Source organism: Dromaius novaehollandiae, chromosome W (assembly GCF_036370855.1).
Source record: "Dromaius novaehollandiae isolate bDroNov1 chromosome W, bDroNov1.hap1, whole genome shotgun sequence".
Lineage (NCBI taxonomy): Eukaryota > Metazoa > Chordata > Aves > Casuariiformes > Dromaiidae > Dromaius > Dromaius novaehollandiae.
In genome coordinates this window covers 50,582,139-50,689,613 of record NC_088130.1, presented here as the reverse complement: position 1 = coordinate 50,689,613, position 107,475 = coordinate 50,582,139, and the positions used below count along the sequence as shown (strand labels likewise).

The 107,475-nt window shown below is 38.8% G+C and overlaps 3 protein-coding genes across 8 annotated transcripts; 2 read left to right on the top strand and 1 right to left on the bottom strand.

Annotated features, from left to right (window-relative positions):
• Nucleotides 1–499: 499 nt before the first annotated feature.
• On the top strand, nt 500–61,854 carry LOC112995770 (mitogen-activated protein kinase kinase kinase 1). 2 transcript variants are annotated; one of them, XM_026120964.2, is made up of 20 exons: nt 500–654; nt 36,267–36,417; nt 39,011–39,217; nt 40,925–41,125; nt 41,945–42,061; nt 42,620–42,768; nt 45,205–45,326; nt 46,060–46,141; nt 46,278–46,458; nt 47,324–47,614; nt 48,051–48,172; nt 49,382–49,473; nt 49,733–49,922; nt 50,253–51,525; nt 52,571–52,723; nt 54,059–54,221; nt 55,768–55,899; nt 56,971–57,113; nt 57,658–57,789; nt 59,109–61,854. In XM_026120964.2, the coding sequence occupies exons 2-20, from the start codon at nt 36,274–36,276 to the stop codon at nt 59,256–59,258; spliced, it is 4,044 nt and encodes a 1,347-aa protein (XP_025976749.2). In that variant the 5' UTR covers nt 500–654; nt 36,267–36,273; the 3' UTR covers nt 59,259–61,854. The 2 variants fall into 2 exon arrangements, with proteins under 2 accessions (XP_025976749.2, XP_064356536.1); XM_064500466.1 differs by lacking the exon at nt 500–654 and adding an exon at nt 1,252–1,795.
• Nucleotides 61,855–65,400: 3,546 nt separating this feature from the next.
• Nucleotides 65,401–73,989, top strand: LOC135324416 (SET domain-containing protein 9-like). Its single transcript, XM_064500648.1, has 6 exons — nt 65,401–65,554; nt 66,347–66,711; nt 68,185–68,308; nt 69,220–69,335; nt 70,374–70,479; nt 71,672–73,989. The coding sequence occupies exons 1-6, from the start codon at nt 65,469–65,471 to the stop codon at nt 71,757–71,759; spliced, it is 885 nt and encodes a 294-aa protein (XP_064356718.1). The 5' UTR covers nt 65,401–65,468; the 3' UTR covers nt 71,760–73,989.
• A 5,774-nt stretch (nt 73,990–79,763) lies between these two features.
• LOC112995763 (mesoderm induction early response protein 3) lies at nt 79,764–100,588 on the bottom strand. 5 transcript variants are annotated; one of them, XM_064500644.1, is made up of 13 exons: nt 100,492–100,588; nt 99,710–99,734; nt 97,616–97,761; nt 95,497–95,631; nt 93,931–94,051; nt 91,625–91,710; nt 91,368–91,440; nt 88,932–89,083; nt 88,391–88,472; nt 86,166–86,260; nt 84,114–84,241; nt 83,789–83,934; nt 79,764–83,689 (listed from the first exon to the last, which is right to left on the bottom strand). In XM_064500644.1, exons 1-13 carry the CDS (start codon nt 100,498–100,500, stop codon nt 83,232–83,234), a joined length of 1,656 nt encoding a protein of 551 aa, XP_064356714.1. In that variant the 5' UTR covers nt 100,501–100,588; the 3' UTR covers nt 79,764–83,231. The 5 variants fall into 5 exon arrangements, with proteins under 5 accessions (XP_064356714.1, XP_064356715.1, XP_064356716.1 ...); XM_064500645.1 differs by having other exon boundaries at nt 86,166–86,257; XM_064500646.1 differs by lacking the exon at nt 99,710–99,734 and having other exon boundaries at nt 100,492–100,576.
• Nucleotides 100,589–107,475: the final 6,887 nt, after the last annotated feature.

Sequence of the window (107,475 nt, the reverse complement as noted above, 5' to 3'; positions counted from 1 at the left end):
GGCTGGTTAACATTACTCTGGGGGGGCACAGCAACTTCTGAGAAATAAGTCTAAGCTATTCAATTAAAAAAAAAAAGGGCCTTTTATCCAAAGTCATAGCAAATTGAGAAGGACCTGGTACACACAGTGACATTTAGTTTTCCTCTTCTAGCCACAGACTGAATTGGCAATCAAATAGATACAGACTTGTTTAGTGGTAGCAGGAAAGCACCTTTCTGACAGCAATATAACCCTTTCTGTTCTTGGAAAATCTTAAAGGCCCTTCTCTAACAGCTGAGAAGGTGAAGGCAAAATTATCCAATTGTGGTTGAGTGGAAATCTAGACCAAGAGTAAATTTTACTTGGACCTCCCCAAGGTTCTGGTCACGTGCTGTCTCCTGCCTTTCCTCCTTCTCCCGGTCTCTTGGGAAACAGCTGCAGCGGTAGGTATATTTGGCAGACTATAATCTGAACTAGATGCGTGTATGTCCGCACATATGGAAATGGGCGTACTCCGAGACATTAACGCTTCTAAGTAGTTACAGACTTGGAAAAATATCGGAAGATGGGTGAAGCAGCGGCCGCCAAGTGAGGGCAACTCGGAGAGGAACCTTTGCGGTCTGCAAGCAAAAATGCACGCAGCGCTTGGCGCTGGCCGCCCAGACGAGTGAACAGGTACGGCTGGCAACGGCGGCGGCTGCCGGCGGGGCTCGCCCCACCCGCACGGCGCGCTGCGCGGGCCTTTTGCGTGCGAGCTTTCCCCTTGCTCCTCTCCGGGCTGGCCCCGCTCCCGAACCGGGGCCGAAGGGAGGGACTTTGGGGCGCGGGGACGACAGACGGCCGCCGCTAGCCGGGGCCCCCCGCCCCCCGCCGCGGCGGAACTTCGGCTCCCCGCAGAGCCCTGCCGGCGGGGCCTCGCCCACGCCCTGGGTGCGCCGCCGGAGCCCCCGGCCCTCTCCTGCACGTGGAAAGAGCCGCCTGGGGGCGGGGGCACCCTCGCCCCTCGGCCTCGGCCGCCGCCGCCGGCGCCGGGCCGGGCCGGGCCGGGGCTGCCGCTGCCGCTGCAGCGCGGGCGCGGCGCCCTCCAACCGCCAACACCTGCACGGGGCGGGCGGGGCGGCGCGCGGCCCCGCCCCGCTGCACCTACCGGCGGCCGCCCCGCCCCGCGCCCGCCGCCGCCACCAATCCGCGCCCGGCTCCCACCCCCCCCTACGCCGTTTGCGCAGGCAGCGCCGTTGGCGCAGCTGGTCGGAGCGGTAGCTCCCCCCTCTGCCCTCCCTCCTCCCCCCGCCCGATGCTCGGGAGCCTGATGTGACCCGCCAGAGAAAATGGCGGCGGCGGCGGGGAATCGCACCTCGTCGTCGGGATTATCCTCGGGCAGCGGCGCGGAAGCGGCCGCCGCCGCCGCCTCCGGGAGTCTGCAGGGCGGCCCGGGCGCGGGGAGCGCGCCCGGGAGCTGCGGGGGGCTGCTGCGAGAGGCGGGCGGCGGCGGCGGCTGCCGGGAGCAGCGCTCCGACTGGAGACGGAAGCAGCTGCGCAAAGTGCGGAGCGTGGAGCTGGACCGGCTGCCCGAGGCGCCCCTCTTCCTCGCCGCCGCCCCCCCGGCCGCCGCCGCCGCCGCCTCTCCCCCGTCCTCCTCGCCGGAGCCCCCCGACGCCCTGCTGCTCCACTACTTGCCCGGGCCGCGCTCCAGCCCCGCCAGCCCGGCTGCCTCCCCCAGCCGCTGCGCCGAGCCCCTGGAGCCGCTGCCGGCGGGGAGCCCCGCGGGGACCGACCCCGCCGCCGAGAGGAGGATGGAGCCGTCCCCGCCCGCGAGGTGAGGGGCGCCGGGCCGGGGGGCGCCGCCGCCGGGGCGCCCCTGCCCCCGCCCGCCGCTGACAGCCGCCGCGGCGCTGCGCCCACGCGGGAGGGCTGCGGGCGCCCCCGGGCCGGGCGACGGGAGCGGATGCGGGGCGGCGGCGGCGGGGCCCCGAGCGGCGCCCCGTTGCCCTGCCGGGGAGCGCCGGGCCCGGCCTCGCGGGGGGCCCGCAGCGCGGCTGCCGGGGGTGGCGGCGGCGGCGCGGGCGGGAGCTGTCAGCGCGGGCGCGGCGGGGTCGGCGCGCGGTGCCGCGGTGCCCGGCGCCGTCGCGGGGCCGCCTGCGCGCTCGCCGTGTGCCGGGGCTCCGGGCGCCTTTGAAGTGCGCGTTTGTACCGGGGCCGGATGTGTCAGCCATGCAGGGTCGGCGCGGCTTCAGCCCGCGAGCCCCGAACTCCTGCAGCGGCGCTGCCGCCGGAGCGGGGCGCCTTGGAAATACCTCTGCTTCACAGGGGCCGGGCTCTGCCGTGCCCGCTGCCCCAGCTGTGCCTGTGCCTCGGTGCTCACCACGTACCTCACGGCTTTCGTCGCTTTCCTAGCAGCTCGTTAAACAAAACTTTTTTTTTTTTTTTTTTAAGAAAAAAAAAGACTGAATTCTCCGAAGTCTTATTTCAGTTTGGAGCAACATGATGTTGCAGAACTGATTTCTTTGGTTAATAATAAGAGAAAAATGTTTTCAAACGTGCATATCCACTCTTCCTCTCGGAGAGAGAAAAATAATTTTATAATTGTTTAGTCTAGATAATACCTTTGAGTGGTTTTTCACTGCCCGTGTGTTTGTAGTGCTTGTTTGCCTTCCATTTCGTATTTGATAAGTCCAATTTCTTGAGGTTGCATAGAACCGTTTATATTATGAGTATTTGACATATGTAGAAGTACTTAAAATGAAAGTGAGCATGTGCTTGGTGAAGCAGTTTCTTTCAGTTCTTCAGAGCACATTTTAGCTGTGATATGCACTTGCTAGCTCTAACCGCTACGTGTGTGGCAAAGCACTGCAGTAGTGATGTTGTAATTTTGATGTGCAGTTGGTAATTTCATATGGGTTTTTGGTAAGCTTTCATATGGCGTGAACTGTGTAGTTTAAGGACCTAGTATTGACAGCAAAAGACCTGTTTTAATGCTGCTAACTGAGAGTGTGTCTGGCCGATTACTTAAACCTCATAAGCAATCTATTTCTGGTTTGAAGTGATGACTTGTCTACTCTTTAGATATGTCCTATGGCACTTAAAACCTCAAGGATATTTTTTAAAAGGTTAACTTATCTTGGGAATACTGTAATAAGAAATTAAAGATGGTTCCTGGACCTATTCTTGTACTATTTGTATGAATTCTAAGCATTTTTGGTGCATTTTTGGTCTATTTCTAGGGCAGGGTAAGAGCTACTTGATGTGGTGTGGTCCTAACAGATAAGAAATCCCGCTTTAGTTACAGAAGGATTAGTAGGAAATCTTAGTTGTTTCGGGGAGAGGAGGGAAATCTGGTGTGAGTTTTAGTGAATGACTTGTATTTTATGGCTTTTAGCATCATCTTTTTCTCTATCAAGTTAAGGAACTGTATGGTACTGTATCTCATAATACAGTTGTAACCAGTTGTAACCAGTTGTATGACTTTCCAGGAAAATAAACAATGTCAAAACACACACTTAAAACAACTTAAGCGTTTTCATGCCAATATTCAGTGGGAATTAGGCTGGATATTAGAGGAAGGTCAGTATATGTCATGTCGATGCTGAAATACTGACTGCATCCTTGCTAGTCCATTTTGCAGCAGCAATGACAGAGTAGCTGTGGAATTTTTTTCTTTCACATGGATAGTTTTGCTTATTTCCAGCACCTACATTTGGACAAGTTAGTGTTTTGAGTATGTGTACAAGTTAAACCCCTTCCTTCTCTCCCCACCGTAAGAATGCTCTCTCACATTTCAGTAGGAATGTAGTAATTCTTAAAAATGTTAAATGCCAAGTGCTTTACTCTTTAATATCTCAGTGAGATAAGCTATTTTGAATTTAGCTTTTATCACGAGTATGGCTGAAAATATACGGCAATGTTAATAGCGATTATTCAGAAATATTCTATAAATCTTCTTGTAGAGTATCTCAATAATTCTGTATGTCATGCTACCAGTAAACAGATTTTAGACAGAGTACTCCTTTGTCAGGCCATATCAAGAATGTAAAACATCTCTGCGCCCTTTTTATAATATTAATTAACTTGATCTAGCCAAAGGAGGGAGGTTAATGTGTATGTGAGTAACAGTCACAGTATATTATGCACTAAATAAACTTGTGCTTGCAGTTGTTGTCCAGACAGTCTTTATTTAAAGAGGCAGACTGAAGGACATAATCAAAATAATATATTATATGAATATTTTCTATTCTGTTTTTAAATATGCTAGTTATACTTTCCTATAAGGATCTACTATTGCTTAGAAAGATACTGTGCTTGCTCCAAAGTCCCCCTGTCAGTCTCTTTGGTATTACAGTCACTTTTTTTTTAAATAGATTTTCTGTTTATGCTGGAAGACACGCGTGAGCCTTAGAATGAAGCTGAAAAGTTAAATCGACTCTGCTGTTAAGTAATAAATAATGTAAATATAATCTTTTTCCATAAGCTGTCAAGCATTTTGCTTGTCATGATGGTAGATCAATATTTTCAGTAAAAGCTGTGACTGTTGTAAGTGATCTTTTCATATCACTGTAAGAGAAGAAGAGTTAATAGGAAAATGCAGCTTCAACATAAAGCACTTCAGATCCTTTATTCCATGTCTCGTACTGACAGCACATTGATTTGGGTTATGTAAAAGCTCGTAACAGTTTGGTGATAACTACAGTATGATTTCTTGTAACGTAAGTTATAACTGCTGATTTAGGAGAAATCTATGAGGGCAAAATGCATCTCCTTTTGTGTGTTTCTTCTAAAATGTTCAAACCATCTAACTGATTTTTATTTATGTCTGAAATTAATGTAGATGACTTATTAACTTACATTCCTGAATACAGGATTTGTAATACTGCCAACAGCCTCATTTTTATAAAAACAAAAAGCAGGAAATGCTGCGGTTCATCTTTTCTACATAAACTTTCATGCAAATCACACGGTACATGGTCAGTGTAAGTGATTTGAATTTGAAAATGTGTATACTAGGTATAGCAGACTTGCTGTATAGTTCAGATTGCAAGAAAACCTTTGTAGACAGTTTTGTGTTTTCCGCAGTTGCTGTTTGTGTTGAAGACTGGTAGAGACACCACAAACACACCAGGAGATTGACGTTTCAGCTCTATTTACAGGAACGCTAGTAAAAGCTTGTCAGTTTTGGATCTGCTTATCAGTTTGTAGGACCTTCCTTGTTTTGTGACTTCCAAAGGAGGACAAATACATTAACAGAGCACTGGGTTGGGCAGCAGGGTGGGAACAGAGGGAGAGGAGGAACAGTTAAAACACAGCTGGATGAAGGTTTGACACTTTCTTCTGTGAAATGATAATGTTCTTGGCATAGCTGTCTCAATTCATGTAGTCAAAATATAGCTAATTTACTAGCTATTTACCTTAGCTAAATATAGCTAAGGTAAAATATAAAATTGTATGTTTTAACCAAGTCCATAATGGTGTGGGGCTTTTTTATTTTTTTGTTTTGTTTTACTAGCTGCTTAAATAAGCCCCTAAATTTTCTCCTTCTAGTTTAAGCTGAATACTAGTGTGAGAGAAGTTTCACCTTCTACCTTTTCTGTGGATTCTTCTATACTCTGTGGCCTGAAAGTAGTTTTGGAAGAGGGTCACCCTCTACAGTGTCTGATTTTTATCACTTTCAGTTATTGCAAGTGGAAGGGTTCTGCTTAAATGGTTTGATCTGGTATGGCAGTTTCTTTGTTCCTATGCAAAGTAAATAGATTGTAACTAACTAATCTGGAGCTTTCTGTCTCGTGGGATTTAGTGATACTAAAGGTTCAGTCTTCGCTGTCACCGAGAGGAGTCCAGGTGCTATTCATTAAGATACTGCTGTAGATGTGTGCCTTGCCCAAAACTCAAGCATGTAGTCCAAGAAGGTTTTTAAGATCAGTTTTTCCTTCTATATGATGGACTTGAACTTCACTGGATCTTTTAGTGTGCTGATGCATTTGTTATTGTTTGAAGTTGGAGTAAAGGTAACCGCGCAGCTGTGCAAAAGCTTGTGCTGGTGCATGAGAGGATGAGGCAGAAAGGAAACAAATGATTGGGGGTGGGGTGACTGTGGGAATGCTGCTGTTGGCTTTTGCTGGCTTAAAGTATTCGTGAAACTTGGCTTAAGTTTGTTTAAAATAAAAATTATGTGCTGCCACGTAATTGTTCTTTAAACAAACTTTTAAAGCTAGTTTTTAGCAGCGGTGGTGATAGAGAACTGATCTGTTTGGAGTTCTGGAGTTTCTAATGCTAATCTTGGTGTTCACAGAGATTTCTCTGTCAAAACCCAAGAGTCATCCTATTTCACTTTTTATCTGCTCTGCTCTCACTTAAAATTCTAGAATTACAGTTTGTTCTTTTGATTGAGGCAAAGCGGACAGAAGCCTTTCTAAGAGGTTTTCATTACTCATCTCTAGGTGACTAGGAGAATGTTGTTAAGTGGTAAGTTGCTTTCTGTTGCTTCCCTCCCATTTTATCTTTACTCCGAGGCTGAGCACATTGCCTCCAGAACGCTTCCTGTTTCCTGTCCGATCAGGATTGAGAACTCGAGAATCCTGCTCCATAGTGAATCTTTTTTTTTTTTTTTTTTTTTTTAATTTCTTTTTCTTGAAGATAGTTTTGGGGGAGTTTGCCTTTTTTTTGTTTTTGTTTTTTTGGATCAGCAGTTTTCTTGGTCTTGACAGAAAAATTACTGAAAAACAGCAGCTCTGTTTACTTGATACTTAAGAATCATTTGAAATTGGAAAACGTTTACCTTCTGGAGACTGATGAAATGCTTTTCTGATTGTGTTAATAAAAGATGGAGATGCATTAAATTAAATACTTAACAGACTAAGTTGAGTGAAAACTTCTCCTGATAGGCTGCTTCAGAAGCATCAGCAAAGGTGTTTGACAGAATGTTTCAAAAAACACAGGACAATATGTGTCCCAGATGAAATGAACATAGTTCTAATCCAAATCTATGACACTTTCACCCTATTTCTCCTAGATCTTCTCATGATAGAGGTTGTCTTGACTCATGGTTGTCTGGAATCATAAGCATGAACAATAGCCTTCTGAAATATTATTGTAGTATTAAATGTATTATTTTGTAATGGAATGGCTACTAATATACATAGTTCACCAGATGACCTCAGTTCGTCTCTAGCATTTCTCATCAATAGTTTTCACACTATTTATTGCTGGTGCATACTTCAGCTCCCTTTAACTAACTCAGCCAGGGTCACTGGAAGTCATTGGCCAAACTGGGAATAGAGTACTGGAGAAAAGGATTGTGCCCCTAGATCACACTGACATCTAATGACACTTTGTTTTCTGAGCCCTCTTCCATGCTTTTCTTAAGCATCCTGTCATCTTGCTTTTGAGCAAACTGAACGGAGTCTTTGCTCAGCTGTCAGCAATGATGATCAGGTCCCTTTGTGAATTGTTAGTTAACCCTTAAGGGTATGCAACCAGAACTTCTTGTTTTAACTCACTGATATGCATTTCTTTTCTCTTATGTCTGTCAAATACACTATTACTACCCTGAGGATCTTCTTTGTATGTCCTATGACCATCATGCTTGTATCTCCAAAATTATTCCTCTCAGATACTGATAGGGCTCACTACAAATATTTATAGTGTTGAAGGGTGTTTGTTTATTGCCTTGATTAAGACAATATTTTAATTGCTTTGAATTATGACAAAGTAATTTGCTGAATAGGTACTTATAAAATTCATGTGCAGTCAGTGACAGTTTTGTTTGCCAATATCTTAATTTTTTTTTCTTTTTTCATGTTTTTAGACTGAGTTGTCTGTGGTGCTAAGACTCCTTTCAATTTATTTTTCTTGTGTTGTAAGTTTTAACTTTATCAGCAGATATGTAATCGGTATCTTAAATGTTTCCATAAAATATTTGAAATGTTTGGAGGGTTTTTTTAGTAATTATCTCTACAGATTCCTAGTCTATGACTAAAGACTTTGCTTAATGTAAGAAAGCTTTGCAGTTTAATTAGTATAGAAACTGACTGAAGTAGTGCTAATGCTTTCCAAAAAGAAAATAATAAATTTGGAAAGAACATCCCATATTAAGGACCCATATTGCTTATTAATTTTGTTGGATTATTCATATAAATAATTTTTGTGATGGTTCCTATATTTGTGTAAAATTCAAGACTTCTTGAGAGCAGAAGTGAGACAGATCTCAGGAAGTTCAGACTTAGAATCCAGCTGCTGCCATTTACATTTTAAACTGAGTGGGTCTGGGCACAGTTTCTCCTGAAACTGTATTAATATGCATAAGTTTATTTTTAAAAAGTTATTTCCACAATGTCTCTATATAGTTCTGGAAAATGAACTCTTTTGTAAATACAGAATATACATAATTTATTGTGGTTTTGTTTCTAAATTCTCCACGTACTCCTACCGAGCAGTTCCAATATGGTACATTTCCAGAGCTCTGCAGGTAGAGCAGAGGCCCCAGCCAGTGGGAGAAGCAGGGGCAGTGAGATTTCTATTAGGTTTCCCATCATGGAAATTAGTTCTTACGTATTGTGAACCAAATATTGCCCCTCTTCACTGCCTGCCCTGCTATTGTGCCTTCTGGCTTCCAGCAAGGTCACTTTTAAAGGGAAAAGTAGTACTGCTTGCCAGTCTTCAAGGTCAGAGCCAGGAGGTCCTGCACTGGTATCTTCTGCTGCATGCAGGCTTGTTCACACCTTCTCCAAACATTTGCCTAAAATTTAGTGGGAGTTCCAGTTTGATCTGCTTACAAGAATTTGCTCAGAGTTGCAACTGCGTGTTTGTCATTGCTTCCAGAGTCTCTTAGGAGGAAGAGCGGGGCTGCCGTGTAGAGTCGTCTTGACGACATGCAGAGTGTTACCTGTCTGTTTTAAATGAGTGTTACAGGAAGGGGGAGGAGGAGCGGGAGCTCCCTCTCTTCCCTACTCCTTTTGCCTTGTGTACAAGAAGGCATGAAATGAAACCCTTTAAGCCACACGGATCTCTGACAGACCGCAGTGCAGATACTCTTCATAATATAGAAGCATATAGAAAAGATTGGACGATTGAAGTGTTTTGGTTTCTCTCGCTGTGCAAATTGACATGCAAACTGACACTCAGACCACCTTTTTTGTGGGAAGAAGGCAATCAATCCCATCAGAGAATTAAGTAATAATATTTCAAATTAAACAAAACATCTGTGCAAAGTTGGAAGATGCTTACATGTACGGATGTGCTTAAGTATCGTAAACTGACATACATTGATCTCCTTAACAGGCTGAGTGAGGAGAAATAAGGGCTGGAAAAGTCTTGAATTCAAGTGATACAGAGCAATTACAATCACTGGAATGGGTTACAGAGCCCTGATATCAGAGTATTGCTTCTAGCTTTTGCTGCAGGTCTGTTGTCTCTGACCCTAGCAGAGATCTATGGAGTGACGAAGGGAACAGTAGGTCAGATAGGAGAGGATCATCAAACAGTAAGGAAGCTCTCTCCCCTTCCTCCACTACTGCTTATAACTTTGAGGCACCATCATCTAACCTTTTCAGAAGCCAAAAGACTTCTTTGGCTCCATTCAAAACTGTTGTCACTAATTTCAGCTTTACTGTTGGTAGTCAAGGACTTGATTTTAACAGAAGAAGAATGAACGAATTTTTCCTTACCTAGGTACTTCAAAGGCAGATCGTTCCATTTGGGCAGCTAAGTGATTCTCCATGGAATTGGAAAACATGGGGTAAAAGGTTAGAAAGCAGCCTATCAGTAGAATAAACGAATGTGAACTGTTTTCTGATACCCTTATTATTCCTGTTTTCTTGAACAGTGCTTACCTTGGTTGCACGTAATTTCAACCCAAAAAAATCTCTCAGGACAGGTTTTTTTCTGTCTGAGAAAGATCAGAGATTGCACACTGCCATCCTAAATTCTCCTACAAGTTTTGTTTCTCTTCTACAGTGGAAATCTGGACTTTCTGGGGGCGGGGGGAAGTAGGGAAGCTGGAAGGCTTTAGGCTGAGAGTTGCCCTACCAGAAGCCCATAGAAAAGATCTTGATGACATCTTCTCTTTCAAATGTTTACTTTCTGTACACCAGTGTCAGTAATCTTTCTTGACCTTTGCTCTTAGAATGCTATATATAATGTAAGTTTACTAGTAACATCAAAAGCCTTTGTGAAAACTGTGGCATTTCTCAGAAAGACAGTGTAGATCCAGATATCTTTACCCAAATCTCTTACCTATTTTCTGTAATTAATGATATTAAACTAATTGTTTAACATTCTATTTTTTGAAATACTCATTTGCAGGGTAAGTATACTTGGTCTTGAAATCATACCTGTTGCACTGAAAATTCTGAAGTATAGATTTAGTCTTTGGAACACTTATGCATACATGTTGTAAGAGAAACAGTACTACTGTATCTTCAGTCTTTTCTTTAAGCATGTAGTTAAGTTTCAGCATGTTCAAGAGCAATGGTACACCGTGTTGTCCAAATAAACATGCTGAAGCATATACTTCCCCTTAGTACCTCAGCAGAAAATTAGTATGCTTTACTGTTTGCTTGTTCTGACTTGCTCAGAGCTGCATGTGTGGCAGTATTTTATAGATGTACTGTTAGTAAAGATGCACAGTGATGCTATGGGGAGAAAGATAATGGCTTCAATATTTTGAAATCTACTATATAGCAATCGAATTCCTATATTTTAAAATTCACTGCAAATGGGAATAGAAGTCTGGTGTCTGGGCAGACCACTTGTAGACCCTGAGAACCAAAACTGCAGGGAAGAGCACTGCTAGGACTTCTAGGCTTTTGGCTTCCTTTTAGCCTACAAAGTGGATTGTTGAGGAGCTACAAAGGGGAACTAGCAGGAAACTTGCCAGCTTTTGTCGTGTATGAGAAGTTCCATAGGAACTTCATCAAAATGGGTCTCTGACTTTTTTGAATAGACAAATAACCTGGGGTGAGGGGAGTTACTACTTTCCAGGTAGCTATGGTCCACAGCCAGTCTAGGATTGATTTATAGTTGGTGTTTGTGACAGTGAACTAGCTGTTCATCTTGACTGCTGCATTAGCTTAGCTCTATGCATAAGTAGCTCCGTTGTCTTTAACAATACTCCTGTGTTCCTAAATAGTTACATGATTGGGACCAAAACAAAAACACAGGTTTTGATCTTGTGACTGAACCTCTGGTGAAACCCTCATGCAACTGTGGAGTCTTGTAGATGTAATTGGTATTCTTTGTGAGTGAATGACCACCTCTGGTGGATCTATCCTATTTGTAGTATTGGTGCCTTAGGCTGAGATGAAGGTTGAACACTAAGTAGATAACACTTCTTTAGTCTGAATTTAATTCAAAACCTAAATCCCAATTCAGAGAAGAGTTAGGACCCACATTACCACTATCTCCACCTTCTTGAGTTGCATGTGACTTTTGCAGGGTTCTGAGTGCACCTTCTCTGCTCATCGAGTCTGTCAGGCTGCAGGCAGCAGGGCTGTGCTAGAAATGAAGGTGGTTGTGCTCACAAACCCTAGGTAGGTGCTGTGCATCCTGTGGCCCTCAGCTATACAAAAACTTCTAGCATGTGACTCATAAGATTAGTGAGGCAAGCCATTTCTGGTATTTCAGGCAGAGGAATCTTGCAGTGATGGCTGTCGTGTATAGTCTGAACTTTTAGCAGAAGTAAGGGCTTTATGCAGTGTATTTGTATTTCAGACAAGAAGAGAACTCCAAAGAGTAGGAATGCAAAGACTTGAGGACAGAAGTGTGTGCGTGGGGAGAGGCATGGCACCTAAAAGAGGATGAAGGAAACTGGAAAAAGAGGTAACATAATGGGTAGCAGAATAGCAGCCTGAAGAAAAAAATGGGGCTGAGACTAGAAAAGGAGAAAGTGGCAATGGAAAGAAGGGGAATGAGTGGGTGAGGAGTAAGCTGGCGATCTACAAGATAATGAGAGTTGGAGAAAGATGGTGATAGGAGAAGCAGCCATCCTGAGCAGAACTGGAAGTGGAAGAAAGGAGCTAGAGAGGAGGGAGTGAAAGCTTAGATAGAGAACACAGAATTGCGGGAGAGGGAAATGAAAGTATACACAGAGCCCTGACAGGGCCAACAGTCTGGAAGAGATTTCACAGGATGCCTGAAACAGGAGGATTTGGGAAGGTGACCCCTACAGAGCTTGGGGGAGAGGAGGATGCAAGATCTCTGGGTGATGAAGCTTGAATTACTAAGACAAGACCTCTGAGGTCTAACAGAATCTCCACACGTTATTGTGTAATATAAATTTAGGTATAGTTAGCATGCCTAGGCTGCTTATGCCTGGGCTATGCCAATAGTGTTTTGGTACATGCTCATTTGTGAAATGCTAAGAATGGTGAGTTTCTATTTATGATTAAGACCCCAATTCAAAAAATACAGCAGTGAAAGTTGTCAAAAGTAGGAATGTAGGGGTTTTTTTTTTTTTTCCCCTTTAATGCATCTAGGACCTTATTATCTACAAATAGCTATACCTTGGGAGCCATAGCATCTTGGAAAAAATACTCAGTTTGCTTGTTTCTGCTTATTGGGAAATAATTCAGCTCTGTTCATCTTTGTAAAAGAAAGACTAATGAATAAATTAACATTCTTACGTTATCATTTGTACAAAATTTACATTAAATGTGCCTCTGATCTTAGAGCCAAGGTGCCTACACGTTTCCCTGAATTGCACAACCGTTAAGTAAACTGGTTTGGAACAGAGCCAAAAATAGATGGCGGGGTGTGGATTGGGGGGGGGAGGGGGCAATAGCTGAATCCTCAAATCAGTGAAGTATTATTATCCGTGCAAAAGATCTCCACTGGTTGTACTAGTGGGACCAGCTGTACTTTGTCTCCCCTCTGTGGGGAGAATATAGCTTGCATTATGGGAGCTCATACCTTAAGCAGAACAAGCTCTTTTTCATTAAGTATGTCCAGTAAGCCTTTGGTGGAGAAGATACAGCTGCCTCTGGATTTCAACATGTCTAGCCAAAGTGATGACACACCGATTTATGATTTGGTGAAGGTACAAGGCAGGCCTATGGATCTTACCTTAAAGAAACCTTTTAAACTTTTTTTTTCATGAAACTGCAAATAATTAGTGGGTAAGCATAAATGCAATTGAAGTTTTCATTGTAGTTACAATAATTAGCCAAGGCTTTTTTTGCCTTTGAGTATAGCAGTCAGTCAGTCTATCCAGTCTTCTCTCAATTTTGCCTGCAGTCAGTTTCAAAAAATAAAATACACAAACATGTTCTTCCCCCCCCCTCCCCCCCCAGCTCACTTTAGAAAACAAACATCTTACTTTCTCTCCTGGAGTCCTAGTGTCTGTTTCACTGTGTTTCTGAGCCTTATTGTGATAAGGTCTGCATTTTGATACCTCGAAGGAAATGGGAAATGACACAATATGAGTCTAGCACTGTTACTCCCTTTCCATGTTCAAATAAAACACGTGTTTTTGTAACTGTGAGGGGGAAAAAAGCTGGCTGTCATGAGGGAAGCAGTTAGTATAGCTAATTCTCACCATGGCAAGTTTTGATAAGGATTTGTTGGGTTACTATATACTTTTTTGCAGTTACTGAAATAATCTATAATTTCATGAGTAAACATGTTTAACTATTTCAGTTTAACTACAAGAGTCCTTCAGCTGCTATGCATGGGCAGTCAGGGTTTAAGTGCAGAGAACTGTGCTATTTAATAATCTTACAGCAGTTTGTTGCTTCTAATTGTGCAGATAAGTGGCTGGCTGGCTAGTGCTTAATCCAGGCATATTAAGCAAGTAGATGAGAGTTCTTGCTTGAAAGTGTTGCCCTTTTCTGTCTGCAGTGGTCAAATAGATACAGTTTGGTCCTGTATCTTAATATTCAGATAGTATTTGAAATATAAAGTCTCTGGTTTTCCAGGATAGAATTATTAGACTGATGTTCTTCATTTGTCCTACATAGACTGGACTGAAGCCAACCTTGTTTCAGTTCAAGGGCTTTATCTTCTGACACCTGAATGGACCTAGGGTTCAGTCACCTTAGTCATGGATTCTGTATCCTATTGCCTGTAAGCTTAATGTAGCAATTAATTCAATGGGTAATGTCAGTCTTCTGCTTCTGCTTAACAGCCAGGCCACTTTCAGTGCCTAGTGTAAGATTAACCTGTTCAGAGAAATACTTCCACAAACAGTCCATTAGTAAGACACCAGGGCATGACTTGTTTCATGCACAGACTTTCCCTGACTACATTTCAAACAGTATTTTCTGGAAAGTGATTTTTCATTTTGTTTGTTACATATGCAGTGTAGTTTCCTAATGATCTGAAAAGCACTTATGCTCCTGTTTAAAGAAGTAAATCTTGCTGCTCTGACAGTTAAAATTTATGGTCCCATTTCTGAGGGGCTGCTACTGTGTTATAAATCCTTGTGGTAAGTAAAATGAGTCTAAACCATCTTTGGTGATCACAAATGTTTGCATAATGATCTTTGAATACTATAATAGCTTAACACGTGACTTATCTGCGTGTTAAAGTAAATGCTTTTTACATCCTTTTTATTAAAGACATTTAAGTCTTGTCTAAAGGTCTTTCAGAATGGTATGTTTTTTCATTGGCCTTAAAATCTGCATATTTCAAATACTTTTCAATGACAGAAAAGTTCTAAATTTTCAAGACATTCTCTTGTAATCTCTTTATATGTGACATTGCCACTAAACTAAAGCACTTCCACAGTTGTAAGAGATGTGGATGCCCCCCCCCCCCTTTTTTCTAAATAGAACTTACATCCTCTAGCAAAGTAGGGAAAATGAAGTTGGATTAGGAGTTTGTAATAAGGGTGCGTTAGACAAGGTATGGAGTAGATTTCTTATTATGTCATGTTAATGTGAGTTGTTTTGGACTCTAAGGTTTAAAGTAGTAACACAAGCAGGGCGGTTGCAAATGGGACTGCAGACTAGGACAGCTACTGAAGTGGTGAGAGCACTTGATAGTCTCCTGATTTTAATTTGTTGCTTCTTCATCCTTTCATAGGCTGAAGCACAGCTGATGAGTAAAGGCTTTCTTAGTGGCATCTCAGGGAAAGGCTTCGTGTTATCAGTTGTTGGTATTGATTTTATTTGGGTGAAAATATTTCCTGTTATGAGGGATATAGCTCCTCTTTCTTGAGCTAGTGCAGTGAAACCATACAAAAAATATTGTAATAAGCCAAACACTTCTACACTGGTCATTAAAATGTAGATTCTGACCTCAGGGGAGAGAGTTGAATGTAGTGAAAGCAATTTTTTAATAACAATTTGTCATTAGGTAATGGGGAAGAAGAGTTGGGTTGGTTGGTTGTTTTCCCATTCTCAACAAGTAGCAACCAGTGAAAATGTTTTACTCTTATACTGTACCTGAATAGGTGTAACTCCTATGAGTTCATGTTTCTTGCTCAATTTTTTCCATAGCCAATTGGACTTTCATTCATAGCTGTCTCACTTTTCCTGTGGTTAGGCTTTTTTCAAAGTAACCATCATATTCCTTGCTCAGTGTTTGGGGGGTTTTTTGTTTGTTTTTAACATTGGAGTTTTAGAACACCATATTCTTAGCATTCTGGGAAACATCAATAGACAGGTGCTTCTACCTGAATGTTCAAGCAAAATAAATCTCTTGATCAAAGTTACTCAGATTTCTTCTGAATTTCAATTAATAGCTTTGTATTCAATTAATAGCTTTGTATTCCCCTCCTTGTATTTGATTTGCACATTTCTTGAGGAATAATGCATTTTCTGCTCTTTTTTGCGGTGTACACATTACATTTGCACATGTAGAAAGTGATGCTTGGATTTTAAATACAACTGAGCTCTAGAATTAGTTATTTAAATGTGAAGCCTAAGTTTGGAAAACGCTTAACAGCTTTTGGAGGCTCGATGTTTTGGAAAACAAAATTGCATTTATGGATACTCTCATATGAGTTGGGAAGCTTTTGAAACAGTTGTGAAGGGGGGGAAGGGGAGCAATCCTGAACAACAATTGCTGGTAATTTTTCACCTTCAGAAATGTAAATCCATTTTTTTCTCAGGATGGCAGTGGGAACATATTTACTGAAGACAGTGCTTATCAGCCAGTTTGCCCTAAGTGATGTAGCTTATCCTGGCTCTATTTAGGGTTGAGAGTACAAAATTAAACATTTGCATTAATAATTTGAAGTTGAAAGTAATTAAGAGTCTTCCAAGAATGCCAAAACTTGTTTAATTTTCTCAAAATAAGTAATTTAGTTGATGTTTTGTTAAACCCTTTGTTTTTGAAGAGAGAATAGGTGACTCTTTTTCATCAACTATTGGCAAAGCAATAGGGTGTTTTAGGGGTATTTTTTTTTAAGGATCAGTTTTTGATATTCCGTTAAGAAGTTAAACCAACATTGACAGAATCTCATTTTCAAAAGCATGTTATAACTTCACTACAGACCAGTGAAAAAAATGAACTAGAGAAGTTAGAGAAACCAGATTAAAACACGCTTGAAAGCACAAATTCACTTAGTCTCTTTCTTATTTTTGCATATCATGGTGTCAAAACTACTGGAGAATTTTTGTGAGAAACTATTAATGAATTGAAATAAAAACTTGTTGCAGAAACATTTGCACTAGTTCCAGCAATTCATATTAAAACCAAAATACAAAAAGAGTATCTCAAATGATGGTGAATTTTGTGTTGTGAAGTGGATGAGGAACTCTGTTCTGACTTTTTCCCAAAGTGAAATGGTAAAACTTGCAAAATATCAGGCTCTTGGAGTTTTTTTGTAAAAGAAAATGGTTTCTCAGCCAGCCTCAAAACTCGTGGTTTGCATTTGCAGAGATTTGCTTCTAATAGTGGGAGGTGGAGAGGAAAAGAGACAGGTCCTGGCTTTAATGAAACTGTGGAGCTGGTTCAACATTGTCATTTATGGTCTATTCTTCTGGTTTTGCCTTTGTTGTATGCATACATTTCAAGTATTTTCCCCAGTTGTTCTTCACTGCAGTAAACAGCAGGATAAAAGTTAAGGACAAAATATTTCTGTAATTAGGATCTGTGTTAGATGTGTGTGTGGGGGGGGATTTCTGTTTTTAGTTCTTTTCTGAAAGCACAGCCCTTTAAGGATCACTTAATTTAAATAACACTACTCTTGCAAGAGAAAAGGGTCTTGCAATAGTTTTATATCTAAATGTTGCTGAAATCGACTGAAAATTTCCCCTGGAATAAATATGAGGCTAATAGATGCAAAATTACATAGATGGGTTTGAAACACAAAGTTAAAATATACTTTATATTTTTCTTCCTTAGTTATACCCATGTCTAGGTCAAATACTGTGAGTTAAGGAAAGCTTGCATTTGTAAAACATTTTTGAATGGTGTTTACTACTAAGGAGGTACTGCAGAGTACTTAGTTTTATTTTCTGGGATACTTTCTTAAACTTGCAAAATGAGAGACTGTAGAATTATGGAGCTGGCTTTCATTGCAGATGCAGAAATCTTGACCTGCAGGTTGATACGAAGTTTTCCATCAAATTGCCGCTTACATTGTATTTCATATCTGAGTTAGAAAGGTGTCCTAGAATCAGTAGCATAAAAACACACAAGAGTTGCTATGAAATGAGAAATCTGGAAGCTACTTTTAAAGAGTAAAACTTAAAAAGAATGTAGGAAACAAATATGGGAGTTTAAACATATTCCACAGATTCAGCCTAGTATTTCCTCTTTTTCTTGCCTCCCCCCCCTTTTTTTTTTCCTTTTTTAAGCTTTGAAATGTTTTATTCCAAATGAATGGAAGGGAAAAAATTGAGGCAGACCCCTTTTCTGCTTCTAGGCAGCTTCATAGTTGGTGCTCCTCAACAGAGCTTTGGACCCAGTTGAAGTAAGGAGGCCTTTCAGGTTTGCAGTATAGGTTGGTTTCACAAGTGAAATGTAGCAAAGTAGTTCTATTATAGTAGATATGAGAGGAGATCGTAGTAATTAAATTACATTTGACTGTCAAATAGTATGGCATACTTTCCATTTTGTGTGAAGTAATTCCTGATACAGGCCTAAATAGTCTTGAAAGATCAGTGTCATGTCTGATTTTCAGCACTTCCTGGGGAAACAGTGCTTCAGTCTCCTATCTCAACTCATTTCATTGCCAATTAATAAACAAGTAGAATACCAGTAATCTTTGGTGCATACCTCTGTGGCACAAGTGACAGTTATGAGATATGTGAATAACTTAAAGATAATTTATTTTAATCTAATCTAATGTTAGTCACAAAGTTTGGGAATACTTTCATGCAGTAAAGTGAGATAAAAGAGTACATAGTCTTTTGGAAAAATGGGTACCAGACTGACTACTTTTAATGTTCTGTGATATTTTTTCAAGACTATTTTTCTTAGTTTGCTGCATTTTTTCTCCAGATCTAGTATTGATTGTTTGTCTTGCTTAGATAGAATTGCTTATTTGATTTGTGGGGCTACTGTTAATATCAGCGTAGATCTGATGTCCTTTAATCTGACTGCAAGTGAACAGTATGTCTTACACTAGAAGCCTTACCTTAAATGAGGAAATCAACTTGTGAAGCAATGTAGGGATACACAGTGGAACGTCACCTTTTTTGCTTTTTATTGTCCTACTTGATGAATAAATAAAACTAGATGATGTTGAACATTCAAACAAGGAAAACTTTTGCACCCTCCCCAACAGTGGAGGAGTTTATGCTTTGTGATAAATTAGACATAGAATTTTTGCTTATTGTCCTCATGCAGTTGAATTCTGCCGTCCTTTATATGGAAGAAAAACTACAGGTACTTGATTCAATAAGCTGATATAGAACTTTCCGGATAACTAACTAGCTTAACATATTGATCATAATTTCTGTTGGCAACGTTTTCGTGCATGAGCTAGATTTCATGCTGTGCCTTCCTCTCAGTTAGAATGTCACTTTAAAATTAATGCTAATTAATGTGTGTTGTTATGTGTGTTAACACCTCTTTTTGCTTACTGGGCCCTGCCATGGGGAGGGAGCATGGTATGCTGTTCTTTTGTGTTCTTCCACATGTGTTCTTCCTGTTTGTGTAATACTGGTAAAACTGAAGTTGCTATAAGTAGCAGAATGAACAGTCTGCTTCTACTTGTGTAGTAACTCATATCTCCTAAATCAGCTAACATTTTTCTTTACTGTTACACTTTAACTGGCTGTATTATATATGAATGGCACAAGATTGTTTTTATTATGGAGTGGATGATTTTGTAAGGGAGAAATAACTTGTTTTGTAAACTGTAAAATAACTGTCTTTAAGAACTAGGCAAATCTGAGTTTGCTGCTTCTAGATGACTTTTTTTATAGAATACCACTGTAAGAGTCTTATGAGATAAATTGCAGACAAGAAGTAAGTGCCTTGTACTCTTTTAGCTTACTTCATGTAGCTGAATCTTTAGCTGATGTCAAATTCACCATGGGCTTGAGGCAAAGTGACTGATGCTTACTGCAAAGAACAGTCCCAGAGACTGTATCCTGTAGTGCAAGGAAACTAAGTATTTGTTCCCCAACTTATCTTTTCCTGTTGTGTTCTTAACATCTCTGTCATAGTAAATATGTTTCTTACTTAAATGAATCATCTAAGGAGGAGCTGGAATGGTACAGATAGTATGGTATAGTGAAATTCAATTCTGTGCTGATCCTATCTACTAACTTCATTTAACTATTATTTACTTTTAGTCAACAGTGTACTCTGATACTCATAACAATTCACTGGCAGAAGTCACGTAATCCTGTTTGTCCCCCACACATTTCCCTTTCTATAATTGTTAAAACAAAGAGCTGTATTTCTACATTGTCCATACCAATGAGCTTATTTTTTTGAATGTAACGATCCATCAAAAAGCAACTGCTTCATAAAACATGCTCAGACATTAGGACTGCAGTTTATAAAAATTAAAAAAAAAAAACCACTTTTTGGATTTATAAAATCCTTTCATGAGCAGAGTTGCACAAGTATTTTGCTTATTGCATAGAAAATCATCTTCTCAATTAATAGACATCTTTCTCAATGCATATCCTATTTTATTTAGGCCTTGGGAAGAGAGCCTTTTTGTTGTTAATGCCTTCAGGAGTTTGGGGCTGGGGTTTTTTGTTTTGCCTTCTGCTCTTAATTCTGATGCAAGCTTCCCTCCAAAGGTGAAGTACCATTTTCAGCATGATAATGAAACAATATCAGTACCTAAATACAGTATTCTGTTCCTGTCTGCCTAGTAAATGTTGAAAAAGTGACTGAACAGTTCTGATAATGTTGCAGAGCAGGAAGTTGCGAACTGCTTCTTAGGCTTTGTAGGTTACTTCAATGCCTGGAGCAGGAAGAGCTGCTAAGATTCCTAGGAACATGTTCCAAGATACAAACACAAACAGCATTTCTGCTATATATATTTGTGAGGAAACTGGTATTTTATCACCCTTGGAAGAATTTGACAGTCTACAAGCTGATTATAACATCTACAATTTTTTGTGTGTTTGACTGGACTTCTTAACCATTCCATTCTTGCATTTAATATATTTAGGTCAGTGATAGGCTTTTTTCTCCCCTTTTGTTTGCTTTATCAAGTTGTTTCTAGGGAAATTTCAGTGTCATTGTCTTTGGTGTTCAGTATTCTCATGTTTGCAGTTTGTTTGCTTTTTGACTAGCTTGCATTTGATAGTATTCCCTTAATTCTCTGTGGCTCTGTACTGGTAATTAAGGAAGAAATAACATACAAGGGCAAGGGGGAAGGTATCACTCTACTTATTCTTGTACTCTTGCCATGGTATCAGCAGATAGTTGCTGTTTGACATAGGATATAGAACTAGGGGCACTTTTGGTCCCCCAGAGCCATAGAAGTGTGCAGCTAGAAGCCTTGTGAACGCACAGTAGCTATAGTTTCCGGTCAGCTCTGATTCTTACTCTTGTCTTCAAGTCATACTATCTTGTCGTTCCTGTCCATCCTGAAAACTTAAATATAACTGTTATACATTAGGAAAAAAATTATTTTGGGGAGTGATCTCTTGAATAGAAAAATCAAGAAAATACTGTTGATAGCTTTCAGAGTGCAAAGTCTTCCAGTACATCGAACCTCATGGCTTCAGGTCATAACCTTGCTGTCTTGCTGAGTAAATTTGGGTTGAAGGAAAACAATCTTCAGAACTTGGGGACTGTAATCCCTACTTCTGTAGTGCATATATTTTAATAATGAAACTCTCTCCCTCCTGTGAAACAGTGGTGTCCAGTTCTTTAAGTTTAATTGCTGCGTTTGGGGCAGCTTCTTTGCTGGATCAAATGTGTGACGGCAGTGCACGCGTGCTGTGTGGGACTGGAGCACCTCGCCATTGCCTGCTAAGAGAGTGACTGAAGCCTGCTCATCAGAAATGCCGGCCTCTTGCTCTTCCTGGGCATCTGTAGTGGAACCATGCTATGAAATAGATTGGAGGACAAATCCAGTTTAGCATTTGCCATTTTCTATTCCTTCCCACAAAACTTGCAGATAGAGGAGAGGAAGAGAAGTGAATAATTGAGGTGTGGAATAGGAACTCTTTAAACTGACGTTGCTGCTGAGAAGAAGGGATATGATACTGTTTCAACAAGCTAGCTGACCAGGTTAGGATAACTCCTGGTCCCTTCTTCCTCTGTAGTGACATGTATAGCTCTTTATTCAGAGCCTTGGTATGTAAATTACCTGATGTGTTTTCATGCCTGTTATCACTAGTTCTAATATTAGTGCATGATATAAGAATATTCTAACAGCAAATCCAAGATTCTACTTGCACAGAAGTATTTTATTGCCTCTGCTGTTTGGGGTTGTGTTTTGGGGTTTTTTTGGTTGTTTGTTTGTTTGGTTGGGTTTTTTTTGTGTGTGTGTTTTTGAATAGTGTACTTTTTCATGCCTAGAAGCATCTTAATGTACAAAACTGTTGCATGTTTGTGGTAGAGATTTATATCCAGAAAAAAACTGAAAAACTTAGTTTCCATGACAGCTATAATTTGGCTTTAAATTAACGGATGTGGAATGTTCGTAGCAAATACAGGAGTGGTAACAGATGGGAGTCTGATGCCTTGCTTATGTGGGTTTGATTCAGATGAATGCTGGGGTTCTTGGCTTTTTGTGTTTTGGGGGGTTTTTTTGCTTGTTTGTTTTCTTCTTATATGAATGTTTGAAAGCTACTGTGCAAACAAACAAAAATCTTGTGGTATTTACTATTTCTGTGTTGCTTCCTAGAATAAATTTTCAGTAATCTCTCTACTGGACTTCTAATTTTACAAATGTTTTATATGACCCTCAGTTTGATAGCCTTCTCTAGGATTTAATTCAGTTTATATTTTAAAACACAATAATATAGTGTTAGTATACTAACTTAATACCCCTGTCACATTGCTAGTAGACTAGAAACTTTCAGAACATCATTGCAGCCCACTGTGAGCTGATTTATGTTGCAAAGGGTAGCATTTCTGATACTGCTGCTTTAGGATCTAGTTCAGCTCTGGCCTACATGAGTGTAGTATATGTTGGTGTAGAGAAACTGGACGTTTTCATGTAAAGCTGAAGTTTGTCCATGTTTAATTCATCCTTCTCATAGGAAACAACAGGGAGTTAGTCTCTATCTTGTAGGCTGCTTTAGGGTATTCTCTCTTTCTGTGGTACACAGAAGTAGGCCATACTGTGGTGAAAGATGGTACTGCCACCAGTACCATCGCAGTCTGGTCCTTTCAGTCCTATCCCTGTATCATCCTCTTCCTCTGGCACATAAGTTCATGTGGCTACATAGTAAAAGGAATTGCAAAATTGTTCTGGCTTAAAAATAGATAATTCGTTGATGAGGAAGCACCTGCTGCTTTCCATGACGGTGCTGCTACATGCTTGCTGTCATTCTTGCACACATGCTTTCTTATTTTCTAGCTGTATGCATGTGTCTGTATAACCGTAGGATTAAGTCAAATCACGTCTCTGTGGAGGTGACCCAGACTTGATGGAAACTGATTTTGTTGTGCCATTCTGCCAATAATAATTTGGAATAAAAAGCTTATATTGAGAACACGCTATACTGGGTAGGCCTATTCATTAGTATGCATATAACTGCTAGATACACATTTTATTTAAGCTAACTCAGTTTAAAATTCATAGTTCATAGGCTATTATTTTGTTCTAGTACTCAAATAGAGATGGACTTTACATGTCCAGTTTCCCTTTTATTGTATGAGTACATCCTTTATTTGGAACACTAAAAAGGTCAGCTTTACTTGGTTTTGGAGCTAAAAATCCAACATTTCTATTTGATTTACTTGGTTTTGTTTTTTTTAATGGGCTGAGTAGGGAAAACGTTGCATCTCGGTTGATGACATGCATGACATGGGGACTTTTCTTAATAGCTTAACATTAATATTTTTACATAAATTGAACTTTATGAAGTTGAATTTAGCATTGCCATCAGGAAGTAGTTATCTTGGACTGAACTTCATATAAAACAAAGTTTTCAATTTAGGCTTCAATGTGAAATCTTCTACTTTCATAGAGTACTTACTATATATCTATAACATACTGTCTTTAACTGTGCCCCTTTCCTGAAAAGGGAAACAGAACAGTCCTTAGGAATCTAAATGTGTCTGTCACACTGTAACCGCATCTTGTCCTGAACTAAATTTAATGAAGACATTTTACAGTTGCATAGACTGCTAGTTTGTGCTAACTGCTTAAGTGCTTGCAAAGCTTCATGGGTGGATTTTTAAGCTACGCTGAATTTTGTCATCTTGGTTGTACTGAGTGTGAGAAGCGATTACATGAAAGCTAGCTTGCTCTAAGGCCCTACAGACGAGGGCTGCAATGTTGTTGTATCCCTCTAGAGCAGATAAGTGTGACTGTAAGCAAGATCGTATTTTCCTATCATTTGTCATGTTATATGGGTACATGCAATATATGCCTTCAGCAGCAGCGTCTAAAGTTTGTTTGTCTTTCTTGTAGAACGTGACAGAGCTAAGGGTGTGCTGTCCCGTACATAGGACTTCATGTGTCAGACTCTGCTTAAAAATGTGTGGATTTTTAAAATGTTTAATGTATTGGTGGCAAAAAAAATACAATTATGGTGAAGATTTCCCGGGTAAATGAGACATTCCTGATACAGGGACTAACACAGTTTATATAGCTTAAATTTGTCTTGTGAAAATATTTTTCTCTAATTTTGGCATATTGGAAACAGCTTACCCTTATGTATATCTTGACCTTTTTTTCGTTTGTTAGTAAAGTTAATGTTTAAAGTATTTGCGCATCTTTTTTTTCCTGGTCTAAAAGTAATACATTGCTTTCACTTCAGTGTGAAACTCGAGTCAGCTCTAATGTCTCATCACAAACTGAACACAACTGCTTTATATCAGATTTTCTTAATGAGTTTCTTTTTTGGGGGGGAGGAGGGGGAAGATGAGGCAAGGAAACCTGTTCATTGCTATTGTTCAGGCCGTGTGGAGTTCATGTCAGAGCATCTCAGCATTCCTCCTGAGACTGGGCATATTCATGAAAAGGTCTTGCTATTATTATTTTAGATTTCTTAATGCAAGTTTATTGATGATGTCAGAATTCCAGAGAACTGCTCTGTTAAATTTCAAACTTGAACTGTAAACGGAGCAACACAATTGTGTGAAGATGATGGTTGTTTGAGAGTTGTGTTGGTAAGATTACATGAATAGTCGACAAAAGCCTGATGTGTGGTATCACCGGACAAATGCAGTCTTGTCTTTGAGCTCTGTGGGAGTGCAATTTAAAAATCTGAAAGCACACTTATAAATTTTCACTTTTTTTTTTGTCTTTTGAATCTGTGGACCTCAGTGAATGCTGCTATCTCAACTGAAGCAATGTCTGAGGATACTGCAGAGAAGCATAATGATTGCTTCCTATCTATACCTTTCTGGGCTTCCTTAGCATGGATTGACTACGTGCAAATATCAGGAAAAATTTGGTTTTAAGAATTGTCTAGTCAATGGCTTGGAGTCTTTCTCACAGATCTATCTAGACTATCTTAGTTGAAAAGCTTAAGTGGCCCCAGGCCTTACTTGTCTGCTACTTGAATGATGTTCAGAGTAGTGGTACACATACATTGTCAGCAGTTCAGTGGATTAGTTACGTCCCAGGCTTTATGTTTCAAAATCAGCAAGAATTTTGGAAAGAGGATTTATACTCTAATATTGTAAACAATGATTTGAAGAAGCTTGGGCTAATTGGCATGTTTGGTTTGTGTGTGGTGTGTTTTTTGTTTTTTGTTTTTTTTGTTTTTGTTTTTTGTTGCCGTATCAGAAATCTGATGTTTGCTCCTCTTTAGTTTCTGTGAGAGCTTTTATACTTTTTTTTTTTTTTTTTTTTTTTTTTTTTTTTGACTGTGGGCTCTGGCAAGCAGAGTTGGATTGCAGCAATTTAAAGCATTACTGTCCCATCTCTGTGTCTCAGTGCCAGAAGTTGTTATCAACCATGGCAGAGTTGACTGAAGGGAAAGCCTGTTTGCTTGGATTGTCCCAGTCTAAATATACTACTGTAATGTGCCAGTTAAAATTGATTTGGTATCTTTATTTGTATAGAAACAAGTAACTTCTTTTGAAGTTATGTGGCAGTATTATATATAGTAGTAAATGCTATGAGAAGAGAAGGTGGCTATAATAAACAGTTGAAAAGACAATTTTAAAGTATCATGAGATTTTGAGTAAAAGTCAAAGGTAGTAAATGGGTAGCAAGCAAAATGGAAAATAAATTATACTAGAAACAGTATATATAGTAACCAGTTGCCAGCACTAATGAACAGGATAGCCCACAATTTAAAACATGGTTTCATTTTAGGGTGGCATATTGCTGTGTGAACCTCATAAAATGCTAGGTTGTTACAAAAATGGTTGAAAGTAGTTTAATATAAGAAATTTAAAGGGGCAGATAGTTTGAGAAGGATCTGACATCATTTGCAAGTACTAGATATAGGTATTTATTCTCTGATGTTAGTATTAAAGATTTAAGCGAGTCCCAAATGAGGCCAAACTTGAAGTTTAAAAGCATCATTGTAATTTCATTACTTAATTCCCTTCTTTTGAAGAAATCCACTGTGAGAGAGAGGAAAAAATCCTTGTTTCTGAAAACATTTCCTCTGCCTACAGTATACATTTGTCTCTATATTCTAGTGCCACATACAAATATGCTTGGCATGTGTCTCATTGAAAATACCAACCTTTTTAACCAATATTGTTGAACATAGTTCTCTCAATATGCAAGTACATGCTTTTATCTAATCGTGCTTTATTTATAGCTTGAGCAATATATAACCACTTCCTCTTCTAAAACAGAATGGTTCTTTTGTATGCTGGTGGGTTGTGATGAATGAAGACTCTTCCTTACAAGTCTTGTTAACAAGAGTGGTGTTTGAGGACTCTGTCAATTTTCAGTTGTTTGATCTTTTTTCCACTCTTGTAGTTTTCTGAACCCTCTGTGTTCACGAAACTTTCTTCCAGGTTGTCTATGCTTATTCCTGCTCATACATTTTATGCTTCACAATTTTTTTCTCCTTCCCTGTTTCTTCTAAATCGGTAAAAGATGGCATAGGTAAATTCAGATACTCCATTTTTGTCTGGGAATAGGATACCTGAAAGCTGGCATTTCAGGGTGGGGGGGAGGAGATTTTATAATGGAATTATGAATTGAAATTATTCTGTTAATTTTTTCTGTCGATTAGAAAGCGTACCAGAAGATTCCCTCTCCAGTTCTGGAAAACTTCACCTGTTGCTCTTGAAAGAATTTGATAGCAGTAAGAAATGATTCATAGTTCTGCTAAAGCATAAATGCAATTGGCGTGATCTAATGTTTGTTATTTATTTTAACTACTACTACTTATTTTCAATATATTTGGGGTTTCAAAGTCTCAGCTGAGATTAGAGTTTGATTTGTTTGAGCCACTATATAAATGCGTGCTCCAGAACATTTGGGTAATGTAATAGTGGGAGGTGGATGAATGTGTGGCTTTTACTCTGTGCGTCTTTCTTCAAAAATCACTGGTGACAGCCTAGAGCTTCTGTGAGGTGATGTTTCTATAATGTTATGCTTTCACACCACTATAGGAAAGTGTTTTTGCAGTTTTTAATCTATTTTTAAGCCAGTACAGAGGTCCATTTTCCTTTACTGAGGCCCATTTGCGAGGGATGAAAACTCATTGCTTTTTTCCTCTGACAATATATAATTTGTGATTAGTATCAGCAACTATATTTCAAAGGTATATGGAGACACTGCAGTATGCATAATATAAATTAAAAGCTAAAGTACTCTATGTTGTAAGTGAGATGTGAATACACCAAAGCTTTAATAAAACCTTGCAGTCAAGAATACACTGAGGACTCTAAGAAAAAACATTGTATTTTGTTAAGGAGTACTCCATATGCTTACTGTCCTGTAAGCTGCTTCCTTGCTTTGTTATCACAGGCTGATTTGGTTGTTATTGGATTTTTATTGTTTACCAGCTACATTGGTGTGTGTTTTTAAGGTTACTTCGCTAAATATTCTCCTTTTCAGCAGCTAAGATTCCTGCATTATTGTCTCTGCAGGCTGGATTAAAAAAAAAAAAACTGCATTAGGAGTTACTGAACCAATAACCATTTTCAGCCATGTGCTAGCAAAGGTTTTGAATGCCTTTTCCTGCCATTTTCTCTTCATGTCATGCTAGCTTGCTGTTATCTTACAATAATAAACACTTTTAAGAGTAGCTGCCATTGTTAGAGTGGGTGTAGTTACTGTGTGCTTGGCCCGTGTCTAGACGAGTGGACAGGCATCGCTAACGTGCTCCTGCTTGCTCCACGGGGAGGCTGTGCAGCACAGGGCACGGGGGTGGTGCACGCACAAGAGTTTGGGGATTGAAGATCCTAACTCTGGGCCTTCATGGCAAGAACCTAATTTATCCATGACTTTCTTCTGATAAGAAATATCCTGGCTACAGTTTTCTATCATAAGTTCATGAAGGGATCCAATATGTTGCTAAAGGGCAGTGTTTCTACAGCTTGCAGTTACTCTGAATAAGCTTACAAGGAACTTTTGGCTTTATTTCTGGACCCCAGGAAAGCTTTTTATGCCTGATCCAGAAATACATGTGGAACTGTTTAGTCCCCTTTGGCTCATGGCACCAAAGTTCAGTATATGCATGAGTCTTTGCAGGACAAGGACGTTTTGAGATCTCTGATGTTTACAGTGTCAGTGGATAGTGCAGACATCTCACAGCAAGGTGTACTGCTTACTTAATGTAACTTGTTATGATAAAGGATTTCAATAATAAATCAAATTAATGATATTCATTCTGAATATAACTCAGATTGGCGTTTCCTCCCTTTTCACGTAGCTTGCCCACATAGTTGTCAAATGGGACATTAGCTTAAAAAGCAGAATACCCAATAATAAAACCAAACCCAGAGAAGCTGTATAAATAAAAAAAAATAAATAAATGAGGATGATTAGCACAGTGGGGTCCTAGTTCATGACCAAGTGAGCTCCTGAATGCTACCTCAATACAACCACTACATGAGAGTAATAATTTGTTGCAATTGTCAGCAGTATACATTATGAAACAAGTGGAACCCTGGGGAGAAATCTGATTTCTAGCAGTGAAACTTGGCATTCAAATGATTCTTTTTTAAAAAAAAATTGTCCTTCTAGGTCTCTGGTCTCCTTCTGTAAGGTCAGATTATTATTATTATTATTATTTTTTTTTTGTAACTTTGAATTTTGCTTCAAATAGTTTAAAGAATTACTCTTTGTTTTGAAAAGAGTAAGTCTGGTTTTTCATTTCCCTTTCTGCCATTTACTGTCTAAAGAATCATTAAGACTTAAATTTCTTATGCTGTATTATGTTTCTTTGCTAGAAATTTTTATACGCTTTTTTTATATTTGCTTTGTGGTTTATTTTTGAGTGTCTCTTTCTGAGAGAACTTAAAATTCTCATTCCAGTGGCAGTCTTTAAACACTTGATTTCTGCTGATAATTCTGCTGTTTTGAACAGTGCCAGAATGGTCTAAATTCCCTTTGTTTATAATTCATCCAACAGTGATTTAGTATGCTGTAGCTTTTGAAAATCTGCCTAACTCTTCATGTTCAGGTTGTTTGTATGCTATCACTCCATCCATTCTATTTGGAGATAGGAATATATTATATGGTTTTATCTGCTTATCCCTATTGTCTTAAGTTGATCCAAACTATCAATGTTTTATATAAAATGTCTGTTCTTCCCTTCTGGGGATAGCAAAGTTAAATTGTCCAAGAAACCCTTTATTCTGTGTGTTGTGTGGAGATGTTTCATTCTGTCTTGACAGTCATCCAACATGCCCGAAACAATTTCCTCTTTGAGTTAGTTTCTGGCCTACTTTGAAAGTAATACAGTTTTTATCATATAGTCAGTATACAGACATATAAATCTGCATTGAGAGCTGTTTCATCTATATTTTGAATTTTATCATACTTTTATCCCAATTTTCTGTTAATGGCTTCATAGGTCTTCATATCAGCAAGGACCATTGTGTTACCAGTTCAGACCTGACCACTTCTAAATGTTAACTGATTACATTTCACCCAATTCTCCTGGTTTTAGGTTTGACAGACTTCAAGAATCTGAATGTGAAATTCAGTTTGGCGCTTAAGAGATTAAACTGTGCACCACATTCAAAGAATTCGATGCTGTTGTAAGTGCAGGGAGTTGAGTAGATGAGATACGGCCAGATGGAAACTTGGTCCTATACTTCAGAAGAGATACAGGAGGGCTCTGGCAGATCAACCTGGTGAAGAAAATCGCTTCATCATACTTAACGCTTGTGATCCTTCTAATGGTGTGCAGATGAACTAACTGTGTTGCTCACTGTCAGTGAACATTCATATTGCAATCCTTTCTTTTTAATGACACTACTGCAGTTCTCAAAGTAATTCATGGTAGTGTGAGAGACAGGGATGGGGGCAGGGCCAGGGTGTTCACTTCAGTGGCCCCAGCATGAACTGGGCATACTGGATTCTGTTCTCTGGGTATCTGAAGTTTGCCATACAGTAATCTTACTAAAGCTTTGTGCAAACTGTATTATCATAATTTAGATATGATATTAGTACAATTAAATAGTATTACAAAAAGAACTGTTATACAGTTACTAGTGGCTGCAGGTCTCCATGCATTGATATAAATGATTTATGTACTTTCTGTGAGACTAATTTCTAGAAATTCTGCTCTATAAAGGAATAAGTTTTTAATATAAATTCTATAGAGAGAAAGTCTCAGACGCTTTCCAAACTTACTGCTCTGAAAGCAAAGAGTTTGAGATACCATGTGATTGAGCAGCTATCTGTAGGTTTTGAAAATACTGTAGTGTGTGTATACCTTGATGCATCTGAGTTAGTACTGGAGATTTAACAAGAGGGATTAGACATGGCTAGGATCTGTTGTAATATTTGCTTCAGTTAGCTTTTGTAAGAAGCATGCTGAAGCCCATTTCATTAGCTTCGTTGTAAATATCTAGTGTAAATAGAGGCCAGTATTTGTTGGCTTGTTATGTAGGAGGACTCATTTTCAGTGTGTACTGAATAGTTCTCAAATAAAGCATGACTACATGGGTTCAGAGCAAGCAGTCCAACCTGTTCTTTAAATACTTCAAGTAAATCGATTTGATCTCATAAGAGCGAAGAAACTATTGCTTTCTAACTGGGAAATTCAGGCAGCTTATATATCTTTAACTTTAGACATCCAGCTTTGAAGATCCGAGTCTTGCCTTCATCACTGTGTGAATGATTCTTGTTAACCACAGTTAACAGTGACTCAGTTGGTGGAGTTAGTGCTTCTGTTGTGAGTGTTGTCCCCTTATCAGTGAGATGTTCTCTGACAACGCACCTTCTGCCGTGCCAGACTTGCAGAGGTGTGCTCGACTGCAGTGCTCTTTGAGGGCAGATGGCTATAGAGAGAGAAGACAAGGGAAGTCTCAAACTGAGAGAAGAAACATTCCAGCAAGTAATGAATGTTGCCAAACTACTGGAGGTGTAGGTTTTGAATAAGGTTGGGTTTAGGGCCAAGTAACAAAGTTACTATTTCTTCCATATTTTCATGTTCTCTACAGGCTTGTTTCCCTTTTACAGGAAGATGCTGGAAGAAATAGGATACACTCTGGCTCCTAAAAACTATTTTGATGTAAAGATACACTGTCTATCACCTGATCCTATTTTTCAGCAGGAAGCCCCATGGAAACCTACCTGGTGTTAAGTTCTGTCTGTTTCCTTTCTTCCAGACATGATTTATTCATTTTCTGCAAACTAATGTGTACTTATAGTTTGTAAATACACATTTCAAAATATACATAGAAAATATTATGTAAGTTATTTGCTCGATGTAAATTGAAAGGAGTTTATAATGCAGAATGTTTTAGTGGCTAATCTAAATGACACTGTAAGTAAGAAGTGGTAATCTTTTTAACGAGAGTGAAGCACAAACAGATGTAGAGTGACATTTGGTGCACACCCCTTGTGAGCTTCAGTGGACAGTTGTTTGACCAAATGAAGAATCTACCTTCTTAAGGAAAGGTGATGGAACAGCTGTTGCAGAAGCTGAGGCAGCTAGAAAAAAATAAATATGAATTTTTCTTTTTTTGTCAGCTAGTCTAACAGAAGAACAGTAGAACTTAGTTTCACACTTTTATTTAACATTTGGTTAAACTCTCCTTAACTGTTTTAAGAAGCCAGATCCATTAGTCTCTATAAAGTAATGTCTTAAATACTCTCCTTATTAAGTAGCAGTTGCTGCCATCTAGTATCAAGCTGAGGAAGTTCCCTGTGAAGATTTTCATTTTCATGGAGTGTGCCATACTTCATGTTTTGGTTTCTCAGTATGGGCACAAGTGATTACCTGGTAGGTGCAGCATTCTCTGATAAAGCCAGCAGTAGTGGAGCAGGAGGAAAAAGAACTGTAGACTGGCAGAAAGACCATGCCTTACCGAAACCTTGATATCAGTTAATTTTTTTTTTTTTTTTTAAAAACTTCAGATGAAAAATTTGGAGCACTATTGGAAATGTTAGTGGCCAGAAGTTGATCTAAAACATTAATAGCACACCTTCTCAATTCAGGGATTGGTTATCTTTTTAATCCCTCTTCCCTGTTCTGTAGTCTTGTCCTACCATACACCTGCAGGCCAGCTGAATGAGCTCAGCGCACTCACGACCTGCTGAGGGTTGGGCTGCATAAAGCTGGGCACCCATGTTCTTAATTCTTGCTTACTGTTCCCAAGGTGAGCTCTGTGCATCCGCAGCGTTGACTGTCACTGTATCTGGCATTTGCACTGAGCAGAGTATGCAATTTCTCTGATAATGTTTCAGCCTTGATCTCTGTCTTTCCCTCTGATCTTGTGCGTTTTTCCTCACATCCTATTGTTAAACACGCTGTTCCCTGGTAGAGCTGCTGTGCGACCCCTTTTGTTCATGCGTGTTTACTATGGCTGTGGTTTGACCACCACAGGTCTTGCAAGTTGCTCTTGCTAATGTGTTTCAGACAAATGTAAAAAATTACTATAACAACAGCTAATTATTATTTTCCTCCCTACAATCAGATATTTGTGGATATGGAAGGCAGAGCTTCTTCCCTCTTACTGGCGAATTGGCTCTTTCCTATTTCAGAACTTGCCAGACCTTTTTCCTGTTTTCTCACAGCCAGTAAGAAAATTTGGTCCAGTGTGGATAATGGATAAAAGTTTTTTGTCCAAATAAGATAGCAGAGAAGCCAAGGCATGTAACTAACAGTTTCTAAATGTTAAGAATCACAGGAAAATGGATTGGAGCTGCCGTTCACCTTTTTAGACTGTTACTTACCTTTTCAAGAAAAATACTTCCAGAAAATTAGCATTAAACTTACTGAGCCTTTCAAAAGGCTTGCTTGTCTTTCAAAAGTAAAACTTTCTTGTCTTTCACAATGGCTTGCTAAATAGCGTATGTATTCCATACCTCATGTTAAAATACTGAATCATTGATCTATAGAGAACCAGTTGTTAATAATCTAACTGTTCAATTACTATTTGTGAGTCTTCAAAATTAAGATGGGGGGGGGAGGGCTAAATTTTGCTGCCTGTCTTGCACAAGATGTTGCATTAGACTGTTTCCATGCAGTGCACTAATCTTACTATATGTAGTTTTCTAGTTCATGAAGCAAATAGTTCAAAGTGAATAATGCAAATATTAATGCAGACAGTTGGGCTTATTTATTTAAAAAACAGTAGTTACCACACTGCTAGCTTTGCTGTGCAGCTCCCTTACTGCCCTAAATGCAGGGGCTCAGTACTTTAGAATTCCAATTCAGCTCCAGTTTCCCTGGCATTTCTAGATTAATTATATAGGAACTGGCATCTGTTGGATTAAAACTGATGTATAGTAATTAAAAGAATGTAAAAGATGCTTAATGCTACCATTGTTTTGAGGGAAAGAATCTTTAAAAGTTAAAATGTATCTGAAAAAAACCTCTTGTATCCTTTGTTTCAAGTCATGAAAAGCTGAAACACAAGCAAAATCCTTGCTCCCTGCTTAAGCAGAAGGGTGGGATGTGGAGAAATACCAGGTTCCTTACGCCAAGCTAGCATCTTCTCGGAGTTCTTGTTTGGGAGGGGGAAGAAGAGCTGTTGGTTTTGGTTTAGGTTTTTTTGCCTGCTGCTTAGTCCTGTTACTGCCCTTCAGATCAAGTACCCCCAGCACCTGGCAGTCACTTAAGCACATGCTTAACTTGACTCGTGGGTAGTTTTTGCTATGTCAAAGTCAGGATGCTCTCTATCTTGCAAGGTCAAGTCCTTGGTGAAGTGCACTGTGGGATTTTTATTGTTTTTTTCTTGGTGCTGAAGTGCAGTGATGTGGGGACTAGCAATCCAGCAAATGTCATCGAGGCGAAATTTAAATTGATAGGAGTAGTTGAGGGTTTTGCTTTAGATAAAAACTGCAGGTTCAAGCCATAAAATGTGAACAAACTCAGTTTTATGAAATGACTTGCAGTATGCAGGAGGATTTTATGCATTCATGGGAAAAAGTTTTTTCCACAGACCTAACAATATAGGAATATTAATAAATTATCATTTTTACCCAAGCTTGAGGTAATATGAAATTTTCTTGAACCCTTTTCAGAAACTCTTTTATAAGAAAGTGCACAATACTTAAATTCAATAGCAAAAAAAAAATCTTAGTTTACTAGGCAAAAGCTTTCAAACTCTGTTGGTCTTTCCCACCTGCATGGCAGAAAAACACAAGAGTTCTTTGTGCAGGCAAGAGTAGATCGGTTTAACTATCACATGAGAGAGGAAGATAGTTGCTTCTGCTTTTTAGAGAACAAGTACAGATTGTGAAGCCTTTTCTGTTGTGTTACATTGTTCATGAATTCAAGTCCAAGGGCCTCTAAAAGACTTTTTTTATATCAGTTGGGAAGTTAATCATGGTTATATGAACAAATGAAATACTGTGCTATTCTTTCCCTGCTGGGATAGTGCTTTCTGTCTTGTATACAAAGTATTCATACAACTGAAATGGTTCATGTCATGGAGTTAATTTTAATATAAAAATGAGACTAACTTTTTATTTATACTTGCACCTATATTTTGGAGGTATACTGTTCTGTACCTGCAGTTCTTATGCAGGCAAAGAGGAAGAAGAGGAAAAAAATAATAAAAAATTTATAAGACTTTGTAGAAGACTTTAGACAGTGCTGTTTTCCACATTTTAAGGTTTTGGGCATATTCTCAATTTGGTCTTCCTCCTGCTGAAATGCCCTTCACTTTATAAATTTTTATGTCTTTATTTCTAGGAAGCAATAGTACAAAATTAAATTATCATTTTTGTTCCATTTTTTGAATATCATTAATATAAGTTTCAAAAGTAAACCAGCATTACCACTTAACCTCTGGAAAAAAATGCTTATTTAAGTGGATAGTTTTTTTTCTATTTACAATCTTCTGAAAGTATTTAATCCTTAGACACCATTCTGAGTGTCTAAAATCAGACTTGTTAACAATTTGTTAACAATATATTTAGATGTTGCTTGAAAGAAAAAAAGTATTTTGTTTAGTGTCCATCAGCTTATTACATTTCGGCACTGCACAGGAAAAGTTATTTCCTGTCTCAGAATACTTTGTTTCCTTTGTCTCTACAATGAGAGAAAAAAATAACATGAATATACTTTCTGACCAATGAAAACTTCTCATTCTTCTAATTAAAGAACTGTAATAAGTGAACCTTGTTAAAACATTGCTGATGAAGATAGGCATTTTAATATCTTTTTATTGCAGGGAATGTTATTCATATGTTAGAGGTCATGCCTGTCATGGCCTAAATTACTGTATATCCTTATCTTTCACTCTGACTTGCAATTTTATTTATTTTTAAAATTAATTTAGCTTTGAGAGCTGGCTTAATAAAGCTTGCTTCTTTTAAAAGACAGCAAACTTCTAGAAGATGGCAGGGGATCAAGTGCTGCTGTTTAAGAGTGCGGTTTTCTTGGTGATTTAGCAGATAGCTCAACAGAATCAGGAAATCTTCCAGACTGTTCACAGTTGTTGTTCAATGTCTGAGAGTATTTTGGGGATTTTGTTGTTGTTGCCAGTAATCACAGGCAACTACTTTGCGGTAGGTTAAAAAATTATGAGCCAGATGGATTACACTTTCATTTTACAGATATGAACTTGCTGTGAATTTTGCTATAGCTATAGCTGACTAAAAGTGCATTCGAGTCATCAGTCGTTCAGAAAGCAGCTCTCAAGGACACTAGCCTTACTTTCATGACTTCTAGTTTAAACATACTTTGTAATAGTTTACAAGGTTCCTCTTTTCTGAGGAGGAGTTCATGTGTGGGAAGAAGCACTACATAATTGCATGCATGTGCATCCTATGAAGATGGAAGCTTAGCATTAATTTATATGCATTATGTAAGTTGTTCTAAAATATGAGATTGCAAGTCTTGAATTGCCAGTAAATGCATGAATAATCACAACACTTGTGAAACATTTGGGGAATGATATTTGGGGTAATTTTTATATTGATTAAATATTTGCCAAGACCTTCCTTCTTATTGGGTGTCCAATATTCCAAGCAGTAGGCACATTTTAAAGAAGTATGCCTCTAAACATGTGAGCTCCAAAGTGCAAAATAGCACATTCATCACAGTAATACTTAACAGGTTTGCCGTAGCCAGTTGGAATTAGTGTTTTAGTAATTACATTGCAAGGAGAGGGAGGGCAGAATGGCGCAAGATTCAAGAATGCTGTGGTATTATGCTTTAACTAAAAATAACTGTATTTATGATTATGAATTTTTTTCTTTCATGTAGCCGTGACATGGAGAATAAAGAAACCCTCAGGGGGTTGCAGAAAATGGATGACCGCCCAGAAGAGCGCATGATCAGGGAGAAACTTAAGGCAACGTGTATGCCAGCCTGGAAGCATGAATGGCTGGAAAGAAGAAGCAGGAGAGGCCCTGTGGTAAGTGGCATTCAAGGAAGGGCAATATCTGTAATTATTACAAATCAAAGTCACTGAAAGTTGCAGCCATTCTTTTAGGAACTTCGTTATCTAAGCAATTCATGGACTCTTGTTTGGGATCCTTTTGTTCACTTTAATAAGATGTTTAACAGGAAATTGTGGGCAGCTTTCTGAAATGTACACATGTATTAAGTTTTACTGAGGGGAAAAAAGCCAGTAGCTGTGCTTAATATAAAACATTGCTGTATCAACACTGCCCTCTAACGTCAGCAACCAAAGGAACTGTTCTTTAGGTAAAATCTTGACTTACAGTGAATGCAAAACTGCACTGGAGTGATTTGTTCTGCCTGCATTTTTAAGGGTATAATGACTTCATATTTTCTGAGTTTGAAAATGTTCAATTAAATTTTTCCACATGTCATAGTATGTGTGTGTGTATATAGTGTGGAAGTTTTGCTAGAGGAAAAAACAAACTGTGAGCTTCCTGGAACCGGGGAAAAAAGTAAATCTGAGTAACTGCTTCACATAATTCTCAACTCTGCTAAACTTCAGATGCCAGTGTTTCTATTTGCCTTTTTGGGTAATGCTTTTGTATAAACGATTCAGAAGTCATTTTAAGAAACTGCAGACAGATTGAACCCAAAACTTAATTAAACACAGTTAATTTTGTAATATTAATGTATTATTAGTTAGCCAGGGTTATACTGAATAATTAGTTTCATGTCAGTATATCTGCCTTATGACTCCATGTAACACATGTTGGAAGTGCTAATGTAAAGTTAAGATCTGATCAAGTGTTGGGGATCAGCATTTTTAGAACACAAGTGGAAAAGAAGGCTCTATTGTTAAGAAGCTTCTGTCGTGAGAATATTGGAAGTGCCTTAAAGCTCGTATTAGACAAAATAGTTTAAATTTTTTTTTAATGGGTCTTGGTTACTGCATAGCTTGAAGCTGTAGCTCCCTGCTCAACCACTTTCCTTGAGGTTTCTGGGGGTTTAGTATAATTTTCTGTGCTCCCAATGCTTAATTACTACCACTTCACATTCTTTTTCAAGTACTAGCAATTGGTAACAGTAACTTTTCCATAGGCACATACATTTGCCTTCTGACCTTTCGGGAAATGAAAAGCATTACAGTAATTGGTAGGAAGGAAAAATATCTGCATTGTTTTTCTTACTTTTTTAGCCTGTTCACTTTCATAATCAGATGGCAATTAATAAAAAAAAAAAAAAAAAAAAAAAAAAAGATAGCAAAGTCTTCTGAAAAGCTGAGGTTCAAGTTTGCAATGAGTATGCATTCAATATGGTGACTTCCCAAAGTAAAATAAACAGTGCCTGGATCAAGAATATAGACTTAGGTCTTCCCTTTCTCAGGCAGTGCCCTTACTGGTAAGCCACAAACACCTAATTTTTCTCTTTTCTGAATAACCTGCTTAAACTGGAGTGCATATCTTGATAACGGAATAGCTTTAGTGGGATGAGTTAAATGCTTCTGTTCCAAAATAGTATTTAGTCTTGTAGCTAAAGTCCAAATCATGAGGTAGAAAGGAATTGAACCTGGATGTCTCCCCTTCTCAAACCCTGAGCTGTCACATAGTCAGTTTGCTTAGTGGCATTAGCAGGGAGGGTCCCTTCCATTTTTTGCCTCATTCGGAGAGATCTCTGCAACCTTCTAGGAGACGTCTACCCCTACATTGCTTGAAGCTTCCTTCTAGCTTTGAGTCAAGCCTCTAAATCATGGAGGAATGCAGAATTAAAATCCACTCTGCCTGGTGTGATTGCTTTTAAATCTATTGAGGGCCTTATTCTTCTCAAGCGTTACTTAGGCCTTCAGATGCTTAAAGTAAATGCATAACTTGTATTCTGAGGTCCAAGCACCTGAAAGTTGTGTTGAAATATTCCATATCCCAGTGACTAAATTCAGTGTTGGTGCAATAAAGCACCATGTTAGAAGTGTACATGCTAGCTCTGAGTGAGTACTTGTGCCTATTCAGATAGAATAGCACTGTGCATAGTAATTAACTCAAATCCCAGAAGTGGCATAGCTGTTTTAGTTGCATTGCAGGCAGAAAAACTGGCCATAGTTCTTATAGAGCGCAGCACCACCTTAATTTGGTTGTATTGTTTCCAGGTTTTAAAGCAATTTTTTTTTTCAATAAGCAGTCATATTGTGCTATGGAAGTAGTAATTCTAATATTTCTTGACTTTATATATACTATATGTAACAGATATGGAATAAAAATAATAGGCAGGCAGTGCCTATAGTAGAACATCTCTTTTTAACCCTGCTACTCAACTGGCAGAGTTGCTGTCCTTTGAGATACTGTGAATGACAATTAGAGAAACACTTTGAGTCAAATCAGTCAAACTAACAAGTGGCACAAATAGACAGGAAAGAAAGTTCTTGCCTTTCTGTATTGCTTATAGATTTAACATCTAACAGGGGTTATCTTGTTATATTGGAACCTAAGGAATATGCAGACTAGGTATGTGTGAATATAATGCTACCAGGCTAAGTTCTGATGAATTTGTTTTGTTTTCATGTACAGTGATTATTTTTGTAACTCTAATACACGTGGTTTAATTCCTGCAAGGTGGTGAAACCTATCCCCGTGAAAGCAGATGGATCTGAAATGAACAAACTATCTCTAGAATCTCAGGCTGAAGGACAGAACATGGCTTCTTCACCTACTCAGAAAGGAAGACGTAGTCCTTCCCCTAGTAGCTCCTCTTCGTCATCCTCTAGGACTGTTAAATCTGAATCACCAGGTGTCAGAAGAAAAAGGGTATCTCCAGTGCCTGTAAGTTGCAGATTATGGTGTGATTATTAATTTAGCTATATTCTGTGATACTTTGCCTAAAGAAGACAGGATATTGATATTTAATCCTCCTGGAGAGGACGGGATGCCTATGTAAAGGGCTTGTCACATGGTATCACGTAAGAGAATGAAGTCTGCACAGCATATCTCATATTACATTTCTCTCTCATGCATGGAACTTTATCATTCCCCCCCCCCCCTTTTTTTTTAATTCAGTCATTTTCTTGAGGTTTTTTTGTAGGAAATAAATGAAGATATGTAGATACTCAGTCTTGGAAATGCCTATGTTCTGTTAGCTTGATTGCACAAAGAGATGCCAGGAGTTTGCTTTTTTTCCTTAGTCTTGAATGTCAGTATGTTCCTTAGGGGTATGGCTTGTTGATAATGGACTAAGATTTCTGAAGAAAAGAGTTACCAGTATGCTATTTGTGATTCTCTGTTCCAGGGCTGCTCTTCATGTACGTATTAGGGAAGTTTTAGGTATATGCATCATTAGAATGTTTTCTAAAATCTATACCATTGCATTCAAGAAGATCAAGACTGGAGTATTTTTAGCTATAGTAACTGGCTTCTTTAGAGACGATCAAGAATGGAATATTTGAGCAACAGTTTGTTGTTATAAAAATGTTCATCCATAGTTAAGCTTCACGTGACTCATCTACAACTTCACAATGCAATTGGAGTAAGAATAGGATTTAATTGCTTTTACTGTCCCATTAGTCTAGGTTTCCAAAATCAAGTAAAACATTCTACTGCCGTTCCACTGAACTAGGGACAAATGAGAAGTTACAACTCATAGTACAGCTCCTTCCCTCTTGATAAGAGAAATTCAAATTTAAAAAAGAAAATTCCACCAAACCATCTAATTTTGCTTTTGCTCAGTTGATGTTCTCTTTTGTTTTATATTAACTTTTCATGTGAAAAAGTGCTGTCTTCTAATTAAGTGATGGACAGTGAGTCAATTACAACTTTGTCATGATTGAAAAATCAAAACAGATATCAATCAAAGCAGAAGATTTGAAATTGGACAGAGTTGTTAACTCATGTTAGAAATGTAAGACATTTAGATGAAGAAAATCTTAATGAAAGGAATAAAAGGGTTGGTTCATTTGGTGGTGGTGACTTTTGTTTCCCATAGTCAAAAATAGCATCCTGAGCTAAAGGTTGTTTTCATTGTGAAAAGGAGGGGAAGATGTATCCTTTTTCCTTCTCTTTGGAATTTCTTACACTATTGTTCACTGGCCATATGTCCACTGTTATAAACTCTAGTCATAAGGGTATAATGCTAATACGATTTCTTTATTTGTGAAATGTATCTCATATAATTACTTCCTGTGTTGCTAGTCACAAGTCTACGATGATGATCTGGTTGAACTGTACCTGTTAATTTGATAATACAATAAGGCTACTGATGAAGACTTGAAAATAGAAGCAATTTGAGAGACTCCTTTTCTGTCATAATGTCAAACAGCTTATTACAAAACTTCAGTTTTTCTTCTAGTCAGTCTGCTAGTATGGAATCTGCTAGTTCTGGGTATGGAAGAAAGTTAATTCTTTTAAATTCATATAGTCCAAGCAGGTTGTAGTTTCTTCACGTTTTGGGGGACTCTTATTCTTTGTCAGTAAGAATAAAATACATAGCTAAATTCACTGTTATCCTGGCAACGTTTGATGGAATCACTTTTGTAGTTTCAGAGTGGACGAATAACACCACCTCGAAGAGCTCCTTCTCCAGATGGATTCTCTCCATATAGCCCTGAGGAAACAAATCGCCGTGTCAACAAAGTTATGAGAGCCAGGCTGTACCTGCTGCAGCAGATAGGACCCAACTCATTCTTAATTGGAGGAGACAGCCCTGATAATAAATACAGAGTGTTTATTGGGCCTCAGGTAGAGGATGTCTTTGTTGTATGCAGTTTTTAGTAATTTATAATCAGTCTTGAAAAACTGTGCAAAACCAGAGTAGATGAAGTGAGTCACAAACCCATGTTAACTGTTGTGTAAAGCAAGATTTAAAAGATGTAATGTATGCACGTGCTTCATATTTGACAAAAATATAATCTGGTAATTATATTGCAAGTATTAGATTTTTATCTAGAGTACCTCTTAAATAGACTTTAATTTGGAAGTCGTTACTAATATTTAGCTTATTCCACATACTTCTCATTCCTACCAAGGATCCTATAAAGTATTTTGGCAGAAACTTGGCCACTTCATTTTCCTACTTTCTCACTCAGAAATGTGTTTTTATTTCCTGTATTCATGGAATATGTATGTATGTATAACAAACACGTCAGTTCTTTTAAAGGTGTGATAATGTCGTTAATACCCGTAATGAGGTCCAAATAGACTTTCTTAGTACTGCTGTGACTCTGCCTTTGGGAACACCTAAGTTTTTGCATAAATAGAAGCATCTTATTTAAACTTGATTGCCATCATGTTACAGATGTCTGATTACCTGCATAGATTCCTTTCAGTATGAGTAGCAGCAATAGCTTCCAGTTGACTGTCATCTGTTTCTTGTGTGTTTTGAAAGTTCACACTTTCATGTAAGATACTTGTGCCCAATATAGAAAATATTATTTCACACTAACTACTTTCTCTCTCTGTAGCAGTTGGCCTTGTGCACTTATCTGTTACGCAGTTAAATGTGTAATTAACAAAGCAACATGGCCCTCACATACTAACATATGATACTTTTCTTTGCAGACTTGTAGCTGTGGACGTGGAACATTTTGCATTCATCTCCTGTTTGTTATGCTGCGAGTATTCCAGCTAGAACCCTCAGACCCAATGTTGTGGAGAAAGACACTGAAGAACTTTGAGGTAATATATGTCCAATAGATTTAGTAGTAGATCTAAAAAATAAAATCCAGGTGAAAATCTTTAGGATATTATTTTAAAATTGCTGAATAAATTGCTGCATTTCAAAACAACAAGCATATATATTTTTAATTATATTTTTAATTCAGTTTCAAGACCTCTGTAAGCAGAAAAAAAATCTGCAAATAAAAGGAATAACTGAAAGAATTAGTAGAGAGCTTTAGTTTAGTAAATGATACAGATTTTGGGTTTTCATCTCAAATTTGTATGTCTGTCTCACTGAAAGGTAAACAGAACAAGGATGTTCAGAATTATTTATGTGTATACTTGAAGCTATTAATTTTAAATAAGTAAATAGCTTTTTGTTTTAAACAAAGTTTCTTGCACTCTATTTATTAGTAAGGCTTCTGAGATTCCTGCTACTGCTGTGCAGCTAATGTATTATTGTGAAGGTGAATAGTTTTTTTTTAATAGCAGTAGTTTAAGCTTCAGTAACATTACCTTTACATACAAGCTATTCATAGCATAAATGCGACTGTTGCTATCTTTTTCTGATGTCAGGTTGAGAGTTTGTTCCAGAAATATCACAGTAGGCGTAGCTCGAGGATCAAAGCTCCATCTCGTAACACCATCCAGAAGTTTGTCTCACGCATGTCAAATTCTCATACATTGTCATCATCTAGTACTTCTACATCTAGTTCAGAAAACAGGTTAGTATTTTTCTAAAGGAATTAAAAACTTTATTCTGCAATTTTTTCTAATTTTGGAGGTTTAGAATCACCTACATTATTCTTTTTGTTTCAAAGCTGCTTTCATTTCAAGTCACGTGATATCTTTGTATTTGCAAATAATCAAGAGTCAAGCATACATTAATCATCCTGCTACCAAGTGGGCATATTGAATTTATACCTTATGTTTGAAAAAAAATTAAGTAGAGTTGTGAAAAGAATTTTTTGGACGCTTTATGGAATTGGGAAATAAATTTTAGAAATGTAAGCCATCATCTTCAAGCCTGGAGCATATATTAACTTTGGAGACCTATGTATTTGTGTGCATTTGTTCAAATACAGCATGCATGCAAATGTTAACAAATGAAGAAATGAGATTTCATTTTTTTTTCTCTTGTCCTGATAACTTTTGAAAGCAAGCTCTACTACTTTGGAGAAATGTTTATGTGCCTGTGACAATATACTGAAAAGTTTCCAGGTAAACATACTCTGTGTGTGTGTTTGAATACTTTTTAAAAAATATATATATACACTCTTCATGTAGAATGAATGATTAAACTATTTTAAGGGAGTTAAACTGTGTGTCATGATTTTTATAGTTTGTACAATATTAAAAGATGCCTTATTTTTCAATTTTAACTGATGTTTGATTCTTTGGGCTTTTCCTAACTTTTACTACTTGAGTGCTTTTGCTTGTGTTCTTTCCCCTGATTTTTTGCAAAGATCTTAGTTAACTTCTTAAGTGTTTTGTGCATTAATTTGTTAGTGGGACAAGTGAACTAGGCACACAGAGGCCTACCTATGGAAGACAACCCAAACAGAGGCTTTCTTTAGTGAAAGTGAAACCTAATTTAAGAAGTACCTTGGTGTGTTACTTCAACAGTAGCCATGTAGCTAGATCAGTGTATTTAGACAGGTTTGTAATTCTGATGTCTGGATTGTGGCTTTAATTTCCCACTGTCCTGTACTTATTTTTCCAAATGTCAAATCATGTCACTGTAAATAAATGATACAAACCAACTGGTTAAATACAAAATGTACTCTGGAATTACTGGCAGGCCTGTTCTTTCTATTTAGGTATCTTATCCAGGAAGACTTTTTGCATAGGAATAGCTTAATTGGGTTATGGATTTCATTGCATTAGTTCTAAATTTTTGGCAGGAGAAAAGGTTTTTCAGTTGTTTACTAGTACAGTTGATGATTAGTTCATAGCATTATTGCTTCAATGAGATAGATTGCCGTTCTGTGTCAGTCTAATTTTGCATGATATAAGTATTAGAGAACACTGAGTATTGGTTTCCCTTGAGATAAACTTAGTCAGTTCTGATAATTACTGTGAAATGCAGTTATTCTTGGTTTGCTACCAATTCTACAACAATAAAAAATAAAACAAAATTAATATTTGTGTTTTCGATGCTGTGGAACTGATTTTTGCCTGTAAGCTTATTTCTGTGGAGTTTTCAAGGAAAAAAATTGCCAACCGTTTCAAAATGCAAGGAAATACGTTGTGTCTCTATATTCACTTCTACATAAATATCTTTTTATTTAAAAATTACTGTTGCTAAACAAATATATGGCTCTTGCAAGTTTTTTTAGACACATATTAATTGTAACTTAATTTTTTTATGAATAATACTGTCTTCCACATTTAAATAGTTTTACAGAAGATTAAGCGTGTTTGTTTTTGCTAAGTATCCTTTAAGTTTTGAATATTTTTTTCTCATAAAAATCTCTGGTTATATCTATTTTAAAATTACCTTAATTATTTAGTGGGGATAAATAAAATGGAAACAACATGTAAGACTCAGAGTTGGGTGTTTTAACCTATATGGGATATGTAGGTGCTTTTGGTGTGTATATGAATCTATTTTGTCTGTTTCTGTGTATGGCAGAAAACAGGGTGGCTGTTGCCTTCTGTTAATATTTTTAATTTCACACCTTCATAAAAAAAAAAAATTTAGTGTTCTTTGAGTTGAAGACTGATTTGTGAGCTGATGCTCTGAAAGGAATGTGATGAGAAAATGTGTGTAGCCTTCAAAATCTGAACTACTTAACTTTTCAAAACCAACCTATAAGTAAAAAAAGCAAAGGTTTGCTTGTTTAAAGAAGCCTTAGGGAGAAAAAATGCAAGTGCTTAAGGCTAGGCCTTTCAATTCCTAATTGGTATTTGACCTAGTTTGAAGAAATGTTGTGTGTTTTATGACTTTCCCTTTCATTTTCAATAATGTATTGTCTGTACTCAGTGCTTCTAAAAATCTGGTTGCTCACTTACTCAGAACACGTGGGAGATGTTTTTTAAACAGCATATTGCTATTCAGAGGTGATTGTTTCAAACTGGAGGCTGATCTTTTTCAGTATTAAAGCCTGTTCTGAATTCTGATACACCATTTTTACAGTCTCAAATATCTGTTTTTATAGTATGAAGGATGAAGAAGAACAGATGTGCCCCATTTGTTTGTTAGGGATGCTGGATGAAGAGAGCCTGACTGTATGTGAAGATGGCTGCAGGAACAAGTTACACCACCACTGCATGTCAATATGTATGTTGTCATCTTTGTCTCAATTCTGTAACTGTATATACTCAGAAGTATTAGTTCTTAGTGGTTTGTTTAAAAAAAGAAATTTGCTCTTAAGTGGAGAGTATAGCTCTTTGAGACATTGACATCATTTAGGTATTGATAGTTCTTGGTTTATCAGTTTTTCACAAATCAAGTTTGTAATATGATGCTCTGAGGAAAAAAGTGAACTGCAGGGCTAGAGGTTTGAACCTGTGCTACCTGAGAGAGAAGATTAAGTCCAACTAGAGCAAGGTTAGGAACAGACTTTTACCCCTCTTTGACCTCTCATTCAAAGCCATGAAAACCATCCACCATTGGTGTGCATTACATAGTTGATTATGGAGTATGTTTGTGTACTACATTACATAAATAGTTACACAGTTTGCTTTAATAAATAGAAGTTCACCCTCCATATTTTAATCTTTTTGAAAAAATCCTGCTTATGTTTGAGGTATAGAAAGAACTGTATTATTTCAGTTAATAACAATTTGAAATACTAATTATAGTGCCAAAACTGAAAGGTTTCTGCATTCAAAAAAAAAAAAAAAAAATTAAGTGCACATTCTTATAAAACTGGCTGTTGCAGATGGCTCAATTCAGATGAGTGTTTTTCCTGAAATTGATGTTTTTCAATAAATTTAAAAATAGTAATGCCATTTTCTGGCTTGATACACTGTAAACTTAAAATACCTATTTTCTTGTTGTTGTATCTCAGGGGCAGAAGAATGCAGAAGAAACAGAGAGCCGCTTATATGTCCTCTTTGTAGATCTAAATGGAGATCGCATGATTTCTATAGGTGAGCACTTAGTTTTACTGAGTGTAGTCAGTTGCTCGTTTCTGGATGTTTAGCTGATGTTCCTAAATATTCTGAAGCATCTACTTCAGCAAATATTTCCTTTATTAATTCACCTTATTTGTTGCTACCTTTGTAGTCATGAATTGCCAAGCCCTGTGGATTCTTCTTCTGTTCTTCGTGTGGTTCAGCAACAAACTCAACAGCAATCTATGGTTGGGTCACAAAGAAGAACCCAAGATAGTAATTTCAACCTTACTCATTATGGGGTCCAGCAGATCCCTTCTGCCTATAAAGATTTAGCTGAGCCATGGATTCAGGTAATTTTACCTTGTGAAAGGAGTTTCAAATGTAAAAGTTGTTTTTGAACTGTTTTTGTCACTTTTGGTGAATTACAAGGCAATCCCTACAGCTTCTAATTGAAAACTACATGTATCTTCAGGAGAAGCTGTGATCATTGTGCCTACTGGCCAGCAATGAAACACACTGAAAATCATTATGCCTACCTGTTACTGCTTTTGGTCATTAGAGGAGCTTTCTTCTGGAACTGTTTGGAATAAGAAGAGTTCTGTTTTGTTTTACACCTCCAATTTTGCTTCACTTAAAACAAACAAACAGAAAAACTACAAACCACCCACAGGAGCTTGAGTTGAGTGTGATTTTTGGTATGTGTAGAGGAAAGAATGAGTTTCTTAACGCTACTAATTCTGTTTGAAGAGGGTTACTGAAGTGTTGTGTTTATCAATTCCACCTGGTGAAAGAATATTATAATGGGGTGGTCTTTTGTCTTTGCTCAGACATGAAAATAAGCTTGAGGTAGAGCTGCGACAGACTTCTGATGTATGAATGTTTAACTCTGACACCATTCCAGAGTACCTGTAACAATTGAAAAACTTATTCTGAATCACATCACATCTCCATACCTAATGAATGCCTGTACAGACCTTCCCCTCCCCTTTCTGTATAGCAGAGTATTTGGAGGACTGATGCATGATCATTTAGGATGCTTCATTTCCTTCCAAGATTTTTTTTTTAAGGCTGTGTATCTACTGTCGTGTTTTTGCTGTTAGACTTCGTAAGATTTTTTTTTCACCTGAAACACTTCTTTTTGTTTGCTGCTCTTAAGTACTTAAGTTGCAGTGTTGTTGAGTTTGACTCTTACAATGTTACTTTTTCTCTTTGCAGGTATTTGGAATGGAGTTGGTTGGCTGCTTGTTTTCTCGAAACTGGAATATACGAGAGATGGCACTTAGACGTCTTTCGCATGATGTTAGTGGTGCTCTATTACTGGCTAATGGTGAAAGCACTGGAAATTCTGGGAGCAGCAATGGGAACAACACAAGTGCTGGAGCTCTGGGAGCAGCTAGTGGGTCATCTCAGACCAGTATCTCAGGAGATGTTGTAGTGGAATCCTGCTGCAGTGTGCTGTCCATGGTCTGTGCTGACCCTGTCTACAAAGTGTATGTTGCTGCTTTAGTAAGTAGTTGCTTATTCATTGTATTCTAGTAATTTCCAAGGGACTTGGTTTTTGAAGGGGAGGGGAAAAGGAGGAGACATGAAGACAAGAATCCTAGCAATTGTTTTTCAGCACCACTGAATAGCTCTTAACTTCTAACCATCATCTGAAAGAGAGATGAATAAAGTCCTCAGAAAGAGCAAATTGGCTTGACTGTACTGGCCAAATATAAGAAAATGCATGCTACAGTGCTTAGTATTACAGTACTTGTATGACCAGATTCTTAGCAATCTCAGAGTAATTCTAAAACTGAATATATAGTACGCTATTTATCCTTTGAATATTTCACTGGTATTTTTTTAATGCAACTTGCATGAACCCATTTCCAACATTTAAAAAAAAACGTTGGCATAGCTAATTAAACTTCATACATATTGCTTTTCTCCTTTCTTTTAGAAAACCTTAAGAGCCATGCTGGTATATACTCCTTGTCATACTTTGGCAGAGAGGGCTAAACTACAGCGACTTCTCAAGCCAGTTGTAGAGACAATATTAGTTAAATGTGCAGATGCCAACAGGTATGGTGACTCCTTAACTTCAAATCCATTTTAGATTGTTGTTGAAGTGTCTTGAAACTTCATTTGTCACTATTTTATGTGGATCTAAGAAACCAAATAGTGGTGATAAAATAAAACGTATGGGTCATGACTATAAATAAATCATGGTATGTTTTTACTAAAGTCTAGCTGCTGCCAACCAACTTTTGTCTCAGAAGACCTCTAATTTCTATTTTTTGAAGGCACATGATTATATTTTCTTTTCCAGCACTTGCAGATCTTAAATGATGTCCTCCTTTCATAGGCCTTTTTCCCCATTTAAAAGGGGGGAAAAAAATTGGATGTCATCATCAACCATTCCTTCCCCCTCAGTTTGCTTTGGTCTAATTCTTGTGACTGCCCTTTAAAACTCTTCAGAAAGTACCTGCCCTCAAATTACATATTTGGTATATTTGTACATGTTTCCCACTGCAATGAAAGCTGTTGTACTTCTGTTTCTTTAAGGCTTAACATAATGCTATGTAATAAAAAGCAACAGTGTTTTGCTAAGGGATGGCTATTCTGAGAGAATGTCTTTGGCAGTTCTGGCTTATATAGGGCCTTGCCTTTCTGTCCCAGGCTGCCTTGTCTGCTCTGCCAGACCAACCATTTGTGCAGCTGTGCTGTGAACTAGGTGCAGAAGTGATTCAGCTTGATTTTTATCCCTCTCAGTTTAGTTCCTAAGCAGTATTGGGTAGAATCATTGATTCTCAGACTACAGCCAGAGATGTTTGGGTTTTTTTTTCCTTCTGTCTAGCAATAGAATAAGTGAAATAGAGCTGTATTTCTATTTTAAGTGGTGTGGTATTCCAGGATTTGAGCTGCTTTGTGCAAGAGGATGAGCTCCTAACAAGTAGTTGAATTTCCATTAATAAAGAGGTTATTCCCTGAAAGTCTCAAAGAATTTGGGAAGCATGGATGTGATGATTTAAGCGAGAAACCGACTTCTATTTGTTTTTCATTTATTTACTGATTCGCAATAGACACTTAAGCTTCTGGAAGTGTCCTGGAAAAATATCACAACAATTGGTAGCTTACAGGATTATATAAGTGTATTGGCATAAAGTTATGTGAAACCAATTTCCAAGCAGAGTTCCAAGCTATTGCTAATGATTATTGAAGTGTAATGATTAGAATGTTTTTCCTCAGAAGCATCTGCTAAGAGTTACTTTTGGTTTTAATTTCTCATAGCCGAACAAGTCAACTTTCAGTCTCAACGTTACTGGAGATGTGTAAAGGTCAAGCAGGAGAGCTGGCAGTTGGGAGAGAAATACTTAAATCTGGTAATAATAGCTCTTCATATATAAATGAATTATAAGTACAAGCAAATATACTGAAGTGCCTAAAACTTAATACAGAATTTATCAGAAATCAAAATGGCACAGAGAACAGTGTTGCTCTTAGGAGTTTGGTGGGAGGTCAGAGTGCGTGTGGGGGGCGTTAATTTGGGCACAGATGTATTTCTGTATGATACAGTTCTGATCTTTGTGGAATTCAGATTAAATAAAAGTTGATTATAAATACTTTTTTTTTTTTTAATAGGTTCCATTGGTATTGGTGGTGTTGATTATGTCCTAAACTGCATTCTTGGAACCCAAACTGAATCTAGCAACTGGCAAGCACTGCTGGGGAGACTTTGTCTGATAGACAGACTACTGTTGGAATTCCCTGGTGAATTTTATCCCCACATTGTCTGTGGGGATGTTTTACAGGCTGATACTGTAGTAGACAGGTACTTGCTTACACTGTTTGACTTATCTTTATAGTTGAAAGCTTTTGGTGATTTCTTCAAAAACGGTTGTTTTGGCCATTCTAACTAACTCTAAACAAGTAGTTGGTTTTTTTTATATGCAAAAGTGGGCCTACTTCTCAGAGTAAACAGTTACCATTTTTTAAAAAATTTCTGACCTGTTAAACAATTCTGAAACACCAGTGCAGCAATGAGTCTCCTTGCTATTGCAGAACTGACAGCCAGGTACACTTTCTTGAGATGGCTTTCTTGGCACTAGTTAAGCAGAGCCTGTCAGTGTATACGACAATTTTTTTTTCTTTTAACTTGCAGGTATAAGAAGCTTCTCTCTCTTTTGAATTTTGCCTTGCAGTCAATTGACAATTCACACTCGATGGTTGGTAAACTATCCCGGAGAGTATTTTTGAGTGCAGCAAGAATGGTTGCAAGAGTGCCCCATGTTTTTGTAAAACTTTTAGAAATGCTGAGTGTGACAAGCTCTACTCATTATGCAAGGATGCGTCGACGTCTGATGGCAATAGCGGATGAAATGGAAATTGCAGAAGCCATCCAGCTAGGCATGGAAGAAATGCATTCTGGGGAATGTCGACATGATGACTTTTTGCCGCTGCCTGTACCAGATAACTCTCCAGAAGCTACAGAAAGTAATACTCCTAACAATACTGTCCAGTTATCAGGGAAAAGTGGGAAAGGTTTAGGTGATAAAAAATGTGCCAGTCCAGAGGACATATCTGAGACACTGGCTGGCCTTGCTGTGGGACTTCCTGTTTCAGCAGTAACCACTGAGCAACCAAAGCCAGCCATTCAAACAAAAGGAAAGCCCCACAGTCAGTGTTTGAACTCTTCTCCCTCATCCAGTCATTCCCAGTCACTATTCCCAATGCTTCAGTCTCCTTCAAACCCATCTGTACCAGCTGGCACTGTAACAGATGTCTCTAAACTCAGACCTCAGGGATTCATTCCCTGCAAAATCCCTTCACCTTCTCCTCAAACACAGCGGAAACTTTCTCTCCAGTTTCAAAGAAACTGTTCTGAAAATAAAGAATCGGAGAAACTTTCTCCAGTTTTTACCCAAGCCAGGCCATTGCCATCCAGTCATATACACAGGCCAAAGCCATCTCGACCCACCCTGAGTGATGTGAACAAGCAGGGAGAAACCTCAAAAAACAGTATGACACTTGACCTGAATGATATTTCACAATGTGATGGCAACAGTAGTAATAGCAATGCGGTTATACCAAGTGAAGAGACAGTGTTCACGCCAGTAGATGAGAAATGTCGACTGGATGTTAACGCAGAACTCAATTCCAGTATTGAGGATCTACTTGAGGCCTCTATGCCAACAAGTGATGGCACAGTTACATTCAAGTCTGAAGTTGCAGTGCTTTCTCCTGAGCGGGCAGAAAATGATGATACTTACAAAGATGATGTAAATCATAATCAAAAATGCAAGGAGAAGATGGAAGCTGAAGAAGAGGAAGCTTTAGCTATTGCTATGGCAATGTCAGCATCTCAAGATGCCCTACCAATAGTACCCCAACTACAGGTTGAAAATGGTGAAGATATCATAATTATTCAGCAGGATGTAAGTATACTGGAAATTTAATATACAGACTTTGACTTTCTTAAGTCTGAATGGAGGTTCACTAAATTTATAAAGCTGTGCTGTTGTATTCTTAACATTATACAAATATAGAGACTCAGTGCCTTCTCCTAGAAGTTGGAATGTGCATATGAAGAGAAGTATTTCAGTATAAAGAGCCTGCCAGTTCAGGGTGCTAATAGAATCTATCCATGGCTGTTGTTAAAAAGTTAGGGAAGGTATTTGGAGGAGAGGCATCATGTCATTGTAACAGCCTTTAAAATGACAAAGTACAAAAGCAAAAATAAAAGGAGGATACAAAAAAATGCTGAAGGCAATGGAGGGTTTGAAGAATGGAGGCACAGGAAATGAGAATGATGTTTTTAAGCAGGAATAGAAATGTACTGGGTTGCAATGCTGATTTTCTTTTGAAGGCAATCATGCAGAACCAAATTATATCTGAAAGAAAAGGTGGACAGTGCAGGAGGAGATTATTTTGCCAGCACATCTTGAGAGAGAAGCTGTGAGATACTTTGGAAGTCAGAAGAAAGATCTACTTGTTAGCAAATAGACAAAAGCACAAGTGATAAGAATGGAGAGAAAGGAGTGGATCTGGGCTTTTCTTGTAAAGTTGACAGAGTGGCTGGTATATCTACTAAAAGCAGAGGGGGCAAGACAAGCGTTGGAAGCTTGTGAGGCTGCCTCCTACTAGAGGAGGAAACGGGGAAGATGTATGCTGTTTTTTGCTATCCTTTGCATGAGGTAGCAATATGTGAAGCATAAAATGCCAGAATGTTTTGCACTTAAGCTTGCCTTTCACCTCAGTTAGTAAGTTAGAGGAGGCACTCTCTTCTTAAGTACAGTGAGAGTACGTGGATTAGAGAAGACTGGTGTTTTGATCTCAACTGAAACATGTATAACATGCAGTGCGAATAACCGTAAGGGAGAGGAGAAGCATATCAACTTGAGTATTTTGTATCCTTCCAGAATGTTTAAATTTTAGATGCATGCTAGTAAACATGGAATTGATTTAGAATTTAATTTCCAGACACCAGAAACTCTGCCTGGACATACCAAAGCAAAACACCATTACAGAGAAGATGCAGAATGGCTTAAAGGGCAGCAAATAGGCCTTGGAGCTTTTTCTTCCTGTTACCAAGCTCAAGATGTAGGAACAGGGACATTAATGGCTGTAAAACAGGTAAATACTTCACTTTTTTGAGTATGTTCTACTTGATCCTAAATATTTCTTTGGAATATTAAATATCAAAGCTCTCTGCTTTCACAAACTGTTCCCTACTTCTTCTGCTTCCTGGTGTGTGTGTACTTGCATAATACAAATTATGTGCACAGTATTAACATAATATTTTCAGTTTCTTTCATTTCCCCTTAAAGTGAAAAAATACTGTGCTTTTTGTGTAACCCTTTCATATATTTTTCAAATGCATTCTTGCTTTTATCAAGGTCACAAATCAGTGACAGAGTTGAGAACAAAAACCGAATCTCTTTATTCCAAATCTATCCCCTATTTGCTGGTTAGATATTAAAGTAGCTTCCCCTCATTTACTTGTGAAGATTTTTATCTTAAAACTTTAAGTGGAAAATACAGTTTAATGGTTGTTTCCTCTGATTCTGCACCCAGCTTTGTAAGGCAACTATTTTTAATTTTTAAATGCTTAGATGTGAAGGTGTGAATGGGGAAAAAAAGGTCCAAATACACATGCTTAATGCAGAATTTTGGAAGACTCTACATCTGAGTAAATCTTTTAGGCATAAGGTGACCTAGGTCTGAATCGATGATGCCAACATGGAAGGAATCCTAATTTTAACATTTTCTTATTAGCTCTAAAATAAACTTACAGCTATGGACTTGAAGTTTCAAATCATTTAATCAGGGACAGAATATCTGTCATCAGGTACTTTTCCTCTACATCTCTGTTGCTTGTGAAAGAGTGTGACTATCTATGTGGTCCTCGAGGTGCTTCCTGGAGAAAGAGATAATTCTGGGGCCCAGAGGAAATTCTCCGCCACATACCATTATTTCAGATTTAGTAGGGATCAGAGCTGGCGTTGATTCCAAGTCAATCTCTGGACTTTTGATCTGCTTTTGCCTCTCAGCTTTTTGGGATAATAGGTCTAGCCATAATACAAATAGATAGTGTGGTTCAAATGATAAGAACTTCACAAATAGCATCACTGTCAGAACCCTGTTTCAGGCATCATCTTTTCCCTTTTCTTCAACATCAGAAAAACACTTTCCTAGTTTAAGCAAAAGGGGGAGATTTTCCTGCTCCACACTTGCAGAGATTCTGTTGGTATTTTCCCCAGGAGACTACTCTTGCATTTCTGTGACTGTCCCATGTGGAGATACATTCTCAGCTGAAGAGCCTTGAGAGTAAAAACATTTGCAAGTTCCAGATGGTGAACAGGGGCAGGACAACATCTTTTCTCATTACTGTACAGAAGCAGGGGTTGGTTATAGGACTCAGTCTAAAAATGATGAAAGGTAAATCTGGCTACAATATTTTTGAAACAGGTGACATATGTCCGGAACACATCTTCTGAGCAAGAAGAGGTAGTTGAAGCACTGAGAGAAGAGATAAGGATGATGAGTCATCTAAACCATCCTAACATTATTCGAATGTTGGGTGCTACATGTGAGAAGAGCAACTATAATCTCTTTATTGAATGGATGGCAGGTAAACAAGATTATGTGCTAAAGAAAATGAAAGCAGACGTTGAATTTTGAGCTGTGTATTTTCACACTGCAAAATATTCCATGTATCACTTCAGTTTGCAAATTTATTAGCATCTTCATTGCCATTGATAATCAGCACAGACATTTAGTTTACAGACAATTTTATTGCTTTAAGTGGTCAGAGGTATTCTCACAGACATCTTTTTTGGGGGGAGGGGGGGAAATCTGGACTTTTCCATGCTTAGTTTGTCATATAGCTAATATAGTTGGAAACTTTGAACAAAATTCTGCTACTTGTCCTGAATTTATGAATCTAAACGAGCAGGGAGGGAGGCTTCAGTCTGATATATTTTTATGCTATATCATTTTCATTATAGCTGCATAATCTTAAATGATTATTAAAAATAATTTTGCTTGAAAGTTTGGAATGCCTGTCACTTGTTTTTCTCCCAAACATTTTCATTAAAATTGTGTGAGAGGACATGCAAAGACATTTGAGAACTCAGTCACCTTTTTATAATAATTAGTAGGCTTCAGGAAGAACATGTTTAAATCTTAGCTTAAATCTATTAAGTAGTAATATAGTAGTAAATTGTGAGATCTTTTAATTATTGTATAGAGCAGGGGACATATACCTTAAGATGGAGTTTTATTAACTTTATGAATGACATTATATGTTGTGAGACTGTGTTGTCTAGTCTATCAAGGGACCAGATTTGTTATTTTATACATCCTTATTTCTTACAAAATAAAGCATTGTACCTTAACACACATTTCTGGGGCATAAACCACTTAGTAATAACAGAGTGCTAACCAGCAGGCCCAACTATGTGTTGTTACAAGCAGTGGTGCAGAAAATACTTTCTTGAAACTCAAGCTGACTTTAAAAAATAAATGTTTATAAAATATGATCTTCTGGAATAGTATTATTTAGATAAGGATAATTCCTGGTATTTCGTTACATCATTTGAGCCTAGGTTATATTAGAGTACTTTAAGAAGGACAGTGCAACTCCAAAAACTTGATAAATCTATTTATCAGTTCTAGAAAAGAAAGAGGAAGATGCTGCTTTTCCTAGGGTGTATACTAGACTTATATATATTGATACTTAAATGGTAACAAAAGCAAATTAAGATCCTCAGAGGGAACATACACTGGAGGCTGCACATATATATTGACCTAGAGAGAGCTAGTTTTCTACTACTTGAAAAACTTAATGCAAGATCTGGATAAATATATGTAGGGTTTTTTCTAATCATCAACAGTACCTGGTACACTAACATATTTGTGTGTGTGTATGTGCACACACATGTGTAAATATTTTAAAAATTTTACTTTCTACCTAGAAGAGTATAAGTTAACTAAGTAATTGAGTATTTTGCTCTTTGCCTGTGGAACTCTTTAACATATTTGTGGGGGTGGGTAAGAAAGCTAGTTAGTTGTCAATTGAGAATACCAATATCAAGCTCCAATTTTAGGAGGCAGTGCTACATTCTACTAATCTCCAGTATAAATGTTGATTAAACTGTACCATTTTTATCTTCTAGGAGGCTCAGTCGCTCATTTATTAAGTAAATACGGAGCCTTCAAAGAATCAGTAATTATTAATTATACAGAACAACTGTTACGTGGCCTTTCTTACCTCCATGAGAATCAGATAATCCATAGAGATGTAAAAGGTAAAAATTATTTATAATGTCATTTAACAAGTAGTATTCAGAAAGCACTGTGTATTTTCCTGTTTAAGACCTATTGCTTCTCTTGGATACCATTTGAAGAGTGGGATTTTTGTTGGATTTATCTCACCACACTTAACCTTTAATCCATGGAAATTAGTCAGAATGCTCATAGCATATTTGAGGATATTTGCTACCTGTGCCAAAGGTTTAGGAAAACTGGCTTTCTGGACTAGTTGAAATAAAATATCAAGCTACCATATAGTTTTAATAACTGATTAGTCAGATTCACGTAAATATTTACCCTGAAATAACAGCAAAATCTGTGAACAAGACAAAACAACGAGGTCAAGTTTTTAATGCATAGAAATATTCTGGTAGGTTTTCTTCCTTCATCCTAACTAAACATAAATAGAGTTTTGTTTATGAGATACTTATATGGCCTATTAATACTGTATAAACTCTTGGGTTTAACTTGATTTTTGCATATCCAAGAGATTTAGTTTAACAAACAAAACTTGGACTTTACTAGGAAATCTCAGTCTTGAAACCTTTTACTCCCTTTAATGTCACTGTAACTATCTACAAAGTAGAAAGATCCAGATAACTAGCAACACAATGATGGCAAACTTACGGCTTTTTGTATTTTTCCTTAAAATAGGAAATCTCTCTATGCCTTTAATTCCCTTTTAAGACAACTCAGAAGGTTACTTAAGGATCAGATAAAAAGTTTAAATTTCATAGGGAGCAGCAGAGCAGTTTGGATCACCATTTTCTTTGTTTCTCCCAGTTCCAGGCATCATTCCAGAATCTTGTGTTTGCCCTACTTTGAAAGTTTGATTGCTTCTCTAAATCTCTCAGATGGCCTCAAGCTGTGTGCAGTATCATTCAGGCAGAACAGAAAAGTGGCATATTATTAGACTTTGTCCCTAATTTCTAGATTTCCTTGCTACTGGGGGTGGGGAATATCAAACTATTAACAATTTTGAATTGGAGGGAGGGAGGGAGGTTGTCTGTTCATTCTTTTGCCTTTGATAGAAAGCCAACTAGCAGGGTTTTTTATGTTGTTGACAGGTGCCAATTTGCTAATTGACAGCACAGGTCATAGATTAAGAATTGCTGATTTTGGAGCTGCAGCCAGGCTGGCATCAAAAGGAACTGGTGCTGGGGAGTTTCAGGGACAGTTATTGGGAACTATTGCATTTATGGCACCAGAGGTAAGAAACCAGTTTTGGAAGTTGCATCAAAAAGTTTGTCTGAACTCTACACTAATTTATACAAACAGAGGAAACTGCTGTAAATGTTTCAAATGTATTTTAGAATGTCCTTGTCCTCAAGAATGGGAATGATACAAACATGGCATTAAGGACACTTCTATTTCTTGCTTCCCATGTTGTTCTAAGTATCTTGTTGTGAGATGTATTATGAGTATTGTTACTAAAGCACAAATGACAATTTGGTCAAAAGCTAACAATTGCAAGATACTTTGCTTTGTCCCTTGATCTGGCCCCTTTTTATTTCCGAGTTCTCTGCTGGCCCCTTTTTATTTCCGAGTTCTCTGCTGGCCCCTTTTTATTTCCGAGTTCTCTACTTTACAGTAGAGATATATAAATCTTGCCTGCATTTATATCACTGGTCACTGTTAACCCAGAATATTAACTGAAATGCACTTGATTGTATGTGCAGTAGTTAGATACTGAAAAATCAGAGTTGGAGCCTTGGAAATGGTTAACCTGAGCTTTGACTTGTCTATCTGTTCAGGTTCTGAGAGGTCAGCAATATGGTAGGAGCTGTGATGTGTGGAGCGTTGGCTGTGTTGTTATAGAAATGGCTTGTGCTAAACCTCCTTGGAATGCAGAAAAACACTCCAATCATCTTGCCTTGATATTTAAGGTGAGGTACTTTGTTGCTGCAAATGTACTACAGAAGACACTGATATTAGTCTTAATTTCATATACAGCAATGTAAGTTTCATAAACTTTTGCAAGCAGAGATTTTTACAATTGCCCTGTCTTTATACTGGAGCTGTTAGTACAAAATCAGTACTGAAAACAAACATAATTATATTTGATTGTTTAAAAAAAAGGCTGCCAACAATAATTTCCAGAAAAGGTTTTTTAAGATATGAATACATAATGTAACAGGGAAAAAAAAAAAAAAAAAAAGACAGATAGGAATGAAGTTGATGCTGACTCTGAGCAATCCTGTAAAATAGGGGAGCCTAAGAGAAGTGATCTGTTTCCTAGTGGCATAAAGCATTTATATGTATATTTGTACTTCCTAATGGGGAATGTCCTTTGGTGAAACCTGATATTTAGTATTCAGATTTTGCTGTAAGAGTTTTATCATTATGACATGCCACATAAATATTGTATTTTCACCTGTTTTTGGCATTCATGTTTCTTACTAAAATCAATTGGGTACATTTATTTTTAAAAATCTAATTGAACAGTAGGAATGAATGAAGAAAATACTTTGACAAAACAGATATAGCACAGCAATTTTCAAATGTTCTAATTTACTACAAATCACTTGTGAAAGAGATTTAAGTGTCTCTATTCTGTGTCTGAGTGAATCTGGTGGTGTCAGCCTAGTGTTCCCAATAAAGCCTAGCGTTCCCAATAAAGCATCATCTTTCTTAATTTGATGTAGAGCAAAACAAAATCAATTTAGAGTGAGCCGCTTCCGTCTGAGAAAGACTGCACTTTGGTAGCAGAAATATAGTGAAGACAGTGAAAGAGAGCATACTCAGCTTAACGTACCGTAACATAATATCCCTTAACTTAATGTATCTCCATGCTTGCTTGCATTATGCCACTTAAGGCTGATGTCAAGTAGTAGACTAAAGAATACACCTAAGTGTGGCATAACAGTATTTCTTGTGGTCTGCTCAGCAGATGTTTACAGCATAATCTTGCTGTAGAAAAAAAACTTTGAGAAAAGTGCAAGGAGAGAGATGGAGACCATGAAAAGCAGGAGAGAGCATATGTTATTGAGGAAAGAGGCATAAAGGGAACTTAAGACCCCAAAAGTAAATTTTGTAAAACAGAAGCAATAATGCAATGTGCAGAGAAACTGCAGTAGGAGATACCATATGTCAATAAAAGCTCATAGTATAACTGAGGTTAGCTGAAAACTATCAGCTTGCTGAGACGTATTTTGATGGTTCTTAAGAAGTACTGACTTCTAAATCCTATTTGCCATTTGTTCAGATTGCTAGTGCAACTACTGCTCCATCAATCCCTTCACATCTGTCTCCTGGTTTAAGAGATGTGACTCTTCGGTGTTTAGAACTTCAACCTCAGGACAGACCCCCATCAAGGGAGCTGCTGAAACACCCAGTCTTCCGTACTACGTGGTAGCTAATTATGTAAAAGGCTGATATACTGAAGAAGATGCTACTGAATATACAATACCTGTCTTTCAGTGCACTTAAGCACAGCAGCTTGTATTACTCTGCTGGCCTTAATGATGCATCAAGGACTTAAGGCCAGTGGAGGACCCTACCTAAGTATGTGATTGACAAATCGAGATCTTTACCTAAGCTCTGTATGTAACATTTCACAACTTGAGCAGAAAAACATAAACTGTGCCTTTTTTAAACATCCGGCTCTAGGTTTCTTTAAATCTGCAAGATTATTTAGCAGATAAGTGATTTTTATTTTATTTGGAGCACTTTTTCAGCAATATTAGCAGCTGAGGGGCTCAGGATCTATTTTAATATAGCAATCACTGTTCCATTTCACATCATGTAGATGTAAGCAGAGGGTTCTGCAATTACAGTGGGTTTTCAGCACTGGTTAAAAGAAAGTTTTGTATCTGTCCCTTTTCATTATACAAAGTAAGTTTTCTGGATAACAAAGCATTGATAGATACCTTAAAAACATTTTGCCTTCATTAAAGTAAGAGGAGGCTGTTGTGGTTCACTGTGCATTTACTGCTGGCCATGTAATTTCTTTTGAAATTAAGGTTTGTATTTTCATTGTATTTTTAATGTTCAGGGAAAGGTGATCTTGTAAAATAACCTTTATAAAAAGGTGCAAACGGTGTCACTGAACATCTTGCTGACACACGAGTTTTGAAAAAGGTTTGCTTGAAATCTGGAATAAAATAAGAGGCCACCTTCAGGTCAGTGTTTCAAGCTCTGCTAGTGCAGGTTATTTAAAAAAAAAAAAAAAAAAAAAACACAGAAGAAACTAAGATTGTTATGCATAAAACAACTTACAATCTGAATCGTGTTAAATGTTGAGCCTTCTTTTCATATAGCAGTTTCTTCTGGCAAAATATGTAGACAAGTTCCATGTCAAAGCACCCAAAACCAGCTCCCATTAAAGTTTACAGGAGGCTTTCTCCTGTACTTCAGTGGGACCAGGTGCCAACTATGAGTATATCTCATTCTTTGTGCAACAAAATTGAGGTCATGTTCTCCACTGATAACAAATTTTACCTGCTGTTTTCCTTCTGCCATACATCATCTATTTACTGTAGCCACTAGCGATCATTTAATTTGAAAATGTTAAAAGTATTACCATAAGAAAGGTATTTATTTTAACAAGAAATATGCTTGGACTTCAAAACCAAGATAAAGTAAAATGTGAAGTAAAGCTTCACCTGTAGTACAAAACTCGTGTTTTTTAGCAAGTGTCTTTTTTTTAAAAAAAAAAGAAATACAGTTTTTAAATGATTTTAAAGGCAGGTTTTTAGATTCTGATGCATGTAATTCTGAAGGAAAATGGCAGCTTTTCTTTTGCTTAAGAGGGGGGATCTTTTTAAATCAAGTACTGATTGTGTTTAATCCATTTAAAAAAAAATACTGTTCATGTTTTAACTCTTCAGAAGCCAGTTGAATTGTTGGACTGAAATAGAATTGGTTATTTTCAAAGACTCAGGACAAGCTAAATAAGCTATAGTACATTAAAAATGTACAATACAAATTGGAAGTAAAACATCTTAAAGATAAGTTTACAGGAATGATAGTGCTCATACTAATAAAAAGCAGTGTCATTAGTTGTGAATGTGTATTTCTTTTGGAAATTTTACATTCCTTTGTTTTGGAAGATTGGCAGACTTTGAAGAGTTAAAAAGATAATACCGAAATGTGAAGTTTGGTAGCTCTAACTGTTTTGTACTTGACTTTTTTGACCACTTTAGAATTTCTCATTCTAATAAGATTGTTTCCAAGTCTTTCTTACGTGCAAGCTTTAAAGGATGCACTCTTGCCAATTCATGTACTGGAAGATCAGTTGTCAGATTAATACTGTTTCTGGCAGAAATGTAAACTGTATAAACTGATGAACCTCAGCTAATCAGTATTACTTTGTAGATCACCATGCCTACCACATTTCAAACTCAAACTGCCTCTAGATGTCCAAATGCATTTTGTTTGAGTTTGTTTGCGTTTCCCTCAGCTTGCTGGTAATTGTGGTGTTTTTAAAATGCAGATGTGATGTAATATTCTTATTTTCTTTGGATCAAAGCTGGACTGAAAATTGTATTGTGTAATTATTTTTTGTGTTCTTAATGTTATTTGGTACTTAAGTTGTAAATAACGTCTACTGCTGTTTATTCCAGTTTCTACTACCTCAGGTGTCCTATAGAGTTTCTTCTACCAAAGTTCACTTTCACAATGAAATTATATTTGCTATGTGACTGATTCCTAAGACTTCCAGGGCTTAAGGGCTAACTTCTATTAGCACCTTACTGTGCAAGCAAATTTTACAGAAATCTCTGGGTTAAGAAATTTGGCTTCATTGTATCCTTTGTTATTTTAAATATATCAAGATATTTTAATTAAAAGTTTTTACCCCATTGAACCAATTTTATATAGTATAATTTGTACCTATTTTGGTGGTTTTGTCTTTATAGTAAATAAAAGTTTTTGGAAAAAAAATGTTCTTTGTTTGTAATGTAAATATTTTCAATTTACCAATGTGAATAAAGTATTTCTGGTACACTTCATTGTTTTTTACACACTTCATATGCGACACTTGATACAGTAAAATTTAGTGTCTAATATGAAATGATCCATATGAATATAAGCTGATGTATTTCTTTCTTAGTATACCTAAGATGGCCGAGATAAAGGGTTGCAACAAAGACTAAAAAAAAAAAAAATTGATAATAAAGATAGGAATTTCTGGTAGAATAATTCTCTATGAACCTTATTTTGCTTATGTCTTTAGATCAAACATTAAATGATTAAGTTCTGCATTGCTACAGAAGTTTAGTTATTCATTGCCAAGTCAGGTGAGTGGATTTGGTTTACACCAGTTCTGGAGCCATTAAGGTATGTCTTGGAAGTTAATGTGCTGTTTTATGTTTTTTAGTGAAGTGATTCTATTGTTTCTGATTTAAGTAGCAATCATAACAAACCTTTCTCATATTCAGGTAATCCAAAATGTATAGCAAAGGTAGGACTTCTTTCAGTTGCTTGTCTTTCGCTTGAATTTTTCTACATTTTAAAGTTGAAAATTAAGCTTAAGCATTCTGCAGTCTGTTTTGTACTGAACTCCACACTTTGAAGGAACGGTCTCTTTTATATGTTCCGTTACTCATGTGATTTTCTGTAAATACAGATTAATGTATCAGTTCAGCAGTAAAACTTGGCAGCAGCAGTCTTTAATTAAGCTCTAATATCCAATTTTTAAAAGCTGAAAATACATTAACAGGAATTTAGGAAAAATATATGACAAGGGTTAAATAAAAGATAAATCAAGTGAGATATTTTTCCTTCATTTAATCTACTGTAGAACTCTTGAATTTTACAATACTGTGATAGTTAGAATGTTGCTTGTTGGTGGTTGCTGTAATGGCTCCTTTTTAGGAACAAGGGAAGGCAGAGATCACCTGTCCCCTGCAGTTGGCAGTAGGTGTCAAGGATGCATACTTAGGGAACTAAATGGCTTAGTTTGCAAAGGAAACACTCTGTTCTTCTACAGGCAGACAGTGAGTTGTGCTCATGTTGATATCTGTGGTGGGAATAACCCCATTCAGTGTTCTATCTGGTGGTTATAGGTTGGTTTGACAGTGTGTCATCTCTGCTGGTTCTTGTGGAGAAGAACTTTTGCTTTCAGAGCTCACTGGAATGTCATGAGGGTAATGTATTTCCTCTTTACACATCCCAAGTGGTTAACTCGGGTACATGGTTATTTTGCCCTTACACTCTCTCAAAAGTGAACACAGTCTTTCCCTAATTAAATTTTCCTCTCACTGTTCCTAAATGAGCTGAATCACAAATATGACAGTTGTTCTTTTAAGAGCCACGATACAGTGTTCTCTTGCATATCTTGTGGCATAAGTGCATGTTATTTTCTCATTAAAACTTTAATACATAGCTGCATAAATTTAGAATTTCAGTTGCAAGTTGACCTTTTTTCCATGTCATTACCAAGAAAGTCCAGAAGATGGCAGGAAAGCACTTTCACCCAGCCTAGGGCTGAGGCTCAGTCTGACATACTGTGCTGTTTCCTTTTATTCCCCTGAATTCAGTTTGTAGTACGTTGTTGTTCAGTTCCCTTTCTTGGAAAAGATGTGCAAGACCAAGGATAGCAGTAAAGTGAATATGCAGTAAATCAAGAAGCAATTTATAAATACTTCCAAGGCTCATGCTAGAAGTGAGTCTTCTTGCTTGCCTTACCACTTTGGTGGGCCTGACTCTCAAAATTTTGAACCCTTGGCAAAAGTTCAGATCCAGATATAGGAAAATAAACCTCGACAGTAACTTAAGGCTTGCTTTCTCTGTTCACCCCCAAACCAATTCTCAAATGCAAGCCCCTTATGATTAATTTTTAAACTGGTTTCCTAAGAAAGTCAAATGCATGCTGTCATGTTCTGTCTTATTTTTCCAGTAACTTCTAACTTCCTTGGCAGTTTCTAACTAAAATTGCAAACTAGGATCAGTATCCAAAGATACAAGTTTTATGAAAGTTGATACCTTAGTAGAGAAGGGAGACCAAATCAGTCTGTCTTCCCCCCCCCCCCCCCCCCAAAAAAAGAAATTCCTGCTGTTGCAGTGTGAGTTCAAATCCTTAAGCATAAGAGGGAGGGGAAAAAGAGAAAGTTACTAGGAGCACCTTAATTACAGAAAAGAGTGCATTTTGTCTTGGATTTTGGGGGGTGGGGGGAGTGGAAGAGCTTTCACATTTTACTGAACCTGAACATTAAGATGGTCACATAGCTACAGAATACAAGACTTCACTGGCTGTGCAGCTTGCAGGGTTATGTTTTTAAGGCACAGGACTTGATTTGTTTCTCTACCCTCTCATTCAGTGAGGATATCATCCTACCTATTTCATCCATAATATAAGCAATGTATCTTTATCCATCACTCCAGGAAAAATAGTATCTTCTACATTTGCATCTTTTCAGAGGAACTGAATATGTACCTTTGGCCTTTAAAATGATGCGCAGTACAAGTACAGGTGTATTTATTGCTACATGGAAGTATAAATAACTAGGGAGTTGGCTAGTACCTATGCCACTGCTGTCATGTTCTTTCTATGGTAATTCTGCCCCATTTTGCGCTGTGGAGCCCATGCCTGAAGTTAGTATTGGAAGTTAGTAGTGGAAGGAGGGTGCTCAGTTTTTAAATCAAATTAAAGTATGTTAATCCATTGTTGCCTACAGGAAGGGCAAACTTGGAGTTCAGCTAATCACTGAAGTCAGTATTCACGTAAACAGTTAGTGGGTGTATGAGAGAGTATACCAAGGGCTGTTTTAAACCAATTTGAAGGTTGCTGTAGAGCTGCTTCCAATGTAATAGTGAAACACTACGTCTCTACTTTCTGTCTGACAGTCCTGACTTTCTGTCCTGATGAAATGCTGTTCTGTGCTACTGTGCCCTGGTGCCAGGGCTTGTGCCGCAGCTAGGAGTGTGTGGACGGAGCAGCTGTCTGACTCTTTGGTGCTCCTTGCTTGCAAGTAGAAGACGATTACAACAGTCTGTGCGGGGCAGCGGCGAAGGCGGTGATAAGGCTGTTCTTGAGCTTGAGAGCTTGTAACAGGTCCTCGACTTGTAATGTGTAAAGAATAATTTGGGGGCATTTAGCAGAATGAAATACCTTGCTCATAAGAGCACCAAGCAGGTCTTGGGCCTTAGAAAGGTAAACCTCCAAAGATACCTGAGTGTATTTAGGAAGACCGTTGCAGTCAATACCCATGACACAGTACATGTACGGTGTGTGGGACTCCTGGCTCAACTGGAAAGGCTGCAGCGTATTTCCAGCACCCCACAGCCCCGCTGCTACGGGTCCTGCAGTCCTGAGGAGAAATCGAGCGAGGGAAAAGCAGCTGCCTGCTTGTGCCCGCGGCTGGCGCAGGTCGGACGCGGCTGTCGTTTACCTGACACGGCACTCGGTGAGCGGGCAGCGGCGCCGCCGCCATCTTGCGCGGCGGGGCCCGGTGTCACGCGCCGCTGCGGCGCGTTTAGCAACGCGTAGGCAAAGGCGGGGGCCGCGGCCGAGCCGCTAGGGAAGGCTGCAGCCGCCGCCCCGGCTGTCTGCGAGCCGCGGCCGACGTCTGCGCAGCGCCCGCCCCCTGCACGCCGGGGCGGCGGTTGGCTGCGCCGCCGCGCCATGCTCCGCGCCCTGCGGCGGCGCTGGGACTCCTACAAGTACCGCTTCGTGCCCTGGGTCGCGCTCAACCTCCGCCGCAAGCGCAGGTGAGGCGGCCGGGCCCGCTGCGGGCGGGCGGGCGGGGGGCGCGGCCCTGCGCGGCGGCGGCGGGCGGGAGGGAGCGGCGCGGCCCGCAGGCGGCCCCGGCCCCGCAGCGCCGCTGAGTGCGAAGCCGCTGCGCACCCCCGGTGCGGGGCCTTTCTTTACTGAAGGTTGTCGAGGACCCTGAGTTAATTCCTCTTGTGTGTGGTTTTTTTTTTTTTTTTTTTTTTTTAAATAATTGGAGGGTCCGCAGCAACACAGTCTGTTTAGTTTTTCACTAGGGCTTAGTTTCTTTGAAAAACTGTTTCAGTTTTCTGTGTCACTTCGCATAAAAATTGGATAATTTATAATAGTGTTTAACATTAAAACCAATGCTGGAAGTAGCCAGATGGATATTTTTATTATTATTTTTTTTACAACGGGATGATATGTCTGGTCTCTTTTTAAAGGTAAAAGATAGTTCTAATTTGAATTTAAATGGCTAGAATATCATTATATGTAGCTTAAATTAAAATTCCCCTAATCAGTATAAAAATTATTGCTAATTTTCACTGAAACTATAATGAATGTTTGATAAGACAGTCACTAAGATCTCAGTGGTGTTTAACCAGCTTATCTGTTGCTGTAAATACATCAGATGGTGGTTTTGTAGGTGGAAAGGTATGAAACTATCTTCTCTACGGTTTTGATTTGCTTAAAGCAATCGCACAGATAACTTTTTCTTTGCTCCTGTAAAACATCTCTCTTATATTTCTTTCAGGAAAAATGTCATCTTAAAATGTTTATTTTCTTTACAGGACCCTCCGATATGTTCCAGAAAACTCCCAAGACAAAATTATCACTGATGAAGATGTCTTTGCAACACTACTGAAAGTATTTAAAGCTCTGTTTGTAAATGACTTTAGTAGACAAACACGTATCTTGGCCTTACTTCCTGAAATTAAATGTAAATATCTGGAACTACTGACTGTTGAGCTGGAGAGATCAAAAGTAAAATCATGTAACCACGAGAGTCAACACATGTTTAGTCCAGAGGAAGTTCTGTTTAATACACTGGGGTTCAGTATTACTCGAGACCGAAGTTCACTGGTTTCTGCTGGAACTGGAGTCTTTGTTACCAAGGGTTTTGTGCCAAAAGGGACCGTTGTGTCTATGTATCCTGGTAATGAAATGTTATTCTTATTTCTGAATAAGTTAGGTGTGTTTTCCAACCATCTAATTGTACTGCCAAAGTTCCACACCAGTTTTTATTTTACAGGTTTTATTTCTGTCATTCTTTAACAAAATCACAAGTTATGGTGAATATTTCTGTGTATAAACTGACTAGAGTTATTTTCAAAATAAGGAAAGCAATATTCTGGTGGGGGGAGGTTGTTTTGTTTTTTACAAACCTTTGAATACTCAAGGTGTGATTTTTAGCTGATTGAAAATTGATCCAGATTCCTTAAACAAACGCGCAGGAGTAATTTTGCAGAGATGAAGAAAACAGTTTGATTCTTTGGGATTTCTCTTTTGGGGAAATGCTTGCAAAACTGGGGTTTTGAGGTCTCCATGCAGATCAGCAGTCAGATTACCAATTTTTTCAAAGCACAGAAATACAGATTAGAGAATGAAAGTAAAACTCTTATTCAGTGAAACTCTCCTCCCTAAAGTATGTTTGGCAGATCAGCACTTCTCTGTTCCTTCTCCTTATTTCTTGGAACTCTACTTGCTTATATTGCTTAAAGGGATTTATAATTCTGTCAGTATGGCTGAGCTAGTACAGCTCCGTTGAAATGCTTTGGATTTGTTTCTGTTTCATTTTGTCAACAGAATCATCCACCATATGTGGTCCCTGTAGCTTATGCCAGTGGGACAGGGTTAGGACCAGTCTGAGCATTTGAGTATCTGGCTGTTAGCTTTGACTTGTAAACTGAGCAAATATCAACTAAAAATCACAGGGAATTAACTTGCAACCCTGCAGCCCTCTTCAGACACACATTAAAAGTGAATATCGACTCACTGAGAGCATATCATTCCTGCCAGAAAATCTAACATAACAAGAGGATGAGCTGCTGAAATGCCTTCCTTTTTCAGGGGTAGGAAAGAAACTGCAGGGCTGCTGGCTGTGGGAGGGACCCTGTGGAGATAACAGGTCTGTGCTGTCCTGCCTGTTGTTTGGCAGCAAGTGTAGCCTGCCAGCAGGGCCTTCTCCACCTAGCTCCTTGCAAGATTTCAACCCAGGTTTTCTGCAGAGGGTTGCTGAAGAGGTAATGGGTATGAAGGATGCTACAATGTCATGAAAAATTGCAAGCCAGCCTCTCCCTCTGACTTGTTCAGTCTGCGCTTTGAACCCAGCCAGGCCAGGTTAAATCCTGTCCAGATATTTGGAGCATATTCTGCTGAAATGGTTTGCCTGTTCTCCTCCTTGTTTTGGCATTTTCCCTCTCTTGTATCAGTCAAAACCTCTGATTTGGAGGGGGAGGAGGTGAGGGGATCTTTGCTGTCTCTGTGCACTTTGCAAAGTGTTTTCTCACACAGTAGTAGTAAAGAAGCAAAAAGAGTTTTCTTCTACCCACTCTGTCTCCTTTGGGTAAACCTATTCTGACAGTTTAACTTACTTTCTTCTGAAATAATCATATCTGTCTTGTAACAGGTACAGTGTACAGAAAGTATGAACCCATCTTTTTCCAGTCCCTTGGCAATCCCTTTATTTTTAGGTGCATAGATGGTGTTCTTATTGATGGGAATGACAAAGGACTATCCAGAGCAGTGTACAGGTAAGTCCTCAAAAGAAACAGGGGAATGTCACTCAGCTGATATTTTAAAAGGTGGTACTAATAATGCTGTTTGACCCTAAATTGGGATACGTTTCTGTGAATATCATCCATTTCTGTGTGTCTCATGTTGTAATACAAACAGCCCAGCACTTGTATCTCCATCTGTAAATACAACAGGATGCTTTCTGATGAAAACCAATGTACAGAGACTGTCTTTTGTAGAAAAAAATAGTTTTAATAGGAGTGGAATGTGACATACCATTTTCAAAATATTTCTGAGCTTTTTTTTTTCCTAAGAAAAAAAGCCTCTGTATGGACTTGCTAACACCTAAAGGGTCAGTCTGGCAACTCTGGCACTGGTCTAGAGATGAACAGCACATAATGTGGAAGCAGTAAGCTTTCACAGCAAGCCTAAGGCTGCCATGTACATGACTGTTCTAGCTCCCATTGAAATGTGATGTGTAGCAAATGTAATGTGTAGAGTGCAAATGTAACAACTAAAATCTTATGAATAAAAAGCAAAAAGTGTAATGAGGGCCTATCTGTACCTGTTTTGAACTCTTGGTATGAATTTGAAATTGGTATTGCAATGAGTCTTCACACCTCTAGAGGTGAACAAGATGTGTTGACAGTTCCATAATGGTAATGTTTGATACAGATTTCTGATGTTGTACATGGTGTTTTCATGCTGGCTTCTCCAGTAGAGTCAGATAGAAACCACACACTGATGGAAGGTTTTACTGTATTTTTTAAAGTATCATGAAGATTTTTTTCAAGTATAATTGTATCCACCAGTGGATTGGACAGCTGTAACTTTACCAAGCTACCATGGCTGTTTCTTCAGGTAGAAGTACAGATCACCTGTCAAGGGAAGGAACAGTGATTCAAGTTAATGCTGTGGGTCATTCCAGGTCTTGCAGCAGGAGAGATCAACTTGGCCCATTTCAAATGAGTGATGTGACATGGCTCACGGCTGCCCTGCAAAACCCACTGGCGGTGGGACAGTATGTTAACAACTGCTCACATGGTAAGTTGCCAGGTAGATTTCCCAGACTTGAGTTTGACTTTATGGGTATAAATTACTTTGGGAGTGAGATGGAGAGTCAGAAACTGATGTCAGGGGGCAAAACTGCTGTTTGGCTGTTTTTTTTTTAAAAAAAACCACTGTTATGGGATAAAGAATTTCTGTGGCTTCTTAAAACAGTTGGGTGGTAGAATCCTTCAGTGCAGCAGCTCTTCAAATATCCTTGTGTTTTTCTCACTGACTCCCCAAGATGTCACCCTGCTGGTCTGCAGAATAAGAGGGACTCATCCCAAAATGTGAGACAATGGGAAAGGATATCTAGGGAAGGACTGAGGTGGTCCACAGAGTTGCAGTGTCGTTCCTATAGGCTTCTTGAGAAAGCCATATGCAAAACAACATGTACACTGCTAAGTTTGCATTATGACATTTTTTAGACTTCTTTAAGAAATAAACAGCGTCCACACAAAATGTAGGAAACTTGTTATGGCATAGCTGTGGGACATGAAGAGAGGAACTATTTATTTCTTCCTCCTCACAAAATATGTTGGTCCTGAGGTTTAGGGGAGTAAGTGGCTCATGGGTATGGCTGTGAAATATTGAAAGTTTAATGGCTACCAAACCTAGCCTGTAAGTGGCTTGCAGAGCCTATATTACACTCATAATATCCTGCCCCAAATTAGCATCAGGGAAGGCAGCTGGAATACTGAACCAGCTGCTGACAGGAATGGAGACAAAGTTCTGTCCCATGTAACTGTTTCTTCCTGGTCCAAAGTCCATGTAAAGAAAACTCCCCTGTCTCTGCTGGATGGATGGTGCTTTTCTCCCTGGCTGTCTTTATGACACCTTTTGACACCATGAAAATTGACACCAGGATAACTATTTTTACTATTTTTTTTAAAACTTACAATCAAACTTACAAGTAACTTCAGCATGGTTTTCAGGCCTGATGAAGCAGGTGCTACTTTTGCAGCAGTATATTTGATCTTTTTACACATCTCTAAATCTCTAGTATCATAGAGTCATTTTTTTTCTTTTTCCTAGAAAAAGCAGCCAATGTCTGTTATCAGGAGTTTGATGTGCCAGGATCTTTTCCAGTAGAACTGAAACAGTATCTTCCGAACATCCTCTACAGCCATGACATGCAGAGGTTAGCAGTGAATCAAAGAGTTCATAGATTTGCATGGTGAAAAGTATGCTGTATATGAAGACCAACATGGTTGAAGAGGAAAGTTTTCCTATATAAAGATGAGTTACCTGAAAGTGTGCATATGTAAGGAAAAGTGTTAGCTCTTCAGGGTGACCCATTTTAAGCAAATTACAGGACTCCCTATTTCTTTTTGTTCCTTTTTTCTACAGCTTCACAAATGACATCAGCATAGATCAGAAGACAGTTTTACAAGCCATGGTTGCACTACAGTGTGATTTGTGAATCCTGTAAATCACTACTTATATTTTACTTTTATTACCATAATAGTGTTTTTCACTATATATTTCAAATGTAGATAGCTTCTAGCTGCTCATCTTGATGTTTAGAGTTCTAATAACTTTGGTAATCTAATTTATAAATCTTTTTCTCTCTCGTAAAGGAGCTTGTAGTCCTTGCTAATCTTCTTGTTTGATTTGTTTCAAAATGGGGGAGCACTACATTTCTGAATAGTGGGGACTGTCTGGGGTGATGGTGTTCTTCACTTTCACATCCAGCATCATCAGAAGAGTGTACCCTCCTCCCTAGATCACATCTTCCAGCTTTAGCACATGCTCATTTATTTGTGAAACTTGAAGAGGAAGGTATTCCTAAATTGGTCATACAAAAAACTTTGCTAGCCGCGAATGTTAGCATAACGTTTATGGAGAAGTCACCCGTCAGTGTACATTACAGCAGGAGACTGATTTCAGTTCAGAATTGTCTTTCTGGATGTTGTTTGGCTAAGAGTGGGTTTAGCCAACCAGCACCTGTGGGTAGGCATGTTTGGAAGAAAGGTTTCTGCTCCATTAACCTTCCTGTAGCCTCTTATCCTGACAGTATTAGTGTCTTTTTCCCGTGTCTTGACTAGTCCATTTCATTTCTGAATAGCTGTATGAGTGGAAACATTATTTGCCCGTACGCACGTGGGCTGTGCTTTTTTTTGGTAATGATACCGTTTTTACTTACATTTGCAATCTCTATATCAACATTGTTTTCACAGGCTGCATGGCTTGCCTCTTATGCATGTTACTCTCAGAAATAATCTAGATGGAGTCATTGTTTTAGCTCTTTGGTATGAATAATTTAAGAAATTAAAAGTGAAATCTAATTGTTCACTTTCCCATGTTTTGCTTTTCTTTTTTTTTTCCTACAGCCACCTGAGGTGTGTAGTGCTTGTTACTCTCAGAGACATCAAGCAAGGAGAAGAACTTTTCTCCAATTACTTCACTGTTGTCAACTGAATTAATAGGTTGAGGGACTGGAGAAATCTGTTTTATTAAAATAAATTAATTGTGTATGTACTTCAAGCTTCGTAAGCATCTTAGTATAATGGAGAGCTGTGCTTTGCCATTTAGAAGGTGAGCTGCAGGCTTGTATTTCTCTGCAAATACTCCACATTTGATGCAGAGGTGAAGGTTTAAGCTGTTTACATCATTATGTTCTCAGCGGCATCATTACGTTCTCAGCTGCCCAGTATTATTTAAAATTTACTGGTTTTCAGCTGTCCATACAACAGCTCATAGAGTTAAAATGTAAGTTCTAGACATGTCATTTCATCTTCTGGTTTGTTTAGTTGTCCATAACTGTGACTCAGTTTTAATCTTTTGCCGTTTCATTCTCATGCTTACAATGGACATAATTTGTAAAAATCACCCCCCTTTAGTTATGTATTCCTCAGGTGATCTTCAGCATTTTATGGTGATTGTTAGTTCCTGTTTGAGTTTTCCTTGGAGTTGGTTCCATTCCCTTTGTTATCTTCTCTCTTTTAGAAAGTATTTCAATGTACCCAGTTGCCCGAATCTTGTATGAAGCCTTCTGGAGGAGTGTCAGTATGCACTTCTGACGTACCTGCATGGTGCACTGTCACAAACAGGCTGACTTAAGCCATTTACTTTACCTATCTCTTTCTTGGGGCAGGAGGAAGGACTATATTATATCCTGAGGTCCCTTCCAACCCTAATTTCTGTGGTTCAGCTGAAGTTTCCTGGCATGTGTCATCTTTCATAGCTTTTATTCTCAGAGAGGGAGAACTTCATGTTACAGAGTAACTAGAGGAAGTGATGCCAAACAAATGTTATGTATTTTTTAATGAGTTACTGGCATAAGCAGAGCCAGGCATTCCTACATTAATTCTTGATGCTGTCTGCAAACTGTTTTCACAAAGTAAACAAGAGGCAGCTTGTCAATCTTTGGGTCAGGCTAAACAGCTTTCTTGGGAAATAAAAATAATCCATGTCTTTGCTGCAGAAGTCTAAGCAAGCCTCTGAATGAATTTGAGGTTGGCGTAAGCTCACAAGAGAAGAGGAATGGGAAGTGGTGTCTTCTAACCAAACTGGTGGTGACCAGGGAGGCAAGGGGGCCTTAGCTGCAGAAGCAGCTAGTCCCCTTTGCAGAAGACAAAGCTTTTCAGCACCTTTATTGGTCTACTTCCATACCTGCAGCTTGTCTTTCATACTCATCTGGAAGTCCTCAGCCAGAGAAGGCCAGCTCTTTCAGGCAAATTTGAACAGCAGAACTATGGCACCATGGCATGGGGCTCAGCACAGGCTGTACAAGCTTTATGGAGATGCTGGAGACACTTCTAGTGACAGTTCTTATTGTGTCTTCACTGTGATAACAGATCAGAGCAGGTGGTGATCTCCAATCCACTGAAGAGGACACTGATCCTCCACCACTCGGAAGGTCCCTTCTCTCCAGAGCCTTTTCCCCTTAGCTCCTTCTGGGAGGAGCTTATTGAGCATCTCTTGATCTCTGAAGAGAAGACTGTTTGTCAGGGTGCCTGCAGTGTTGCTTAGCTCAAGGAGGTAACAAAGCAATAAAAGTTACTGTGGCTTTTGTTTTGCTTGCATATTAGTCAAGGTTTATGGGTGGGTGGTGGATACTAGTTTCAACATGCAAGTTTCAGCTGGCCGGTGCTATTGCCATTTCTCTAGGCTGAGATGCTGTCATGCAAAGGCATGGATTGCTATAGCTATCTCCCTTATACATTTGTTAATCATTTTAAAGTGACCAGATTTGAAAGTATACTCCTGTCTGACAACTGAGGTACCTATGTTTACAACTAATTTATTAAGCATGGTTGTGCTCTCCTGGATGTGAATGCCACACAGTAGTAGAGGATTACAGTGCTGAAATGCAGGCTGTGTATCGCAAACAAGACACATGGGACTGGTTTCTCCTTGCTGAAATCCTGAAGCCCAGCAGCCTGCCTTAGGGACTGATCCAACATGAAGGGAAGCAGGACCTGGCCTGGGACTGACAACAGCAATTGATTTCTGTCTGCTGCTGGCTATAGAAAGCCAAAAGCTGGTAGGAGGAAGAGGTACAGTCAGGTGGTACTTCCAAATAGCAAGAAGCATGACATTGGGACTGCACAGAAGAATGAACAATAAAGACAGTATCTGTCTTCAAAGATGATTTGCCTGAGAATTTTCATTGTAATTCCCTAAAAATACAGACTGACTGAACTAATTCTATATTGCCTGTACATTTAATGGTAGACAACGGAAAGAAAAATCAAACTGAGCTAAAATGGAGGACAGTTTCATTTGCTTCTGTGCTGAATCTGTAAGGTCCTTCTACCAGATGTGAACTTACAGTCTGCACATGTGTTAAAATACTTTAGTAGTTCAGGAGATAATTAATGTTTAGATTTAATGCCAGTTGTGATGCATTGACCTTCAATGAGAGCATTTAGGCACCAGTCTCCAGTTGATTTTGTGAGATGTTAGACTTCTAAATGCCTTTGAAGATCTGAGCCCATCTGTAAGTCTTCCACCCATACAACACAGTTTATTTTGATTTTAAGAAGTGATGTGCATGCAGTGTGACAAATTAAGATTTGATTAGTTAAAATGAGATGTGTCCTGTTCTGGGTTCCCCAGTGTAAGAGAGATACAGAGCTACTGGGAAGAGTCCATCAAAGGGCCATTAAGATGTTTAAGGGACTGGAGCATCTCTCATATGAGGAAATACTGAGAGCTGGGACTGTTCAGCCTGGAGAAGAGAAGACTGAGGAGGGATCTTACCAATGTGTATAATATCTGAAGAGAGGGTGTAAAGAGGATAGGGCCAGACTCTACAGTGGTGCCCAGCGATAGGACGAGAGGCAACGGGCACAAACTGAAACATGGGAAGTTGCATCTGGACATGAGGAGAAAATTCTTTACTGTGAGGGTAACTGAGCGCTGGAAGAGGTTGTCTAGAGAGGTTGTGGAGTCTCCTTCCTTGGAGATGATCAAAAGCCGTCTGGACACGGTCATGAGCAGCCTACTCTAGATGACCCAGCTTGAGCAGGGGGCTTGGACTAGATGATCTCCAGAGGTCTCTTCCAACGTCAACCGTTCTGTGATTCTGTGGATGTTCCAGAGAAGGAATCTATTTTATCTGAGAATGTTTTTGATCATTTGTTGGCATTGTGCTCCCATTCAATTTTCATTCATCCAGCTTCAGTTAGTACTATCAGAAGGACAGAATCGTAGGCACTTCTTTTTGGTTTTGTCACCTTTTCTTTTGGGAAGAAGAAACCAACTTTTGAAGAGGTTTTGTTCTGTTTGGTTTTTTTAAGCAGTTACTTCAATGTGTGGAGGGGAATCTTCAGTCGGCTGGTCTAAATGTCATTGTTTTTGATTCAGATTCCCTCCTTAGGAAGGAAGGAAGGGACTAGGATAGCACTGGCACTACTTTTTTTAGCTAGCTCTGGTGAGTGAAGTAGACACTACTGGATTTTCTTCCACTGATGGCACACATGAAAGGCCTCCAGTCCACTTTGCCAATACAAATACAGTTCTTTTATCATTTATTTGTTGGAGTGGAGTGCTTTTTTCATTATACTTAGAATTCAAGATCTGTTCAGGGTTTATACGTAAAACATCTTGTCATGCTCCCTAACTCGGTTTTGGGAACTTCAGTGAGCAGGTACTTCTTTTTGTACAACTTTCCTTGAGACAGCTTGTTGGCAGTAACCATTGCTTTGTACAGAGCATATGATCCTGCAGGAATTCTGTTCTGTGTGCCACTGAAGCTTGGCAGACTCTGTAAGCAGATTTTTATCTAGCCGATCACCTAGTTTGATGTCTACAGAGAGATGTAGTTTGCATCTGGATTTTTCACATACTGCAGTTGGAACCCCAGTTCTAATTATGTCGTCTTCTAACGCTTACCTAAACCTATATCAGATTCATTCTTGCTGTCTTTCCACCTATGTCTTTTTTAGTTTAAATAACTACAGATGTGCTTAATGGTTATACCAGTTTGTTAGTTTTTGAATCCTTACTGCATTAAAAACTGCAGTTAGCTTGTTTTGTAGCACTACTTGCTTAGTTCAGGTGTTGGTTTCTTGCACTTACTTTGTAACTCAGTTTGTTGAGGGAGGACAAGCTAGCTTCTTATTTTTGTGAATGTAATAAACTAAACCAGTTTAATAATGGCCAAGTATCCATTTCCTCACCCTGTTAAAAGGATGAAAGCAATTCAGAGAGGAAGTTCAGAGAGGTGACACCACCATAGGAGCAAGACCGAGTGTGTGTGGGGAAAGGGAAAGGTTCACCACTGTGTGGAGAGTTTTAGGCTTATTTTTTTCTGTATTTAACCAAGCTCACTCCTTACCTTGGTGGTAAATGTCCTGGCAGTCATGGTGCTGTGGGTGGGGGGGGTTCCTCACCTGCAACCCCAGTGGCTGGAGTGCAGCTTGCCACCCTGTGGGTGGGTGTTTGTCCGGCTGACTCAACGTGCCATGCATGTGCCATCCATAGCAGGAATAGAAGGATGGAGCCCTTAACGGTACAGTATTGATTTGGAAACTGTTGTTTGGAAGCTGCTGTTGTTCAGATGGTGAAATCAGACTTTGGAATAAATAAGATAATTGCATCAAGAGACACCCAGCTGCTCTCATCAGTCTGTTTTGAAGAAAATTGGTCGGTGAGGCCCTGACTTTTGACTGGCTGCTTAGCTCACAAAAGGCAAAGGTGGTAGTAACAGTGGACTGTAATTCTCCAGGAGGTAAGTTGTTAACTGGAATCCCTGTTGATTCAGAGGTGCTTGAAGAATCAAGAGATGAGCTAACAAACCCAGCAGGAGTGCTGGAGATTTCCTGGAAAGACCTGAGAGAGGACCTGTCTCAGGAAGGGGGGGAGGTGGCTGCTGTAGGAAGGAGCTGCAAAGTGTCAGCACAAGAATTGGAAAACCACTTATAAAAAGCAAATTCTAATCAAGCTAGTGAAAGGTTACTATAGAACAGAGGAGACAACTTTTTGGCCAGCCTGCTAACCCTGAAGAGGCACAAGGTGCGCTGAGTCTGAAAGGGAACCCCAAAGGTCCCAGAACTCAGCCCCCTTTGAGGTGGGTCACAGCAGCCAAGGAGCTTGCACAAAGTTATGAGTTTCCAATATTTGTAAGCCCACTCGCAGCCTGCTTAGGTGCAGAGAGAAAAAGACAGTTGACAAAGTGAGGTGAGTAGGGAACAAATGTGACAGAGGGGCAGTTTAGTTAAATGCTGGCACTAACAGAATTGCCTACAGAAAGGATGAATAATAGTTTAATACAAGCCAGAGCAGAACATTGGTGTCTGGTGAAAGTACCTCAGGCAGCTGGGAGAAAAGGGGAGATGCCCCTTGGAACTGTATAGAGAGAAGAGCCAAAGTATGGAAGTACAGCTCAGCCCAGTATTAGTATTAATTTACCTGGGTTGAAAAAGTACTGATGAGATTTTTGATCTCTAGTGTACAGCCATGAGTATGATTTAGAGTAGCTGGACATGAAAAATCCTTTGTCAGTTTTCCTGCCTTACTCTACTCGTGTTTCAAATCCCTGTCTGAGTGGGACTGTGTGGGGAGTTCCCGTGATGAGAGCTCATTGTGGAGGACTGGGCTGGGAGGCAATTGCTTGCAGCTCAGTGGCCACCTTTCTTCTGAGATTCATTCTTAACCTTTCTGAAACGTCACCACTGCGTGTGTCAGCGGAGTGTGTGTGAGCAGGGCAAACCATGTTCCACTGCTTTAGACGCAGGGGTACCGAAACTCAGTTTGGCAGGCACTGGAAAAAAAGCGGTTGCGCTACTGAAGGCTGTATATATATTCTTTTATATACAATATATTTTATATATAATGTATATATATTTTGTATATATAGATATTTATATATATACATATACATATATATATAAAAATAAAATATAACTGGCACTTGTGTAAGCACTGGGGCCACACTTCCCCAGGTACTCGAGCAACTCCCATGGCTCCAACACGAAGAGTGATTGAAGTGTATGTGGATGTGTGTAAATGCTATTACACTTATCCTTCTCTCCTCCTCCTTGCTCTCAAAGCTGTTATGGCTTCCCATGTGACTGCTCGTCAGCCCCTATGGTGAGCTAGTCTGACTTGCTAACGTGGTAACAACAACAAAAATCAAAACTTTTTTCCTTGTTCTGATGTTTCAAGTGAGTTGAAACAGCTCCTAAAGGGGTCAGAAAGAACAGGCAAGCAAGAAGTCTATAGTTGGTGGCTGAGAGTTGCTAATTTGACTCACTGTGATTCCTCAGGATGCTTTCATTTGGTGCATACAGGTGAAGCAGTAGTTACCCGAGAGCTCCTAGTTGCCTGTGGGTAGTGCTCCTTGCCTGCACATTCCTTCCCTGTGCTATCTCTGGAGCTCACCTGACTGCACAGCCAATTCAATAACCACACCAACAGGAAGCTGAGGGTTTTTTTCTGCCAAGTTAATATACTGAATCAAATCTGTTTGCATAGTAGTCAGACATGTGCTAGAACTGAGGCAAAGCAGGCAGTGGGGATAAGGACCAGCTGCAGGGGAAAAAGACCAACTGGGCAGGAAGGGGCCCAAGACTTCAGCACAGCACCAAGGCACCAGGAGAGCATGTTTCTGGTGAGGCACCCTGGCTTCCTTCCATATCAGCAGGCCAAGATTTGCTAGAAACTCTAAATTACTTTTCACTTATGTTTTTTCTTCAGAGATGAAAAAAAAAAAAAAAATCCAGGAAACTAATAAAAAGTGCTTTAGCAAACTGGAGTTAAGGTCTAGTCTTTGCCTTGGACACAACAGTTGGACACAACTCAGACTTACAGAATAGCTAAGTATCATACAGACTTCAGAGGCTGAGAACCTTTTCAGAGGAAGATGTGATTATGTCCTGGGATTCTTTTAATGAAAATATAGGTGGTTAAGTCACTACTGAGTGGGGATTTGACATTTTGAATTACAGATACTAAAGCTATTTAAAGCCTCTAACATTGCATGGCTAACCATTAGCTGTCTCAAAACAAGAAAGGGCTAGATGGGGTTGCTCATTAAAGTTTTTGTTTTCCCTCTCTGCCCCAGCACTTAACTTTGATCTTTCTGCTCAACCACTAGAAAAAGTGAGGTACTGCTTGTAAGCAAAGAGTTTTGGGTAGATAGTTTCTTTTTGCTTGTTATAGCAACTATCATTTAACACCCCCCTACACACACTCTTAGCTGTCCTGGAGGAGGGGAAGCAAATCTCACTGAACTACTTGACAAATTACTTCTTTTGCTATTCAGATTTATATCACCTTGCACTAAGCAAACTAATTAAAAAAAAATAAATCCTTTCTTTACCTGAAGCTTTGTTGTGCTAGCTATTGCACAAGGACATTGGGCCTAGGCAGTTGCACTGCTTTGACAGAACTGGTACTTAAGTTGTTGGACCCTGAAAAGCACTGTATTACTTCTAGGATTAGCATCTATTCTCCTGATAGAAAGCACAAAAAAAAAAAAAAAAAAAAAAAAAAAAAAGGCAAAGAAGCTCTTAGTATTTCAAATAGTCTAGCTTAAGGCTGAGCATAGAACTTTTCGTATCCACACCTACCACACCTATAATCTAGCCTGATGTGTGGACTTAAGTGGATTTAAGGATTTGGGCAAGTTTTCTCATACAAAGGAATGGGAGCATTAGTCGCCCCCCCGAGCTTACCACGTGGCTTGGATACTGCATTATACTGCAGTGATTAGTTACTCTGAAGCTACTTTTAAACCTCATCTAAGCCCTTGCTATGCTTAAGCCATACTGTTTGAGGGAAATCATTACTAGCTTTATCTATGTACATACTACTTGCGTTTTCACTCCTCCCTCTGTAACCTTAGGTAGAATGGTAGTGTGCAGTTTAGTGTTCCCTGGAGCATCTTAAAAGGTGTTCAGAGTTACTGCTAAATAATTCTGAAAATGAAGCAGTAAACATGGTGCAGATGCATGAAAAGCTTCACAAGTGAAGAAAGGTTTCCAGACATTTATTTCTGGAACTGTACACCAGGTATTAAAGTACAACAAATACAAAATAATGCTCAAAAAAATCAGTGTTTATGTACAAATATTAAAACCAATGCAACAATAGCGACTTCCTCTTGAACATCTGATACTAAAACTTGTTCCGATTGTCACTAAATCTGTTGTTATGCACAGGGTACTTGCTTTGAACTGAGAATAACTGGAATCTCTGTTTTATTAAGAGGACTATAACCATACCTACTGTATTTTACAACTGATAGTATTTTCCTTCTTTCAATGAAAAATAGGAATAAAAAAAATAGTAACCTTGTCATTATTTTATAAATTACTGTATTTAGTTTCCCCGTCTGTAGACAATGTGCTTGTAATGCTGGGCAAAATAGTGTCCCTGTTGGTCAGTTTATCCATTAGTTTACATTCAAAGCTGAAATATTCACTAGAGACTTTGGTTAAATTAAGTAGTATCGCTATGTTCTACTGGATCTGACATTTTCATACATTTTTGACTCTCAGTTTTAAAACTTAAAAACAGGAAATAATTGCACAATTCATTGACCTAATTGTACACAATTTAGTATTCTTCAAACAGTATTGTACATCCTTCAAGTAAATTCAGCAGTTTGACCATGACAAGAGGAAAACTAAACATTTAAAGATCTAGCATGAGAAGATGATGTATGACTAACAAAAGTAAAAGTATTGCTATAATCACAGCACCAGTTACACTTCTAAATGAATCAGCTATCCTCTTCAGATTCCCTGTACATAAAAAGGATACATTTACCAACACTGCAATTGCCCATTATGGATTTTTGGTTTGTCTGTATGAAGAAAAAGTGTGGCAAAGGACAAAGAATTCATCACAGTTTGTTATAAGAATTGTGCTTCACCATCTAAGAACCAAGGCAATATTTCTTCATATGTTACAATTCAGTTATCTTCATGCTGACTTTCAAAACGCAATTCTTTTAATAAACAGTAACAAGTTCTCCATTTAAATGTTTAAACTGAGAGAAAAATAAGTAAGTCCAGCTTTTAAAAGAAAAATTTCAATAAATAGCTATTTTACATGGATAAAGTCATAGTGGTACAAATTTATGAATGTCACATCAAGCATGCACAAAAATGTAACTATACACAGAAGTAGTCAGAAAATATTGAAATAGATATCTAAAAAGATATGAAGAATTTACATATTTACAAAATCTTGCAAATTATTGCCTCATTTTAACAAGGAATTAAAAGTAAACGATACCAGCTAGCTAGCCAACAGGCTAAATAAGATCAGCATTTAAAAATCTATTAGACTAGCCGGAATTCATTTTTCTCTCATATCATTTTCTGAATTTTGGTCAAAAGTCTTTATTAAATAACTAAAGTGTCCATTCAACTTGCTGACAACCCAAACCTTAGACAAGTCTCTGTCTACATTAAGATCCCAGCAATGCATAGATAAACTGAATATATTACTGCATCAGCTAATGAGAATGGGCATGTTCATTTAAGTGCAACTGGTATAAGCATTCAGTCATCTTTGTATAATGAATTTTTATACAGACCAGCCACTCACTGTAAACCCATAGTTAAACTTGAATGTATAACAATGAAGGATTATGGCCAGTATTTTACAAAATTACAGAAAATGTGTTGATTCATAAACAAAAGAAACAAGGTACAAAGTTCAGCACAAAACACAGCAACAAGAAGCTGACAACTTGGCTAAAAATGTCAGAGTACAACACAGGGCCAAGGCTACCCATTATTTACTGTGTACTTACTAGATTTACATACTTCAGATGTATAAGTTAAGAATTGATTACACAATTATGTCTACTTTTGTCCACTGTGCTAAACTATTTTTTTTTTTAATATGGTAAATGTGCTATTGCGTAAACACTTCAAAGCAATCTTCATTACAATGCTTTAAAGAAAACTCCATACGCTGCATCCAAAACTCAGGATGTCAATGCAGTTCACAGTATGCATAATAAATACCCTCTTCCCTTTCAAATATTAAAGTTACTACTTTCTAATTACTCAGCATAACCTTGAAGCAATTATTACAAATATCAACAATGCAGTCAAACTTAATCATTTAGTTAATGAAAACAAGTTAGTGGCAATTAGATTTGTGATATGAACAGTGCAAAGAAAAGTGTGGAGGGAAAGGCATAATCCTACTGAAATAAATTGCAGTTTCTTACTAAAAAACCCTGCAAGTTGTATGCTACGAGAACATATTACAAGCCAATACTATGTTTGGTTTGACACTTCCAGAAGAATTAGAACAATTCGTTTCAAGACAGAAACTTTGTGAATGGCTAAATTGCACTCAGTGTTCAGAACAAAAATTTACAGAAGTTAAATAGTTACTGTCATGGGAAACATTTTCACTGTTGTCATTTCATATTCCACCAGGGTAGAGAAGTGCCATTTTTGAGTCAATTACTTGCCAAAACAAGCAAATGCAATCCACACTAAAGAAAAACTTTCAAATATATACTTCAAGGTTCTACTACTTCTAAACTAGACAGTCCCTCAAAACCGTAACACTTTGAACTGCAGTGCTCCAAACAATTTAAGATGTCTTCCAAGATGTAAACCATTTAGTGGTAAATCCTAAGCTGTGCAGACTGTAGTTTTATACAACATCAGCTGCCTCAGGAAAAGTTAAGTTACACAATTACATTACTCTTCAAAGTTGTGGACAAACCCATCAGAATACAACAGGCTAAAATGCATCTGTTTAAGCCAGTAAGTTTGAAGTACACAGACACCTCTGGCAGTAATAATTACTTCCGTGTAAGGTAGCCATGGCCTTAATTTTGCAACAGCATCCAAGTGTAGGTCTTCATACTTTACTCATTTTAAGTCCCTTGTGCTAGCTTCCACCAAGATGAACTTGCTGTTTTGTAAACTGAAGTGCTCTAGTTTAGTATCACATGAGAGAAGGTTCCATTTAAAAAACATCCTTGTATGTTTGTGCAGTTTAAATTAAAGAAACCCATCCCTGCCTTTATTAAAAAAAAAAAGAAATGCTACATTGAGCAGGGATCAGGATTGGTACCTGTAAACATTGTTATTCCACTGCATCTGTTACGGCAAAAGTAACTTAGACTAAAAAGCCACTCCAATCAGTTCAGAACTTCTGTGCTGGTTTTGAAATGGTGGCCTCTGTCTACAGGCTTTAAAAAAAAATCGAAGCAGAGCTTAAAGCTGCACCACAGAGTTCTCTTAGTCCAAACTCTGCCGAACATCATATGACATTTCCACATTTATGGACTGAAAAAAGAAATCACTCTTGATAAATCAAGATATAGTTCTATACATACAAAGACATCACTGATGTCATAAAGTTCAAACTTCCAGTGAAAGACTAAGCAAACTTGATAGCTCGCATCAAGTTTACTACTACTGCATAAAGTACCCACTGTTGGTTTAGTTCTCCGCAGAGTCATTCTGAGTGAAGAGCGGTATGTTGGTGTAGAGTGTGGGTGTTGATAAAACCATTTGTCTCATTTGCAGATAGACTGCTGAAGTCAGCTACTGAGACAGCCATTTTGGCACTGGTAATATGATGTGTGTGGTTCTCAAAGTCCACACCAAGGTTATTTACAGAGACATCATTCATGAAAGATTCTGGGACAGCAATCCCCATTTTCAATCTCTTTGCAGGTCTTTCTGACTCCTCACTGCACATGTTCATTGGGTTAAGCTCCGAATGATAAAAGCCAGTCTCAAATAAATTAAAACAATCACTTTCACCATTGCTTGGCAAGTTAAGCAATTCTTCCGTTCCAACAGGCACATGATTAACTGGTGCTCGGGGTAAGCTGTCCATAGGAGGAAAGGCATCATCCAGGCAGTTCACATCAGAAGTGTGGCAGACTGTAGCTACACTATTGGTCAATGCTGCAAAAAAAAGATGAACACAAACGTAAATAAAAGTTACTTATATAGTTACAACAAAAAAGATATTACCTTACACTTAATTTTTTTTTCTTGATTTACCTGTCAACTCATTGGCAGTGATAGAGTTCAGAATGCTTAGCTGCTGATCAGGGATGGACTCTGTTCTATTATTAGAGGTTAAGGCTGAAGAGTGTACTGCTCCACCATGCGCTTCTGCTTCATCTACCAAGCGATCCATGTAGTCCCTAGAAGGACGTTACATTTATAATGGACTGTTTAACACGAAAACAAGGTCTAAAACGAAGATGGATTTGAGTTGCCACTGCCATTGCAACATTATATTGCAACGTTGGGAAGAGAAACATAATCTTCTATATTCACAATTTACAGCAGGAAACATATATTCCAAGAACTTTATACTTACGTGACTCCTGGATGATGGTTGTATCTCTTCTTTCCAAATCTTGTTTGCTGAGCAAAGTAATCATAACGTTCTGACTTTTTCCACATGTAGTAAAAAGCCACACACTCAGCAACTGTTCTGGTTCTTACCTAAAGGAAGGCAAGAAGAATGGACAAAAATCAATGCAAAGACTTATGTTTTGTCATCTCCCCATTCCCCATGTTCCTATAATATTGTTAGTTTTACTATTCTAGGATCTGGAAAACGCCAATTTGGTTACGAAATTTTAAAGAGATCTACAGTTTCAAGTATGTATTATATCTCTTCTACTGTACTAACTTCAGTCTTATGTAAAAGATAGATTAAAACTGTATCTACACATGAAGCATTTCAGTTCACAACCTACATAATTTTATACCACACAACAGACACTCTCTTAAGAAGGAAGAGACTCAACAAATCAATAACCCAAGAGAAATAAAGCAGGAATTAAATGCTTTTTTTTCCCGGTAAAGTTAGGAACTGCTGAAGTTTTGATAACAAATCTGCACAACAGTAAATGATCTAAACAACAAAACAAAATCGTAGTCTTGTGAGCAGGTATAATTTAATCTACATTAACTATTTGTTTCTTTCCCCAAAACAGAAATTACTGTGCAAAGTCAGATTCTTAGACAACAAACCATTACTACATCCTTATGAAACATATCCATCATTATGTCCAGATATATTTCAGATCATCAACAGCCCATAGTTCTAGCATATGTTTTATTATAAGCTAGAATATGCAACTATATTCAGATATAGTCTGGCAGTAAACTACACTTATGTTAAGAGTTTGATCAAACTCATAGAAGCATCAGAGGCAAGCCCCAAATGCCTTGGGATAGTAAAGAACCTCGCTAGTTTGAGACGCAAATATACTAGACAGGGAGGAAATGAACTGATGTACACAGGCACCACCTAGTATCCGAAGTCCCAGCTGACACACTGTAGTACCAGCGATAAAGAGGCATCTCATTTAACTTCTCCATGCACTAGCTCTCCTCTAACTGATGTCTTCCATACAGAACTGACATCAGCCCGTCCTGGGTACCAGAAACTGTCAATAAAAAAGATCTTTCCCCAAGCTTTCTGACATTTTACCTTCTCAGCAAAAACCCACTGGATTCCCTAGACAAATTCTGGTCCATTGTGACAGATACATCAACTCATGTGCTTTGTCGCACGTTGTAAAAAAGTATTTATAAGTCCTTTATTGGCATCTCTGCTGAATTACTGTTTATTAGCAAGTTCCATTTAAAATTGGAACTACCCAAACGTTTGCCTTAAGATGGGTTCAGCCAACTATTGGGTAGAATTAGCTGACTTTTGTTCCAACAGCAGCCACAACCCTATTAAACATTACCTAAAATATGACAAAAAGGCTAGTCTCCTAAAGAAAAAACTCAAGATGGTACCAAAAGGTAAAGGAAACATACAGAAAGTTTGTAAACATCTATTTAAACAAATTGTCAACTATACCAAATGATACATATTTTTGATGAAGAACACAATCCCTATTCTTCAAATGGAAGAGAGTCAATCAGAAGCAATCCAGATTAAGATTAGAACTCCTTCACTAGCTAGAAACCAGACTACTGACAGATGACTACAGCACTTTTTATTCTGGGAATACAGGTATAAGTCTGTTTCTGCAGAATTACACCTTTCTGGTGACTATGGCAAAAACGGGTCACATAAAGATCTATTTTTCCCTTCCACAGCCATTGTATGCAAATACTATACACTACTGCTAGGAGAGGAGGACTTTTAAACTAAATTATAATACAAATTCATAAATGGTAGTAATATATACACAAGCAGATTTCAGAGATAATATATTGACTCATCTTGCAACCCTTCTCTTTTCCAATGACACCTGAGATAAAATTAGCACAAAAATGACAAGTTGGTTGTAATATGCTGGTTCTTTTTTCACTTTTCTGCATGGCTTCTGACACGTGTATTGCTTTAACAGATTTTCACCATTACATCATCTACCAATTCTTCCACTAACTGTAAACCACTTACCTTGTTTTTCTGTATGAGATGAAAGTCTTTTCCATAAATCAGAAGTGCATGTTCAAAGCTTCTGCATTCTTCTTCTGTCCATGCTGTCATCTCTTCTAGACAAAAGTAATACAATAAACTTATTTTCACCAGCTAACCTTTTAGAGAAGCAGAATAAAATATTTATGCTACTAATGCATGAAAATTCAAATGTACTGTAAAAAACCAATAGATCAGTTATTCAGAACCACGTTCTCTACCCTACCGCACAGATACTGTACTTAAAATTTAACATTCTTGTTTAGAAATCATGATCTCTTACTTGTAAGTCTTTATAACACCTTTGATGGGCAAGGCCAAAGGGCATTTAGAAGCATTCATTTCCTATTTCTTTTTAAAGAAGCTTGTCAACAAAAATCCAAGATTTGGAAAAAAGCATCAAGATATCAAGAAGATTATTTTTCTGAAGTATCTCTTCTTACAGAGGATACAAAGAACAATGGTTGTTGGAAAAAGAGAGTAAAGCAGCAACCTGTTTTAATTTTTTACAAAGCCTACAGTTTCTAAAATTGAATTTCAGTTTTACAATTAAAAACACTAAAAAAAAAGAATCAAACAAGGGACTGATTTATTGCATGGCTGCAGCATTTCATAACATGTTTTATGACAAAGCAGTTCAAATTATATGAAAAGGTCAGTTTCATCTCAACTATTCTAGCTTTCCTACCTTGATTATAGCTTTGCATCTGGATATAACAAAGGAGGGATATTTCAGTCACCTTAAATTCATAGTGGTGATAAAAAAAGTTTCTGTTTAGCTGACATTTAAAGTCAATGGGGGAAAAAACCCACAACATTTCAAAACATTTCTGGAAGTGGATACTGGAATGAAGACCTTTCTGCTCCCAGATGAGGATGATAATCACTCGGCTACAAAACCATTTTCTTTCTCACCCCATTAATTTTGCACTCCTTTCTATAGAGTTCCCCAGCTTCAAAGAGAAGAGCGGATCCCCGTGTAAAGTCTCACAGTTAAGAAATTCTCTTGAGATGTGGATTTGAACTCTCAGTTTGAGAACAGCACTGAACTTAAGTGGGTAGAGTAGATCATAGCACAATGGTTACCCTAAAAGACAGGCACTGAAAGCATTATCATCCCTTACCATTTTAACTAGAATATTGTAAGACCCATTTGATTTTTTTTTTTTTTTTTTTTTTTTGAAGTGCAAGTATTAGTCCTCAGGACAGAATTCGGGGCTCTGAACCACAAATGGATAGAGGTACTTTTTGGTCCTGAACCGGGAATCTCTATCTCAAAGGGGTGTGGGATTTCAGACATAGCCTTGCGACTGGGATTTCTTTATTGTTTGGCTCTATGCAATCTCTTCTCACACAAGAGCTTTCTGGAACACCATTCTGCTACTCCTTATTGTCCCCTTCAGCAGTACCATAGATACTTAGCTTTGACAGCCCCTAACTAGTAAGCACTCAAGTGTCCTTTGGATCCAGTTCTAAGTAGTATCTGCTACACTAACTATTTCTACCAGGGCTCACAGTTCACTTCAGCTTTATGCAACACATATGTTAAAACATTGGACAAAAACTCATCTTTGCTAAATGGTAAACTCTGTTTTTCATTTTAAGAAGTAACAAAGTTAGAGACAGGATGGAAGTTCATTTTCCATTGTAAATTCAAACAGAGCTCTCCTCACTTTATCCAAGATCTACAGAACTATATGAAGAACCAGTTTAGGCTGGAGTAACACAATGTACCAACAGCACACTGCAGTATCTGTGCGGTGAGGTAGAAAGTCGGGCTCATTTATATATGCATCTATGTTCTCCTGATTCTGGTACAAATGTTGCTAGATTATAACTGACTATGATCTCAAAAAGTACTCTAATGTGAGAAGTACTCTAATGTGGATGAGAACTGCCTTGTGGGAGCAAAGTCATGGCTCCCCTCTCTCGCTCCTCCATCTGTGCCATCTATCCCAGTTCTCACAACAGCAGTGGAAGAAAGGAGGGGATAAAAGGTATAAAAGCAGATCCTGCAACCTTTATACAAGTTGCAAGTTTCTTTAGCAGGAATTTCCAGCTGGCAAACAGTTAGAATATATTTAATTTGTGCCAAAGGCATCATGCAAAGGGACAAGCTTGTCATTCTAGTTCTCATTTTAGTTTTTCTACACAAATTTATTATTTCAAACACACATTTCTGAAAAATCAGGTATTCTCTCTCTTACCCTGGGATGCCTTTCCATTTGAGCAGTATCTCTCAATTGCTTCTTTAACATTATGGCTACTTTTGAGAAGTTCATAGAGTGCCTACAAAATAGAAGAAAGTCTTTTTAAAGAGTCAAGGTTTGCAAATATCCAGTCTAAACTTCTGAAACTAGCCTTGCAGGCAGTATGCCTCATGTCAAAATAGATAATTTATCATTATATATGATGAAAGTTTAAAAAATAAGCAAAAGGAAAACCGTCCAAAAGTTGAGAAAAGGTTTAAGGAAATTTAAAATATTATATGCAATTATTTAAAAAGTTGGATTTGTTAAGAACTTGGCAATGCCAAGAACAGACCCCAATGCTGCCAATGTTCAAATACTCATAAGCTTAAGCACAGGCTTAAAATTACAAATAAGACCCTGGCCCCATTAACATCTAATTAAAAAAAAAAAAAAAAAGAAAGTCGAATACGGCTGCCTTTACAATACAACCAAAGAAAAAGAACACATGCTAATTACAAACCAATGTGTCACAAATGGAGCAGGATACAAAACATACTTGTTCATTGTCCCGTGTATGTATTCCTTCAGGAATTCTGCCAATCATTTTCTCATTTCCTGTTCTTAAAGAGGTTTCGAAAAGGTATTCCTTAACTTTACTTTCTGAGATCACATCAGGTTTCCAAAGTAAATGGTCTTCATGTTCATAGGCTATTAAAAGAGAAATCTATTAACGTCAGGTATGACATTTTTAAGACTGTAACATAAAAAAGCCATTTCACAAAGACAAAAAACAGGAACACAGAAGTAGTCAAATCAAACACCATCTTGCTACTTGTAAATTGCAGCTCACTTTTTCCCCAGAAGCCTGAGTTAAGAGGCAGACCCTGCAGTGTGGTATGGTGAAGAGATTCAGGTTCCATTAGGAGGAGATAAGGGACTGAGCCCTAAAGACAGAGTCTTTACAGACAATCAATTTGTTGACAGCTAGGTAATTCAAGTTGAATTATGTGTATGTGCACATCATCTTCATATAAACAAACTAGCAAAACCACTCAGTTTTATTCACCTGTTTTTAACAAATAAGCTATAGTTCGCAGTAACAGAGTAGGATGTTACTTTGATACTTCAAACATTACATGTCAGCCACCTCTCTCCTTTTTCTTCTAACTGGTCATTCTCAGCTAAAATTTGCCAGAACTCAGTGGAAAATCTAGTTTTTGCCAAAACAGAGCGGATATCTAGATATCAATATTATGATTTCTTTTTCTGGTCATTAACAGCTAGCCTTATGGGCTACATTACAGATTTTACAAGCTATCAGGATTTATATTCCTGCTTCAAAGTACACTGAAATCACATGTGGATCTCTTAAGTAGCATATCTGAAAGACAATAAATTGGAAATACACAAGCGTTGGCATGGACCTTTGTCAGTCTACACACGCATTTAAATTCTAGATCAAACTTTACTCTGATCAATAGATGTGATTAGCATTACACATGATCCTTCATGTACCACTAGCAATAAAAAATTAGCAATACAAAATTAGAGAGTTATCAGTTCAACACACACAATAATCATAATGGCTGTTACAACACAAGAGATGAAGAGAATCAGTCAAAAGTGAGGAATAAAATTATGCTTCCTCAAAAAGTGCTGTTATGGCTTAAGAACAGGAAAAGCTTTCAGATAGAAGCATTACAAGGGTAAGGTTTATAGAAGATCAGACTGCCATCTAGGACAATTCTAGTAGCTGGGAGTACATAGCAAACATAAAACCTCTGTTTGCCATCACCAGCTCTTCATGGAGTACAAAAGAAGCTTTCACAGAATCACCATTACATAGAAGGGTATGATTTCTCAATTACTGCCAAGTAGTTCTAAAATCCCAAAGCCTGTTTATCCCAGTATGCACAGTACCTCCACTCACTTAGTGAGGTCCAACCTCTCCGAGCACTCCTGAAGCTCAGTTTCAACTTCCTTTATCAAACAAGACAACTCAGCACTTCTTGTTGGAATCCATATCTGATATTCTCAATAGGAACTGCTCAGGCTCTCCCAGCTAGCAGTTACCTATTTGTTCTTGGCCACGCCAGTGGACAACACTCTCACTGGTTTTCTCTAGCACCACTTCATTCCAGACAAAGTTGTCAGTTAAGCCCTTCTTGCTCATCTTCTGGCTATTGGCCCTTCTCTCTCTCTTGGCCAAGGAAAGGCCAAAAAATGCAAATACTTACAGGACTATCCAGATAAATGCTGGTTTAATCCTCTCTCTCTTACGACTGGTAAGCATCAAGCTTGAATCTCAGAAAACAGCAAATTCCCCTATATCTTTTATGCAACACAAGAGATGTTCACGTTGCTAATGCTTGCACCTCCATACTAAACTTTGCTCTTCCCTATTGCAAAGGATTGTTATTTGAAAAGCAGTGGATAATGGTGTAAAGACTTTATATGTTTGACTAAAATAATATTCTTATAAAACATTACAGTTTGAAAACAAGTAATTTAGAGAATGTTGAAAACTTGCAGAAAAAAAGAATGCCCTTTGTTTAAAAACATATCTCCAAAATTGTTCCTTAATTTCATGGCTGGTTCCACTCACAAGCAAATTTCTTTCAGTATCTACTTTTTGAATTCCACAGCTGTACGTGCTATGCTTTTCCTCACAGTGAAGATTTTTAAAGATACATAATAAAACTCTTAATAAAAGCCCTTTTTTCCCCACCCTACCACAACTGCATTTTTAACCCAAATTTACACAGGAATAACATCATACTTATAACATTGTACTTTATAAAACATAAAATATATCACAGGACTTGCACCTTCTGCTTGTGCTATAGAATTTTAAAACAGTTTATTTCTTTATGTTCTTCACATTTGTTCTGTAACCTATACAAGTTAGGCTTGCCAAAAAGCAAGCAAAGAAAAATACTGTTTTGAAGATTTTTCAACTTAAAGCATGCCCTTAGCACAGTTAAGAACTCACCCTTTTCATCATCATTGTATCTGCCAAGGTAAGGTGGAATTTCAGCCTGATACTGTGAACCAACCATTATTTCCTGAAGAGGTAACAAAAACAAAGCTATCAGCTCAATATTTAATGCATGGAAACATTAAAAAATTGCCATATAACACAGCACTCAGCACAGAATTCTAGAATTAAGGTACAATGTGTATTATTAAGAAAAAATAAGATTTATAGTAAAGTTTTTATTTTAACTTTTTTGTAGAAATAGTTATTACCTTTCTCAAATCTTCAGATGAATTGCCATTGTCCGCCTCTACATCTTCACCATCTGATTCCTTATCTCCATCACACGTAGTGTTTGCTTCAGACATATAAAGAAGTAGGTTTTTAGCTAGGAAGAATTTTCAGTCAATCACAGAACTAAAAAGAATTGTTAAATTCTTTTTTTTACTTTTGAAAGGAGCACCTGCTTTTATTCAAGGAAACACTGATCAAGAATCTGTTAATCTACATTTCTATCAAACTATAGCATGAAGTCAGAAAGTACTGCTATTTACATACTGCAGAATTGAAACATTTATCACCACTGCAACTGAGACAGTCTACTGTATTTCTCACAGTCGAAAGGAAATAAGACAACTTTTCTTCATCAATTTTTCTCAATAAAAGCTTACACCTTACAGAAAAGGTATAAGAGAACAGAAAAGTAGCATGGCTATGATTTTGCCCCAGCTAATCACAAAGAAAGTAACGTTGAAGGCAAGTATTTACTGCCTAACAAAACCTTTATCAGAGACTTTAATAAACATTCAAAACATTCTTTTAAACAAGACTGCCTCAACATGAAGATACAGCAGAGATGTACAAAATGCATCAAGCAAAATACAGCCAACTGCTTACTCCTCTTTACTTTATTTTTTTCCTCCCCTTGTAAAGAAAGACACCAGAACACTCCAAGTAACTTAAGACAGTACTTCAGAGAGTAATTCATATTTTAATCTCTGGAATGCTGTGGTATCGGGTTCTGAAGTAACTATTTTTACAGATTTATAATCCTTAATAAAATGGAATCTATGGTTATGATAAGATTAAAGTTATTCTGTATTCTCAAACTTCAATAATAAGACACTCACGAGGATAGCTGCAATTTTAACTTCTTCCTTATGACTAACCAGAATGGTCAACACCAGAAACAATATTCTAGATTGTGTGAACTGATGCTGTTCTGCTGTAGTCACTCCTACAATAACAGGTCTACCCCTTTTTGCTGTTAAAAGTAGCAGGCCAGAAGCTAACATGAATGCTGTATCTAATAACATGCCTGGATAATCATATGCAACTATATTTTCCAATTAATCCAAGTTTAATAAGATAACGTAAATTAAATGTTATAAACATTTATCTTGCAACTTAATGTTATCTTAGTATCAGAGAAACTAACAGGGCTAGAAGAAAAGATGAAATTGGCAACAGCACAGAGAACTGACATTTTTCTCCCTGAAATAGTGAATATTCAATTTTAAAATGTCCAATCAAGGGTTCTAATAGAGAAAGAGTAACATCCTAATAGAAAACTATGATAGCAGAAAACAAAGATAACCTTAGTCCTCAGCAAGATGAGGGTCTAATCAATTTTTTTCCATGAAGCTGCCACATTTTCAGTGTCATGTTCATCAACAGTTCACAAGCAATATTTGAGTGCCAGCAAGTTTGGGTTTTGCTTAAGAAAAAAAAAAGGACATTACCATTTTTAAGGGTTTTGTATCTCTCTATCTATGTGAATGTCTTACGCTACATAATCAGCAGCATGGAAAAGACTGCAACTGGAGATGACTCAGGTAGCATATCCCCTCTATCACCCCTCTTCTCTAGAGGGATGAAGAACTAATAGAAATGGCTCAAGATACTTTTCAAATTAAAACCATTACAAAGTCCTCTGTACTGCTCTAATTCCAGGACACCACTGACCTAAGCAACTGCAATAGGCAACAAGGAATACCTGGCCCAAGCTGGATAACTGTACTCCTGGTTCTCAGATCTTGCCCATAATAGCTCTATGGGCAGTGAAACTTTGGTGGCCTTGGGTTCATGGGCCCAATCCCATATAATACCACAATGAGGTCTGATGGAACAGTGTTGTATGTGCAAAGGGAAATAATACCAAGGAGAAATTACAGACCAATTTATGTCCTCAGACTGAATGGAGGAACCACTGGCTTAAAAATAGCAGCAATAATTTTAGTAGAGGAACACTAATTTAAAAGAATGGTTACATACTCCTGTCATTCAGTAACATATCTAAAATCATAGAGTGTGTTCCTCAACACATTACCTACTAACTATGGAAAGCTATTGTATTTGTAGAGATATTAACTGTATTTTTGTTTTGATCACAGAACCAAAAATATAGGTCTTTTAGGTAATCAGTAATACCAACCAAAGACAACATCCACGAGAATATCTTGCAAAGCACTATTCCTCAACTCCCAGTAAAGTCAGCAGCATTCTGTTCCTTTGGTATTTTAAGCTAAAAAGTTATATAAGATTGCACTGAGTTCTATTATAACATAAGGTTTCCTACATCTTAACGGTCGAGGAAAGAAGTCTGTAGCCTCGTGTGAAGTAACTGATGGTGTCAAGTCATCAGCAGAGGATTGTGTTTCTTCATCATCACCCGACAAGAGGTCTTTGGCTATTTCCTCCTGTATCATTAAACCAAAAAACAAAGCCTCAGAATTACTATTAAGCATAAACTAGTATGCATTTCAATTCAGCAAATCGTAAGTCCCATTAATTAAAATGAATTATTTTACTAAAACTAATTTCAGTCTGTACTCCCCTAATTAAAAAGCTAGTTTACTCCTCTTAAATCTGAGAACAAATATAGCCATTCATTTCAGAGCTGAACACAGGGGTTCTTTATTTTCCCCTCCTCTTCTATTAAAATAAAACATACAAGAAGTAACATCTGCAATCATCAATCTCAAAGGTTCCTCCAATTGCCTCTAATGAAAGATGCCAGTGGAAATTGCTTCAAAACTTAGAGACCTGTCGCACTCTGCGTCACAGATCTATCAAAACCATAACAGATTGTTATGCCCCTAAATTAAGGGGTGGGGGAGAGGGCCAAGAGTAGTTGTAAACATTTGACATTTGCAGAGAAGACAATTACAGGTAACAGACAACTTGTTATCTTCCCAAATCACACAAAAATGAAGTTTCTGTAGATTTAAAAAAAAAAAAAAGAAGAAGAAAAAAGGCACACTTTCTCCATTAGCCAACATGTTTGAACTCCTTTGCATAGAGGTTAGGGAGGGAAAGAACTGTATTGGACAACAAGCCGACTACATTTTTGTAGCCTCAACACAATTGTGAATCCTAATAAGAATCAGATGTGCAGAGCCATCATTATACCCTGCTTTCTGCAGAGTTTACCATTACATCATACTTACAGAAAGTAAAGAAAAAAACCAGATATATTTAATACCTACAGATTTTATAATCCAAACTACTAGCTGCATATGTCTTATAGCCAAAAATCAGGTAAGTCTCAGAATTTAAAATCAGCCTGCAAATCACACACACAAAAATAATGAAGTTTCAGGTTTTTATATCAGCAATGCAATACATGCAGTCTCTGTAGATAAAATAATCTCTCTCTTGTCCCCCAAAGTCAAGAACTTTCCAAACAATATGTATTTGAAAGGAACATTCCAAAGCATTCAAGAGTACATTTTCAAGTTATCTACATAAGTTTTCACGCATGACATGCATGTGGGAAGCCAGAACCGCTATAATTTCTGGAGTCTGCATACATTAAAATACGATGTAGAACTCTTTCAGAAAAACCCCATTTCTGTTTTTTTAAAGAAACATATTAAGTTCCTTAGATGTGCTTTGAAAGACTGTAGTAATATAGTGCAACTGAAGTTGTTATGTATTTGTAAGTGCAATAAGTATATTTAGAATCAGATTCTCAATGTCCTTGAAGAAGAATGAATTCAGAACAATACAGTTATTCTCGACTGTATATTCAAAGCATCAAAGATATGTATTTTGTAACATCAAGAGACAGTGAAACATAATTTGAGGTCACATGGGCTTCTGCTTTTAAGCTGTAATACAGGGAAAAATGCTTCTGACTTACTTTATCTAGAGTCATATCTGGAAGTTCATCTGCAAGTTCACTTGGAGAGCTATCGGCACTGGAACCTGCCATAACTGGAATCGTGGGTTCATAGCCATAGAATGCCAGTAAATCTTCCAATGGCATGTTTCCTTCCTAATACAAGAGGATTTACAAATGTTTCAACATTATGCCAAATACTTGTAAACAGTTCAGGCCTAAGAGGATAAGATGCATTTTGAAAGACAAAAGTGAAAAACAAAAAAAAGCCTAATTGAAAGCAGAAAACTTCATTACAATTTTTAACTATTTTCAGGCACATGACCAAAATAATTCATAACCATGTGTCCTGGCATACAGTGAGGTCCTGCCAGGCTATTGAAGAAAATTGTTTACTGGATAAACAAATGAACAAGACTTTTTCAAAGCTAATCAATTACAGTTTAGCTTTTTATTTGAAAATTTGCTCATTATCTGATTCATGTTATACAGCATAAGTGATTTACCCATGTTCCTTCAAGATAGAAGATATATAAATAGATAAATATCTTCAAGATAGAAAATACAGAAATGTAATAACCCCTCTACAACCAAGAACTGCAGAAAAACTGGAATACTTTAGTCCCACGTAGTAACAACTGCAAGTGTGCATTCAAAAAAACCACAAAAGCAAACTGTTACAGCAACTTTTTATTCCTCCTTTCCATCTCCTGCACAATATATTTATAAGGACTGCTGGGAAGGTAATATGAGAAAGACAGCTAATGATACAGAAGGTAAAAATCAAGGCAATTACTTTGCTTATAATTTGCTTTTCCAACAGCTTTTGATCAACCCCTTTTATTAAATGTCACCATACTATATCTCTTACCACAAATTAACAAAACAGCAAACCCTGAAGATTTTTGTGTTACCTGATCCAAGCCATGAAAGAATTAGAAATATTTCCAATATTTATACCTTTAAAAGTTGTATTACCTTTAAAAATTTCTTGTTGAACTCATATACTGATTAAATTACTTGTTTTCTTTAGTCAGCTAGGTCTTAGTCCTGCAAAGACTTTTCACAATAGGTAAACGTAAACTCATGTCCAAGTCTTTCCAGGATCGGGACCTAAAGTAATAAAGTGTTTAAGATGAGTGGCTCTCAGTTCTTCTTCCTTGTATTACTGAAGCAATAAGATCATTTTGTGGAGTAATAACTCTATTTTAACCACTAGAGTTGGCAAACTGCTTCACAATTATAATTGCAAGCTCATACCAGCAAAAACATAATTGTAAAGAGGAAGGTATCAGGACAAAAATCTAGTAGTACAAGCACCATCAATTCCACATTTAGAATATATATTTTACATTGAATATACAAACAACTCCAGATTTGATGCTAGAAATTACACTTTCCTGGAAGTTTCTTGACCAAAATCTGCAGTTATGCTGAGTAAGGTAAGTGGGTCATTGAACAGTAACATAACTAACATCAATTTGTGGGTGTTTAGCATTCAATGGGTGTTTAAAACGGGAGATGCACTGGCATGGAGGAAAAAGGGGTTTAACAGGAAAAACAAGTAATTAAAGAGCGTAAAATAGAACAGGAGAAGCCAAAGAGCATGTTGGTCATTTTGCACACCCATCAAATGCCAAATTCATGAAACTGAGACTGAGAACCACCATTTATGCAAATGAATGTTATCCATCATGCTTAAAACAGGACTGTTTGTTTTCAAATTGGAAAAAACAGAGACTGAACAATAGAATGAAACAAAGCCAGCTGTCATTTAATAGTATTTACAACATATAATTTTAACTTCATTTCAATTTATTAAAATCAGAAGTGCTAAGAATTGATATTAGATAATATAACTCTCAAACCAACTTCTATAATTTCTGTTCAAGAGTGAAAGCCTTATTAAATGAAAAGGAAGGATTTAAAATGAACATAATACTAATAGCTTTCAGAAGCTAAATTCAGCCTTTTTGTGAGGATGCACTACTATATCCTGATTAAACCTGACTTTTTTTTCTAAACAAGCTGCAAAGGCATTTTGCAGAAACGGCATTATGCAACACAATTTCAAGAGCAGGCTTTCATTGAAACAGATACAACACATACAAACATTCAGGAGAAGGTAAATCACTCCTACCTTTTCTAAATCTTCGATTTCAGAGCTGAAATTTTTGCTTTCTTCCATCATTTCCTCTTCTTCGAGAGTTCGCTCATCATCATAATCATGTACCAGCATTTCAGCAGAAGGGTCAAAGTCATGATCCTCAGAGGATAAAGAGCCAACTATCAAAAAAAACTAATTTGAGTCATTTTTTTCTACACCAACACATGAAACTGCATTGCAGTAAAAAATGTTATGTGCATTCTTTTACATACAGGGTCAAGAATCTCAGTGGAGTCACGGTAACAAATTTCTATCTACCTAACAAACATAGCTGTTTTAGGTGACCTTCTGTTTTTGTATTTTTAAGTAGCAAATAGGTGCAACTTTCTCTCTTGCTGTACACAGTACTTTGAAGAGATAAGTAAACAACTGAAATAAAGTTTCAGAAAGTACCATCCCAAATTAAATTTCACTGAATAAAACGAGTGTCCAAAACATCACTGAAATCATTACTAAGGTAAAAAAGTATACGTCACAAGATTTCAAATACTGCAAGCACATCAACTGTGCCTCATAAATCAGAGACTGTGATTTGTAGCCTTTGATTACATTTATATGATTTACAGCTACGATAACTAGTATACCTTTCCACTGGTAAACAGCTAATGGGTTCTGAATCAGTTTCCTAATACCAAGGAAATAATAGTGAGACCCACTGTGGATTAAAATATCTCATTTGTGAGACTAAATTACTAAAACTAATTTAACTCTGGTACTTGATCAAGAAAGGAAGAACAAACATAGCAGAGCCTCAAGCAAAACAGAGGAAAAAACAGAAATAACAAAACCGTGGTTATGGATCACAATAATTAACAAGTTATTGTGACAGCTCTGTAGTCTAACACTTTTTCATTACTCAAGAGCTACTCACAAGTCATCCAAAAGAGTGCTTATTTTAAGCGAATTTTATCACCTGTTGGGAAGGTTATCATTACATTCTACAAGTTTTAAAGATGCAAATATTCTGCACTTCAAAGTTGGTGTTCTCAAGTCAAAATTATCAAAATAACAGTGTGTTTTGTTTTCATGTTCACTTTCTTATGGCTTTCAGGATGGAGAAAATAAACAGATTAGCGTATTTCTCTTTCACTTCTGGTTTCCCTTTCTAGTTCTTACATAGTAGTGCTCTATTGCAATGTTTGGCTTACAAGTAGCAAAGAAAAGGATTCTTAAGTATTATTTCCATATGAGATCTTCCGAGCATCAAGGAAATATCTACAAAGTTCTTTCTCTTAAAACAGAAAAAAAAGGCAAAAAAAAAGCAGTATCCTTCTTCACAGTACTTCTAACTTTCGAAGAGACACATACACTAACACTTCTGAGTCTTAAAGCTTAATTTTTAGCACTTATGCTAAGTGTATTCCTTATATACAGGAAACAAAGGTAAACTTTGTCCATTTTAGCTTGCTTAAAACAATACTGTGAAAGTTCACAGTACCACAGGGAAACATTCAGGACAAAAACGCTTTTTATTCACATGCTATTCACATTATAGAGCGCAGAGCTCTCAACGTAGTTGATAATACTACTGCAATTACAATAATTACATTTACACCTTGAATTTTTCTAGTGTTAGATATTACATCCTGATCCTACAGTTTTTAAAGAACTATCAACTGTTTTACAGTAATCTTTTGTGTATGCGTGTATACACACACATAGAAATAAATATGAGATTACCGCTAGATACTTATTATGTGCATATGTGTGTATATATGTGTATATATGTATATGACATTATCAAGAAGCCAGAATTTTACACAAGCCTGTAGCTATCAGTAACAAAAGAGGCCTCTCTCCACACTACACGGCTTTACTGAGATGCTGGCTTAAAAGTGCTACAGAAACTTTGTTCTTGTGTGTATGGTTTCGAGCGACAGGAGCTATTGGAAGACCTCCTCAACACACATCTCTTTCTTTTAAAAAACAGGCAGCCTGGAGTTATTTACGTGAGTACGAAGTACTTAAAAAGCTACTAGGCAGGAGGGGATAACTTTGCAAAGGAGCAGGAAGGAGCAAGCGGCGTGCGGGCGCGGAGGTGCTGGGCAGCGGCGGGCGAGGACCAACCTGGGCTCGAGCTCCCGAAGGACGCCTGCAGGGGGGAGAGCAGAGGGGGTGAGGGCCGGGGGCCGCGGCCCGGCAGCCGCCCCAGCCCGCGGCCGCCGCGCCCCGGCGGGCCCGCGCCGCCGCGCCGGGCCCCGCTCGCTGCCCGCCGCCCCCAGCGCTCCGCCCGCGCCCCGCGCCGCCGGCGGGCGGGCGGCCCCGCTCCCCGCCGCCCTCCGCCCCGCTCCTGCTCCCTCTCGCCGCCCGCCCGCCGCTCCCCTCCCCCGAGAAAGCCCCCGGCGCCGCCGCCCCGGCCCGGCCCGGCCCCCCGCTCCGCTCCGCGGCCCGGCCGGGACGTGACGGGGCAGCGAGCGCCGGAGGGAGCGGGACCGGCCGCCGCCTCTCGCCCGCTCCCCGCCCGGGCTCGCTCCTCCTCCCTCCCGCCGGGCGTTTCTCCCTCGCCCGCGCTGCGGCGCCGCCGCCGCTGCCCGTCCCGCGCCCCCCGGGCCCGGCGCGGCGGCCGCGCCCCCCTCGGCGCCGGGCCGCGGCCTGTCGGCCGCCCGCGGGCTGCGAACCCGGCACCGCGCTGCGCGCAGCCCGCCGTGCGGCCTAGTCGCGCAGGCTCCCGCTGCCCCGGCGCGGGCGCCGCCGCCGGCCCCCCGCCGCCCCGCCGGCCCCCGCCGCCGCCGCGTCCGCCCCGGCGGCGCCTCACGGGGATGGCGAGGCGGGCGCGGGCGGGCCGGCGCCGCCGGGGCCCCGCGGGGAGCCGGCCGAACCCCGGCGCCCAGCCCGCTTTCCCCGCTCACCTCCGCCATATTGGGACGATCGGGCTGAGCAGCAGCGCTGCGCCAAGTGCCCGGATGGGGCCGCTAAGCCAATGGCAGCCGCGAGCCCCAGCCGGAGCCGGCCGGGGAGGGCGCGGGCAGGCCGCCGGCACCGCGCTGGGGCTGGGGCTGGCGCTGGCGCTGGGCGGGAGGCGGCGCGGAGGCAGGGGCGGCCCGCGGGACCCCACCTCCCGCGCCCGCCCGGCCCGCGGCCACGGCTGCCGGGGCGCCCGGCGCCGCCCCGCCCGGAGAGGGCGCTCGGCTCCCGCCGCGCCGGGGGCGCCGAGGGGCGCCGGGCAGGGGGTCTGCGCCGCCGCCGCCCCGCGGAGGGGAGCCCGCGGCTGGGGGGCTCGGCGCCATGCGCGGGGGCGGCTGAGGCGGCCCGAGCGCGGCGCGGAGTGGAGCCCGCGGGGAGCCCCCGGCGGCGTCGCGGCCGGCCCGGGAGTGCGGCGCAGCGGGTCTCGCGGCGTGGGCGAGCTCAGCCCTCACGGCCGAGAGCTACTGTGCTGCCCGGCGCCAGGGCCGCGCGCGGCCGCGTAAGGCAGTGCTGGAGGCGGCACCGGGGCGCCGGGGCGGAGGAGCGCGCGTGACCCCCCACGCGCGGCCCCCGGCCCCGACGCAGCAGAGCGGGGTGAGCGCGGCCCCGCGCCCCGCTGCCGCCCTTCCCTGCGGGGTGACGCTAGCCGTGACCGACACCTCGAATGTGCAAGTTAGTGCGTGTGCCGTCACTTTTTAGTGCTTTATTTTGTCCCGATCCACCAGGAGTGAGAATCTGACCGTTTTCGGCTTGGTTCTTTAGCATAAGCTGTGAAGATTCATGCTTTTAACTTTGGAAATTACATGCCTTTGCTCCTGGCCAAAATTGCATCCACCATACTTGCTGTATGAAGCACCGCTCCGCTCGCGGGGGAAGTCGTGTGTTTCGCAGCAGCAAGGGATCGCAGTGTATCCTACAGGCACCGCTTCTCCCGACTTCGTCCCATTTTCAGAGTTGAAGAGGCTGAAGACTGTGTGCTGGAGTAAGCCGTTTCCTTGCTGCGTCCTAAGTCAGCTTCGTGGGCAGTGCAGAGGTCCCAGGCTATTTTAGGTACCTGAGGAATGGAGCTCTGTACAGTTTAATTTATTCTGCTGGGACATGCTGATGTGAGAAATAGAGTAAATTAAGCTGTGTCAGATTCTGCACTGGTGATTCTAGTCCAACATAAAAGCTGTTCGTGTACCTCCGAACTACGTAGCAGCCTATGATATGAATATACCTGCAGACTCTGTACGGAGGGTTGCTCTTTACATACCTGGGGATTAAATGCTCACGACATGAAAATCCCCAAAGTCTGCAGGAACTCAGTTTGAGGAAAGCTGTCACAGTCACAAGCAGCTCCAGCAGTACAGCTCTGTAACGCCTCCCAACCCTTTTCAGTTTCATTCCCTCCAGATACACCAAACCTAGTGCATGTCCCAGGTCCTCTGAGGTTTCAGCTGCGTTAAGTCAAAATAGCTTCCTGGGCAGAGGGAATGTGTGACCAATACGGGGATCTGTTCATCTAATCAACATGATAGCTTAGAAAGTCATGCGAGCAGGTAGGCCCCAATTCAGGGAAATACCTGCTTGCTTCAGTACATCTTCTCTCAATAGAAGTGCTCCACTGACTTGGATATGTGATTAAATTTATTTCCTAACTTCCTGAGTAGTTTACTTGACAATCTTAATATTATTCTAGTCTGTCAACCATTTAGTGCTGTAATTTTTCAAGTCATATTGTGGGCATTTTTACAGAGAAATCTGCTGTTAATTTGCTACTTTTGAATCTGTTATCAGATTTAGATCAAAGAGGGTTTTTTATTAGAATTCACATGGATAAAATAATATAAACTCACAGCTTTACCACAGCAGGGCATTACGTGTGATCCAGAGTTGTCACGTAAGCTACAGCAAGGATTCGTGAAAAATTACAGTGCTTGAAATTGTAGTGGACAGGGGGTTGCAGGACAGGAAAAAAAGAAAATGTATTGACTTGTAAAACTTACCTGGTTTTAAATTATGTCAGGGATAAAAATGAGCATTTTCTATTTTTGTCTTTTCCTGAGATTCAATTTTGCACTTGGAAATCGTATCTATACAGAAAAGCTTACAAATACTAGCAGATCCAAATACCTAGGAAAAAGGGAAAATGGTGGTGAAAGTCTGCATTCTGAAGATTTGAAAAAGGCAGCTCTGATCCTGTATCTGAGTGGAGGCTGAACTTTGATACTCAGGTCTCTAGTGCAATTACGTTCCGTGTTATTACAACACATTTTACCTTATAGTGATTTTCACTGAGAACAGACCAAGATAAAGAGTGCAGACAGTGGAGTTACGGGGGTAAGCTTGATCGAGGGGGATAGAAATGGGCATAGGTGGTATCACTTCTTTCTCAATTAGCATTTTTGTCCAGAAACAGGGGTGAGAGTGGGGCACTCTTTTTAAGTGTAGCATGGAAACTAGATTACCACTTGGTTCACTGCGGTCTGGTACGGTGTCAGCCAGAGGTTGCATGGGATCTCCCTTCGAAGAAGGTAGCTGTGTGCTTTTGTGGGTGTACTCACACTCTCCACCTGGTTTCTCTGAGCAGAAGATCAAAATGGAATTGTTTTGTCCATGTTATAGGGACTCTGAATTAATGATGTCTGAACAAAATATGCGTCTGTATGTATGTGTGTGTATATATATATATATATACACGCACACACACAGAGTAAATTAAATGGGCATATCAATGCAAATGTAGTTTTCCATAGCTGCTGAGGCATGCAAGAATGTGTGAAGTTCTGTATTTAAATGAGTCTTTTCTCTTGAATTGGAATCAGAGAAGATGGGAACAAATCCACCTAACCTATTCTTTCTGAAATAATGGAAGAAGATAAATTTTGTGTCTGTATTTTGACTATGTTTTATCATCGAAGTTACTCTCAGATCCATGCATATCAAGAAAGGAAAGAATTAAAGTGAATTAAAAGGGAGGAATCTTTTTTTTTTAAACCCAGATAATGATGCAGTGAAGCTGAAGAGTTATAGATGAGGAAACACAAAATGAGTGCAAAGGCTCTAGAAAAGAATCCCTTGAGATACATAGCTTTTTTTTTCTCCTTCACATTAAAGAATGATAACATCGAGTGTGCCAGAAACACCTGCTATTTTCCAGAAGTCTTTTTACTCTCTGCACTCTTGAGTATAGACTATTGTAGGTACATCCAACACGTCTACACCGCTGCTTCGAAGAATGCCATAACCACATTAGGTCCGTATCTGAGTGGTGTAACTGATGTGATGCTCCTTCTCCTCAGTCTGCGCCCCTCCAGCAAACCCACTGCCATAAGTTCTGCGTTAATGGCCTCAAACAGCCCGTTTTCTTAGGCCTAATGGGATTCCTCACGACAAAAAGTAAAGCCTGTTTATCCAGGAGATGGAGCTGGTCTTAGACCTTCAGGCTGTATCTCTACTAGTAAATTAATTGTGCTGAGGAATGTTTCCTAGACATTAAAACCACCAGAAAGCACAGGATTGCCCGCATCTCTGCTAGTAAAACCTCTGCTTCCTTCACAAAGTGCCTGTTGCAAATGGCTCCCTGGACACTGTAGTCCCTGAACTGCCCCGAAAAGGCTGACTGGCACGAGCAGGGCACAAGGCATGCCACCACCATCCCAACAGTGTAAGGCAAGGGGTGGCCATGTGCCAACATGGTGTACGTTTCTAGGAAAGAGGTAACCTTATAGGACAGAGCCATCACAAACTTTGCTACCTTCAACTTGAATTGTATCTGTTCATCTTCCACATTGCTTCTAGTAGCGTGAAGATAGAGAATATGTTGTAAAATATACAAATCACCATCTTCCACAAATCTGTGCTCTTTGAGAGCTTAGAGAAGCGACGAAGGAAGGAATCTCGCGTATGTATTAGTGACATCGCTTACTACTGCTCATTGCGCAATGTTCAGATACCATGGTTTTGAGGACCATATTTGCAATAAAGACTAGCTATACAAAACACATTTTTTAATTCCCTAGCTATATACAAGATAAGTTTTAAATCCCCTAGATATGCCTATCTGTCTGTGCTTTAGCGTTCATGAGTAATATGACTTCCTGGAGTACCAGCTGAACTTGTGTTTGATATAATAAAGTCAGATGTTTTTGGTTAGACTTGCTTGCTTATCTCCCATGCCAAATTTTCAAAGGAAATACTCTTTCTCTTACCTCCTTCCCAAGCCTTGTAGTAGTCTGCTATTTTCATAAAAAAGGAAGTTTAATTTTTCCCTGAACAACATGGAATAAAAGTTTTAACTAATTCATTTTTCATATTATTACTAATAATAATTTAATTTAATTTTAAGAATAGGCAAATCAGCTAGTTTTTGGTGAAGCCTATGGATTTTCAGCAAGGGGAAGTTTTACCCAGGGTGCTGGACACACAGAGCACATGTATGTAATGACATCACTGGTCATTACGTCAGAGACAGCGTAATGTGTACATAACAAAAATCTGAATTTAGGAGAAATTGTATGGTTTGTTTTGTGAATTTAAACAATTTCATTTGTATGTGAACATAAATAGTTGCCAGTTGAAAGGAACTTACAGAGGCTGATTTCCCTGGCCAGTTCACTACCTCAGTTCCCCTTTGCCAGGAAACATAGCTTCGCGTTGAGCATCATACTCAGAGCCATCCTGAGCTGGAATCGCAGTTTTTCTTCGACACTCAAGTCTCCTAATGGTCCGTACCTTGGCAGTTTGCCCTTCCGCCTCCTTTCCGCCTTCCTGACGGAGCCCCTGCCTCGCGCTTCTGCCTCTCCCCGGACCCCAGAGCCTCCCAGTCCTGCCCCAGCCTCGCAAGGGGCTTCTCCCTCGGCGGTGCCACCTCCTCCGGCCTGCGCCGCCGCCAGCTCCCGCGCGGCAGGGCACCAGGCGGTCCCGGGAAGCCTCGCGCCCGTGGCGGAGCTCGGGCTGCATCTGCGCCCCTCCTGGTTTTACGGCCGAGGAGCTGGGATGATCCTGGCATGAAGGTGATGAAGTGCACGCGCCCCTAAAGGCCTGGCTTCCCCTAAGGGCGGCAGCTTACCTTGGAAAATTGGCTTTGTGCTCATGCCCGGTGAGCGCGGCGTGCCTGCGTACGGCAGTGCCAGTTCTTTGTAACACGACTGAAAACAACTGTTAAGCAACCACGCGTGGAAAAACAGATGACCAAGTGCTTCGTCTGTGTGCCTTACTGCTGGGCAAAGAGAAGCGTAGGAGGCTTTTAATGAAAGGGCGTGTGTGTGATTAAAATGTAAACAATTAAGAGCATGACTAAAATCAATTTCTCGTAAGTATAGTATTACACCTTGCTAATTTTCATTTATAGCATCAGCAGATGTGTGTCACAATATATGATGGAAAAAATGACATGTTTTTCAGTATGTCTCAGAATATTTTAAAGCACATACATAATAACCATCGTAATTTGAAAAATATTTGCAGGAGACTTATTTAGTAAAGTAATGCTGTTAGCCGTTCTGGCAAAGTTAGTGTAATGTAATAGGGTATCATGGTTTTGGAAGGAATGAGCAGGAACGTTCCCTAAACAGGAAGCCCTGTACTTGTGTTTTGAGGGTGTTTTCCCCAGTGCTTTTGAGCCAAGTTATAATAATTAGCAAGTTTATAAAAAGTATCATCACTGTCTTTCAGAAAGTTCACTAAAATACACATTCATTTTTATCCTACAGATGTGGAAGCTGAGGAAGCAAAGTTAAAAAACTCAGCCAAAGTCTAATGCAGGATCTCTGCTAGAAGTGAAAACAAAAGCAAGATAATGCTGATTTGAAACTATTGTATCATCTTACTAGTCTGAAGTTTGTATGTCAAAGTTTTCAAATTTGGAGTTATTTTTCACTTATTTAAAGAACACCCAAGTACGAGGAGTTTTGAATAGCAACATGCAAAAATGCCACTACAAAAGTGTCCCCTATTTTCCAATAGGAAGGAATCGTATGTCTAAATTCCCAATTCTGAACAAGTAAGAGAGGGCCTTGGTAAATCTGTTCGCTGGGACCTGTAAGAGAAGATGACATAGCTCCAGGAAGAGAGCTCTGAGAAAATATCTCACTTTCTCTTGACCGTATTCTCAGCTTTTCATATCATCAATTTCCTTGGCTTTTCTATGTTTATTTTTTTTCCAGAGTTTAAGGTGACAACACCATGCAACAGATACGGAGAAACCTCTACTGCCCATTTTTGTCCATGAAGGGAAAAATAGAGAAAGAAGAGCAGCTGAGTAAGAGGTAGATTTCACTCTTTTTAACCTTTTACATTTAACCTTTTAGAATATTTGAGCTTTGCTGGGCATTTCAGCCTGGCTTAAATATGGAAGGGACTTTCTGCTAGTCAGAAAAGTATTTTTAGGCTCTCTTGCAAATACTTGTAGATAAATCTTATTTTGTTTATATGTAATGCAATTTTTTTTCTCTAAGGCTGATTGGTAATAAAGGTAAGGAATTGCAGAAGCTGAGACTATTGTATTAACCTTGACAGTAATTCTTTTTTGGGTTCACATCACAAAATGCAGAAGACCTTTGAATTGTGAGGTATATCCCACGGTGTATGGCATGTGCAACAGTATTGGCTTCTAGTGGTTCTAATAAAGAGATCTAAAAATGGCATAGGTTTGTGTATCAAGGTTTCTTTTTTGGTAGGGAGAGATTATACTATTGATTAGACCAGGGAAAGGACTGTCAGTCTGTCTGGCTTGCAGTTCCTTGATCAGGTGTGTGCATGTATAGAAATACCACTTAAGCTGGGCCACTTTCCTAAAGGAAGCCTCTGTAATAACTACACATACTTTAAAAAAAATGGTAATTTTTATATCGACTCTGAACTAAACGGGCAGAAAATCCTTCCAAATACTGTATTACTTGGATGTGAAAAGTTTCTAAATGAATCTAGTTGTAAAAGATAGGAGA

Bases quoted from the DNA above. Each gene is read 5' to 3' on its own strand.
- LOC112995770 (XM_064500466.1), top strand. From the start codon at position 1,308: ATGGCGGCGGCGGCGGGGAATCGCACCTCGTCGTCGGGATTATCCTCG. The intron at 46,459-47,323 runs GTAATTTTACCT...TTCTCTTTGCAG, and splicing joins TAGCTGAGCCATGGATTCAG to GTATTTGGAATGGAGTTGGT. The intron at 52,724-54,058 runs GTAAATACTTCA...TTTTTGAAACAG, and splicing joins CATTAATGGCTGTAAAACAG to GTGACATATGTCCGGAACAC.
- LOC135324416 (XM_064500648.1), top strand. From the start codon at position 65,469: ATGCTCCGCGCCCTGCGGCGGCGCTGGGACTCCTACAAGTACCGCTTC. The intron at 68,309-69,219 runs GTAAGTCCTCAA...GGGTCATTCCAG, and splicing joins CTATCCAGAGCAGTGTACAG to GTCTTGCAGCAGGAGAGATC. The intron at 69,336-70,373 runs GTAAGTTGCCAG...TCTTTTTCCTAG, and splicing joins TGTTAACAACTGCTCACATG to AAAAAGCAGCCAATGTCTGT.
- LOC112995763 (XM_064500644.1), bottom strand. The intron at 97,762-99,709 runs GTTGGTCCTCGC...TTTTTTTGATAG, and splicing joins CTTCGGGAGCTCGAGCCCAG to TTGGCTCTTTATCCTCTGAG. The intron at 86,261-88,390 runs GTAAGAGAGAGA...ACTTTTGTCTAG, and splicing joins AAATGGAAAGGCATCCCAGG to AAGAGATGACAGCATGGACA.